This window comes from Hemitrygon akajei, chromosome 4, assembly GCF_048418815.1.
Source record: "Hemitrygon akajei chromosome 4, sHemAka1.3, whole genome shotgun sequence".
In the NCBI taxonomy this organism is placed as follows: domain Eukaryota; kingdom Metazoa; phylum Chordata; class Chondrichthyes; order Myliobatiformes; family Dasyatidae; genus Hemitrygon; species Hemitrygon akajei.
Window position 1 is genome coordinate 94,764,756 of NC_133127.1, and position 144,179 is coordinate 94,908,934.

Sequence of the window (144,179 nt, forward strand, 5' to 3'; positions counted from 1 at the left end):
CCCACAAGGAAATTGGATCATTTCTGGTCTAATCAACTCCACGCAGAGAAAGCCGATTAAATATCTTATCCTTAAAATGTTAATAACAGTGGGGGGAAAACTATATTTCCAAAAAGGGCACTCCCACATTGAATATATCGCGTGTGTGTGCGCGAGAGTATGTTTAAAGGCTGCCGCGGGGAAATTCATATCCTTCTCTCCTACATTTCGCACCGAATTTGTGAAGGGCCAGATTAGGCTATGTCAATTAATTATTTGCGTAAAGTTTTCAAAAGTGGTGACGAAAAGGTAAGATGGCACGCGGGACACTAGAAACGAGGCTAAAAGGACAAAAGAGGGTAAATTTAGACGGGCAGAAACTTGTGAGATTGAGGGGAATTGTACGGAAAGACTCTGGATCATGTAACAGGGGGAAATGCCCCCAAAGGGCAGCAGAACAGTTCAATGCGGAATACTCTCCGGAGCTGGCATCATCATTTATCCATTAAAAGATCACATTGGCCTTTCAGAGTTACAACCCTCGATAAGTACCGGACAATGGGCGAAAACAAATACAAATAGCTCAGACCCATATATCCACTACAACTGGACTGCGTGAAAATTACATCTTAAGGACAAAAAAAACTGCATTTAAGCGTTTTAGGCGAATCAATTGTCTCGGGAAAATAATGCATGAATTAATTCAGTCGCTTGAAAGAAATCGTAAATTGCTTACATTATGAATGGGAAACTTTGAAGCGTTTTGTATATGTGTAAAGTGTCAACGCGTGGAAAGTGGAAAATGTAGTAAAATTAAACAGAGATCAAAAGGGAGGTTTTAAACAATTTCATACTATACGTTTTCCCTGTTAGACGGTATAAAAAAGTGACTAAACAAGCAGAAAAAGTTTTTCTGATACAGTTACGCACTGCTTTACGTGGTTATAGGTCCCCATCCAGGACATGGAGATATTTGCTGGCATCAGGAAAGCATAGATAAGGCGTGCTACTCCCCGAATAAAGAATGGGGAAAGACACTGGCAACAAACATCTCCGCAGAAAATTGCTCTCTTTGTACATTGCGGGCATCTGGACTATCTTGGGGGCAGGTTCGGGTCGCGTTCGTGACCTCCAGTTCCGCCGACAGCTGCCTTTTCAGTTTATTTCTGCGGTTCTGGAACCAAATTTTGACTTGCGTTTCAGTAAGCTGAAGCGAGTTCGCCAGGCAAGCACGCTCGGCGCTGCTCAGATACCTCTTCATGTCAAACGTCGACTCGAGCTGAAAGATCTGGCTTTTAGAAAATATTGTGCGTGTCTTCTTTTTTGCGAGAATTTTGGTTTTCTTGCTGTGTTTCATTTTGGCAGAATCGTCGCTGTGATCCGCCGTTCCTAGCGATCCGTAAGACTCCGGGCTTTTTACAGGGTGTTTGGGGTCCATGGTGAATTCGAGTGAAGAGGTTGTGAGATAGCCGCCGTTCATTGTCTCTGTATCACAAAACCCAGCAAAGTCAACTTTCCCTTGTGCTATTAGTGCATTAAGCATTGCAATATTATAACTTTATTAATGAACATATAGACTGTGAAAACAGTGACCGAAAACCGAGAGAGTCGAGAGTCTCCTGGTTAAAAGCTTTCATGCAAAGAAATATATTCAGCTTGTTCCTTCCTCTCAAGTTACCAACAACAATATCCTAACCAATATCTGATATAATCTCCCCCAAATCATGTTAATACGTGCATTAGATAAAAATAGGAAGGTAACTGCATTCCCGCGGAACCTAACCGACCGAATTGATGCCGCGTCTGTTTAGTGCTTACGATACCTTGAATTGTTTTCCTGTAGTCCTTGGCAAGGCCTAAGCTCCGATCTTGTGGCCTCATTCCGTGATTTTAATTCTGCGGCAGACGCGATGTGTTGCTTTGCGCGATCGTGCTTATTAAGCTCTTTGCATTTTGGACTGGGTTTCAAAATACTGTCTATGGTAAATTTCAGCGACAGTGGTTGACACTGGATGGTCTCTACCTTGTCCATCATTCCTCGGTGTGATCGGCTCCAGTTGATGCAGCGTGCTCGGTGATCGTGTCACTTAATTGTCCCGGAGGTTTCTGCAATGGTCTTCCTCCCGCCAACACCATTCCTGCTGGATCAGAACCGCACTCGCTCAGTATAGGCAAGGTTATTCATTCAGCTCGAAAATGGCGGCTGCTGAGCGCTCTCATTGGTCAAACTGCGGCCAGCCGGGCTAATCCAATGGTAACAGGGAGGCGGGTTGAGCTACTGGGCGGCACCTGACTGACACTTAGTACGCCTTTGGTTCAATGTGTATAATTCTCAAAACACTTGTGTTTTATTCTGATGAATGCATGGCTTAACAGCTGTCTGATAGCAATATTAGAGTGTCCCGAAGATCCAGAAATATGGATAATCTGGTTCGGCCGTTGCTGCGGGAGATGCTTCACTCTCCGTTACATTTTGATTCTTCAAGGTCGAGGTTTTGTTTTACAAATAATGGTGCACTTGGTAACGGTTTTGTGAGCGCCGTGAGACATTGCCCTACAAAAGCAGGTCTCGCCTAGCTTTTATTGTACCTTTCCTGTCGGCCTTGGAGTGCGGCTTTCGATGGACTTTCAGATCTCCCCCACACCTGTCCTCTCCGCCGCCATCCTTTTGTGCAATTAACTTACTTAATGGCCCAATTTCTTGCATTGCGAAGAGCAACATATGGCTTGTAGTACACAAACTCAGACGTTTTAATAATTGATCACATGCATTTTATTTTGCAAACTGTCAAGTGTTCATACCGTTAATAAAGCCAGACCACCAACATTTACCCCCACCCCCCCTCACCACCGCCCACCTTCTGCCTGACTCGATCCCAGCCTCCAGGTTTCTCACCGAGAATGCTATCTTCATTATTGATTAATGCTGCGGCACATTGGGTTCATCCCGATCTGTTGACTCTTCGTTTTTCAAGACTTGCTTCAATGACGATTTAAATAAAACGATTAATCGCACATCAGCTACAGCTTCAACGCATCCTTCGACCATCAATAAAATAAACACAATCTCCAATAGTATGTTGTCTGTCAGTCAGTTAATCAGGGAAAGACAACCTGCAAAATGCCATTAGGAGTACTCAGACTGCTGCAGGGTACCGAGAAGACAACGCCACTCTCTAGATATTCTTTTCCAATGTAGAAATCTTCCAGAGGACGCTGGTATCACATTATCACGGAAATAGTTATCCTTCTTTCAAGAGTAAATGCATCCTACAATATGTATTCATGTGTCCGCGTGTGTGTGCTCAAAAGACTTAAACATCGTTTATGTGCAGTGACTGTATTCTGCTTTGCTTCAGGACATTACTCCGTGTTCGAGGAACAGTTTGATCATAGCAGTACACTGAACAGAAGGAAGCAACCAGTCAAATGAGCAACGCAGTCCTAATGCCTCTTCCTAGCCCTTGCTTCGTAGCACCGCGAGCTAGGACAGATCAAATATTAATCAAGTACTTTTGAAAAGATAGGATCAAAACGTTATAAGTTTCTTCTCTCTCTAATAGCTCGGGTCTTGTAAGCACTAATGCACCATGATCTACACATTGGTATTTTCCCCTCACTTTCGTCAAGCTTCGTCGATTCAGTATGACTAAACACAAAGTTCCCGGTAAGGGGGTGCAATAGACGGTGTGTTCTTATGGAAGGTGGATGGCTTCCCTCTGCAGCAGCCGTGCCGCGGATGTTTCCTATCTTCGCCACTGACACCGTACTCCGCGCTCCACCATTTTCAGATCCGTGTCCAAGTGAATCTATTAGAATATTTTTTAAAATCCTTTAGTTTAATTACAACACATAATGCATTTAAGCACCTATCATATTACTCACAGACATATTGTGTAGTGCAATGAAACTCGGTGTCTTCTTTAAAGCCTCAATATATTCACGACTGTATCCAGAAGGTACTTTTGAGCGACATAGTGTGCTGCCTTTGTCATTCACTAGAGAAAAGGGAGGAATAAGTTGGCATACAATTAAACTAAAATAGAATACGTTTTAAAGGGAATTGAATATATCCAAAGTTTAATTTCATGCGATATAGTGCAGCTCTTAGTCCAAAAACATTAGAACGATTGGTATGTCAAATAAGGGAGCTTTCTCCGTTCATAACATACAAATAACGATTTTATTAAGCATTAGAAACAGAATTAGGTTTAATATCACCGACACATGTGAAATGTGTCGTTATGCGGTAGCAGTACATTGTAATACACAATAATAAAAATCTGTAAATTACAGAAGGAAATATATATACACACAAACACACACACACACAGTCACTCACATGTGTGGGTGAATGTGTGTGAGTGTGTGTTAAACGAGTACTGCAGAAAAAAATAGTGAGGTAGTGTTCATGGGTGCGATGTCCCTTCTGAAATCGGATGGCAGAGGGAAAGCTGTTCCTGAATCGTTGAGTGCATGCCTTCATGCTGCGATTAGCTCAAAATACTGTATCTTTGAAAACAGACATCAGAATCTCAAGTCGTTATTCTAACAACCGAAAAGCATATCGGCATCATCGTTCCACGCTAATATTTTTGAAACGTTTTTTGTCCTACCTGTTAATAATGTGTTCTGTAAATATCAACCTTTTTCAATCATTTGCAAAGTTCAATCTACTTAGGGAGTATCGCGTCAGATATTTTACAATATGCTATATATTATTCACGAATTGTCCGTTGCCATTTTCAGTTGTCCGTTTATTTTATGTTTTATTTGTACCTGCACGCATATGCGTGTCCGTGTCCAGTGTGATAACAAATTGGAATAGGAACATATACCGGTTTAAGATAACAGAGGAGAAAAATTAAGGCAAACAGAATTATTTATATTTGGAATAAATTTGTAATTCGCTGTCTCAGAGACAGACGGTTATTTCCCACGCTACCAACCCCTTCTGTCACATTGAGGTCGGCAGATTCGAGCCGAACTTGGATAAGGTGATGGTGCAGCTGGGTGCCCGTAAGACACAGAATTGAAACTGCACAAATTCATTGTACAATTAATCTCAAATTGTCAGCCTGCGCTGAATTTGAACTTAATCGCCTCGTATATTCCGAATATTAATAAATTGAAGAATACGCTTTAAAATACATCATTTTAAAACCAGCTGAACAGGAGGAGCTGTTACAAGGCCCGATTCAATATCATTTGCCTGAGTGCATTTTTTAGTTTTGAAACTACGTATTGATTTGTAGGTGTTAAAACGAACACTTTTCGTGCATTGTGATGTCATAGGTTAGTCAGATTTGTGAGTAAAGTCATAGAATATTCATTGACTTATTGGCCTGACTATGGCGGAATCCCCCATAGAAGGCACCACCGGTAAATTGATGCCGAAAATCGAGAACCAATATGTCTTGCATTTAACACAAGACCTAAAATTATCCTGATCATCTTAAATTCTCATGGATTTTCAAATCCTCGCATCAAAACTGAAATAAAGAAACATTAATACAACAAAAATTTAGTTTTAAAAAGTGATTCACTTGAGGAAAAGGGTATCAAAGCTGGTTCAATTGTTATCTTAAATTTGAGAAAATTAAAATCGTTTTGCTTGGAGAGAAAAAGAAATACAAAATCATAAAGGAAATTTTGAATTATTACCGCGACTTTCAAATCGAGCATTTTAGAAGCATACAGGGGATCCAGGTGTTATGGCTGTGCTGGTTACGGAACTTCGCACTTACAGTATAGCGTTCACAAATCATTACCGAAAATAAAATAAGATACATCAAGTTCACTCGTATTGAATTTATGTGGGGGGGGGGGGGGTAGTAAATAAAATAGCACATTTTCAGCCTGCGTTTCTTAGCGCATGCGCGCGTTCAGTAACTTGTCCGTTTTCTAAAAAAGCAACTCCTTGTAACGCGGGGTATTTAAAATGCAGTCGTTTTGGGCTGTTTATCCAAAGGTATTAAGAAAAATGGATTAAAGACGGTTATCGGGTTAGGTCACAGATCACCCATGACTTCATCGACTGAGATATGGCTTATTCCTCGTCGTATGGTTTTGCGTCATCTCGATCTCTGTAGCTTATTCTAGCCTCCAACAATATAAATTGAGTTAACAAATAACAAGCTTTCTAACTTACACTCTTGACTGGCAGTAGTGATTTTAGCTTCAAAGGTCTGGGGTTCCGTGTGTGTGTGTGTGTGTGTGTCTGTGTGTGTGTGTGTGTGTGTGTGTGTGTGTGTGTGTGTGTGTGTCTGTGTGTGTGTGTGTGTGTGTGTGTGTGTGTGTGTGTGTGTGTGTGTGTGTGCGCGCGCGCGCGCGCCCTCTCTCCTCTCCCTCTCCTCTCTCTCTCTCTCTCTCTCTCTCTCTCTCTCTCTCTCTCTCTCTCTCTCTCTCTCTCTCTCTCTCTCTCTCTCTCTCTCTCTCTCTCTCTCTCTCTCTCTCCATCTCTCTCTCCAACTCTCTCCTCCGCCATTCCATCAAGGCTAATTTATTATCCCTCTCAATCCCGTTCTCCTGCCTTCACCTTCTCCCCGTATCGTTTGGGGCACTGATTAATCAAGAATCTATTAAGCTCCGCTTTAAATATACCCAATGACATGGCCTCCACGCCAGTCTGTCGCAATGAGTTCCCCCTAGCTTTGCTACCCCGGCTAAAGAAATTTTTTACCGTCTCTGTTCTAAAGGGACATCTTTCTATTCTGAGGTTGTACCCTCGGGTCCTGGACTCCCACAAATTAGGAAACATCCTCTCCACGTCCACTCTATCTAGTCCTTTCCATAATCGATAGTCTCAGTGAGATCCCACTCATTATTTTAAACTCCGGCGAGCACAGGCCGACCCATTAAAGGCTCCTTCTACGTTAACTCTTTCATTCCCGGAACCATTATCCTGAACTTCCTTTGCACCTCTTCAATGCCAGCACGTATTTCTGAGATAAAGCGCCCATAACTGCTTACAATAATCCAAGTGTTGTCTGGCCAATGCCTTATAAAGGCTCAGAAGTACAGCCTTGCGTATATATTTTAGTCCTCTCGAAATGAATGTCCATTTGCTTTCCTTACTATCGAATGAATGAGCAAGTTAACCCCCCACCCCAAGTCTCTGCACTTCTGATTTGTGGCAAGCAAGGCGCAAACATCTATTGACTGTTCGCCATTACCAAGCATGCTGAGCAAAATTGTGTACAATTCTTAATTTAGTAGATCTTTTGGTTCCTGTCAATGTGAATTTGTGTAACTCGGAAAATAGCAGTAAAAAATTTGATCACATGACGTGAACAATATGCTTTACTAAGTAGATTTTCATTCCTTTGCAAAATTGCATTTGATGTTCTCCATTTCCTCGCCGCAATAAACACTTCCGGTATTTTAATAAATGTTGCCAATTTGGAGCGGACTAAGTGTGTTAAGTATTCTGGACGTTTATTTAATTCTGTATTCAGCTTCATGACTTCTAATTTACGTTGTTAACATCTTCGTTTTAGTCGACAGGAAACCAAACTTTGCTCACAGCAATAGCTGACATTATAGATTCAAGATGTAGTGTTTCACAATTGCTCGATGAAGCAAATATTGCAATGGAAAACCAATCGCTGCATCCTTGCCATTAGGGCGAAGGGTTTCCATAAATCGCCGATGTTCATTTAGTCCCATTATTCTAAAGATACTGAATAAGGAAAGGACTGGCAACATTCTTCCGTCCTTTGTGATGGATTCCAGGAAGTGATAATTTTTGGAGATACCACAATGAAGCCAGTCTTTTAAATGCTTTACTGCCTTTACTTGATGCAGTTTCTATACCGATGGTACAATGAAAATGGTAGAAACCTGAAATTAGTTGTTGTACGTATGTTTCTGACATGGAACATGATAGAGGTGTACAAGATATTAAGAGGAATAAATAGAGTGGACAGCCAGTGCCTCTTCCCCAGGGCACCACTGCTCAGTACAAGAGGACATGGCTTTAAGGTAAGGGGTGGGAAGTTCAAGGGGGATATTAGAGGAAGGTTTTTTTACTGGTTGGTGCATGGAATGCACTGCTTGAGTCAGTGGTGGAGGCAAATACACTAGTGAAATTTAAGAGGCTACTAGACAGGTATATGGAGGGATTTAAGGCGGGGGGGGTTATATGGGAGGCAGGGTTTGAGGGTCAGCACAACATTGTGGGCCGAAGGGCCTGTACTGTACTGTACTGTACTATTCTATGTTCTATGAAAACCCAACGAATTGTATTCACTTAACTGCAGTAAATTTAAGCGCAGAAACCAGGCATGTACCCCAGCTGGTCTAAACCAGGGTTTGTACTCCGCATCGGGGACAATATTACTTGCACTTTCCTTCTTGCTTTCGCTCTCATCAGCTTCCTTCGCAAACATGCCAGCTTCTCTTCACATAGATTCCTTCAACCTAATCAAACATGTTCCCGAATAATTGCACAACTTGGCTCCGTCTAGCAGTTGAAAGGACATAAAGTATAATGCAGGTTTCGCGTGAAAGGAATCCAAGGGAGGGAGAAGTGGCCCCACTAGCCGTGCTGATGTCTACAGCTTCAACAACCTGAATTCTGTGCTGATCTCTGGTGCGGCCTGTGACCATGTGGGTTTCCTCGTACTCCCGAAGGGGTCCAGGCTGAGAGGTTAATTGTCCACTGTAAATATCTCCAACTATATAGGTTATTCGTTGCTGACACGAGAGGATAGGGGTTGGGAGAGGTGAGCGGTATGTGGGGGGAGGGGAATTAGTTTACGTTGGCGTTTGAAGGTCGGCGCACTCATGAACCGGATGGCCTATTGGTGTGGAGTATGACCGACTCTCCTAGAATACACGGCGCAGGTGTGCAGTGAAACCGCCTTAGACCCAAACAAGGAAGGACTAAAGACCTTTTATAGGAAAAAGTATATATTTCAATTGACAAACGTTAGAATATTTCTTGGCATATTCAAGGAATTATTTTTCGGTCGATATAACTTCTTTCGTATATTCGGGGCTCCTATCTGTGTCTCGTAACCAATACAGCGCTTTTTGAAATGTTATTGATTTGCTATGGGAAAATACAGCAACCAGACTGCGAGTGGCAAGATTTTTACAAACATCAATGAAATAATGCCCGGTCATCCAATTTAGTTGTTTTTGCTGAGGCACCAGGAGAACAGTCTCGCTACCAATAATGTCAATGGATTTGTGTTTTTGCTTTTGCATGAATGACAGGTGCACTTCATTTAAGGTCAGATCCAGAAGACCGCAGGTGGACAGTGCCGCGATTCCTCGGTCGTGCACAGAAGTCTCAGTCTTTCCTTGTGTTGGGGTCTCTGGAGTGGGACCTGAAATTACCACCTTGTAGTTCAAATGTGAGAATCCAATTCCCGAACTATGGCTCAGGAAAGCAAAAGGAAACTAACAGGAAACAGTGTAAAAGCAACTCGTAGGAGATCGAGCACCAGAAGTCGTTTGCAAAGAATGGAGCTGTGCAGTTCCACAAAGACCAGAATTTGAATTCAATTTCAGGCATACAAAGTACTGGAAGAACTAACTCGTCAAGTCAGGCACCAACTGTGGAGGAAAATAATTGTCGACTTTTCAGGCCTAGACCTTTCATTAGGACTGGGAAGGGAGAGGGTTGGGGCAAGAGTCAGAATAAGGTGGGAGGAGGATAGGGCGTACAAACTGGCATGATTGTACAAGTTTGTGAGGCTAGATGAGGGAGAATGTGTGTGGGTATGGGCGAGCTGGAAGTGAATAGATGGAAGAGGGAAATGGCTTGAAAAGGGGAAATCTAATAGGAGAGGACAGTGGACCATGGAAGAAAATAGAAGAAGGAGTTGAACTAAAGGGAGGTGATGAACAGATGAGGAGGTGAGAAGGGAAAAGGGGGAAACCAGAATGAGGAATGGGAAAAGTTAGAAGAAAGAAGGGGGGTGATTACCGATCTGGAGGATCTCTTGTGTTCAAATTCAAGTAAGACCTCTTTGAGTACCTAATCGGAATTAAACCGCAATCTTATCTTTATTTTCTTCATGGTCAAATCTCGTTTTCATTCATCTGCATTTTGGAAGTGATGCAGAGAAGGGGGTAGCGTTAACATGGTGCTCGAATATGAACTTTGCTTTGCTTGTTTGATATTTAATATTTTGTTGTAAGAACATAAACACATGGATTGTAGCTGAATATCAGTAAGTCACTTGTTCTAATCCTAATGTTTGGGCCATTCAGCTGAAGACATTATAATTGACTCCCAAGGCTAACTTTCATCAAGTGCATATAATTGTGCATGAACTTGGCTAATCGGTATTATGTCAGTTAAATTATTGTTTGTACGGAGGTGAAAATAGTATATTTGGTTACACATTGCAAGCTAGACAAAATGTATAAACACATCTTATAAATCAATAATTTCAGACGTTTATACGACTGATCTTCCTAACTGCTGTGTAGATCAGCCAGCCACCTTGTATGCATTGCAGAACTTGAGTGTAACTTAGAGTACAGTTATAAATCATTGTAAATAAAAGTTCCCGGTTCATTCTCTGTTCGCCCTGGTTAGTCTTACACCAGATATGTTTTATGTTCATATCATTATGGCTTTAAACAAGGCAGACCAGTTGAACTGTAATTATTTTCAATTTCAATACAAAATAGTTATGCATTTTATGAACTGTTGCTAATAATCTTTTACTTGAAATTGTAGACTATGGTGGAGAGAGAGTGAGAGTGAGAGAGAGACCCTTTTATAATTTAATAATGTGTCTTATTTGTCAGCCATGACGAAGACACCTTGCTTCTTCTGCACAAAGAGAGTATCTAGTCTGTCGTTTTCTACCAATTTGGTGTTTGTTTTAAATTATATCTTGTCTTTGATTTCCCTATCTTCATTACTAATATTGTAACTCAAAAAAGCTTGCGTCCGGACCTTATTCATTTGGCAAATAATGGGTTCTGGTTGCATGTTAAACCCTTGTGCCTCTTGATTACCAAGTTTAGGGTCCCTGCTGGACTGCTATAACTTTACGACAGGAATCAGCAATCCTTTCCGTTCACTCCTCTGCAAATAGTCAACCTGCAATTCATCAATCGCATGCTGGAAAACGAACTATCGTTCCATCTGTGTACGCAGTATCATCCATTTACATCAAGTCTCGTATCTGTAGGCGACCCATATTCGACCTATGTAAATTAACACATTTTATCCTGGATAATTCCAAATGCAGATAAACATTTCTAGCTTACTGTAGAATCTTATTAAGATCAAACTTCGTATAAGTCAAACGGAGCAAATATCGAAAGCTATGTTTTTTTGCTATGTCATAATTTCATAATGGGGTTGGTGACCTAAAATTCGTTTGGTGTTGCTTAGTTGAAGATGTGAAGTTTTGAGATGATTTATCAAATATTATCGTTCTTCCTATATATTCAACAGCCAATTATGTTTTAGATGTCAAACATACACTGGAGGACTGGGTCGCTTAAAGGATCTTTGTCAAAATAGCCTAGTATTCGAAATAAAAAGTGTCAGTGTCACGGAATCATTATCTTTATATTTCCTGGGGTGTTTCAATTACCAGAAATGTTAAATCTCAACCACTTGTATTTAGGCTCCATATGGGTTATTGATATAATTCAAACATTATAACAATAAGTTAATTGCCATGAGAAATTTTTGTGTCCAACATAATTTCGATTCCAAGGTTAAAGTCGTGCAAACATCACAATTAATGGGGTGACTAGTAGTAGTTTAATGTCTCAGATGCAGCGAATTGTCGGTATATTAATGGCATTTTTGAAGAGTGGTAGTCCATTTTGGTCGAAACGCACGGAATCTCCGTCCGTCATCTGGGGTAGGATGGAAATTAAGTGGGAAGCCATTTAGCTTAATGTGCTTATTTCAGAAATCTTACGTAATTGCAAAAGCTCCCATAAAGTCGCTTCTATAAGTTAAAAATAAAAAGTGCCGAACAAGAAACAGCTTTCAAAAATCGAAAATTATTCGGTTTATTGTAATTCCAACAATTATTGACCACTATAAATAAAGGAAACTATAAATCAATTGCAGCTGATATCGTGTATTACGTCATGCTTCGATGTTGTTCATTGAAAATACCTCTATCGATTGATAACTATGTATTTTGTATAAAAACTCGTCTTGTGTTACATTTTCACAATAAACCCTGAAACAGAATCTCCTGACTTTTTGTGACAGTTTCCCCTGTTAGTCTTCAATATATAGCAGCATAGATGCATCTAACTGAGAATATGCTGTTACAGATAAATGAATTGGCAAAAAAAAGGCGTTAATATCTTCAGACTCAAGTGCAAAGTGCAGGTTCCGCGGAGGAATACTTAACGTCAAGAATGTTAGGCGTCGTCGAAATTTGGCATTGGTCAGAAATTATTTTAAGGACGTGTCTAAAAGTAAGATTATTTGTTGATTGCATTATATGAGGAGAAATATTTATTAAGTCTTGAAGAGAGAATAATAACTCATGCGGAAATTTCCAAATTAATGCTACATCTAAATCTAAAGAATTAACCTAAAATTACAATGCAAAATAAAACGAAAGAAAATAGTTCCAGAATGCACGTCGGAATTTGGTACGGCGATGAGTTTGTTCTCTAGCAAACCATATTTTAAATTTACTGATAAAAAATAAAGCACAATTATACTATGATTCAAATGCAGCATTGCTTGGGTTTTACAGGAGTTAGCCAGAGTTAATTGCAATAATTCTATACTTTGATAATGCAAGGATTGTTCGCTACAAGGGGTTAAAAAGAATAAAATCAACAAGAGTTCCCAGTAATTAATGATTATATAGGTCCTAAAATCCCATTGAGTACTTTGAACTTGCACTGCTGTCCTCTCGTGCTCATTCTACTGAGACCTATGAGAATAAAATATCTAACGTTTTCTCACAGTAACATATTGAGTATGCAAGTTAAATGTTGTCGAAGTTGCATATAAAGTTTAGGGTATGGGTGCACGTGTATGTGTTGCCTTCCGTGGCTATGGTGGAATATTTCGCCATCGAAACAGTGAGTGCAGTGACCACAGTGTGGCCGTTACTCAGGCTGTAAAAGAAAGCAATTTTCCTCTTCCGTTCTGCAGTAATAGCACCTCAAAGTAACTTATTGCACATCTGTACCAATAAAAAAATGAAGCAAAGCAAAAAGCTGGAATTGGAGACGTGTTTTTGCTAAATATCCTTTTTTTCTGTTTCATAGGACTGTTACTTTAACGGTGTTACTTTTACTGTACGGTGTTCCGATTGAATGGTCATTTCTAAACAAGTCCACTCATCTGTGATCGTAGAAAAGGCAAAGAAGAAGAGAATGCTGTGAGCGGGTAATTTACAGAGCTGGAGAAGCTCACCAGAGGAGGGGACACTTGCGGTAGACTGAAGTTTAAGGCGCCAGGTGATGAGTTTTCATGATATAAGATGGGAACTCTCACAATTCTCTGTGCACTATGAGAAAGATTGACTGCTTCCAGATCTGCGGCCAACTGGCGTTTCCACTTGTTTCTCCGATTTTGGAACCAGATTTTGACCTGAGTCTCGGTCAGGTGAAGAGAAGCGGCCAGGCCCGCCCTCTCGGAACTGCTTAGATAACGTTTCATGTCAAAAGTGGACTCCAGCTGGAAAACTTGACTCCTGCTGAAGACAGTGCGCGTTTTCTTTTTGCGACCGGATTTCTGATCAGCATCCGCCTGGTTTCTTGCAGCCTCGTTGCTCTCCGCCTCTGACCTCTTCCCCTCCCTGGGGTCGCCCCTCTCTTGGTTACAAGTTTCCTTGTGGCTGTCTCCTTTGTCCAGTACCGGCGGGGAGTCCAGATCACTGGTTGTGAGAGAAAAACACTGTTCTTCCTCGGAACTTGGACATCCGCGTTTCGAACCTGTGGGACAAATGGAGGTAGCAATTACATGTAAGCTCCCGTGTGCATTGCGTCCTAGTTTAAAAACGCATCTACAATATTTTTATTCTCTAGTTTTGTGTAGAGTAACCTCTTCCATGGAAATCTGAATGTCATCGTACATGTTCTCCTGAAGGTTACATAAGCTTTTCTATTAGTCCCTTCAAAAGCATGGCTCTAGTATAATTTGCGGTTTACACGCCTTCGGAGAAATGCACAGAAACTCCTTTATTTCCTCCCACATTCCTTCGAACTATTATGTCTAGCTAGTGGAGTATCCACTAATCGGCGTCTGTCTTATTATGGGCTTTATGTAAAATAAGTTAAAATGTGATTTGTAGATTGGTAACGTTAATACATTAAGGCTGAAGAGTGCAGAGCACCTAAAATGAACCGGCAGATTAAAATACACAAACATCGAAAGAGCAGTGTTCTTCAATGTCGTTTTACTGAGGGCTCTGACTGTGTTCGCTCAGTAAATCCGCACAGATTTCCAGCAACGTTTAAACCGTAGCGTTAAATACCCGTATAAATGGCAAAGTGCTTAATTATTGACTTTGGGCAACGATTTTGACTTTTAAGCCACACCACGTTAATGTTGGATTCTATCAAGTTGTCTCATTTTTAAGGTAATTGGTCTGACTTTTGGCCGCTGTGTTTTATTTGATTACCTCTGATCAACAAATCGGCAGACCAGTCATTAAGGACAGAGTCCCCGCTCCTGTTACCCTGTCTTTTGTTAGGGATATTGTACTAAAGGTGAAATGTACGGGTTCCGCGGAACAAACTGGTTTACGGCCTCCGGCCTTTAACTATTTATCGGCGCATTCGGCCTGGCCTTTGAACGGCAAAAAAACGTAAAGCCTTCTGATTTCTGTCAGGGGCTCAGTCGTGGCTTGTGAACGGCTACAGTGTTAGCGGAAGGGCCGCTGTTCACAACGGGCTGTTAATGACGGCCACAATAAAAGGATGAACTTACTGTCTGGACTGGGACATCTCGGCTGTGCTTGTCTGTACCACTGTAAGGTATTTCCCCTGAGTGGATAGGTCTGCGCACAGAAGTCCTGACCGGATATCTGACAGCAGCCTTGGATGCAATGGTTGCCAGCCGTTCCGTTGTGGAAACAGTTTGGTCTGGATACGACTTCTTCCGCGTTCTCCACCATTTTCTCCGACTGCTTTCCTTTTCCATTATTTCTCAGCAGATTCTCTATAAAAAATGAAGACACCTTGGCCGGCGGCGTATTCCGAGCTTCCGTCACTTTATCCGGCATGGTATCCGTGAAGGTGAATGGAGGTGCTCGGGACCAAGTAATCGCCCTTTGTTTTTGGTTAGATAACAGGGACGGACGTTTCTTCTGGCTGGAAGCTGATTCTCCGAAAGAACATAGCAAACCGCGCCTAAGAGCAACACCGACCAAACTGCTCTCCCTCCGAAAAGCATAAGCACGAACACATCGCTCGTTCGGCGCCAGTCAGTGAGGAGAAAGAGGAAGGGGGAGGGGGGAGGTTTTGAATGGTAATGATGAAATTAAAATGTCAGGCGAGTTAAATGCTTAACATGCAAAGAATATACCACGGATTGGACGGGCACAATGGCAAATAGGATTACTCAAGAAAATAAGGGAATTGCTTGCAATGATTTCATTGCTCTGTTTCGCACCGTGTGCCCGAGGCCACGGGGGCTTGTCAGTCAGGAGCTTTATTTAGGTCAATTAGGAAACAAATCACAAATCAGAATGCGGATCTAGGTCTGGCATTCCACATAGTGAGAAAAAGAGTGAGGTAGGGAGGGGGGAGCTTCTGCTGGCCCGATACCATTTCCAATTGGGTAACACTGGGAATAACTTCCTGTTAGTTCCCCAACACCCCTCCTCCATTCTTTCTCCCCATTTCCCCCCAAGACCAATGCGCCTCCCCCTTCTTCCTCGCCCCCCCTCCCCCCCTCTCTCTCTCTTTCTCTCTCTCTCTCTCACACACACACACACACACACACACACACACACACACACACACACACACACACACACACACACAATTAAGCAAAAATGGTTAATTGTAACATGGCAGTTATAAGCGGAAAGCTGAGTGCTTTCGCAGTTTTGTTTTGCCATCCTTGGCATTTGATTTTGTGTGACCATGGCAAACTTTATCATTCAATTCTGAGAGGAAAAGTAAGACGTTATTTGACTGAATTCACTGAAGTTGTCTCTGGGCCAAAACTGGACAGTTTTACGAAATGACCATTCATTTACAGAGTCGGTTAGTAATTATTACTTTCGATTTAGCAAAAGTTTTTTTTAATCTAGTCAAAATCTTCATTATTCCGGTAAAATTAAATGTGATTTTGCACTCTGCCCGCCGGCGAAACTGAGGTTCTTTCTTTTGGAGCCACGGTTGCGTTAAAAAAATGTTGAATGAAGCGTATCCACATTGTCTGTTCAGCAGCGCCATCCAATTTAAAACATATGCAGAATAATTTACTGAGGAATAATTGCGCATTCTTGCATAAAGTAAGTTGAACTTGACTGTACATTTACCGTTAAGTCGCCTTTTACTGCGCATTTTATCGAGTAATCGGTTTTAAACTCTCGCATTGTTGTTCCCTTGCAGTTTTAAGCCTGATCATGTTCGGTTCAAAGGGCGGCTAGTTACTTCAAATGTCAGCTTAACTCGGCGTCCTTGTGGATTTTAGTTTTGTATTCATCCAGCTTCATTATAATTCAATATATGGCGCTGATTCTAAGAATCAGGCACGAATATATACGCATATAGGTTAGTGCCTCTTGGGTCAAATTTTAATGGGTTTTAAATGCTGATACATCGAAATGGAATAGTGTTTGCGGGAAAATAATATGTAAAATGGTTGCAACAAATTAACATTACTGTAGTTGTGTTACCTGTTTTTCTGTGTTTTGTTTTCTTATTGTACATCTGAATTGACAGCTTCGCTAGTTGCATAATACTGAGAACCGAAACTCTTGCATAAAAACATTGGGTTTAAATATAAATCATATGAATACGTTCACGTGAGTAATTGCTTAACTATATGAGGAACCCCTGACAGCAAGATCTATGGATTGAAGTTGCATAAATCATGAATTGGGAACGTGAAGAATCATCGCTGTACTTTTGCCATATCACACTATATAGGATAACCATTTTATTTCAAAGTCTAGCTGCACGTGTTTAAAACGGCATGTAATGATAAAAACTGAGTTGCTTGCCTTATTGGGGGCAATGTTAAATTGCTTATAACCACGTAGAAATTGCAAACGTATTTTTCCTTTATTATTAAGATGACTGTTAAAGAAGTTCAAATGTTGTGCGTGTTTACGGTTGTACGATATGTACGGTTTCTATATTGCATTGTATTCGTTTTAACTTACAGTGTGTCTACGATCGGGAAAAAAAAGAGAAATTGGATTCAGATAAAGGAATGAAAAGATAGATTTCCAACTTTCTTAGACATTCCTGATCTGTAGAAAATTTGAAGCGTGACGTCGCCGTCACCTCTTCCCGGGTATAATTAGTAAATACAGATGCGAGCTAAATACGAAATATGATACTTCAACTTAACGGGGGGAAATATTTATAGCATCTCTAAAATATGTTAATTACTACATGCGTGTGTTTTCATATCTTGTTTATGCAAAACAAATTTACTTGGCATAACCGAAACAAGGTTTCCAGATTGTGAAATGAAAGAGAAAATCCGATTGCTCGAACATACGGTCACTGTAATATTAAACCTAGATGCAGCCAATCAGTTGAAAACGGAATCCTTTTGATCAATACACTGATGGTACCTGGAGACAGTCATCCTCCAACTGGGTAATGTCTTCACGTTTCCGAAATGTCGCGGAGAAGAAACTTACATTTTGTCATCACAGCAAAATTACAGTAGCGTAGAAGCGAAAGAAAACCCATAGAATAAATGTTAGTTTGAACATTGGCAATTAAAACCTTGCCTGTTCTTCAACATCACCGTTTAAATATATCCTCTCCACCATCACCTTACAGTGGAATCAACAATTACATAGCATGGTAGGAACTGGAATTGGTTAAATTATGAGGAATATTAACTTCTCAATGGTGGCATTTAGAATATGTGTTACTGGCGGGTTTGGGCACTTTTTTCTAACGTCATTAATTGAGTACATAGTCTCTGCCTTCGGCACAAAATAAAACTTAACCATATAAACCCCCTCCCGCCCCCGTGTGCAATGCCCAGCATTATGATGCTTCAGCCGAAAGGTAACCATTTAGCAGGGGAGTTGAGAAATATTCTGTACGAAATATATATTAGCCAATCTTTGAGTGATATTTTAAGAGTATTTTTATATAGTGTTAAAACAATGATGCATTTCGCTTCCTTTATTTTAGGTTGAATAACTGGTGCCAATAGGAGCCGATAATCTGGTGGAAGCGATTCTATTTCTCCGTCCATTCAAATTTGGACCTCCCAGGTAAAAACACGTCTGTACATTTCTGCTTCTGGCAATCTGAGCAATAATCGAAATGGCAGCCACCACGCATGATTAACCAAAAGGAAATATATGACAAACTTTCCAATTATAACTTCGCCAATGCTATTTAAATTGCAATTAAACTAATAGCCTAATTTAGCAATAAATTTTATTTGGGGCACATATTGTAGGGATCAATTAGTCATAGAGTCATAGAGAGATACGGCACGGAAACGAGCCTATCGAAGGGCCGTAGGGTGTGCAAAATATAACAGAGCAGAACTAGTGGATGATCAACCATCCATTACTTCTGGTGTTGTTATATTTTATACACCCATCTCGTCATTCTACGAAATATGTAGAAATGCTTTCGAACCCAGCCTTTTATTTGCTGACTCAGTAACGTCCATGAGGTTTTTTCCTGAAAATCCCGGAGCTCTTCCACTAACCCGAGTGTATAATCCTGTAATTTGCTCCAACTTGTACATCATATACGTGGTGATAAGCAATGTAATTGGCATGGCACTATCTGCTTCTAGTCCTCACATCCCTAATTCAATTCCCCATAGTATATTGGTATCCACTTCTAGGCTTGTTCTTTCAAAATAAAACCGAAAATAAATTCGAAGAATAATATTCAGAATTTTTTTTTCCTTAATTTGAATATTAAAACAAAATTATTTTACTCTTTGCCTACATTTGTGTCGTTTAAATTGCTTTCAGGAACTGCCACTGTTTTCTTTCTCTGCTGTGCAGAAAATAATAGAACAACGAGTATGACGTTTCATTCCACTTTAATCGAAAATTATATTGATGTATTAGTTGTTTCACTAGAGATCGGATCAAATTTTATTCTGTGGCAAATTTAGTAATGGCCCATGGACTGAACGGAATCGTTTCTTATTCATTCAAGTTTATACCCAAAGATCCATATTTCTTAAGATCCGGAAATCAAAACACAAGAGGTACTTCAGAGGCTGGAAATCTTGGGCAACACACACACAATGCAGGAGGGACGCGACAAGCCAGGCAGCATCTATGGAGGGGAATAAACAGTGAATGTTTCAGACTGAGACCTTTCAAAAGGATATGCTGCCTGATTTGCTGAGTTTTTCCAGCACTTTGTGTGTGTTTGTTAAGAGTCGAAGCTTACCTTTGTATTTATGTTGATTCCCACCAACTACGGATGAACGCTATCAATTGGTCGTTTTATTTTAGTCGTCCTAACCATACAGAATAAGTAATCTCCATTTAATCGTTTGTTTTAAAGTGTGGCGAAATTCAGCACTTCCCTTTACAGAGTTAAGTGCGGCAGGGGTGTATGGCTTCGAAAACGGTCTAATAACTGTGCATTAATTTAAATTGTATTCCTTTCCAGAGTTGGTAAAATTACTCAGTATTAAGTACATTTACTTTTATTTGAGTCAATACCAATGCAGTGACACTCCAGTCGTTGCCTTGGACTCAAGTATAGATCCAGTTATCTTACCTGATGCCCTTCCCGCCACACCACATCCAATCTTTTAAAATCTTCTGTGTGTCAATTTTACTGTTCTTGTGACACGTGAAAATCTTTATCTCAAAAAGTGAGGGGGTTTGTGTACCGGGCTTGTAATGTTCAACTGCTTGCACCCATATAAAAGACCCACCATTTAAAACCAAAATCGAATTGTTTAATCACATTGTCTATACCTGAATGATCATCATGTGAATGTTCTCTTCTGAGAGGAAATGTTTCTGTCAATTCCTCGCATCAGTTACCTTCACTTATCACGTGGAAGGCACTGTTCGTCCTGTATGTATTCTAGCTCCATCTGTCACCTTAAATAACTTTAGCCATCCAGCAACGGGTGTCATTTCATTTCCCGTCCAGCCAGAGCATGTCTGCTACTAAATGAAACATTCTTTTTCACACACCTGGGCTATCGCTGGCTCCAACAAGGTAAGAATTACAGCGTTTTCAATTCGCCAACATATTTTCACGACAATACGGGAATACTTTTTCCCCTTTTGGCACTTAGCCAATTAAATACCTCTTTTTGAAAAGCAGGATTGAAGTGTGTCCCCTCCGCTCTTTCAGTCGGTGTATTCAGATCCACAGTATATCTGCAAGGGCGACAGCAATAAGAATCATTGGCTCCTACCACATTCTTTCTGCTTCTTCATTGTGGAAACTACTATTTCTTTCCCAATTCCTGCACGTGGCACTCCTTTCACAGAATGTATCTCGGGCCTTTGAGTTTCAGTAGAGCTATGACCTAAGGACGGGAATTTTTAAAAAGGTGCTCCTACAACACATAAAATCTTGTAACTCAAAGCTGTTGTTTGGCTTGGTAAGGTTTAATAATAAAAGATGGGTGTAGCTGCCATGGTATTGCGATTGTCCGTAATTAGTAGACAGTTTTAAAGCTACTGTCATAATCGCGAATTCGGAAACGATGGTATCTTTAATGAAATTTTGGAATTCGGCAGAGAGAAAATTCAGCCCCTTGTCTGGGAAGAGGATCTGGCAGGGAATCGTAGAGGTACTAATCAGGAACAGTGGGGCCACTCTTCTTTCTGCCACAGGGTATCTTCTCAGTCACCTCCACAGAGGTGTCCCATTGTAGACAGAAATGTCAAGGGTAACGCATCATCGATGCTGAACACGGCCATTTTTAATCATAAAACTCGATGTCAATCAAGAGGAAATGAGAACCATCCTTCTCAATCGTTGCTGACGATAACAATCTCCATCTTATACCTGCTATCTGATGGCTTCATCTTAGCTAATGGGATAGAGTGGATACAATATCAGGTCAGACTGGTAGCAAGCAAGGTTTGGTCCTTGTCAAACCTTTTTTTTGTTGTCGCAATGCTGAACTTCGCCTCCAACAAGTTTTCCTCTGGGATGCCTAATCGTCTGAAGGATTGCGACACGGTTAATGTGTATTGCAGAACCAAGGTCGCCCCAACTGTAGTCATTCAGTATAAGAGAGAATAAGCCTCACATTTAACAGCTATAAGCAGGATCCTTTAATGATCAGCACCAATCTCCAGCAGTAAAGATCCTGACGAGACGTTGCAGAAGGTCTCATGTGTCACATTGCCATATATTGGGAATCATCCCTTAGTGAAGGCTGGCATGAATGCTGAAATTGACTGCGGGTTCAGAGCACAGGCCTAGCTTTTGGCTGTCTGGGATATGAATGTTTGAAGATCAAAGACTTCATGTCAAGCACAAAGTTCATGGTCTCATGGAGGTACTGCAGATGCCGAAAATCTAGAGCAATACACACAATGGGCTGGAGGAGCTCAACAGGTCAGGTAGCATCTATGGATGAGAATAAACAGTCGATGTTTCGGGCCGAGACCCTTCCCCAGGACCTTTCATCATGGTCTACTGGACAACATACAGAAAGCATGAACTAACTGGTGCAGGCCTGGCAATGCAAAAGAGGTATGAAAATGCATCGTCACAACATCATTGAATGCTTTGGGTAGAAGAACCAAGTGTCGACATCCACTACCGAGATAACACTCCTCACACTACCTGAACTCATTCATCACATTGAAACCAGACTCCCGGCGCGGATACTCTATTTCGATCTCTACTGCGGAATCGCGGTAGAATTACTAGGTGAACGGCGGAAAAGATGTCAGGATTTTTTTTCAAAGCTCTCTCTCTATATATATGGTATATGTATACTATCAAGTAGATCCTATCCTATTTGTTGCGATTCTGGTTCTGGTAATTCCATATTGTTTTCTCATCGGCCCTCTTAGAAATCACAGAAATGGAGTGGGAGCAAGTTATTCCCCATCCCAGCACAATGCCCGAAAAGAAAAATAACATTGTGGGGTTTACCTATTTCCACGTTGGCCTCAATATAAATTCCCGAAGCTTTATTAATGATTGACATGTTGAGGCCTATTCCAGGAAAAATCACAAATGGATTGACACCACGCAATAAAGGCGGTTGAGAAGGCTCTCTGATTATTGGATCGTCACTTTAAAAATAGCCATCAATCTCCCTATAATAACCTAGAGTCAATCCCCTCTAATGGCTGATCAGCGATAATACCGCAATCGAATGCCGTCTCGACAGTTCTGTACTTACACATTATCCGGCTGCAATTCCTCTTTCTACTTGTTGCCAGTCATTCACGGAAACAGACCATCTCGTTATCGTTTAACGTTGCTAATAAAAACCACACTGACTGGAAAAACGGCTTTTAGCACTCACTCAATTGGCTTCCTTACCACCCTTTGCACCTCTCTTTTCAATAAACGTTAAAATGAATTGCCTGGTGGGAATATCTGAAGGCCACAATATTTCAGCTATTCTCTTACCATATGAGCCCTGTATTTTAAATGCACTGATGAGAAATTCGTTGTTCTTGCCTTCATAGTGTAGTAAAATAATACATATCGGTGGGTAATCATGTTAAAGAGAACATGTGGTCAGCGAACCTACAACAATGAATTGAGTCACTCTAATGGGCTACTCCAATCCAAGAGCACTGGAGGAAAGTGACACAATCCAACACTCAAACAACATTCTAATAGCGAGTACCTGATCATCATTTTAAATCGTACCCTTGTTTTAAAACCACAAACACTAGAAAATCCGCAGAAGCTGGAAATCTCTCACACACACACACACACACACACACACACACACACACACACACACACACACACACACACACACACACACACACACACACACACACACACACACACACACACACACACACACACACACACACACACACACACACACACACACACACACACACACACACACACACACACACACACCCTCAGCAGGCCAGGCAGCATTTATGGAAGTGAATAACAGTCGACGTTTCGGGTCGAGAACCCTGTTCAGGGCTGATGGCGCGTTTTGACGTTTCAAAAAGACCATTTTAAACGAATCAACATTTATAAGAGGAAATACAATTAAAATGTAAACGATGTGCAGCATTTAGTGTAGCAATAAGACGCTCACATCGTTAAAAACCCTGACGCCCAATTAAGTTAGTTAGCACTGATATTATTTAAAACTGGGAAAAAATCTATAGTGTTAAGAATCCCCTAACATTAACAATATAGACCCATTCGCCATTTATTTAGGGACTGCCATAGCTGCATCCTCGGTTATGTGAAACTGTGCTTTCTGATCTCACCTCTGAATGTTCAGCTTCAGTTTTAGAATGGAGGGCTTCATTCTGGGATCTCTTGCCATCTGAAGAAAAGCCATTTGCTCTTTGCTCCCACTACCGTTTTACATTACCCCTAGTATCAGTCCATTGGCTTTTCATTTCTATATTTGGGCTCCTAAAACTTTAATAAGTTTCTGGTCATTCACAAAGGGTCTAATTTTCTGAAAACAAGCTCACACACTTCCAACATTGAGCTCAGAGGGGACATTTTATCCACTCACTCTATCTTCATTATTTCTGATTTTTTCCTCAAATATATATCAATTACCACCCCTCCCTCTGTTTTAGTGTTTAGTAAGAAAAGCAGCTCTAATCCTATTTACATCCAGTTCGGTTGTCCCATTTTAATGGCTTCATTATATTTTCAAAACTTTAACTCTAAGTCCAATTAGATTTGCTTTTTGTTTATAATTTAACTTTAACGTTACCACAATTCCAAAAGAACCCATTCATTCGATCCTACCAATCAACCATCAACCATCACAATTACCACGACAAATTAAATGTAAAATAAAAATAACCATACATTATATGCAACCAAATACAATAAGTATAATTTAGATTTTTTAAAAGACAGTTCAAGAAAATGCAGATTTGGAGCCGGATCAATAGGGTCAATGCTCATGTCTTAATATCAATTGTACCAATAGAAACTGTCGTGGTCATGAATTGCCATTTTTATAATCTCAGATTGGATAAACGAAAAATATCTGAAAACAGGAGCGTTGGGGGATCCAGATCATCAGATCAATGATGAAATAGATACATGACTAAAAAGAAAATCCGAAAATATGGGCAAACAAAAACAGGGACTGAGAAACAACCCTCTGAGAGCGAAATTTTAAATTACTTCAAAATGGAAACGTCGAATATCAGCAAGCGCAAGATTAAAACATTGCCAACAAGCAGTTAAGAAAATCAAGTTTGCACATGCCCCCATTTGCTTTGCCGGCATAAAGTCAGGACGGCATAAGCAATGTTTTCACTATTGACTACAATAAGATCTATGTGTGCTTTAAACATGAAAATTCTCCTTAACTAGTTCAACAAAGATTTTTAATTAAGATAGAACCCTTTAATTTTTAGGTAAATTCCAAAATCATTACAATTTTAAACTGAGTTGTTTCAGAAAAGGAATGAAAGAATGGTTGTCTTAAGATGTAGGACAAGAAATAATTCAGAGGGCAATTAATGATTCTCAGAGACCCTGTGAGTCCATGCTCTAAGAAACTCTGAAACACATTTCAGTTTCGCCATTTATTGGGTGATGTTATTGAGGCTGCCCAAATGCACAGCGTACAGGATATACATATATATAGAAAATCCAGAACACCTATCTGAGGAGTCATAATATGCATTGATCTTTCTAAACTTTCGAGCTTTTGATTGGCGGTTGCTGTATAAGTAAAAATAAATTGTTCTTATATATAATATTTTAATTAGAACACTGAGCGAAGTATCATGCAAGCTGATTATGGGTTTAAATACTGAAGATGTCAAACAGAACTTTGGATATTCTCAACTGGGAAATAAAACTCCTCGGTACAAAACGTTACATTTTAAACTTTGTGAATTAATTTATAGTTCCATCACAGGTGACGTTTAAACAATCAATTCCCGAAGACCCATCACCATCTGATGATGCTCATACAGGCACAAGTGGTCACTCGTAACTAGAATACATGATTAATGTTTTCCATCAAAAAAGTAAATTCATGATCGTAGTGCAATCAAGAGATTTAGCCATATCGCCGAAATTTACATTACGTATGAATGTGTTTTTTTGTTTTACCATGCCGTGCAGCCAGTGTTCACAATCTCCCTCCTCCTGATCTATAAATTGTTTTTTCTTCTTTTTCATAACGTATTAATTGCTTTAGCAAGAGACTTCCAATCTAAACTTTCTGTGTGTTCTCTGAATAAAAGCTGCATGTTTTATCGTTGACTATCCGTCACCACGTTAAGAGAGACTAAAGCATTAAACACGAAAGCAACGTGTTGAACCCTAATGGCTTTTGCACAACTCTAATAGCCCTGCGTTTAGTTATTTTGTGGCCCAGAAGAACTCATAAAGTTTAGCCGCCATACTAAATGTTTTCAGCATCGTTTGCATACATAACGATCCTATTTAAATATATTTAAGAACAGTCTCGTGCTTAAGGATTAGTTTTTGTAAAACTTGGATCTTGTATGTTTGATTTGGAAAGTTATTTATTTTCATGCAAGGTAAATAGATCAGATTAATTTTTCTTCAAATTTTAAAGCACAATAGTATAGTTAATTTCCATGGTGTAATTTATAAGTTGGGCGTTGGGCATGTATTAGACCTGGAGATGGTTTAAGATAGTGCATAAGAGTCAACTGTTGTGTGCTGCAGTATTTTGTTGTAGAGGCAAGCAGTTTCAAATTGAAAGCCAAGCTTACGGTGCAAACAGAACAACCTACAGATCAATTAAATGAAAATACTAACCAAATACAATTATAAGGTAAGCATAATATTTGTTTACGTTTCAGGGAGGCGCGCTTTCAATGTTTTGGCAGGCTTTTTAGAGTCTTAGACTTACATCAGGTAACATATTAGAAAAAAAGTATCTAAGTTTGATCAGAAGAACTCCGTTCAGCGAAACAGATGGCTTATATCAAAGATCTGGTACCAATTTAAAGATATATAGAATTACAATACAAGTAACAATCCATAAGCAATTAGCACGGTTAATGCAGATGTAATAAACTACAGCGAGTCCATCAACGAAAGGCTTCTTTCTACATATATTACTAGTTAATACTACGAGGGTGAAGGTTATCTGATATCTACGGGTCGGGAATTACCATATTAAAACATAATGGCCGCAGAGGAAATAAAGTGATTGATCATTGAACTCTGATGGTACTGGCAGGTTCAAATCGTCCTGGGGATTTAAGACCAGATGCTCCGCGCATTTAATGTTGCTAATATCAATTTATTTTTGTAATGTTTAAACTTTAATTAATTTGTGAAGTATTCCAAAACTATCCAATAGCTGCACAGAACAATGTTTTACTGTATACGCTTTTATGCGTGGTGTTCGTCAACAAGCTTTGAGGGGAGTTGAGGGTGGGATCTTCAAATCTGAATTCACTGAAGATCATTTCGCTTAAAGAGGAAAATACACCAGTGATTCAAAGGCATCCGCACTGCTTTTATTGGAAAACGGCAACATTGGTAACAAGCTTCTTAATCAGCAACAACACTGGATTAGATGTCGAATAACTATAGCCTCGAGGACTCATTGGGATTTCTTAGAGCGATGAATGCCAAAATTTAGAAACACGCTTCAAATTTTGCATTTTCCTTCTGTTCAAAGAGCCCCTATCGTCATTACTGGTTGTTTTCTCTAGTGTATATTAATAAATTTGGAGATTGACATTGAAAGTGCACTTCTCTGAAATGCAAACAAATATTATGCTTACACTATAATTGTATTTGGTTAGTATTTTCATTAAATCAGTTTGTATTTGTTATGTTTACATCATATGTTTGGTTTTCAGTTTGAAACTACCTCCATCTGCACAAAGCCAGCAGTACACAATTCGAAGCTGTGAATCCATTTCAGTCTGTATTAAAGGCTGGCGGAGTTTCTTACAGAGGGTTAACACCCACCACAAGACAGTAAGACACAGGAGCAGAATTAGGCCACTTTGTCCATCAGGCGAATTTATTATCCCTCCCAACCCCATTCTCCTGCCTTCACCCCATCACCTTTGACACCCTGATTAATCAAGAATCTATGAGCCTCCGCTTTAAACATACTCAATGACTTCACCTCCACAACCATGTGGCAATGAATTCACAGATGCACCAACCTTTGGCTAAAGAAATTCCCCTCACCTCTGTTCTAAATGGATGTACCTGTATTCTGAAGTTATGCACTCTCATCCTAGACTCACTCACTACAGGAAACACTCTCTCCACATCCACTCTTTCTAGGTCTTTCAATATTCGATAGGTTTCAATGAGATCACCCCTCATTCCTCTAAACTCTAGCGAGTACAGGCCCAAGGCCATCAAACGTCCCTCATATGTTAACCTTTTCATTCTGGAAATCAATCTAGTGAACCTCCTCTGCACTTTCTCCAATGCCAACACATCTTTTCTTAGATAAAGGACCCAAAATTGCTCACAATTCTCCAAATGTGCTCTGGCCAATGCCATATAAAGCCCCAGCATCCTCTCAAGTGAATGCTAACAATGCATTTGTCTTCCTCACTACTGACTCAACCTGCAAGTTAACTTTAGGGAGTCCTGCACAAGGATTCCCAAGGCCCTCTGCACCACTTATTTTTGATGTTTTCCCATTTAGTAAATAGTCTACACCTTTACTCTTTCTACCAAAGGTCACGGGCATGCAATTCTCTGTACCTTATTCCAACTGAAACTTCTTTGCCCATTCTCCAATCTATCCAAGTCCTTCTATTGGCTCCCTGCTTCCTCAACACTAACTGTCCCTCTGTCTATCTTTGTATCATCTGCAAACGTTGTCACAACTACAGCACGGAAACAGGCCATCTCCACCCTTCTAGTCCATGCCGGATTATCACTGAGCAGAATTAGGAGTATAGGCCCCTTTTATTCTGATTCTTTACCCCCTGCCAGTAGCTAGTCTTACATTCATGCTAGTATCTATCCTGTAATACCATAGAAACATAGAAAACCTACAGCACAGTAAAAGCCTTTCGACCCACAAAACTGTGCTTAACATGTCCTTACCTTAGAAATTACCATTAGCCCTCTATTTTTCTGAGCTCCATGTACCTGTCCAGGAATCTCTTAAAAGACATTATCGTAACTGCCTCCAACACCGTTGCCGACAACCCATTCCATGCACTCAGCACTCTCTACAAAAGAAACTTACCCCTGACATCTCCTCTTTACCTACTTCCAAGCACCTTAAAACTGCACCCTCTCACACTAGCCATTTCAGCCCTGGGAAAAAGCCTCTGACTATCCACATGATCAATACCTCTCATCATCCTATACACCTCTATCAGGTCACCTATCATCCTCCATCACTCCAAGGAAAAAAGGCCGAGTTCACTCAACCTATTCTCATAAGGCATTCTCCCCAATCCAGGAAACATCTTTGTAAATCTCCCCTGCATCCTTTCTATGGTTTCCACATCCTTCCTATAGTGAGCACAGTACTCCAAGTGGGGTCTGCCCAGGAGCCCATACAGCTGCAACATTACCTCTCGGCTCCTAAGCTCAGTCCAATGACTGATGAAGGCCAATGCACTGTATGCTTTCTTAACCACAGATTCAACCTGTGCAGCAACTTTGAGTGTCCTATGGACTCGGACCCCAAGATCCCTCCAATTCACCACACTGCCACGAGTCTTACCATTAATACTATATTCTGTCATCATATTTGACCTACCAAAATGAACCACCTCACACTTTTCTGGGTTGAACTCCATCTGCCACTTCTCAGCCCAGTTTTGCATCCTATCAATGTCCCACTGTAACCTCAACAACCCTCCACACTATTAACAACACTCCCAACCTTTGTGTCATCAGCATACTTACTAACCTGTCCCTCCACTCCTTCACCCAGGTCATTTATAAAAATCACATAGGGGTCCCAGAACAGATCCCTGAGGCACACCACTAGTCACTGACCGCCATGCAGAATATGACCCATCTAAAACCACTCCTTACCTTCTGTGGGCAAGCCAGTTCTGGATCCACAAAGCAATGTCCCCTTGGATCCCATGCCTCCTTACTTTCTCAATAAGCCTTGCATGGGGTACCTTATCAAATGCCTTGCTGAAATCCATATACACTACATCTACTGCTCTACCTTCATCAATGTGTTTAGTCACATCCTCAAAAAATTCAATCAGGATCATAAGGCACGACCTGCCTTTAAAAGAGCCATGCTAACAATTCCTAATCATATTATGCCTCTCCAAATGTTCATAAATCCTGCCTCTCAGGATCTTCTCCATCAACTTTCCAACCACTGAAGTAAGACTCACTGGTCTATAATTTCCCAGGCTACCTCTACTCCCTTTCTTGAATAAAGGAACAACATCTGCAACACTCCAATCCTCTGGAATCTCTCCTATCTGCATTGATGATGCAAAGATCATCGCCAGAGGCTCAGCTATCTTCTCCCTCACCTCCCACAGTACCTGGGGTACATCTCGTCCGGTCCCAGTGACTTATCTAACCTGATACTTTCCAAAAACTCTAGCATATCCTCTTTCTTATCATCTACATGGTCAAGCTTTTCAGTCTGCTGTAAGTCGTCCCTACAATTGTGAAGTTCCTTTTCTGTAGTGACCAATGAAGCAAAGTACTCGTTAAGTTCCTCTGCTATCTCCTCCCATTCCATACACACTTTTCCACTGTCAGACTTGACTGGTCCTATTCTCTCACATCTAATCCTCTTGCTCTCCACATACTTGTAGAATGCCTTGGGGTTTTCCTTAATCCTGCTTGCCAAAGCCTCCTTGTGGCCCCTTCTGGCTCTCCTAATTTCTTTCTTAAGCTCCTTCCTGCTAGCCTTATAATCATCTAGATCTCTATCACTATCTAGTTTTTTGAACCTTTCGTAAGTTCTTCTTTTCTTCTTGACTAGATTTTTTACAGCCTTTGTACACCACGGTTCCTGTACCCTACCATCCTATCCCTGTGTCATTGGAATGTACCTATGCAGAACTCCATGCAAATATCCGCTCAACATTTGCCACATTTTTTCCGTACATTTCCCTGTGAACATCTGTTCCCAATTTATGCTTCCAAGTTCCTGCCTAATAGCCTCATATTTCCTGTTACTCCAATTAAACGCTTTCCTAATTTGTCTGTTCCTATCCCTCTCCAATGCTATGGTAAAGAAGGTAGAATGGAATAACTACTCCAAAATGCTCTCCCACTGAGAGATTTGACACCTGACCATGTTCATTTCATAATACCAGATCAAGTACAGCCTCTCCTGTAGGATTATCTATATATTGTGTCAAGAAGCCTTCTTGAACACACCTAACAAACTCCACACCGTCTAAACCCCTTGCTCTAGCAATATGCCAATTGATACTCGGGAAATTAAAATCTCCCACCATGATAACCCTGTTATTATTACACCTTTCCAGAATCTGTCTCCCTATCTGCTCCTCGATGTCCCTGTTACTATTGGGTGGTCTATAAAAAACACCCAGTAGTGTTATTGACCCTTTCCTGTTCCTAACTTCCACCCACAGAGACTCTGTAGGCAATCCCTCCATGTCTTCCTCCTTTTCTGCAGCTGTGACACTATCTCTGATCAACAGTGCCACGTCCCCACCTCTTTTGTCTCCCTCCCTGTCCTTTCTGAAACAGCTAAAGCCTGGCACTCGAAGTAACCATTCCGGTCCCTGAGCCATCCAAGTCTCTGTAATGGCCACAACATCATAGCTCCAAGTACTGATCCACACTCTAAGCTCATCTGCTTTGCTCATAATACTCCTTGCATTAAAATGGACACATCTCAAACCATCGGTCTGAGTGCGTCCCTTCTCTATCACCTGCCTATCCTCCCTCTTGCGCTGTTTCCAAGCTTTCTCTATTTGTGAGACAACCGCCTCTTCTTCCATCTCTTCAGTTTGGTTCCCACCCCCCAGCAATCCTAGTTTAAACTCTCCCCAATACCATTAGCAAACCACCCCGCCAGGATATTGGTCCCCACAGGATTCAAGTGCAAACTGTCTTTTTTGTACAGGTCACTCCTGCCCCAAAAGAGGTCTCAATGATCCAGAAATCTGAATTCCTGCCCTCTGCTCCAATCCCTCAGCCACACATTTATCCTCCACCTCACTCTATTCCTATATTCACTGTCATGTGGCACAGGCAGTAATCCCGAGATGACTACCTTTGTGGTCCTGTTTCTCAACTTCCTTCCTAACTCCCTGTAGTCTGCTTTCAGGAGCTCCTCCCTTTTCCTGCCTACATCATTCATATCAATATGTACCAAGAGCTCTGGTTGTTCTCCTTCCCACTTCAGGAAGTCGTGGACACAATCAGAAGCATCCCGGACCCTGGCACCTGGGAGGCAAACCACCATCCATGCTTCTTTCCTGTATCCATAGAATCGCCTGTCTGACCCCCTAACTATTGAGTTCCCTATCACTGCTGCCATCCTCTTCCTTTCCCTACCCTTCTGAGCCACAGGGCCAGACTCTGTGCTAGAGGCACAGTCATAGTTGCTTCCCCCCAGGTAGGACATTCCCCTCAACAGTACTCAAACAGGAGTACTTATTGTCAAGGGGTACAGCCACGGGGTACTCTCTAGCCTCTGGCTCCTGCCCTTCCTTCTCCTGACTGTTACCCACTTATCTGTCTCCCCAGGCCCCGGTGTGACTACCTGCCTATAGCTCCTCTCTATCACCTCCTCACTTTCCCTGACCAGATGAGGTTATTGAGCTGCATCTCCAGTTCCCTAACACGGTCCCTAAGGAGCTACAGCGTGATGCACCTGGTGCAGAAGTGACCATCTGGGAGGTTGGGAGTCTCCCAGACTTCCCACATCTGACACCAAGCACAGAAAATGGGCCTCACCCACACTCTTCCTGTCTGTATTCCACACAGTTAACCTAACTCGCCTCAACCCAATATCGCCGAAGCCCCATTGCCAAAGCCTTCCTACTCTGTCTCCCTCTACTCTGTTGCCTACTCCTCCGATGCCCACTCAATAAAGTTGTCTCCTTTTAAACTCTTCTCACTGTTCTCACTGGCTGAAATCTATGCGCTTGAGCAGTCATTCCCGATCAAACAGCTGAAGAAATAACACATGGGCTCTTATCTTGTTAAGCAGCCACTTGTGCAGCATGTTGTCAAAGGCCTTCTGAAAATATAAGTTAACAACATCTACTTCATCTATCCTGCCTGTTATTTCCTCAAAGAATTCCAACATATTTGTCAGGCAAGATCTGCCCTTAAGAAATCCATCCTGATTTTGGCCTACTTTATCATTCACCTCCAAGTACCCCAAAACTTGATTGTTAATAATGGTCTCTAAAATCTTCCTGACCACTAAAGTCAGGTGAACTGGCCCATAATTTCCTTTCTTCTCCCTCCCTCTCTTCTTAAAGAGTGGAGTGACATTTGCAATTTTCCAGTCCTCCAAAACCATTCCACAACCTAGAGATTCGTGAAAGATTATTACTAAAGTTTCCACAGTCTGTACAGCCATCTCTTCCAGAACACTGGGGTGTAGTCCATCTGAAGACTTCTCAGCTTCCCAAGTGCATTCTCCTTAGTATAGCAAATACACATACTTCTGCCCTCGACACTCTCAAATTACTGGCATACAGTAACTAGCCTTCCACAGTAAAGACTGATGGAAGATACTTACTAAGTTTGTCCACAATTTCTTTGTCCTTCATTACAACCTTGCTAGCACCATGTTCCAGCAGTCTAATATCCAATCTTGTCTCTCTTTTAGTCTTTATATATCTGAAAAATCTTTTGGTATTCTTTTTGATATTATTTGCTAGCTTCTCTTTATATTTCATTTTTTTCTCCTCATGGGTTTTTTAGTTGTCTTCTGTTGGTTTTTTGAAAACTCCCAAACCTTAACCTTACCATTAATTGTTGCAATATTAAATGCCCCCTCTTTTGCTTTTATGCTGCCTTTTATTTCTCTTTTCAGGCATGGTTTTCTCCTCCTTCCTTTAGAATACATTTTCCTCTTTAGGGTGTATCCATCTTGTACCTTCCAAATTGCCCCCAGAAACTCCAGCCATTGCTGTTCTGCCTTCATCTGTGCTAATATTCCTTCCGATCAACTTTGGCCAGCTCATTTCCCATGCCAATGTGGTTCACTTTACTCCACTGTAATACTGATGCATCTAACTTCATCTTCTCTATCCATCAGGTGAATTCTGTTACATTATGATCACTGCCTCCTAAGCGTTCATTTACCTTAAACTCCCTAATCAAATCTGGTTCATTACACAACACCCAATCCAGAACTGTCTTTCACCTAGTGGGCTCAATCACAAGCTGCTCTAAAAAGACATTTTACAAAAATTCTAAAAACTTCCTTCTCTTGGAATCCAACATCGACCTTATTTTTACCAATTACTACCTTAGAAATGCCGCTCCTCAGTCTCTTCCCTAACTCCCTTTACTCACTGTGCAGGTCATCTTTCCTTTTTCTGCCTATGTTATTGGCACCAATGTGCACCACCACCTCTGGCTGCTCGCTCTCCTGTTGAGAAACTTCTGCAGCCACCCTTGCACCTGGGGACAACATACCATCCTGGCTTCTCTTTCGCCACCACATAATCTGCTGTCCTTCCCTAATCGTCGAGTCCCCCTTCACTATGGATCTGCCCTTCCTTGCTGAGCCTCAGTGCCACTGGCCTAGCTGCTGCTACTGTGCCCAGTTGGGTTTGAGACCGAGTCAAAACGCAGGAACTTGCTCAGTCAATTTTGCAAAATGAACAAGATTGAGCATGGAAATCATGAACTAATGGACTCGAGTCATAACGCAGGAGAGCAAGGATTATTTGCTGTTGATTTTTGTAAATTGTGAATGGGAAACAGCTCTACCATCTACAGAGTTCTCCTTTGAACAGAGAGGTCCCAGTCAGGATCCAGTTACGGTTACCAGAATATTGTTTTGCAACCGCGCTGAAATCTGGAGAAATCTGAGATCTGGATTATACATTCTTCGAACATGCATCAGTTTTAATTTCAGATTTTCGCGTTCCAATCCGCCCTTCGAGTACCGAAAGTGCTCGATTTCAATTTCCAAACGTTAAGTAAATTTCCAAACGTTAAGTAAATTTAAGAACCTTTGCTTAAATGACTATCAAATTCATATATTTATCAAAGAGTTTAATTCATTCCACAATTGTATACGATGAAAGCTTACTTCTAGTCCGCCATCAGAGGTTTCAATTCAGCAGGTATTATTGCATGCACTAAATATAGACAAACCTTTGACGTAAAAAATCGTGCTCGGGCACTTAAGGTCACTGGAATCGAATTTCAGAAGCGGGAATATAATTTGCAACCTCTGCGCTACTGCACTTGTAGATCTGTAGAGAAACTTCTACCCTCCATCGTCCTTTACCGCTCTCTAAATTGTATCCGACGCTGATAGGGAGTGAACTCAGAAATCTTGAGTATTCTGACTAAGGAAGGGTCTTAAAGGTATTTCTCAATTAATCCGGGGAAAGGAAGGTGTAGTCCTCCTGAACATACCGCTGTAAACAATTATTCGAATTTCTAGTTTCCTCTCCAAATCTTGCGTTCAGTTTTCGCGTCACGTGTACTTCACGTGTTGTGTGTTCGCTAGTGTGTTACGTGATGACTGGTGTGGAAGAACTGCACGAAAGTCAGTCAGGAATGGAGTTTGTTTTAAAAAGTGAATGGCTTATACTTCAGCCTGTAATCTGTACTAAGGGATAACCTGTTCGAGCAGGACATTTATTATTATGATAATATCACTGAAAGACCCGACCGGCTACAGTAGGTATACGGGGAAATTACGGCAAGCAGGCTTTTTATCGGGTTCAATTTAATTTGATACCAGTGAGTCATTTCGCTGTCAAAGGGCTGCTAACCCCTTTCACATTTGGCTAGTATACACGGTAGGACAGTAGGTCGTTATTATAACTTTGTTTTCCCCTGCTATTCCCAGTCAACAGTATTGCTGAAGATTTTCCTTCACGATTCCTGCAATCGCTGCAGTAAAGTAACTGCACCGAACATGGATTCAAACACGCCATTGCTCTAACAATATAGCTCCTTGCGCTGTATAAATTCGCTGTAATCGTAGTGCTTCCTGATTAAGGAGTTAAAAGTCCTGGTGTTGCAGAGTTTACAACTTGATAAAGTTAATAAAATTTGCAGTCAATGAGCGCCTTATTGCCCAAAGAGCAGATCTTTCGACGTGCTGGTATTCAAGAGAAAGTCGGTAAAATCCTCTTTGAAGGCATTTCAACCTCTTTCACTTCCTGAGCACGTTTTAGTTACTGCAACTGTCACTGTGGATAAAGCGCCCGCACTCATTCGGAGTCGCATTTCTGAAACGGAAAAGACTCTTCTGTTCAAAGTGAAATACTCAGTCCTTCGGGCACAGTGATACAAAGACGCGCACTGAGGTAATCATATCGCTTTTCCAAATCTAACGCCGAACTTTAGATCAAAATATACTACTATAGGGTATGGTGTCCTTAAACTTGACTGATCATCTCATTGCAGTCCCAACTTTGTTATGTCTACTTAATCAATTGAATGCCAGCTTCCACCTTAAATAAGACCATTCGTACGTAAGATACTAGCTGATACACTTTATGATACGAACAGCTGGAAGTGGAATAGGTAAGACTGCCCGACCGTGCTTGTAAATTAATAGCAATTGGAATGACTGTGGTCAGATACCTAACTAGAAGACGGAGAAAAAACACCCCAAGCGAAGGAAACAAACAGGAATCTGTCATTCCTCAAAGAAGTCAGAGCTGAACACAAACCTGTTTTATTTTCACTGATCTGGAAGATTGCTAGAGGCCATCCCAACTTAAGGAGTTTGTTTCACTGAATTTACTCTTCAAATGTGCCATCAACTTGAATGTAAAATTTAAAAATGAGGACAGTTGTCCAAAAACAAATTTACCGGTACCTATCATGCTTCGTTATTTTCTTCATTACAAGGAAACTGAGTGCACTAAACAATTTTCTCCCGTGTCAACCCACCCTTCAGCCTCCAGTTGAGATCCCTTGTTGACTTTTAATTGGTTCCATTTAATGCTTTGTCAATTGAAATTCACGCTATCGATGTTTCAAATTGCTACGGTATATCCACCTTTCACAGTTAAATACAGGGAAATATTACAGGCCACAAACAGAAAAAGAAACAGTTTTTGTTATGTTACCCATATACCGGAGTCTTTCAACTTCCTCCATGTCTTTTCTGAGATTGCATTATAAACAGAATTCAGTGTGCATGAATTTTTAAACATTGTTCAATTACAACTTAATTGTCAGCGATGGCAGTCTTTTTCTCGAACGTTTATCATGTTTCCTGTTGACACCAAATCGAACTGGCCTATATTAACGCAGAATGTTTATCCGAATGATACCTACTTTAACATAACCACATCCCGCTGATAATAGCTATTTTAATTGCCAATGAAATTCTGTGTTTGCATTACAAAACTGTACACATTTTCTGAATGAAAGCAATTTAAAATCAAGTGGCAAGCCGAGGTACCATGTTTCCGTACGTGGGCAATTTGGTGACAGAGTCAGAATCATAAATTAATTTGTCATGAATCCATCGACTTGTTTGTATCGTTGATAACAGCATCTGTCCTCCTTGTATGGTGAACACTTTCCCTTTGCTCAGTAGACATTAAACCGTAAACAGTTTACAAAATCGGGTGTTCCCGGCCTCTTTTTATGCCATGGACCAATACCAAGGGGCCTGTGGACCCCAGGCTGGGACGAACAGTTAATCTCAAATTCAGTTCATTGGCTGCCTTGCCGAAAAACTCGTATTGATGTTGGCAGTGCTGGGAAATAGAGCGATGACCAGGTGGTTCAAATAGCAAAGCAGATCTATCATTTCCATATTTAGTGTGTACGTGTCAGAGAATACAAAGCGGGTACTGTGGAAATTTGAGGCGAGGTAAGTATTATTCGTCGAGGAAACTCACGTTTCAAGGCCGATCAGAACGTTTACATAAAGCAATTGCTGCAACTTTTAAGTCATTTGGCTTAGTGAGACCTCTGACGTGTGAGGATTTGTCACATCAGGTCGATTACCAACACGACATGAACGGGTAAAAGGAAAATACTGGGCTAGGGAGGAAGAAGTGGCGAGTTAATCTGCCTGGAACTGTACAAACCGGAATGGAGTAATACAGCATGGAAAGGAGTCCGCCGGCTCAGTCCCTCTTACTTCCAAAGAAGGAAGAGATCTGATACCACACTCCTTAAGGAAACAGTTCTGCGTGTTTTTTTAAAAATAGTTATTGATCAACACTTCACTCGACAGTATTTACACACAAAAAAGTTAACTTACTGCGTACACGTGACTCCAGCTAGCATTGCGACATGGAATCAAAATATGGGTACCGTTGCGCAACTTTATTTTTTTTAAAGTGTGCATTGCGAATAATGCGCATCACTTCAGCAAACACAGCATTTCAGATTTTCGGTTAAGACTGCCTGTCTATCATTCGGGCTGGTTTGCATTTAGAAATATGCGACATTGATTTTTGTACTGGGTTTAGAAATGTGCGCTAATGCGCATTCCCTGGAGATGGAGCAGACGTTCAGGCTCCTGCCCATGAAAGTGGGGCAATCTGAGTCTTCGGTTTGAAGCACTCACAAAAACGCAGCTGCTTTTTTTTTTAATTTTCGAACTAGGAAACTGAAAGCTTGGTCTAATTTGTTCCTGCTACCATCAGCGATAGTAAGACAAAATCATTTCGAGTAGACGCGCATGCATACAAAAAGAAAACAAAACCGGATGCAATGGTGATGGAACGAAAGGCTAGTGTTTGCTTTCTTTGGAGGTCCTTCACAGGTAGAACAGCGACCTCGTCTGGTCGACGTGCTACTTTGGAAATGAACCAATATTTTCTCTTCAGAACCAGGAGAAAAATTGCAGATGCTGGAAATCCAAGCATGAGGAAAAGAGTAAACAGTCGGCGTTTCGGGCCGAGACCCTTCATCAGGACTCATGAATTCCTGGCCTGCTGTGTTCCTCCAGCATCTTGTGCCTGTTGCAATAGTTTCTCTTTTCTCCCGGTGAGCGAATTTCCTGCCTAAAATAAAACCAAGAACTGGTTCCTCATTCCTAGAAGCAGGTGTGGTTTATGATACTTAAGAATACCAGGGAAAAAATGCTTCACTCACATGCTCAGATTGAGACAATCAATGTACGTTTTAGCAGGGGATTCCCATCACTGGCAAGCCATTCATTAAGCCCAAACACTCCAGCCCTCAAAAGCCAAATCAGCTGAGAACTACTTCAATTTATTTTCTAATTGTGCTGCTTTCCCGATTGGAATTTGCGGGGCTGGGAGTTTCACATGAATTCGGTTAAACACCATTCCCTTTAGAGTAATAATTCCTAGATAATATTCAGACAGTGGCCTTTACGACTGTTGTGCATTCTGAAATGCTCTTCTGCACACCAATGTAATAATGCATAGTTATTTGAATTACTGTCTCCTTCCTGTCGTTTTGAACTAGTCTAGCCATTCCCCTCTGACCTCTCTCATTAACAAAGTGTTTTCGTCCACAGAACTGCTGCTCACTGGATTTTCTGTTTGTTTATTTTTCACCATTCTCTGTAAACTCCAGACTGTTGTGCATGAAAATTCCGGGAAGTTAGCAGTTTCTGAGATACTCAAACCACCCCATCTGGCACCAACAACCATACCATGTTCAAAGTCACTTAGATCACATTTCATCCCCATTCTGATGCTTGGTCTGAACAACAACTGAACCTCTTGACCATATCAGCATGCTTTTATGCATGGAAAGCTGCCACATGTTTGGTTGATTAGATATTTGCATTAATGATCAGGTATACCTAATAACGTGGCCACTGATTGTATGTTCTTCGGAAGTGTTTAGTCTGTCAATTAAACTGAGATTTTTAATGACCATACCACAAGTCAGAAGAGACCACTTCAAGGTTATTTTCCTTTGCTGCTAAATCACTCTTGGTACTATTATGAGTGTCAAATTAGTCTCATGTTCCAACATTACTAAACTTAAACTATCTGTTTAAAAAGCAAATCTGTTGCCAGGGAGAGAACTCTGTCATTTCATTTCAGCATCTCGATCACAAAAGTTAGATGTAAAGCGAGCAGTTTTATAATTAATTTTAATTGTCTGCCACGACTACAGCAGACATTCCCCTTGTATAAATGAATGGGATTTCTGAAGCCCTGAGAAAATCTACAGCATGAATGTTCACAGCAACCAGAGCAGTGTAATATCTTGTGAGGATGAAATTTATCCTGGGAATCAGAGAGAACACAAAGCATATTTTGAACCCCACTTTGACACCACATTGAAGACATTGCAGTTTTGGGAGGCCTGGGAGACTTTACAATGATGATAAGGTTGCAGTGTAAAGCTGAATGAAAGCCTGACCTGATCCCAGAGGGAAATGATGTCAGTATTCCAAAAAATGCTTTCAGATTAACAGCAGTTGCCTTGTCCAACTTTTTTTTTAAAAGTGTACCTTCTGTAAGTTTAACTTGCATGTTTTGAAAAGGAAATTTAAATACCTGCTTTTTTCAATATTTCTTCTGGGGCTTAAAATCTGGTCTCAGAGGAAGGGAGGCTTGAGATGTGTGTGTGTGTGTGTGTGTGTGTGTGTGTGTGTGTGTGTGTGTGTGTGTGTGTGTGTGTGTGTGTGTGTGTGTGTGTGTGTGTGTGTGTGTGTGTGTGTGTGTGTGTGTGTGTGTGTGTGTGTGTGTGTGTGTGTGTGTGTGTGTGTAGGGAATCATAATCACAATCAGATTTAACATAACTGGGGCATATATCATGAAATGTGTTGTTTTGTGGCTGCAGTACAGTGCAATGCATAATAAAAATTAATTACAGTAAGATATATATATATATACACACATATAAATTAAATAAGCAGTGCAAAAAAAGAGAGAAAATGAATAGTGAAGTAGTGAAAACAGGTTCACCACCCCTTCAGAAATCTGATTCTGGAGGGGAAGAAGCTGTTCCAAAAACATTGAATGTGTGTCTTCAGGCTCTTGTACATCCTCCTTGATGTTAGCACTGAGATGAAGGCATGTCCTGGGTGATGGGGTCCTTAATTATGGATGCCACCTTTTTGATGGATCATCTTTTGAAGGTGTCTTCCATGCTGGGGAGGCTAGTGCCCATGATGGAGTTGGCTGGGTTTGCAACTTTCTTCAGCTTTGCCCAGTCCTGTTCCGTGGCCCCTACCTACCAGGCAATGATGCAATCAGAATGCTCTCCACGTATATCAATAGCAATTTGACAGAGTCTTTGATGACATACTAAATCTCACCAAACTTCTAATGAAAAATAGCTGCTGGTGTGCCTTCTTTGTAATAGCAGTAATATATTGGGCCCAGGATAATGCTTCAAAATCTTGAAACTGCTTACCCTTTCCACTGCTGACCCCCCCAATGAGGACTGGTGTGTGTTCCCTCAACTCCTCCTTCCTGAAGTCCACAATCAATTCCTCGCTCTTACTGGTGTTGAGTGCAAAGTTGTTCCAACACCAGCTTATCAATCTCACTGCTGTAAGCCTCCTCGTCAGCATCTGAAATTCTCCAAAAATAGTAGTGTCATCAGCAAATTTATAGATGGCGTTTGAGCTGTGCCTAGCCCACACAGTCATGGGTGTAGAGAAAGTAGAGCAGTGGGCTATATGCATACATCCTTGAGGTGCACTGGTGTTGATTGTTAGCGAGGAGAGCAGACTTATTGATAGTGGGAGGAGGATAAGAGAAAATAAAACAGTAATTGGTTGATCATCTGAAATGTTTAAAAAAACTTAAAAATTATTAGAAGCAACCAACCCGTTAGGCAGCATCTGGGACCCTTCAATAGAGAAATAAAAGACTTTGGATGTAAATGAAGGTTTTTGGCTTTCCTGTGTTAAGCATGCAATATCAGCCTGATGCAGTCAGTCTCCTGGGAGCAGTCTGGGGGCATCTCTGTGGCACTCAGTTTACAGACCAGCAGGCCACCCTAGGTGTCACATTAGGTTTTAAGACACAGTGGCAGGAACAAAACAACACCTGCAAAAGGAATCGATTAATTCCCGGATCTGTCCACCTTGAACGGCACAATTTTGGGCAACAGCCTTAACAAAGTATCTGATTAAATCTGATTAAACTGGTAAGGAAGACACAGTGAACCATCTCTGTGAGACAGATAGCAAAAAAGCACAAATGCCTTTCTTCGCTGGCTAGAGGTTTTGCCCTGTCCAGTCAGTGTGTTTCTGATCAACAGGAATCCTTACTGTGCCTCAGTGCAGCATCACAATGTAGCCTGTCACTAAACACATTTGTAATGTCCTCAGTGAATTAAATCTTATCAAAAGGAGCCTTTGTCACATTAATGTGCCGGAGCATACAGTTTGCCCGTCCTTTAGTTGTGCATGTTTTTAATTCTTTGGATTTTCTTGTCACTGATAAATCCATTGCTCATACTGATTATTTTACCTTCTATGGCCCCAATGTTCATTATCTAATGCCCTGGCTTCAGGATAAATGTGAGCAATGGCTGTTTCTTTCTATCTATTACATCATTAAAATATATGTCTCCAATTAAAATACTGTATATACTAATAACATGGAACAAACAACCTGTGTTTTAATAATTATTAATGCAGTATTGATAGAAAGTTGAGCCATTTATGAATGTATACATTTACAGAGTGCAGAGATAGTCTTTGCACAATAATGGCCAGATGCTGAAGTTTTGAAGTAAAATTGCAAATATTTTCCCCATTTATTTACATTCATTTGTGGCTAATCAACATTCTAAGGTCCTGTAAGGGCTACTAGCACACTCAAGTGTAGGGATCATAGAGACTTCGGCATTCAAACAAAACTAAAGTTTATTACCAAAATTAACCAGCAAAACTAACAGAGTCCTGATGAATTTGTATCACTCATGATACACAGAAGAACTTGGTCAACAAAGAGGGGTTATAGCATATAACCCTCTGAAATACACCCCAGACCAATCAGACAACATAAGTGTTCAGATGAAGCAATAATCCCCATAGCTAAGAACTGCAAAGCAAGACATTGAAAACATATACCCATATAACAATTACAGCATGGAAACAGGCCATCTCGGCCCTTCTAGTCCGTGCTGAACGCTTACTCTCACCTAGTCCCACCGACCTGCACTCAGCCCATAACCCTCCATTCCTTTCCTGTCCATATACCTATCCAATTTTTTTTTTAAATGACAAAATCGAACCTGCCTCTACCATTTCTACTGGAAGCTCGTTCCACACAGCTACCACTCTCTGAGTAAAGAAGTTCCCCCTCGTGTTACCCCTAAACTTTTACCCCTTAACTATAAACTCATGTCCTCTTGTTTGTATCTCCCCTACTCTCAATGGAAAAAGCCTATCCACGTCAACTCTATCGATCCCCCTCATAATTTTAAATACCTCTATCAAGTCCCCCCCCCCCCAACCTTCTACACTCCAAAGAATAAAGACCCAACTTGTTAAACCTTTCTCTGTAACTTAGGTGTTGAAACCCAGGTAACATTCTAGTAAATCTTCTCTGTACTCTCTCTATTTTGTTGACATCTTTCCTGTAATTCAGTGACCAGAACTGTACACTGTACATCATGCTAATTAAATGATCCCAAATTGAATAAAAGTGATAAAAACAAAGAGATGTTAACAATCCCCATGATCCCAAATGAGACACCTGCAAAACAAAGCAAAAACCCAGATCTAGTCCAATTAGACATCAAAGGTAAACAATCCAAGGAACACTATATATCTACAACTTGACACTGAGGAAATACAATCATCATACTAACTGAAAAAAATCTTGTTTTTTTAAAGTGACACCTGGTTGTGACAGATCTTAAGTGTAGAAATCACAAAGTTTTCTAAGAAATGGTTTGGAGAATTAACTGGCTGGGTTTTTTCTGGTCTTCAAGTTCACTTGGTCCCTCAATGCTACCTCTTTAGTCAATTAAGCACAGCAGCAACTCCACATCCAGAGAAAATTGAAGCCAGCGAGACTGCCCCACCGCCTCCACCCCCCATTCATTATAAACGATTTTTCCAGGAGCACCATTGGCAGTGCTCTCAACAGCAGCATCACCATCTGGTGTGGGCACCTGACCACAAAACACAGCAAAGAATCGTGAGGACAGCTGAGAGGATCATCGAGCTGTCTCTTCCACCCATCTGAGATATTTATCAGGAGCGCTGCATACACCCTTAGCATCATCATTGATCCTTCCCATCCATCCAACAATCTCTTTGACCCACTACCATCATTGTGTAAGACAAGGGCTGTTCGAATGGGAAAAAACTTCTTCCCCCAGGTCATGAGACTACTGAACTCTCTGCCACCACACAGGTCTCATCACGCATGAAGCACCAGCCTAGTTATTCTGTTTACTTTTAACTCGTGACATAAGTGTGCCTTATTATTTTTTAATTTATTTGTAGTAATATTACTTTATGAGTTGTCTGTGCACTATATGTACTGAGTTGTGCATCTTGGTCCGGGGGAATGTTATTTCATTTGAGAGTATACATGAATATGGTTGAACTTGACTTGATGTGGCTTAATTTCACAATAATGCCAGACAATAGTGTAATCTGCACAGTTAAACAACTGAGACTTGATTTCAGCAAGTTTAATTCTGTGATTAATTGGCAACTATTTCAGTCTATCATAATTAAGCAAGGGGATATTTACTGACAACATATTTGTGATATAAATCTGAAACACCTTGAGCAGCAGGGGTACAGACCTGGTGACGGAATTTGGTATGAGGTTGGGACGGGTAAAAGTTTTTTTTTAAAAATGATCAAATATGCTTTTTCAAAGCACTTGGATGATCTGCATGAAGAGCTGGGATTATCAGAACTGCTGCGGTTTCAGAGATGTCTGTCTGGTGTGAGAATATTTGACTGAATATTTGTTTGTAATTTGGATGTAAATCACGACCGACACAATAAGGATTATTTTGCAGTCAAAGATCAACTGGCATGTTGCAATGCAAGCTAAATCAGTCTCTGATATCTGCTTTTTAATATTCTATTCTGAGCAACACCTTGCGCTGGGTTCCATTAGCTGACATTAGCAAGGGGATAAAGTGGTGGACAGACAGGGCGACGCCAGAGGACGACACTGGGTGTCCTAGAAAACGCGTAGTAATTGCGTGTTGGCCTCCAGCTCATGAGCTCTGCGACAGCACAAGGTGGCTTCTGGAAATCCTATCTCTCTCAGTAATGTAGCATTTGAGAAAAACATGTCAGCGGAGGCTTGCAGAGATGTTCAAACGGGATATTTGAAGGGTATTACAAATTTTATTGGGGGAATAGAGGAGTCCCCGGAGAGGAGCAAAAGGGAGGTTTTATTTTCCGGAATGATGTAGTTGTAAGCTCTTCAGAGATCTCACATTTTTAAATATCTACACAAGCTTGTTGAAAAAGATATAGAAATTAGATGTTTTCAAAAACTAGTGAGAAAACAATCATTAGATGTCTCCCTTGCATTGGGAACATGCAAATAGGACCCCTTAATACAGATTACAGTCGCTGTTATCAGGACAAGGACTTGAAAGCTCACTGCATGTAAAGGTGGATGATTGGGCTGTGTTATGCTGGAAGGCCTATTAGTAAAATTACTTCCAATCATTTTAATTAATTCTATACAGTAATGTATTTTGAAAATAGTTTGATATACATGCCAGAAATAATACATGTAAGTGAAATATTCATTGGAAGCTGAGTTGTTAACGTTTAGCATATGCCATGGAGAACATTGACTATGACCTTGATGTGAATGAATAAGCTGTTGAAAGTGGAGCATCCATGGGATCAATTGGTAATACCGGCTGAAGTAAAACATTCGAGCTGACAATGAGGAACTTACCAATGAAATAAAGCTATATTCAGGAGATATTATATTTTGTCTCTGTAGGCCACTCCTCGGAATTGAGGATGCCTTCCCTTCAATCTGCATTTTTGAGTATGAAGGTGTCTTTTAAGGCTGGTGTGTGAGTGGTGGATTCTGCCACAGGTGGGTCAGGTGTTTGCTGATGGGGCAGTTGGGGAGCTGTGAGCTGGTGTACTCATTCTATGCAGAGCTTCTACAATCTGTGGTCCCCTTATTAGGTAAACCCATACTCCTACGTGTTATCTAATCGGCCAATCATGAGGCAGCAACTCAATGCATAAAAGCATGCAGACATGGACCGCTTCATCGAAAGACCTGACGCAGATTGGGGAACCGCTTTGTCGAGCACCTCCACTCCGTCTGACACAACAGACAGGATCTCCTGGTTGCCACCCACTCCAACTCTGCTTCACATTCCCATTCAGATATGTCCATACTTGGCCTCCTCTACTGCCACGATGAGGCCAAACTCAGGTTGGAGGAGCAACATCCCATATACCGTCTGGGTAGTCTCCAGCCCCTTGGCATGAACATTGAATTCTCCAACTTCCAGTAACTCCATTTCCCCCATCCTAGTTTCACTCTGCCTCCTCCTCCAGCTGCCTATTACCTCCCCCATGGTTCCACCTCCTTCTACTACCCATAGTGCTTTCCCCTTACATTCCTTCTTCACCTTTCCTGCCTATCCCCTCCCCTACCCCTTGATCTTTCCCCTTACTGGTTTTTCACCTGGCACTACCAGCCTTCTTCTTCCAAACCTCCCCCCACCTTCTTTATAGGGCCCCTGCCCCCTCCATCTTCAGTCCTGACAAAGGGTGTCAGCCCGAAACGTTGACCACTCGTTTCCACGGATGCTGCCCGACCAGCTGAGTTCCTCCAGCGTGTTGTGCGTGTTGCTTTGACCCCAGCATCTGCGGAGTATTTTGTGGTCAAGAGGTTCAGTTGTTGTTCAGACCAAACATCAGAATGGAGAGAAATGTGATATAAGTGATTTTAACCATGGAATGATTATTGATTCTTGGCAGGGTGGTTTGAGTATCTCGGAAACTGCTGATCTCCTGGGATTTTCATGCACAACAGTCTCTAGAGTTTACAGAGAATGGTGTGAAAAACAAAACATGTTCTAGTGAGCGGCAGTTCAGTGGGTGACAGTGCATTGTTAATGAGAAAGGTCACAGGAGTATGACCAGACTGGTTCTAGCTGACAGGAAGGCAACAATAATCATGGTTACAACGGTGGTGTGCAGAAGAGCATCTCTGAATACACAACACATCAAACTTTGAAGTGGATGGGCCACAGCAGATGACCACATCAGGTTCCACTTCTGTACCTAATAAATGGGCACTGAGTATATGTCCTCCCCTGAGTCTTACAATAACATTCTGAATGTTCCTTCTCCACTTCATGCAATCATGAGCTCGAGGCATTCTGGAGCATGTGACTTCCTCAGGGAAGCTTTAAGGACATCCATTAATCTTATATTTGTCATCACAAGGCACTGATAAGGAATCACCAATACTGTCTCCATAATCATCCAAGTTCACCATAAGAATAAGCAAGCTAACATTATGATTCTCTCCCAGTTATATATTCATAGAATAATATCCTGTAGGAAGTTATTCAGCCCATCTCATTGTTGGTGCCTCTGAAGATGTCACTCCTCTGTTAACTCCCCTTCATCTGAAACTTTTACCCTTTCAAGTATAGTTCCAATTGCCTGTTCAAGGCTTTTACTAAATCCATTCCTGCCGTCCTTTCAGGTGGTGCTTTCCAGACAATAGCTTCTTGCTGCTTACTTTATTAACGCAAGTGGTTTCCGATTCCCTTGTCAATTACCTTATATCTGTGTCCTCTGGCTACTGACCCACTGTCACTCAGAACTATTTCTCCATACTTACAGTGTCAGAACTCAAAGCCATTGAACATCTTTCAAAATTCTCCTAAATCACTTCTGCTCTGAAGGCAAAACAAAAAAAAATCTAGTCTTTCTGTCTGATAGAGGTATTTTATCCACAAAGGTTGTTCTACTAAATTTCCCCTTGTGTTCTCTCCAAAGCCTGACTCCTGACAGTGGTGTTATATCCAAATTAGCTACAATGGAGGAGATAGTCCTAGTCTAGACTCCATCTGAGCAGTCCTAGACAATTCAGCTCCTGCCGGATTTCCCCGGACACAGTTAACTTTGCTCCCTGTTGTTTCTGTAAACTTAATCCCAAATCCTCCTAACATGCTCAAGGCCTTACTGCTGGTCTGTGAACTGTCATTTGGACACAGACAGTGCACACTGCTGTCGGAAGGCCTTTCTCCAGCTTTTAAGTGTCCCTGACATTCAAGGACAATTTGTTTAAATAATTAATAATGGAAAAGCATTTAAAGTTATGTTCATCTTAACATGACTTACCTTACATAAGTCAATTGGAAGCCCATAGAACCATAGAACCATAGAACATTACAGCACAGAAACAGGCCTTTTGGCCCTTCTTGGCTGTGCCGAACCATTTTTCTGCCTAGTCCCACTGACCTGCACCTGAGCCATATCCCTCTCATCCATATACCCTTGTCCAAGTTTTTCTTAAATATCAAAAGTGAGCCCGCATTCACCACTTCATCTGGCAGCTCATTCCACACTCCCACCACTCTCTGCGTGAAGAAGCCCCCCCTAATGTTCCCTTTAAACTTTTCCCCCTTCACCTTTAACCTATGACCTCTGTTTTTTTTTCTCTCCCCTGGCCTCAGTGGAAAAAGCCTGCTTGCATTCACTCTATCTATACAGACAGACAGACAGACATACTTTATTGATCCCGAGGGAAACTGGGTTTCATTACAGCCGCACCAAGAATAGTGAAGAAATATAGCAGTATAAAACCATAAATAATTAAATAATAATCATGCCAAGTGCAAATAAGTTCAGGACTAGCCTATTGGCTCAGGGTGTCTGACACTCCAAGGGAGGAGTTGTAAAGTTTGATGGCCACAGGCAGGAATGACTTCCTATGCCACTTAGTGTTACATCTTGGTGGAATGAGACTACCATAATTTTATACACCTCTATCAAATCACCCCTCATTCTCCTACACTCCAGGGAATAAAGTCTTAACCTATTCAACCTTTCTCTGTAACTCAGTTTCTCAAGACCTGGCAACATCCTTGTAAACCTTCTCTGCACTCTTTCAACCTTATTAATATCCTTCTTGTAATTAGGTGACCAAAACTGCACACAATACTCCAAATTCGGTCTCACCAGTGTCTTATACAACCTCACCATTACATTCCAACTCAATACTTTGATTTATAAAGGCCAATGTACCAAAAGCTCTCTTTACGACCCCATCTACTTGAGACACCACTTTTAGAGAATTATGTAACTGTACTCCCAGATCCCTCTGTTCTACTGCACTCCTCAGTGTCCTACCATTTACCTTGTATGTTCTACCTTGGTTTGACCTTCCGAAGTGCAATACCTCACACTTGTCCGCATTAAACTCCATCTGCCATTTTTCAGCCCATTCCTCCAACTGGTCCAAATCCCTCTGCAAACTTTGAAAACCTTCCTCACTGTCCACTACACCTCCAATCTTTGTATCATCAGCAAATTTGCTGATCCAATCTGCCACATTATCATCCAGATCATTGATATAGATGACAAATAACAATGGACCCAGCACTGATCCCTGTGGCACACCACTAGTCACAGGCCTCCACTCAGAGAAGCAATCCTCCACTACCACTCTCTGGCTTCTTCCATTGAGCCAATGTCTAATCCAATTTACTACCTCTCCATGTATACCACCTAGCGACTGAATCTTCCTAACTAACCTCCCATGCGGGACCTTGTCAAAGGCCTTACTGAAGTCCATGTATACAACATCCACTGCCTTCCCTTCATCCACTTTCCTGGTAACTTCCTAGAAAAACTCTTATAGATCGGTTAAACATGACCTACCACGCACAAAGCCACACTGACTTTTTCTAATAAGTCCCTGTCTATCCAAATACTTGTAGATCCTATCTCTTAGTATTCCTTCCAATAATTTACCTACTACCGATGTCAAACTTACGGGCCTATAATTTCCCGGCTTACTTTTTGAGCCTTTTTTTAAAAATGGAACTACATGAGCTATCCTCCAATCCTCCAGCACCTGACCCGTGGATATCGACATTTTAAATATTTCTGCCAGGGCCCCTGCAATTTCATCACTAGTCTCCCTCAAGGTCCGAGGGAATACCCTGTCAGGTCCTGGGGATTTATCTACTCTGATTTTCCTCAAGACAGCAAGCACCTCCTCCTCTTTAATCTGTATAAGTTCCATGACCTCCCTACTTGTTTGCCTTGTTTCCATTGACTCCATTCCAGTTTCCTTAGTAAATACAGAAAATATTTAATAATATTTTAAAATACATGAAAATATTGATAGGAGTTTTGGAGAGGGATATGGAAAGGTTTAGAGGGAGATGTGCCAAATGCAGGCAAATGGAACTAACTGAAGATCAGACTATGATCAGCATGGACAAGTTGAGTCAAAGAGCCAGTCTCCATTCTGTATAACATGTCTCTACATCTGTCTCCGCCTGTGCTGACTTTCTTCCTGACTCCGATTAAAACTTCATTTCACTTAGAGCTGAGATTAACTGGTATGAGATGAAGCAGGCTAGATGTCACATCGCTCCACCTTTTGCATAACCATGAAATCAGTTTAATGAAAATTAACTCTGGTAAATTTATTTCTGATCCCCAAAGGCAATATTTAGGAGTCCACAGGATTTGCATTCATTCATCATGCCAAAGTTGATTACTTTCTACAACCACCTTTCTTCCTTTTCCAGTATCTGAACATGTTGGCACAGGTTGAGGACACTGTAGGAAGAATAATTTCAGAGCAACTAATCTATCTTCAGGTGTTGTAGCTTATATTGAAGCAGCCTACTTGGATCAAATAACCTTCCCAATGATACAGTACAATATTCTCATTACCTTAGCAATATCAATTATATAATTTTAGCATCTGTACTAGTTAAAAACCTCAGCTTTCTTAGCCCAGAGCATTTAAACTAGGCATCACAAAGAGCCAACCTTTCCTGAATGCAGATCTTAGTGAATTACCATCTAAGGTGCATGGTATTCTAGATCTACTTCACCTAAGTTATTTTATTGGAGAAGAATTTTACCATATTTCCTTTTTCCATAGCCACTAAGCCTAAGACCTTTTCTTTACCTCACTTCTCTGAGTGACAGAGAAGTCAAGATGAGCTCCAACTTGTGCACATTTGACTGTTTAATTAAAACCAACCCTTTTCTTTTTGTTATTCTTTATTAACCCTTTAGTTAAGATTCATAAATGTAATTTCTTTAATCGTATGCAGTGCACTGTCTGTTATTCTCTGTTGCTGGATGAGTGGCAGTGCCCTGATGATGAAAAAAAGCCAGTGCTTGGTTGAAAGTTTGAAGGGGCCGGTTGTTGACTAGTGAGATCCATAAAGACACAGAACCCCCTTTGCTACCTCTACGACCTACATGCAAGCACTAGAAAAGGTGTTTGGTGGGAAGGGAAGCCCATTGGAGCTTATGACAGGGTTCCAGATCATGTTTCAGGAGAAGGAGGAGAAGTTTTCTGCCTACATTTTTCCGCTAGAGAGGCAGCTAAATTGCTTGTGGCGTGGAGGGGCCATTCAAATGGCTGAGGTAAATCAGTTAAGAATGGACCAAGCGGTGAAAGGTGCCCACTTGCCGGTCCTGATTGCATGGCACCTCCGACTGTCTTGTAAGGTGTGCCCCTCCCTTTTTTGTCAAGAATTAAGAGAGGAGGAGAATGCGATGGTGGCCTGGGAGGCCTCCATCCGTAAGGAACAGTCCTCAGTAGTAGTCTCCTCGGCTGAGGTGACCACTGATAATCCACTCCGGGGAGAGGTGAAGGAGCTCGTGCAGAGTTTAGGACTGAGATGTCCCAGTTGTAAACAGTGGGTGTGGCAAACCCCCGGACAACAAAGCTGATAGGGAGACAGACCCCTAAGGGGACAGACTAAGCAGAGGGCCGCTAGTGGATGGGGTCCTGCGAGAAGGGCGAGCGGCCAGTATCGTCTGTTATAACTGTAGTGAAGAGGGACACCAGAGGGAGTGCAAAGGATGGGAAAACCCTCGGAGAATGAGCCCCCGAGTACCTAATTGGAGAGACCCAGTGAGGGAACGGCCTGGCATCTCGGGGGGAACACGTTCCCAGCAATAAATCAGGGAACACCCTAAAGCAAAAATCTCTATTCCTGAAGGCTTGGAGGGGCCAAGCTCCAGTGTATCACTACGGATAGAGGGTATTTATGCTACAGCCATACTTGACATAGGCTCTCAGGTTGCTCTGCTGTACCATTTGTTTTTACAACTGGTATTTGACACATGTATCATTGAAGCCACTCAGTGTGCCAGAGATCTGGGGTTTTAGTGTGGGTGACTGTCTGTATGATGGCTACTTGTCAGTGAAGCTGGAGTTTTTGGACGCCAATGTGGGAGTGGCTGAGGTGCTTGATACGTTAGTGCTGATTTGTCCGGGCCCGGACGAGAGGGATGAAACTTCAATTCTCATGGGGATGAATTCTCCAATTGTGAGGAGGCTAGTGGGAGCCTGCCAGGAGAAAGTTGGAAAGAGTTTTCTGAAAACATTGTCCAAAGTGCTTGGCCACACGGGGCTGGATGATGAGCATAAACGAGGGGCTGTGTGGTCCACCCAGTCAAAACTAGTTGTGCTACATCCTGGGGAAGTAGTGAGAGTGATGGGAAACCTCAAATCTCCAGGAATTCCTGATGCCGAGGCTCTTCTTGTGGATGCTCCGGAAGACCACAAAGAGGAGCCAGGCTTACCTACTGGGGTACTGGCGAGGCCTGAACTGCAGAAGCCCTCGGTTGTATAGATGAACAGGATGACATAGAGTGTCAGAAACACTATGGAGAAGGAAGTCTCCCTCAGGCAGGGGATGCCAATGGCGCACCTGTTCCCGCTGACTGTAATGTCTAGTGTTCCTGAGAGACAAGCTGGGGAGAAACTCTCTCCGAAAAGAGGAAAGAGGACTGCAGAGTCATTCAACTTTGGGGACTCCCAAGTACCTGGAGGTTGGAAGGAGGTTGACAGAGAAAATGTTGAAGCTGTAAGATGTCTTTTCTGCTGACAAGCTTGATGTGGGTTGTTCCAAGAGCACTCACCACACCATCTGGGTGAAACCAAAGTGTGGGAATGGGCCTGTCAAGATTCTCCATCAGAACCACCTTCTGTCTCTGAGACAAGAGGTGCGTATTGACCCTGAGCCTGACCTGGACCCTACACCTAGTAAGAGGATTCTGCGACAATGTGGAGAGACTGAAGGATCAGCGGCAGGAAAGATTAGACCAGCCCCTGCCCCTGAATTGGATATGGATTCAGAGGATGAGGAAATGGGGGTGTGGTATATGCTGCATTTTGCTATCTCTCCACTAATTGAGGAAGAGTTTCCCAACCCTTCTCATGCTGAGGCAGATGAAATCGGGAGGGACTACCTGTGGGCATTAGGATTTGAAACTGGTCCCAAAGGGGTGCTGGTCTCTAAGGTAACTGGGAATGAAGCTGAGCTCAGCCACGTGGAAGAGGGGCCTGAGTTTCAGGAAGGCACGAGTGATAGACCGGGGGCGGGAGGCCTCGCCAGGTAAACCCAAAGTATCCCAAGGAGTGTCTGAAACGGAAGATGTTGATGATGGGATAAGGAGGTTTCAAAGAGTCAGGAGACCCCTAGATAGGCTGGCCTATGTAACAGAGTGTTACAACCATCCCCCGGTGAGATATGTCACTACCATTTACAAATGGATTGGAAGTTCTGACATCACGAAATTCCTTTGAAAATGGTGTTATTAATGACGGGATGACAAATTATTTCAAAGTCATGAGGACATCACTATTTTGGTGGCAGGAGAGTTTAGAGCCCTGGTTCATATTTTTACTGTTATGCTGTATGTACTTCATTTAGCAGTTCTGTGAGAGCAGTCTGTTCTGTTTTCATGCTTGTTTGGGTTATTGTTGAAGATAGGAGATGAGGAGAAATGAGTGCCATCCAACTAGGATGGTTCGATTAAGGGGAGGTTTCTTTGGTGAAGCACACTAAGGTTGCGCTTCGAGCTTTTGTTCGAGAGGAGATGAAGAGAGAAGACACTGGGGAGAACCGGTCGAAGCATACAGTCCGGTGGGAGACCTGTCTGTTCCAGATGGAGATGGAGATCACTCTGCCCTTGTCTCAGGATTCCCTTTGTTTTATGGTATAGAAAAATAAATGTGGGACAGTCTGTATATGTAGGAGGGTAGGAGGGTCCACAAGAAGATTTGAAAAACCTATGGGCAAAGCATAGCATTTTGAGCAGAAGCAAAGCGGTCAAAAGCAAGCAGATTATGTTGTATCTTTAATAATTTCTGGCCGAATCCAATTGAGGTACAAAGGAAGCACTGATTGTTAGCTGATGTTTCCTTGGGGAAATGTTGGGTAGCTGCTGTGTGTATGTAAGTGAGTTCTGGATTTCATGCTGATGACCTGCAAATTTCTTCTTTAGAACTGCCAACCTTATTTTAAAAAATAATTGAAACAATAAAGTTATGTGGTTAGAGATATTAAAATTTATTTTAATTATTCAATCGAAGCAAGAGGCTGAGAGTGGGAGACTGAAGGCATCGCGGAGAGAAGGTCGTTTTTCTTTAACAACTCAGGGAAAAGAGGCTCGACTGCGCAGGCGCGTGATGTAGTGCTCCAAGGTTTAAAAGAAACATCGTCATATACAGTGGCCATCATTGGAGTGGACTGAGTCGGAGTGGGACGGCTTTGGCTCAGTCAGGCTTCGTCGAGAAACAGGCAGAGGCGAGGGTAGGTTCCAGTAAGTTTCTGTTTTCTTCTCTTTTTTTGTTCAGACTAGAGAATATGCCAGGCAGGATGTTGGAATGCCCCTCTTGCAGGATGTGGGAAGCCAGGGAGACCTCTGGTGTTCCTGACAACGACACCTGCAGGAAGTGCATCCAGCTGCAGCTCCTAACAAACCGTGTTAGGGAACTGGAGCTGGAGCTGGATGACCTCCGGATCATTCGGGAGACTGAGCAGTTTATAGATAGTAGCTTCCGGGAGGTAGTTACAACTAAGGAACAGGGCACAGGTAATTGGGTTACCGTCAGGCGAGGGAAGGGGAAAGGTCAGGTAGTGCAGGGTTCCCCTGTGGCCATTCCCCTCCAAAACAGGTATACCGATTTGGATACTGTTGGGGGAGGGGGGGGAATGGCTTACCGGGGACAAGCTGCGGCAGCCGGATCTCTGGCACTGAGTCTGGTTCTGCAGTGCAGAAGGGAGGGAAGAAGAAGAGGAGAGCGGTAGTGATAGGGGACTCCATAGTCAGGGGTACAGACAGGAGATTCTGTGGTCGTGACAGAGACTCCCGGATGGTTTGTTGCCTCCCGGGTGCCAGGGTCAGGGATGTCTCTGATCACGTGCACAGCATTCTGAGGTGGGAGGGTGATCAGGCAGATGTCGTGGTACACATCGGTACCAATGACGTAGGTAGAAAGAGTCAGGAGGTCCTGAAGAGTGAGTACAGAGAGCTTGATAGGAAGTTGAAAAACAGGACCTCGAGGATAGTAATCTCCGGATTGCTGCCTGTGCCACGTGCCAGTGAGGGTAAGAGTAGGATACTCTGGCAGATGAACACGTGGCTGAGAAACTGGTGTAGGGGGCAGGGTTTCAGATTTCTAGATCATTGGGACCTCTTCTGGGGCAGGTGGGACCTGTACAAGAGAGGCGGGTTACACCTGAACTACAAGGGGACCAATATACTTGCAGGGAGGTTTGCTAGTGTTATTGGGGAGGGTTTAAACTAGATTTGCAGGGGGATGAGAACCAGAGTGCCAGAGTAGATAGTGGAATGGGGGTAAAAATAAATGATGTTAGTAGTTCATGCAAAGTGACAAATAGTAAGGTTGTGTGTGGTGGTAATAATCTTCTGAGGTGTGTATATTTCAATGCGAGGAGTATTGTGGGAAAGGCAGACGAGCTGAGGGCCTGGATTGACAAGTGGAATTATGACATCATAGCCACTAATGAAACTTGGCTACAGGAGGGGCAGGACTGGCAGCTCAGTGTTCCAAGGTTCCGATGTTTCAGACGTGACAGAGGCAGAGGGATGAAGGGTGGGGGGGGGGGGGGTGGCTTTGCTAGTCAGGGAAAATACTACAGCAAACAGGAGGAAATCTGCAGATGTTGGAAATTCAAGCAACACACACAAAATGCTGGTGGAACACAGCAGGCCAGGCAGCATCAAGGAGAAGCACTGTCGACGTTTCAGGCCGAGACCCTTCGTCAGGACTCCCATACTGTTAAAGGTCTAGATGGGTTAGAGTTTGTGAAATGTGTTCAGGAAAGTTTTCTAAATCAATATATAGTTGTACCAACCAGGGAGGATGCAATATTAGATCTCCTATTAGGAAATGAGTTAGGGCAGGTGATGGAAGTGTGTATAGGGGAACACTTTGGTTCCAGTGATGATAATGTCATTAGTTTCAACTTGATCGTGGATAAAGATAGATCTGGTCCTCGGGTTGAAGTTCTAAACTGGAAAAAGGCCAAATTTGAAGAAATGAGAAAGGATCTAAAAAGCGTAGATTGGGACAGGTTGTTCTCTGGCAAGGATGTGATTGGTAAGTGGGAGGCCTTCAAAGGAGAAATTTTGAGAGTGCAGAGTTTGTATGTTCCTGTCAGGATTAAAGGCAAAATGGATAAGAATAAGGAACCTTGGTTCTCGAAGGATATTGGAACTCTGATAAAGAAGAAGAGAGAGATGTATAACATGTATAGGCAACAGGGAGGAAATAAGATGCTTGAGGAGTATAAAAAGAGTAAGAAAATACTTAAGAAAGAAATCAGGAAGGCTAAAAGAAGACATGAGGTTGCTTTGGCAGTCAGGGTAAAGGATAATCCTAAGAGCTTCTACAGGTATGTTAAGAGCAAAACGACAGTAACGGATAAAATTGGTCCTCTTGAAGATCAGAGTGGTCGGCTAGGTATGGAACCAAAAGAAATAGGAGAGATATTAAATGGGTTTTTTGCATCGGTATTTACTAAGGAAACTGGAATGGAGTCTATGGAAACAAGGCAAACAAGTAGGGAGGTCATGGAACTTATACAGATTAAAGAGGAGGAGGTGCTTGCTGTCTTGATGCAAATCAGAGTAGATAAATCCCCAGGACCTGACAGGGTATTCCCTCGGACCTTGAAGGAGGCTAGTGTTGAAATTGCAGGGGCCCTGGTGAAATATTTAAAATGTCGATATCCACGGGTCAGGTGCTGGAGGACTGAAGGATAGCTCATGTAGTTCCGTTGTTTAAAAAAGGCTCAAAAAGTAAGCCGGGAAATTATAGGCCGATAAGTAGATGGGGTCGTAAAGAGAGCTTTTGGTACATTGGCCTTTATAAATCAAAGTATTGAGTATAAGAGTTGGAATGTAATGGTGAGGTTGTATAAGACACTAGTGAGACTGAATTTGGAGTATTATGTGCAGTTTTGGTCACCTAATTACAGGAAGGATATTAATAAGGTTGAAAGAATGCAGAGAAAGTTTACAAGGGTGTTGCCGGGATTTGAGAAACTGAGTTACAGAGAAAGGTTGAATAGGTTAGGACTTTATTCCCTGGAGCGTTGGAGAATGAGGGGTGATTTGATAGAGGTGTATAAAATTATGATGGGTATATAACGGATGAGGTTCAGCACTATGCTGACACAAACAACACCAAGCAGTTCTTCAATGCCATCAAGTCTGTCTTTGGTCCCTCAAAGTCAAGCATAGCTCCTCTGCTTTCTGCAGATGGGTCCTCGCTTATCAAGGACAAAAAGGGCATCAACACCAGATGGAAGGAACACTTCAGTCGGCTCCTGAACCGCCCCTCCACTGTCAACCAGTCAGTACTCAACCAGATTCCCCAGAGCCCAGTCCGTGAGCACCTCAACAAACCCCCCTCCCTGACCGAGGTCAGCACAGCCATCAAACAGATGAGCTGTGGCAATGCTCCAGGCAAGGATGGCATTCCCGCAGAACTGTTCAAAGCCCTCAACCAGGAGTCACTCGAAGCATTCCAGAGCGTCCTGGTCAGTATCTGGGAAGAGGAAGTAATGCCACCTGACCTTCGGGATGCTGCAATAGTCGCTCTATACAAAAACAAAGGTCCGCACACAGACTGTGGGAACTACCGGGGCATCTCCGTACTTTCCATCGCCGGCAAAATCCTGGCTCGCATCATCCTCAATAGACTTATTTCAACAGTATCTGAAGGAAACCTCCCGGAATTGCAATGTGGCTTTCGGCCTAAACGCAGCACTGTGGATATGATCTTCACTGTTAGACAAATGCAGGAGAAATGCCTGGAGTAGAACATGAACTTGTACTTTGTCTTCATTGATCTGACTAAAGCGTTTGATACTGTCAACAGAGAAGCCTTGTGGATCATCTTCGGGAAACTTGGCTGCCCTCCAAAGTTCATCAACCTCATACACCTCTTCCATGACAACATGACTGGAGAGATTCTCTCAGCTGATGAACCTAGCGAGAAATTTGACATCTCCTACGGCATTAAACAGGGCTGTGTACTTGCACCAGTACTTTTCAACCTTTTCTTCACTCAAGTACTAATGCATGCCGTCAAAGACCTAAACCTGGGCGTTTATATCAAATACCGCCTGGACGGGTCTCTCTTTGACCTACGTCGCCTTGCAGCACACACAAAGACCCTCGGAAAGCTGTTCATAGAAGCGCTCTTTGCAGATGACTGCGCACACATGGCGCACCGAGAGGACCACCTACAAACAATGGTCAGCAGATTCTCCGCCGCATCTAAATTGTTCAGCTTGACAATCAGCCTCGGTAAAACAGAGGTCCTCCTGCAGCCTGCACCTAACAGCGCCCCGCCACAGCCATGCATCACCATCGATGACACACAACTACGGAACGTCGACAACTTCAAATACCTGGCGAGTACCATCTCCAGCGACGGTGCCCTCGATAAAGAAATCACGTCAAGGATCCAGAAAGCAAGCCAGGCACTTGGCAGGCTCTGGGTCAAAGTTCTGCAGCACAAAAACATTCGCCTCTCCACTAAACTGAAGGTTTACAATGCTGTTGTGGTCTCATCACTTCTATATGGCTGTGAAACCTGGACACTGTATCGCAGACATGTCAAACAGCTTGAACAATTCCACAATCGTGCTCTGCGATCAATCATGCAAATCCGCTGGCAAGGCCGTATCTCCAACCTGACAGTCCTGGACCGAGCCAATTCCACAAGCACTGAAGCCAAGGTTTTGAAGGCTCAGCTCAGATGGACCGGCCATGTGATCCGCATGGATGAGTCCAGAATGCCGCGTCAGTTGTTCTACGGAGAACTGGAGCAGGGCAACCGTGCCCAAGGTCGCCCACGGAAGAGGTACAAGGACAACCTCAAGTCAAACCTTAAGTGGGCCAAACTCCAGCCCCGCGATCTCGAACACACGGCTGCTGATCGGTCCAAGTGGCGCAATCTATGCTCCAAGGCAGCAAACAACTTCCAAGCCAACTGGTGCATGCAGCGCCTCAAGGTGAGTCAAGAAAGACACAGGAAGGCGTCCGCTCCTGCCCCAACAGGCGGTGCTCCTTGCCCCATCTGCAACCGTATCTGCGCTTCGGACTCCGGCCTCAGAAGTCATATGCGTGCCCACAGACGTTGACTGCGCAACACATTCGTCTTCCTCGGACTTTGAGAGACTGCTACTATAGATAGAGTGAATGCAAGCAGGCTTTTTCCACTGAAGCCAGGTATATGGATGAGAGGGGTTTGGAGGGATATGGCCCAGGTGCAGGTCAGTGGGACTAGGCAGAAAAATGGTTTGGCACAGCCTAGAAAGGCCAAAAGGCCTGTTTCTGTGCTGTAATGTTCTATGTGCCTGACTGTGCCATTTCTTTGGCAGATTATTCCATATCTCCAGCATCTTCTTTATGAAAAAAACTAAGTCTTTGGGCCCCTAAAACTTCCTTACCAGTTCAAACCAATGCCCTTTAGTTTTACACTTTCTGACCCTAGAAGCAAGACTGTGACTGTCCACCTTGTCTGTGTCCCTCATGGTTTTCTACATTTTATAAGGTTATCTTTCAACCTCCTTTGTTCCAGGCTCTCCAGTTGTGAATCTTTGTGGCACCCTCTCTGGATTAATCACATATGGTGATCGGAGCTATACACAATATTCGAGGTGTAGTTTCATAAACCTTTTCCCATTTCCTCCTTTGATTTTGTTCTCCTGCCTCCTCTATATGCCGCAAGAGATTTGTTTGATTGTAGCTGTCTATGCCTGAGATATAATTCCATTTCATTTTTGGTATCTGGAGCCTCGATATCCCTTCTCAAGCATATCCTGCTAGCCTTGCCTTTCATTCAAACAGGGACATGTTTTTCATGAACTCTACCTATATGACTTTTAAAAGCCTCCCACTTGTCGGGCATCCCTTTATCGACAGTCTCTCCTTTCACAAGTTCCACTCAAATGCAATTAAGTTAGTCTTGCCCCAATTTAATTTTGGACCAGTTCTGCCTTTCTCCATAACTAATTTAAAGCTAATAGAATTATTGCCATTGGTTCCAAAGAATTCCATCACTTTAGTCACTTGCCCTGCTTTATTTCACCATAGGAAGTCCAGTTTTGCCCCCTCTGTAGTAACACCAGAAATATGTTTAAGGAAATGTCTGGACACAGTTAACAAATATAGCTTTATCCAAGCTCTTAGCACTATGTCAGTCTCAGTCAATATTTAGAATGTTAAAATTGTTTACAATTATAGTCCTATCATTCTTAAATGTATCTGCAATCCGACATTTTAGTCACTTGCCCTGCCTTATTTGTTGGGCTTCTTGCATTAAAATAAATGCAGTTGTGTCTATTAGACCTTCTTCATTCCTTGTCCTGCCTCTGCCTATCCTGGCTACTGAACTTGCTTGCTTTAATTTCTATATTTGGCACAATGTCCTGACATACCACACTACCACTTTGAGGCCCACTCCCATGATAGACTAGCTTAATTTCTCTTGAAATTCTCTTACCTCTGGGCAAATCTCCTCACAATGATATTGTTGTCCCTCCAGTTAAGGTGCAGACAGTTCTTTTTTGCCAGTCCCCTTGTCCTGGAGGAGATCCCAATGGTCCAAGAAGCTGAATCCCTCCTTCCTCCACTAGCTCCTCATTCAACTGCCCTATCCTCTATTCTATCCTTCAAGAGTATGTAGTATTAGGAATAATCCCGAGGTTCTAACCCTTGTGGTTCTGCTTTTTTATCTTCAGCCTAACTCCTTACATTCACTCTTCTGTATTTTGTCCCTTTGTCTATCTATTGGTACCAATGTGTACAATGACCTCTGGCTACTCACCCTGCCCCTTGAGAATGTTCTGCGGTGCTCAGAAATACACTTTGACCTTGGCACCTGAGAGGCAACACACCAACCTGGGGGTACAAGTGCCTGGTTCACTGAAAGCAGCAGTACAAGTAAACAGTGTGATGAAGAAGATCTTTAGCATACTGGCCTTCTTCAGTCAAGGAAATGAGTTGAAGGAGAAGGAATATTATGTTAGACTGTGAGGCTTTAGTGGGAAGGTCATGTACAGCTTTGGTCACCCAATTATAGGAAAGACATTGTCAAGCAGGACAGGATGTAGATGAAATTTGTGAGGATGCTACCTGGATGAGAGGGCCTGAGTTATAGAGGGAAGTTGACCACACTGGATTATTATTCCCCAGAGCACAGAGAATGAAGTGTGACCTCACAGAAGCTTATAAAACCATTTATGGGTATGGGGAGTTGAAAAATAGAAAGCACAGATTCAAGATAGGAATGGAGGGATTCTTTACACCAAGTAAAGAGCTAGCTTCTTTACACCAAGGGTAGTGAGCCCTTGGAATGAGCTGCCAGAGGAAGTGGAAGAGGCGGGTACAATTGAAATATTTAAGAGGCATTTGGTTAGGTAGCTGGAGGGAGGGGTTTAGAGGGATATTGGCTGAATGTGAGCAGCTGGGACTAACAGGGAGGATGCCGTGGCAATGGGGACTATTTAGGTTGAAGCGCATGTTTCAGTGCTATATAACCATATAAATCTAGGTCTCCATCTGGCTTGTGAAGAGCAGAAAGCCAACTTACTTAATGGCAAAAACTAGACAGACAACAACTACATTCACCAAAACCAAATAAAAAGCAGTAGTATGTTCATATCACCACACTTTCCTATAATATGACTTTGTTGGTTTCCCGGATGTTTGCACTTCAATATATAATGCAGTATACATAATCACATAAGTTTGGTTGACCTCAGGACAATATTAACACAAATAGATATACTCATTATATTAGAATACATAAACAAAGGAAGCAGCAGCATTTTAAAAAAGAACATGGAAAAGATTGTACTATTTCAAAAGTATGCTTTCCCTCTTTTGTTCAAATAGGGAACAAACAATACTATGCTGATCTTAGTCAAAGAACCTAGATTTCAACCACACCAAGAAATGTCAATGGTGTAAGTAGCCAAACCACTGATCTTGCCTTAATTATAAATAATCAGCAACATCAGGTACTGTTTGCTACTTATTTGTATTTGTGATGCAGATGTTATTGACGTTACCCATTCACAACTGCTCTTGAGATGATAGTAATAGATTGCCTCCTCAAACCACTGCATTCCTTGTGGTGAAAGTGCTCCCACATTGATGGCATGCACATGTGTATTCTCCGTGCTATGAAGCAACTGGGTTATTGCAATCAGTACATTGTGGCTCTAACAAAGAGGATTCTTCCTAATGTGGAGAAACAGATGATCTTAGGGTTCAAGTTTCAAAGTACATGCAATATTAGAGTATGTATATGGCACACAGCCTGAAATTCGTCCTCTTCACAGAGGTCCACAAAACAAAGAAACACCATAGAACGACAGAAACATTGAAGCCCTGAAACCCCCTCCCCCCCTTCACACAAGCAGCAGCAAAAGCATCATCCACCCCCGCCCATGCCAGTAGGAACACTCATAGATCTCTCAAAGTTGCTGCAAAGTTGATTCGATGGTTAACAAGGCATATGGGATGTTGGCCTTCCTTAGTTGGGGGACTGAGTTCAAGTGCCATGAGGTAATGCTGTAGCTCGACAAAGCCCTGGGAGCATAATTTTAAAGTGAATGGAGGTAAGTGTCAGGGGAATGTCAGAGTCGGTCTTTGAGATTTGTGGGTGCAGGGAACATGCTGCTAGAGTCATTCGAGAGACTCTTTGATAGGCACATGGATGAAAGAAAAATTAGGGCAATGTTGGAGGAAAGGGTTAGACAGCTTTTAGAATAGGTTAAAAGCTCAGCACAACATCATTACAGATACTGACCTGACTCGCAAGCAACTGTATGAGACCATCAGCACCCTGGAGACTGTACACCCGGAGACTGCTTTCATCGTTACCAGACAATTTAATCAAGTGTCGCTGACTAAAGTCTCTCGGCGGTTTTGTCAACGCATCCAGGTGAGCACACGGAGAGATAGCATTCTCGATCACTGCTACTCTCCTTTCCACAAAGCTTACAAAGTGCTCCTCCGTCTGCCATTTGGGAAATTTGACACCTCCTCCATCCTGCTTCTGCCTGTGTGGCCTCCATGCTACAGGACTGGTTTCATGACGTTAACTGGAATGTCTTTTGTGATGAGGATGTCTCTGAGGTCATAAGCTTCATTCAGAAGTATATCGATGATATTGTCCCCCAGAAATCAGTCAGAGTCTATCCAAACCGGAAACCATGGATCAACAGTTCCGTGTGTGCTGCACTCACCATGCGAGACGGAGTTTTCATAATCGGTAACCACCAGGAACTAAAGAAATGCAGCCACGATCTCTGCAAAGTCATCAAGGCAGCAAAACAACAATACAGGTACAAGATCCAGACACAACTCTCCACCAACAACACACACAGCTTATGGCAAGGTCAGCACACCATCACAGATTTTAAAGCTAAACGCAGTGGTGCTGCCAACAACACTGCCTCTCCCCCAGATGAGTTAAATCCTTTTTTACGCTGAGTTTGATGTCACTAACACTGAGCCTCCAAGAAGAGCCGTAGATGCGACCTGCACCTTGGTCATTTCTGAGGCTGAAGTACACAGGTATTTCCAATGAGTGGACAGTCGCTAGTCTGCTGGACTGGGCGGCATCCCAGGGAGGGTACTCAGAGTGTGAGCAGCACAACTGGCTGGTGAGTTTACAAACATTTTTAATCTCTCCCTCTCCCAGTGTAGAGTGCCCTCTTGCTTCAAAACACCCACCATTGTCATTGTACCTGAAAAGGCCAAGTTAACATGTCTGAACGACTGGCATGCTGTCGCACTAACCTCAATAAAAAGCAAACGTTTTGAGAGGCTGGTCAAGGATTACATCTGCAGCATGCTACCACTCACACTGGATCACCTACAGAGACACAACTGATCGACAGATGTTGCAATAGCCACAGCACTACACACCATTCTTCCATACCTGGAGAAGAAGGATGCTTATGTGAGAATGCTGTTCTTGGACTACAGCTCAGCATTCAACACCATAATTCCCTCCAGGCTCAACAAGAAGCTCAGAGATCTCGGCCTTCACCCTGCCTTGTGCAGCTGGATCCTGGACTTCCTGTCAGATCGCTGGCAGGTGGTAAGAGTGGGCTCCCTCACCTCTGCCCGTCAACACAGGAACCACCCAGGGCTGTATCCTAAGCCCCCTCCTTTACTCTCTGTATATCCATGACTGTGTCACCACCCACAGCTCCAATCTGCTAATTAAATTTTCAGATGATACTACATTGATTGGCCTAATCTCAAATAATGACGAGGCAGCCTACAGAGAAAAAGTCGCCACCCTGACACAGTGGTGTCAAGAAAACAACCTCTCCCTCAATGTCGCAAAAACAAAGGAGCTGGTTGTGGACTACAGGAGGAATGGAGACAGGCTAACCCCTATTGACATCAATGGATCTGGGGTTCCGAGGGTGAACACCTGGACTGTGCATACCGGCTGTGTGGTGAAAAAAACACAATGGCGCATCTTTCACCTCAGACAGCTGAAGAAGTTTGGCATGAATCCCCAAATCCTAAGGACTTCCTACAGGGGCACAACTGAGAGAATCCTAACTGGCTGCGTCACTGCCTGGTATGGGAACCGTACTTCCCTCAATCACAGGACTCTGCAGAGAGTGGTGCGGACAGCCCAGCACATCTGTAGATGTGAACTTCCTACTATTCAGGACATTTACAAAGACAGGTGTGTAAGAAGGGCCCAAAGGACTATTGGGGACCCAAGTCACCCCAACCACGATCTATTCCAGCTGCTACCATCTGGGAAACAGTACCGCAGCATAAAAGCCAGGACCGACAGGCTCCGGGACAGCTTCTTCCACCAGGCCATCAGACTGATTAATTCACACTGACACAATTGTATTCTGTGTTATAGTGACTTTTCTATTGTACATCTTACTGTACATGCTGTTCATTACAAATTACTATAATTTGCATATTGCTCAGACAGAGACATAACATAAAGATTTTTACCCCTCGCATGTGTGAAGGATGTAAAAAATAAAGTCAATTCAATTCATGGGCTGAAAGGCCTGTACTGTGCTATACTGTTCTATGTTCTGTGAGTTGATATTTTGTTGACATACTACTGCTCCTTTCTTAGTCAAAGCAAAAGCAGATCTGAAATCAAATGTTTTTATACTCGCAGTTTTCACCCCTTTCTGCCTTCAAGTACCTTGATCTTTATCTCTACAATCAGTATCAAGCAGCAGCTTCACCATAGGCTGAACGTACGTTGTAGTCACTGAGCACTGACTTGTCACCGCAAGATATAAAACTGTACCTGCCAATCATTCCCCATAGGTTTCAAATTGAACTTCATTTTAATGAAGTGGTAATTGTTTAACTATTGAAAACAGCTATAAAAAGAAGAAAAGGATATTGAAGGAAAAATATTTGGGAACAGAGAAAGAAAGGTTACTTAAGTTATAACAAGTACATAATATACGATGTATTGGATCTGTGACACAACATAATTTAGAGCTTCAAACCTTGCATAATATTTTGAATGTTTGTGAAAGTGTGTGTTGAACATGAGTATTTCAAAATACATTTTTAATCTTAGATTTAGTAGGTTCAGATTATATATTGATACCATTTTATTGGGTGGTGAAATGGAGATAAATCTCTACCAAAGGTGGTGTAAGGCGCTCCTTCACTCCGCTAGCCTGCAGGTCACCCTGGGACAAGGTGTAGCACCTGCTTAGCCCCCCGATTAGGGTCTCGTGAAGTCATGGGATCGGGTGGTGGATGGTTGTACGAGCAGCTGGTGCATATCGCAAGTCCTGGTTATGACACCAGGAGGACAGTCTCTGAAGAGTATTGATAATGAATGGGGTCACCCATCTGGTAAAGACACTGCCCAGAAGTCCTCCATGGCAAACCACTTCTGTAGAAAAATTTGTCAAGAACAATCATGGTCATGGAAAGGCCATAATCACCCACATCATCTGACATGATGATGGTGGCAGTGATGATCATGATGTCCATCTTATACTCAAAAGGGAATGAGCAGAAGTAAAAGCACACTCCTAACACAGAGGTTAGCTCATATTTTTAAATTCTCCTTGTACTTTGGAACCACAACTATTTATTTTGTACATCCAAGGGAAAATTAGAATTTAAAGTACAGCTTTATACAATAATTGGAAGAATTTATGGGCAAAAGATTGAATCTTTTTGCAAACCTGTGTGAACAGTCTGAGGGAAAAGCGAACCGAAGAAGAAGTTCAACTGCATTTATTTGAAAATGCAATTCTCCTTTTCATGACCTTCAGAACAGCGCCCCTTAGTGACACAGTCATTACATCGGCCTTCTATCCCAAAAGGCATTCACAAGTGAGGAGTAATGTAATTCTGAAATCCGACAGCACTACTAAACAAAGAAATTCCATTAGTCAGTTTGTCTTCTAAACTAAATCAATTTTATTTGTCACTAATGTCTGTTATATTCCTATGAATTCCTCCTGACTGATTCCTCCTTAAGTTTTTTTGTGCTGTTAGCTGTTAGCATTCAACAGGAGCAGTTTTGTAGCTCAATGTAATTTTGACACTGTAGGCTATTTTATCTCAGCATGTGCTTGAGTGGACTCAGTCCACCAGTATATAACATTTACTCCCTCCAGTGCAATGCATGCCACTGAAAATATGTTGTGCAGATAAAAGACCACAGTCAATGCAGATTGGAAATAACATCTCCTCACTGACAATTAGCACTGATGCATGCCAACGATCTGTGCTTACCCCACTGCTCTACTCTTTCTGCACCATGAATTTGTGGCTAGGCACAGCTCAAAACACCATCTCTAAATTTGCCGATGACACAACCGTTGTGTCATTCTCTCGGTCAATGTGAGTAAAAATTCTGCTGATAGTATTCACCTTCAAATGAATAAACAGCAGCCTGACATAGTCCAAGTGATCCAAAGTCGAATGGAGAGACAGTGAGATTGCATCCATAGTAGACCTATTGTGGCAATAGGCATATTTCAGTGGGTCCAGGTCCTTGCTTAGGCAATGGTTGATTTTTGTTATGACCAGCCTCCCAAAGACTTCACTAGAGTAGATGTGACTGCAACTGAGCCATAGTCATTGAAGCAGCTCACCCCGTTCTTCTTGGGCATTGGTATGATTGGCACACTTTTGAAGCAGGTGAGAGCCTCCAACTGCTACAGTAAGAAATTAAAGATGTCTTTGAACCCTCCCACTAGTTGGTTGGCACAGGTGTCAGTGCCCTACAATCAGAGCCTAATGCCTTTTGAGGGTTCACCCTCATGAAAGATGTTCTGACATCAGCCACCGAGACGGTGATTACAGAGTCACCAGATGCTACAGGGATTCACACAGGTGAAGTTTTATTCTCCCTTACAAAGGTGCATAAAATGTGTTGAGCTCATCTGGGAGTGAAATATCACAGCCTTTTATGATGTTAAGATTCACCTTGTAGGAAGTAATGGCCTGCAAACCCTGCCAGAGCTGATGTGCATCCGATTCCATCTCTAACTTCATTGGAATTGTTTTTTTTCTCTGAAAATAGCTTTCCATAGGCTGTAACTGGACTTCTTGTATAGTTTTGGATCATTGGTCTTGAATACCACAGATCTAATCCTCAGCAGACTGTGAATCTTCTGGTTCATCCATGGCTTTTTGTTTGAGTATGTTCTCAAGGGCATACACTCATCCACACAAACCTTGATCAAGTTGGAGACAATGGTGGTGCATTCATTCAGATTCAATTATGAATTACTGAATATTGTCCAGTCCACAGACTGTTCCTCACTGGTGCTGTGGTCTTTAATCTCTGCCTATATGCCGGGAGTGGAAATACAGCCAGATGATTGCCCTTTTGCAGGCGTGGGATGGCACAGTAAGTGTTCTTGATGGTGGTATAACAGTGGTCAAGTATGTTGGCTCCTCTGGTTCCACAGGTGATATGTTGGTGGTAGTTGTTCAGAGACTACTTCAAGCTGACCCAGTTGAAATCCCCTGCAATGATAGGGAAGGTATTGGGATGTGCTGCACAGAAATTAATTACATTTTGGGATATGGACATTGTTGATGAGTCTGGTATTTACTACATGCAGCTAATTGCCCTTGAGAAGGTGCAATGGTAGTATAGCAGTTAGTGCAATGCTATTACACCTTGTGACCTCAGAGTTCAGAGTTCAATTCCAATGTCATTTGTAAGAAGTTTGTATGTACCTCCCTGTGAATATGTGGTTTTCCTCCAGGTGATCTGCTTTCCTCCCACATCCCAAAGACATCCCGGTTAGTAGGTTAATTGGTCCTGTGATCAGGTTACGGTTAAATACATGGGTTGCTGGGCAACACGGCTCATTGGGCACTGTATCCACACTGTATCACTAAAATATATTTTAAAAAATAAAATAAAGAAGGTAGTAATGAACCTCATCCTTGAATTGTGGCAGTCCTTCTGGTTATGATGTACCCAGATTTCTATTGAGTTGCCATTTCCAGGATTTTAGCAAATAATGTTGATCCAATTTCCAAGTTAAGATGATGTGTAACTCTGAGGAGAACTTTCAGTTGCTGCCTATGTCCTTCTTGGTGGCGATACCATGGATTTGAAAGGTGTTGTCGGTGCTTCTTGGATGGGTAACTGCATTGTATTTGTGATTGGTAAAGTGGCAATACAACTGTGGCTCAATTGCTGTAAATACTGAGGTTATGTGGAGTTCAATGACAGTATTAGATTGTTTGCTGTGGCAATTCTATAACATGCATTCAGAAAGAAATATTCCTCAATGCCTCTTTATTGACTTTTATCACTCTTTTTAGATGAAGAAGCTAACCTATTAACCTACTGAAAGTATCCAGGCCAGGGCAAGAAACAGAAGAGAAAGCGAAGTAAAAGCATTAATAAAATAGGTTGAGGAGGTGAAAGACATGATGCTGAGATGCATCCTAGGATGCACTGGGACACATCATCAGTAATGTAACCCAGTCATTGAGTCTTTTGGGTCTTAAAGACTGTCTCACCCAGGCAGTCCAGCCAGGGTTTATCAGGCCCTGGCTTGTGTCCCAGCAGCAATGGTCCGTGGATCACACCTCCTGGTCCATCACCATCTGGAGACTCACTCGGCAGACGGTCCTGACGGGTCTTTTCTTTGCAGCCCCCACAATGCCTAGGAGAGAGTAAGCTCTGCACAGCGAACAGCCAGCAAAACCTCTACATCTCAGCCCTATAGGCCCACATCGTGCCCTCCACCCCTCTCTCTGGGAAGTAAAATTGTTTGGGACAGGGCAGAAAAAAAGAATCTGGCAACTACAACTGGAAATCCAAAATAGATAATGGAGCAAAAAATGAGAAGAAAAAATAAAGCAAAAGGTAGACAGTAACTAAATAGAGCAGTAATTTTATGAACTATTAAACCTTTCTACAATGAAGTGAGTATCCTCTGGCTAAGGTTCTGGGATCAGACTTCAGCTTTCAGGTTACACATAGATCAGCCAGCTGCCCAAAGCTTTGGTTCTAACTCTGTGGTTTTACAGCTATGTGTTATTTAACTACTATAATGTTGGTTTTATTATTCTGTCTGTTCATCTTTCTTCCTGAAATTCACAATTCCTGCATTTTATCCAAAGGAACTTAGAATCTGTTGATGAAGAGCTTGAAGTGGGGGATTTTCTCTGTGGGGGAAGCAGGGAACCTGCCTATTAATTTAATGTGCCTGATGTCACTCATGGCTCAGTCAGTGCCATTCTTTTGTCTGTGTCAGAAGGTTGTGGATTCAATTGTTCTCCTGGAGACCTGTGTGTGTAATCTTGGCTGACACTTTAATGCAGCACTGAAAGAGTAAACGATTGATCAGTCAAATAACAGTTTACAGAAGAAAAAATAACAAGTTTAATTCCCTTAATTCTGAGACTGTGTTCTTGGAGGAAATTTTAAATATCCATTGGCACGGAATTCTTACAGGTGTCCTAATCAACATTTGTGCCACAACTGATATCGTTAAAATAGATTATCTGGTCACTTATCTCTACCTCACTGCTGTTTATAGAACCTTGCTGTGTGTGCAAATTGCCTACTGCATTTGTAACAGTGATACACTTCAAAAGTAATTAGTTGGCATACCTTTTCAGGCTGAAGCTATATAACTGTAAGATCTTTTGCTAACTTTTTTATTCTTTTGTCTGTTCTTCAGATGCCTCAGAAATGACTGTTAGTAAGCTTAGATTTTAACACTAGGTTCAGATGACAGCATTGGGTAGAATCCAAATCTACTCACAACCTTTTCAAATGGTTCTCTTTCATTTAAATACTACAAAGGTCTTGGTAGTAAATGATCAAGCAAAGTCAATATGACCAAACATAACATCCATTTTGAATGCAAATAATACAGAATCAGTACTTTCTATGAATTTTAAATTCCTGTTTTCCTAATACTTTATGTTGTTACAAAGGATACTCCTTTGTGTATTGATATAAATTATGACTGATGATGGAAGTTTGGTACGTTTCTTGTATAAAAGATTAATGTTGAGTGCAGTACTATTTGATTCTGCGGATTATTTTTGAAAATATATGATAGGGTTCTTTTGAAAGCTGGAAATTTAAGACCGGAGCCATAAGAATGTAAATTATTAAGCTTGTTCAAGTAATGATACCGAAGGTATTATCATGTTTGAATAAACATAGTTTAAAACAAATATGGCAAAGCTGCCAGTGATTTAACATCTTCTCCATTGGTTGCCTCCACTTCACTACTGGACCATTAAAAAGCTAATATCTAGAAAATGGCTAAATTGAGCCACTGTGCAGTTTTAATTTTTTTTAAGATTATCTTTATTTGGTAACATTGAAACATACAGTAAAATGCATTGTTGTGTTGTGGATGTGCTGGGTCCAAGCCCGCAAACATTGCCATGCTCCTGGCACCATCATGCCCACAACTTAGTAAACCTAACTCAACACACACAAACCTAAACCTAACTCACATGTGTTTAGAACGTGGGAGGAAATCCATGTGGTCATGGGGAAAATGTAAAACTCCTTACAGGCAGCAAGTGGAATTGAATCCCGATCTTACAGCTGATGATGTAAAGCATTATGCTACCATGCCACCCTTAGTATTTGCAATCATTGCCAAAGAAAAGAAACTTACTATTCTGATCCAATTGTAGCATTAACTAATGAATCTTATTCCAAATTGACCACAACATAATTGGTATAAGAAATGGAAAAATACTGTCAGTCTGCGATTTGATATTAAAGTTGAGACGTTATTAAAATATTTCATTTGAAAGCTAGGAATCTTTGGTTCAACAAATGCAAAATAATAACCCACAATAAAAGCTTAAAATGACAGAATGCATCATATAAGTTTTTAATAGGATAATTAATTTGCTTATTACTATATACTAAATTTCCTGACAACAGGTGCTTGGCTAATATGTTGATAATTTCCAGGATTCGCTTTTCCAGAACTAAGTGACATTAACACATTTCTAGTCAAAGATGTCTCCTGAATTAAGACAAATTTGGAAGATTCTGACCAAGGCATAAGCGATGCTCTCACTTATTTAAGAAATAACCTTTCTCACTCTTTAAGACATCAGTGTCCCATGTGTTGTTCAACAATGTATTCATGATCTTAGGTTCTTGACTGATATTCTGCTTGCAATCGTCACCAATAAGAATAACTCAATTGTTAAGCCATCTGGCTCTTTGTTGTTGAACTCATACATAAAATGGACATTCAGTCCCTGTATACTTCTATCCCCATCAGGAAGGCCTCAAAGTTCTTCACTTCTTTCTTGACAAAAGAACCAACCAATTCTCCTCCCCCACCACCCTCCTTCTTCTGGCAGATATGGTCCTTACCCTGAGCAATTTTTTCTTTGGATCTTCCCACTTTCTCCAAACTCGTGGTAGCTCTGGGTACTAGCATGGGGCCCAGCTATGCCTGCCTCTTTGTTAGCTACATAGAACAGTCCATGTTCAAAGCCTTCCCCAGTAATATTCCCCAACTCTTCCTTTGCTACATTGATGAATGCATTGGCACTGCTTCATGTACCCATGCTGAGATTGTGAACTTTCTCAACTTTGCTTCTAACTTCCAACCTGCCCTTAAATTCACTTGGTCCATCTCCGACACCTCCCTCTCCTTTCTCAATCCCTCTGTTTCCATCTCTGGGGACAAAGTGTCAACCAATATCTTTTATAAACCTACTGATTCCCACAGTTATCTTGACTATACCGCTTACCAACCTATCTCCTGCAAAAATGCTATTCCTTTTTCTCAGTTTCTTCACCTCCACCACATCTGACCCCAGGATGCAGATGTTCTCATTCTTCAAATAATGGGATTTCCCTTCCTCCACCATTGATTCTGCCCTCACCCACATCCCTCCATTTCCTGAAAATCTGCACTCACCCCATCTTCCTGCCACCTTAACATTGATAGAGCTCCTCTTGTCTTTACCTACCACCCCATCAGCCTCCGCATCCAATGCATTATCTTCCACAATGTCTGCCATCTCCAAAGGGATCCTAGCACTAAACATATCTTCACCTACCCCCCACCCCCCACTTTCTGCAGGGATCACTCCCTCCTCAATTCCCTTCTCCATTCATTTCTCTCCAATAATCTCCTTGCACTTATCCCTGCAAGCGACCTAAGTACTACACCTGTCCATCACCTCCTCACTCACCTCCATTCAGGGCGATAACTGTCCTTACAGGTGAGATAACACTTCACCTGAAAATACGCTGCAGTCATAAAAATGTCATCACCTTCACAGCTACAATAAATGCTACACCTGATGTTATCCGGTCTTCAGGAGTTGGTACCTCTTGGCTGTCTGGTGATATCATAGTCATACCTTTAGCTTGCCTTCCAGCACATGTTTACATTAATAATATATAAACCTCTCCACACTCACATTTCTCCCCACATTCCAATTTCTACTTCACATCTCAGAGTTTATTAAAACTACCACCAGCTGTGTCCAGTGTTCCCAGTGCAGCCTCCTCTACAATGGTGAGATGTGTTGTAAATTGGGGGACCACTTCATTGACAACCTCTGCTCCATCCACCACAGCCAGGACTTCACAGTGGCCAAATATTTTCATTCTAAATCCCATTTCTGTTCTGACACATCAGTCCGTGGCCTCTTCTTGTGCCAAGATGAGGCCACCCTCAAGGTGAAGGAACAACACCTTGTATTCCATATGCCATATTGTATTCCAACCTGATGGCATGAATGTTGATCTCTCCTTCTGGTAAACAAATTTCTTCCCCTACCCACTTCTTCTATTCCTCACTCTGACCTTTTACCTCTTCTCACCTACCTATTATTTCTTCCTGGGTCCCCTTCTCCTTCCCTTTCTCCTATGGTCCACTCTCCTCTCCTTTCAGTATCATTCTTGTCCAGTCCTTTACCTTTCCCACACACCTGGCTTCACCTATCACCTTCCAGCTAGCCTCCATCCCTTATCCCAACTTTTTATTCTGGCATTTTCCCTTTCCTTCTTAGTCCGGAAGAAGGGTCTCAGCCTGAAATGTTGACTGTCTATTCATTTCCATAGATGCTGCCTGACCTGCTGAGTTCCTCCAGCATTTTGAGTGTGTTGCTCTGGATTTCCAGCATCTGCACAAACTCTCGTGTTTACATAAAATGGATATTCTGATACTCATGATATAAAGGATATTAAACTTCATATAGTTCATTTCGTGATATTTAGGACATTTCTGAAATGTAAATGATTAGGTTTTTCAGTGATCATGTACTTAGAGGAAAATATGCATTCGTATTACATTAGGCTTTTATTTTTATAGTAAGCTCTTAACAGAAATAAAATATTTGCTGTTTTAATAGTTAATAATAAACTGTTACAAATAAATTCCTTGGCTAATATGGTGTGTACTAAGATATTACCACACTGTTCTTGTACTTCCTGAGTACAGGTTCAATCCTAGATAGGTGGAGTTATAACATTCTCTCTCTGTTACTTTATGTTAATATGATTGGGCTTCACAAACCCAATTCTTTATATAAAGTAAACCCAAAAATTGCTGGAAACACTCAGACAGGATCTGCAAAAAGGGAAACAGGGAAAAGAGGGTAAAAGGATCAATGAAGCCACACGTCATGGAAATAAAAACTTTCATTTTTCAGACGTCCATTCTGATCTTGGTGCAGTTAGACTATAGGTATTGAGTTGAGCTTTTGTCTTATGTTCAGCAGACCATAGTTTTTCAATTGAATTTGATGGAAACATACCCGGGAATTACGGGCTTAAATGAATGTCCTGACTTCCATTGCAGGAGCCATTAATGTTTAAGGTCACAAGCAGTATGTGATTTTCTCTTCATGGTAAGTGTGAGATGGGAAAAGACCCTTCCTTTTAAAGTTTATATTCCTCTAGAGTTATGACATAATACCTTGTGCAGATGCCTTTATTTATACTTCCCTTCACAATTAATTGACCAATTGCTCATTGTTGACAAGACCTTTACATCAAATATTTACTATTGTAGTTAATTCCAGTGTCCCATAAATCTCTCTGCAAATTTTATTGGCCTAAACCAGATGCAATTTCTTGTCTACTTCTTTACCCTCTTTATGCCACTGGGGCCCTCAATCACTGGAAGTAATCTGTTTCCTCTGTTTTTCCATAACAATTCATCATAAATGCCAAGCTCCTCCATTAAATGAGATCTCAATTTGATACGTCTTAAGTATTTTTCATAATTTTTGTTACCTACTCAGCCAGAATGCAAAAATAATTTTAAGAATAAAATTGCATAGGTCAAAAGTGTATCTTTAAAATGCAATGTCTTTAGCTTGGTGTTCAGTAGAAGTTCCTCAGGGTGTGGAACTACATACTAAGTTTGAACTCACAATTTTGGCTTTAAAGTACTAAGTTTTGGTGATAATTTGAATTCATGCTTTTAACCTAGAATGAAGCACAAAGCTGCTTTGCATTAATTGAAGTATCAAAATAACAGTTGAAATACTGAGACAGAGATTTTCATGTGTGGCTAAGTCGTTAACTTATCCAATACAGAACCAATAAAAATAGTAACAACTCCAAACTCCACCACAGCAGCAACAGAGATGTTTTCACCATTACATGCACCAGTTGGCAGCCCTATTCCATGCATTGTGGATAATAAAATGGTTTTGACACCAACATCTGTATTTTACTGAAATTAAATCATAAAAGAACAAGATGGTGCCAGCGACCAATGCAACAAATGGTGACGTCCTGCAGACAGTTCACAAAACTTCTTCTTCTTTTAAATATACTTCTACTACTAATTAGTGTTTTATTGGAGCCTATAATTTACATTTTGATATTGTGTTTTGGGCTGACTGAGGATCTGGCAGGTTTGCAGTCTCGAGAGTATTTGGCATGGTTGAGAGTGAGGTTGGGACCCAGGCATCAGGGGAAGGTGATTGTGACCTGCTGGGCTTTATTCCTTTTCACTTTTGTACAACCTCAGTCTTTGGGACAGGATTCCTTACCTGCAGGAAGTGCACTACAGCAAACAGGGTTCATTACTAGGCTCTCTTAATGTATGAGGCTCTCTGACATGAGTGGAAAATCGAATCAGTACATTACCCACTTTGAACAATGAATTAGGGCTTATATATTACTCATCTGTACTTAGGCAGAGCCAAAGGCCAATCCAAGTCCATAAATCAGGATCTCCCTTAAAATCTAGTGTGCCATATCAAATGGATTGTAACACACTTCCAGATCTCAGATCAACACTTGCCTTTACATTTCCCATAGTGGGGTATCCAGAACTAGAAGACACAACCTCAAAATCGAGGGGCAACCTATTAGAACAGAGGTTAGGAGGAATTTTTTAGCCAGAGAGTAGTAAATCTGTGGAATGCTCTGCCACAGACAGCAGTAGAGGCCAAGTCTGTGGGTACATTTAAGGCGGAAATTGATTGTTTCCTGATCAGTCAGGGCATCAAAGGATATGGCGAGAAGGCAGGTGTATAGGGTTGAGTGAAATCTGGGATCAGCCATGATGGAATGGTGGAGCAGACTCAATGGGCTGAATGGCCTAATTCTACTCCTATATCTTATTGTCTTATGGTCTTATACATGCAATCCAACATAAACATATTCACAACAGACACCAGTATGGGCTGAGCTAAAATTCATATCCAATCCCCATAAAGAAGCGAAGTCTGGAGTTACCTGTGGCACACCCTGCAAGGCTCATTCAGCATAATACGCCATAATACTGTGAAAAGGTTGCATTAATTCGGTGTGGTTGAAGTTTGTAAGCACGTATGAACTCATATTCTTTGACCTTCATGGGACTAAAATATCACTAAAATGTTTTGACTCTTTTAAAAGTGTCCAGAGTTTGCAGCTAGACTGTGTCTCTAATTTCAGCATAAGCTCATCTTTTTAAAATATGAGCCTTTCAAAGGTAATCGTAGATGAATATCTGCAGTGGAGTGTAAGCATTCATACCACAGAGCTAAGTCATGCCTGGTGAGATGTATAACATTTCCAATGAATGCCAGGCGAGTCTATCTAATGTACTGTATATTCCTGTCAGTGTTTCCACATGGACGCAAAGAGCTCTGATCCAAGGGCAACTGCCCTACAGGCAGCACACATGTTACCTGAAGAATGGAGGTGGTGATACCAGCTGGTATCAAAGCAGAGAGCTCCACTGCGTCGATGTGCACTTCTGCACAGAACACAAGCTCAGATGCAAACAGCAAGTGGTAAAAGACTACACTGGAAGAGGACATTTTATTCGAAGTGAGACCTGGCACTGTTGGGCCGTAGTCATTCAGGAAGAAAAGTGTAGATACTGATTTGCCTCCACTGGGGGTGAGACCAATAAGAAGTACAGATGAGGAGAGTATAGATGAGCTCCAAGATAGGAAGCATTTATGAAAAGATTCTTGAGTAGGTCTTCTAGAATGATTGGAGCTGTGCCTAGCCTGTCCAATTGACTTCATGCCATTAAATAGGAACATGGAGGACTTCATGACCATATGTTCTGGGAGGTGTTGAGCCAAGGGTACCACTCAACCACCTTAGAAGAGATACACTGTTCTGTGCCAGGTGAACAGTATAGGCAAGGAAACAGCAACTGAAGGAGCAAGCGTCTGCCCTATTGAAGCAAGGTCTTAGTCCTCCAGAACTCATTAACTCAGAACATGATTTCCCAGGGCAGATCCTCAGGGATAGCAGATTACAGATCTGCAGGACATTATCAGGAACAGAGAGCCATACTACGAAGTCCACATGCTAATCTTCAGAGGGTTCTGAAAGCTATGACAACCATCATGAAATGAGTGCGACACCAGATGGGTGCATCTTTGTCTGCACAGAACTCTGAGAGTCGTGTTGGTAACCTCCTCTCTTGGAATATCAGGATCCCTATCTCTCAAGCACTCCTTTGCCAGACTGTAGACAAACTGGTTGTTTAGTTAGTATCTTGCAGTCTGAAGCTGATCCACTAAAAGGCAGAATTCATTGGTTGCATCCTGTATGCTCATCAAATTGTGAGAAGCAAGAACAGACAGCAGCAGCCATTGGAGAGCACAACACATCACAGTGATGGTTCCAGGCTTACATGGAAATACACAAAAATGAACAGGCACTTCTGATCTGAAGATTATGATTCATTAATTTAGTAATTTCCCTTCTTTGTTCCATTTATGTCAATCATTTTGCAGCTGATTGTGAGTGAAGCCATTTCATTTAACTGTCTAGAGATACTGTTCATGTTTTTCATCATTGAGAGAAAGTGAGGGGACTGCAAAAAGTGTTTCTGCAGCTGTCATGGCAGAACACAAGCCAAGTACCAATTTCAAAGGATGCAACTTTATCCTGTTGTCATGTGCTCCAGATGCATAAAGCTCCAGTTCTCCCAGGCGAAGTCCCACTGTGTGATGAACAACCCTTCCTGGGGTAAGTTTCATGGGATCATTTGCAGATGCTGTATGAGTGTGGTCAAAGGGATCATGCTTTGAACCCACACAGAGGCACAACCCCTCAACCCAGAGCCCAGACTTAGTCATGACTTCTGGTACTGTCATTTCAGAGAGCATGTGTTTTTCTTGTGACTGCATGTGTTTCCCCAGGTGCTCCAGTTTCTTCCAAGTTAGTAGGTTAATTCACCACTGTAAGTGGTATCTAATGAGTGGTAGAATATTGAGAGCTGAAATATGGAGAGAATAAGACATGGGATTAGTGTAAATGGCTCGTGTCAACTCATTGCACTGAAGGGCCTTTTTCCAATCTGTATGACTCTGTGACCATGGTCTGGTATCAGAGAGTAAACACTGCTGCCAGCAGCATCCTACCATTGTCTCGCTTGCTTAAGGAGCCTTAATGGAGCCTAACTATCAGAGGCTTTTAGGAATAATAGTGAACCAATGCAGATGATTCAAAGAATTATTATGGTTACTTCTTAGCTTGAGGCTCATCCATAATATAATGACAATTGTGAGATTTGTTTCAGAAATCCAACAACAGGACAGAGTTACTTATTGAAGAATCTGGTCCCATGAGAAGAGTGAGAAACCAATGTATTAAGGTACCCTTGGAAACGTAACTCTGTCTAACAGTAACATTACAAGATGACATTTCTCATGCCTTGCTATTTAAAAAACTGTCTGTCATTTCAAAAGTCATTGTAGAGAGATAGATCACAGAAAACAAAGATAGATATCCATTCAGTGACCACTTTATTAGGTACACCTGCTCATTAAAGCAAATATCTAATCCACCAGTCATATGGCAGCAACTCAATGCAAAAAAGCATGCAGACGTGGTCAAGAGGTTCAGTTGCAGTTCAGATCAAGCAGCAGAATGCAGAAGAAATGTGATCTGAGTGACTTTGACCATGGAATGATTGTTGATGCAAGACAGGGTGATTTGAGTAACTCAGAAACTGCTGATCTCCTGGGATTTTCATGCAGATCAGTCTCTAGAGTTTACAGAGAATGGTGTGGAAAACCAAGCAACTTCTAGTGAGCAGCAGTTCAGTGGGTGAAAAGGCGTTGATAACGAGAGAGGCCAGAGGAGAATGGCCAGGCTGGTTCAAGCTAATGGGAAGGTAACAATAACCACACATTATAACAGTGGTGTGCAGAAGAGCATCTCTGAATGCAAAACACATTGATCTTGAAGTGAATGGGCTACAGCAGTGGAAGACTATTAACATACTCTCAGTGGCCACTTTATTAGGTACAGGAAATTCCTAATACTTGGTTACTGTGTGTATCTGTTGAAGCAGATTGCTGTCCAATCCCAATAATTTATCCCTTTCACAGGGATTTTGTGGAAGAACTGGGACTGGAATATGGTTTTCAAAGTTTTAATCTTTGGTCTGTAATTGTTCAGAAACGAAACACAAGAGAGTCTGTGGATGCTGGAAATCCAGAGTAACACATACGAACTGCTGGAAAAACTCAACAGGACAGGCATCATCTATGCAGGGTAATAAACAGTTGACATTTCAAACTGAGATCCTTCAATCGGACTGGAAAAGAAGGGAGAAGCCTGGGGGGGGGGGGGGGAGGGAGAGGGAGAGAGAGGAAAGAGTACAAGCTGGAAAGTGATAGAGGAAACCAGAAATGACATGAAGTGAGAAGCTGGGAGGTGATAGGTGGAAAAGATAAAGGGCTGAAGAAGAAGAAATCCGATAGGTGGGGAGAGTAGACCATGGGAGAAAGGGAGTACAGATTCTGTGAGCTGGAGCTCATTGAAATTTTAACAACAATTTCAAATATGACCAAAAGGCCAGTGCATATTTCTTAAAGAAGTCAAGCAAAAACATTTAAATGAAGCAAAGCTCATTAATTACTCTTCTGTTTATATTGAGAGGCACGTCGATTTCATTTTGTTCTAATCCTGAAAAACCAATTTGGTTGCAAATGTTTATAATTGGACCATTGGATGAGCATCTGTGACAATGAAGTGTAACATTTAGAGGCTTCTTTTTTGCAAGATTTCAATCTGATGATAACATTGCTCAATTAAGTCTTTGGCTGAGAGTGAGCCCTTGTTTTAATGTCTGGCTGAGATTGAGAACTGAACTGGGAGCTTCAGCTGGCTGTACACGGCAGAAAAACCATTTTAATCAAAGTAACTTTATAGAAAAACACTACTCCAAATATAACATTGAGCTGAGAATGAATGAATAGAAAAGGATGCATGTTAGGGTCTGTCAAGAACTTTTGTAGGAACAAACATTGTATAATTGGAAGCCTAGAATGCAGTTCTGATTATAATGCATGTGGAGTGAGAGACATCTCAACCACATATTCTTCTTCCAACACCTCCGGATTGATCTATTCTGGCTTTTCAACTTGTTTTTTTCAGCAGGCTTGGCTGCTTGCCCCATTTTGGTAAGCAATGGCTGAGATCATGTGATGGAAAAATTCTGTAATTAAAAGCACTCAACTGCAAATCACAATCCTATGGACACTGCGGAGCACTGCACAGGAGTGTAGACTCTGAAAGATTACTTTTGTGGTCCTGCTGTCTCCTCTGTGCTCCTTGTTGTAGTATAGCTGTGATTGTTGCAATATTCAGTTGGCAAGTTTGGATCTTTGAGCACAGTAAGTAGCATTGGGGAATGGGGTAACTCTTGTTTCTCAATCCACCCTTTGGTGTAGTCCCTGGAAGATGAGAGGCAATGCTAACCATCTATAAAAGAATGCAATGCCCTCCAAAGGTCTACCATGAAGTGAACCAGGAGCAAATGCAGTTTTTTGCTGTTAAGGGATATTTACGCTTTCAGAATGGGACCCTGAAATGGGCACATGAGCCTGCACTCTGGAAAAGTCTACAAAGGCAGAAAACCCAAACCCTGATTTGTCTGCTGTTCTACGCTGCACTACGGAGGTAATTTATGCTCTCAACTGCATACAGCTATTCCTGGTGAATCAGGAGGAAGATTTAATGAGTGTCAAACTATGAGGTGTGGCATATGTCAGTGGTTGTGGGCTGGAATGATGCTGATATTGGAGCGTTGAGAAGATGTCTTTGATTTCCACCAAAGGAAAAGTTCATGAGTTGTATTTGGGGCTTTAATGAAGGCACATGGCAGCAAGGACTACCTTACAAAAGCATTACCTTCACAGGCACTGCTTCTCTGAGAAGTTTGAATAAGCACACTGTAAAGCTGAAGTGAATAAAGTCCTGGGTGCTAAACACTTGCATGCTACCTGGAACATGGTCCACAAGGGTGTTTATGAGACAGTGTCATCCCTCAAAATGGGATCTGATATTGACAAACGGCCACTACATGCTGATTTGAAAGAGCCTGAGAATGCAAGGAAAGATCCATTTGTGTATGTATGTAGTTTGAAAGTAATCTCTAAACATTCAGTCTATGCATGCAGATGTAATGTGATTAGACCTTTAAATAATTTTAAGTATTTGTAAACAGTGGCTGTTCTGCAAGTGGGTGATAACTGTCATTTTTCACAAAAATGGGACTGGATATCTGCTGATGAAGAATTTTGCATATTGATCTACAATTGGCTTCCTTTGGTGAAATTTACACTGGAAAGATCATGCCACCGAACACAAAATTCTTCCCCCCAAAACTTACATGATGTTAGTGCTGAACATTAGTACATACAGAAACATGGTCAAAATTACTAAACACAGTCATTATTGGCTCAACAGTCTTGAGTGAGAAACATAGGCAAAGGATCTCAGTAAATTTCTAGTAAGGTTTTTTTCTCTCTTTCTTTCTCTATTAATACATAGCTAGTGGGTTAAGAATGGATGAGGAGTTAGTGGTATGTTCTTTGTGTGAGATGTGGGAGCTCTGGGATACTGACAGTCTCCCTGATAACTATTTCTGTATGGAGTGCATTGGCCTGCAGCTCCTTAGAGGCCATGTTAAAAAGCTGGAGCTGCAGCTCAATAACCTTTGGGTCATACGGGAGAATGAGGGGGTGAGAGGTAGGAGCTATAGGTGGGGTACTGTAGTCCCTAAGTTTCAGGATTCATGTAGCTGGGGGACTGCCAGCAGAGGAAAAGGGAATAGGTGGCCAATGTAGAGTACCACTGTGGCTGTTCCCCTCAATAATACTTTGGATACTGTTGGGGGGATGACAAGTGGGTGTCTGGCACTGAGTCTGGCTCTGTGGCTCGGAAGGGAAGGGGAGAGAGAGGAGTGCAGTAGTGTGTTAGGGGATTCTGTAAGTAGACGAGCAGACAAGAGATTCTGTGGACATGAAAGAGAATCCAGATGGTATTTTGCCTCGCAGGTGCCAGGGTCAGAGATGTCTCAGATCGGACCAACAGCATTCTAAAGGGGAAGTGTGAGTAGCCAGAAGCCGTGGTACTTATTGGTATAAACAACATAGATAGGAAATGGGAGGAGGTCCTGAAGAGAGAATGTAGGGAGTCAGGTAGAAAGCTAAAAAAACGGGACCTTCTGGGTAATAATCTCTGGATCACTCTTATGCCACACACCAGTGATGGTAAAAATAGGATGATCGGGCAGATGAATGCGTGGCTGAGGAACTGGTGCAGAGGCAGGATTTCAGATTTCTAGATCATTGGGATCTCTTCTCGGGAAAGTATTATCTGTACAAAAAGGACAGTTTACAGCTGAACCCAAAGGGGATTGCATGTATAAGACCATAAGACAATAAGACATAGGAGTAGAATTAGGCCATTCAGCCAACCGAGTCTGCTCCACCATTCAATCATGGGCTGATCCAATTCTTCCAGTCATCCCCAATCTCCTGTCTTCACCCCCATACCCTTTGATGCCCCGACTAATCAAGAACCTATCTATCTCTGCCTTAAATACACCCAATGACTTGGCCTCCACAGCCTCTCGTGGCAAAAAATTCCACAGATTTACTACCCTCTGACTGAAGTAATTTATCCGCATCTCTGTTCTAAATGGATGTTCTTCAATACTGAAGTCAGGCCCTCTTGTCCTAGAATCCCCTACCATGAGAAATAACTTTGCCATATCTAATCTGTTTAGGCCCTTTAACATTCTGAATGTTTCTATGAGATCCCCCCCCCCCCCCCCCCCATTCTCCTGAACTCCAGGGAACACGGCCCAAGAGCTTTCAGATGTTCCCCATATGGTAACCCTTTCATTCCTGGAATCATTCTCATGAATCTTCTCTGAACCCTCTCCATTGTCAATGTATCTTTTCTAAAATAAGGAGCCCAAAACTGCACACAATATTCCCAGTGTGGTCTCAAAAGTGCCTTATAGAGCCTCAACATCACATCCCTGATCTTATATTCTATACCTCTAGAAATGAATGCCAACATTGCATTCACCTTCTTCACCACCTGGAGGTTAACCTTTAGGGTATCCTGCACAAGGACTCCCAAGTCCATTTACATCTCTGTATTCTGAATTCTCTCCCCATCTAAATAATAGTCCGCCCATTTACTTCTTCCACCAAATTACATGACCATACACTTTCCAACATTGTATTTCATTTAACCATCCAAGTGTCTCTGCAGGTTCTCTGTTTCCTCAACACTACCTGCTTCTCCACTATCTTTGTAACATTGGCAAATTTAGCCACAAATCCATTAATCCCATAGTCCAAATCATTTACATACATTGTAAAAAACAGCGGACCTATCCCTGTGGAACTCCACTGGTAACCGGCAGCCAGCCAGAATAGGATTCCTCTATTCCCACTCTCTGTTTTCTGCCGATCAGCCAATGCTCCACCCATGCTAGCAATTCCATGAGCTCTTATCTTGCTAAGCAGCCACATGTGTGACACCTTGTCAAAGGCCTTCTGAAAATCCAAGTACACCACATCTACTATATGCTGGAGTCAGGACGAAGGGTCTCGGCCTGAAACGTTGACTACTCATTTCCACGGATGTTGTCCCACCTGTTGAGTTCCTCCAGCATGTTGTACATGTTGCTTTGACCACAGCATCTGCAGTGTACTTTGTGTTTACATCTACTACATCTCCTTTGTCTACCCTGCTTGTAATTTCCTCAAAAAATTACAGTAAGTTTACTCAAAAAAATTGCACTATACAGGGTGTAGAGAGACTGTGAGAAAAGACAGGCAGATTGTAGAACAACATTGTAGTCAGTGAGATGAGTTGAAGTGTAACATGGGGGCAAAATTGAAAAGGGTGCAGGTCTGTAGGTGTTATATTTGAAGGCACACAGTATACAGAATAAAAGAGATGACCTTGCAACGTAATCAGAGATTGGCAGGTACAACATTGTAAGCATCAATGAGTTATGGCTAAAAGAAAACTAAAGAAGTTGGGAGTTTAACATTCAAGGATACACCTTGTATCAAAAGGTCAGACAGGTAGCAAGCAGGTGGTGTGGATCTGTTGGTAAAAATAATGAAATCAAATCCATAGAAAGAGGTGACATGGAATCAGAAGGTGTATATCATTGTGGGTAGATTCAAGAAACTGCAAGAGTAATAAGATGCTGATAGAAGTTATATAGAGGCCTCAAAATAGTAGTCAAGATGTGGGATACAAATTACAAAGGCAGATGGATACGGCATGTAAGAAGGGCAACTTTATGACAGTCATGGAGGAATTTCAATATGCAGGTAGATTGGAAAAATCAGGTTGGTGCCGAATGCCAGGAGAGGGAGTTTGTGGAATGTCTATGAGATGGCTTTTTAGAGCAGATTATGGTTGAGCCCACTAACCAGATTTGATTAGGGAGCTTAAGGTAAAGGAACACTTTGGAAGCCGAGATCATAATATGATAGAATTCATCCTGTAGTTTGAGAGGGAGAAGATAAAGTCAGGTGTATCAGTATTAGAGTGGAGTAAAGGGAATTGCAGACACACGAGAGAGGAATTGGCCTAAGTTGATTGGAAGAGGACAATAGCAGGGGTGACGGTAGAACAATGTCTGGAGTTTCTGGGGACAATTTGGAAGTCACAGGATAGATACATCCCAAAGATGAAGAGCTGTTCTAAAGGGAGGATAAAGCAACTGTGGCTGTCAAGGGATGTCAAAGAGAGTACATGTAATACTGCAAAAATTAGAGGTAAGTTAGAGGATTGAGAAACCTTCAAAATCCAACAGAAACCAACCAAAAAGCCATAAGGAGAGGAAAAAATGAAATATGAAGTTAAGCTAGTGAATAATATCAAAGAGGATACCAAAATTTTATCAAATATATAAAGAGTAAAAGAGAGGCGAACGTGGATATCAGACCACCGGAAAATGACACTAGAAAGGTAGTGATGGGGGACAAAAAATGGTGCATGAATTTAATAAGTATTTTACATCAGTCTTCATGGGTGACATGGATAGTATTCCCAAAATTTGAGAGAGTCGGGGGTAGAAGTGAGTGTTATTGCTATTAATAATGAGAATGTGCTTGGGAAGCTGGAAGGTCTAAAGGTAATTAAGTCACCTGGACCAGATGGACTACACCCCAGGGTTCTGAAAGAGACAGCTGAAAAGATTGTGGAGGCATTAGTAATGATCTTTTAAGAATCACTAGTTTCTGGATTGATTCCAGAAGAAATTGCAAATGTCACTCCATTCTTGAAGAAGGGAGGGAGGAAGAAGCAAGGAAATTATAGGCTAAATAGCCTGATTCAGAGGTTGGAGTCTTATTGAGGTTGAGGTTTCAGGGTAGTTGGAGGTACATGATAAAATTGGCCAACATCAACATGTTCCTGAAGGGGAAATCTTGCCTGAAAAATCTGTTAGAATTCTTTGAGGAAATAACAGGCAAAAGAGATAAAGGAGAGTCAGAGGACAAGCTGCAACACACGAGGCTGCTTAGCAAGATAAGAGCCCATGGTATTACAGGAAAGATACTAACATAGATAGTAGATTGGCTGAATGACAGGAGGCAAAGAGTGGAAATAAAGGGGGTTTCTCTGGTTGGCTGCCAATGACTGCTGGTATTTCACAGGGGTCCGTGTTAGGATCACTAATTTTCATATTGTATGTCAATGGTTTGGATATTGGAATTGATGGCTTTGTGGCCAAGTTTGCAGAAGATATGAAGATAGGTGGAGCAGCAAGTAGTGTTGAGAAAGCAGGGAGTCTGGAGAAGGACTAAGACAGATTGAGAGAATGGGCAAAGAATATAGTGTGGGGAAATGCATGGTCATGCACCTTGGTAAAAGGAATAAAGGCATAAACTATCTTCTAAGTGGCGAGAAAGCTTGAAAATCAGAGGTGCAAAGGGACTTAGGAGACCTTCTGCAGGAATCCTTAAAGGTTACCTTACAGGTCGAGTTGATTGTAAGGAAGACAAATTCAATGTTGACATTCACTTCAAAAGGACTAGAATGTAAAAGAAAGGATGTAGTACTGAGGCTTTATAAGGCATTGGTCAGACCGCATTTGGAGTATTATGAGCAGTTGTGGGCCCCTTATCTATGATAAGATGTGCTAGCATTGGAGAGGGTCCAGAGATTCACAAGCATGATTCCAGGAATGAAAGGTTTAATATATGAGGAGCATTTAATGGTTCTGGGCCTATACTTGCCGGAGTTAAGAATGAGGAGGGATCTCATTAAAACCTACCAGATATTGAAGGCCAATCACAAATGAGAGAAAATCTACAGATGCTAGAAATCCAAGCAACACACACAAAATGCTGAAGGAACTAGGCAGGCCAGGCAGCAACTATGGAAAAGAGGAAATGTTGACTGTTTACTCTTTCCATAGATGCTGCCTGACCTACTGAGTTCCTCCAGCATTTTGTGTGTGTTGCGAATATTGAAGGGTCTGGAATAAAGTGCATGTGGTCAGGATGTTTCTTATAATAGGGGAGTCTAGGACCAGGAGGCTCAATCTCGGAATAGAGGGACGTCCATTTAGAACAGAAATGTGGAGGAATTTCTTTAGCCAGGGTGAGTAAATTTGTGAAGTTCTTTGCCACAGGTGAATATATGTATTTAAAGTGAAGGTTCTTAGGTTCTTGATTAGTCAGGGTGTCAAGTGTTTTGGGAAAAGCCAGTATAATGGGGTTGAGAGGCATAATAAATCCGCCATGATAGAATGGCAGAGCAGACTCAAGAGCCAAGTGGCCCAATTCTGCTCCTATGACTTATGGCTTTATGGTCTTATTATATGATTTTCCACCACACGGCAACAAGCATAATTTGGAATTGTCTAAATGAATTTTTGTTTCATCCTGTTGCTTTCCTTATTCTCTGTGTTGTGTATTTAATAATTAAGTCATATTTGAGTAATATTGTAAATATATCATTGATTAAGTGTTCTTTGTTTAAATAATTTATTATGGGTTATATGTTAAACTATGTGAATGGCATACATTATTATGCCACCATGTCATAAGTGCTTTGCTTTGCTTAAAGCAAAAATGAGGTCTACATGCACTTCTCAGTCTCTCTTCCTTTTCTTTTGATTAGTTTTATGTTTCAGAGTTACAAAACATGACATACTGGATGTCATGCTCTCCTCAACTTGCATTTTCAGCAACTTTGTTGCCAGTTTAACCCAAGTTCACAGGTTGTGTGGTATAAGAGGGTAATAGAAGAATAGAAGATGCTATTAGTTGCCCCGTTACAGTTCTGGAGAATGTCAAACTTATTCAAAAGAGTGTAAACCAATACAAAAGCAAAATACTTGGGTATTGGTAATGAAACTAAGAACATACTTAGGCAGCATGTGTGGTAAGAGAAACAAAGTGAATATTTCAGGTTAAGGGCCTTTCATAAGAATTCATACTGAATTACATCTGTGATCTATAAACTTATTTTTGACATTAGTTAAGAAATTAAATATTAGCTAGATAATTCCAGTGCTTCTCCCAATTCTAAATTTTAAAGTTGCATTCATAGTGTAACCATATCACATGCAAAGGCATGTGTCACATGTCCAGAGTATCCAAGACCAAAATCAAGATGCTATTTCGAGACTGAGATGAGAACAGGGTTCTTGACTAGATGCTCGATGAGAACCCGACAAGACCAGATGAGAATCCAAATGAGACAGAAATCCTAAACGCAATCGCAGACTGAACCAAAGTTGAGCTGATGACTGAGCGCTGAACCTCAGTTCAGGTGCATGTTCAATATCCAGATCTTGTCATGAAAAGATTGTAAGATAATGATTGTTCATGAATCTGGCATTGTGCAATCTAAGCCATCTGCACCCATTTGTTTTTTGTGAGATGCCGCATCTAAGCAAACTTCCAGGAGAGTAGAGGTGCTGTTGTGTCTTTATTATAATGGCACTTACAGGTACATTCAGATCCCAGGACAAATCCTCTGATATGATCACTCTGAGGAATTCAAAGCTATTGATGCTCTCCACCTCCAGTCTCTTAATTAGGACTGGCTCATAAATCTCCAGCGTCTTCATCCTGTAATTAATAATCACCCCTTTGGTTTTGCTGATACTGAGTGAGAGATTGTTGTTGTTCACTGTTCAACCACATTTTCAATCTTCCTCCTATACACCAATTCATCACCACCTTTGATCTGGCCAAAAACAGTAGTGTTGTCAGCAAACTTAACTTCAGCATTATAACTTAGCCACGCAATCACAGGTATAAAGTAAGTGGGCTAAACACTTAACCTTTTGGTTCACCTGTACTGACAGTCAGTGTGGAGGAGATGCTGTTGCCAATTTGTACTGAATGGCATCTGCCAGTGTGGAAATCAGAGATGCATTTGTACAGGGAAGTACCGAGGCGCAGGTGTTGGATCTTAGTGATAAGTTTCAAGGGCATGATAATGTTAAATGCTGAGCTGTAGTCAACGAAGTGCATCTTGATGTATGCATCTTCCAGGCAAAATGGCACTGGGAAAACACAACTAAACAAAATGATTAAATTTTCTACTAATGATACTTTTTCTGGTCCATGATCAGTGCAATCTGCAGCCTGTAATTTCCACTTGGGAGTGTGCTTTTGAGCCATCTGTACAACCTGGTGTTTTTGTGGTATCCTAAAGGATTTGCTGAGAATGCAGGTACAGCTGTGGCAGCCATTGCTGTAGTGGAACTGAGGCTGGTCTGAAACTTCAGGCTGAATTGATGCAGCTGGGCTCAGGGAAGAGAGCAGAAAATGGATTGATGTTGAGCTGATTTAAATGTCGAGCCAGATTAAAAAGATCAATGTGCGAGGCCAAGAGCAAAGGGTGAACCGGTGTTCAGCTCACTAGTCCGAGATGTTTTATCCACCTCAGCACTGAACTAACTCCATGTTGTGGCCTGTACCATTGGGCTCTTGAACTGGCTACAGTGTTGAACCTAGCTCCGCAGCTGTGGCTTGTAGCCATTGGGCTCCTGGATTGGCTGCAGCTCTGAACAGGCTCAGTAGCCGTGGAGCAAACACGAGGAAATCTGCAGATGCTGGAAATTCAAACAACACACACAAAATGCTGGTAGAACACAGCAGGCCAGGCAGCATCTATAAGGAACCTGAAATGTGTTAAAAAGTGAACTAATCATGCAAACAATAGAAGTAAACAAATAACACACAGACATGAGCCACCAAGTCCATGAAAGCGAGTCCACAGCTACTGAAACAACACACACAAAATGCTGGTGGAACACAGCAGTGTCCCTATAGATGCTGCCTGGCCTGCTGTGTTCCACCAGCATTTTGTGTGTGTTGTTTCAGTAGCTGTGGACTCGCTTTCATGGACTTGGTGGCTCATGTCTGTATTTTATTTGTTTACTTCTATTGTTTGCATGATTAGTTCACTTTTTAACACTTTAGGTGCTTGACTGTCTTTGTTGTGTGAGGTTTTTAGTGGTTTTTGTTGCATTTGTTTTGTGGCTGCCTGCAAGAAGACAAATCTGAAGGTTGTATATGGTATACATACTTTGAAAATAAATTAAGTGTACTCTGAATGAATTTTCATTGTCCAGGTGTTCCAGAGCTGGTGGGAGGGCAATGAAATGGCACTTACTGTTGACCTGTTGTGACAGTCAGGAAATTGGAGCAGATCCAGGTCACAGGAATTGATATGAATCATGACTAACCTCTCAAAACAGTTCAGCACAGTGAATACACTCTAAGTGCCTCTGAACAATAGTCATTGAGGCAGGTTACCACATTCTTTTTGGACATCTCATATTGTGTATATTTATTCTGGACAAAATATGAAACTCCATTACACTGATGCTAAATTGTAGAAAGTATTTTAGAATTGGTAGAAAATTTTGCAGAATATAGTCAAAAATGTTCCATTTAGCTCCTGCATCCTTCCGTCCAAAAGAAGTGCCGGAATAGTGGTAGAGCAGGTATTTTGTTCAGTATTATTTTAGAATGCCCTGTGGTAGGATTACCTACCCCACAGAGCTGAGATGAATGTGCTGTCTCTTTTACCAGATTATATATAGTACGTATTGGCCAATGCTTCCTAGGTGTTTTTTTTTAAGTATTTCCTTGTAACTTCAATGTTTTGATGAGAGTGATTAATGTTCTATGTAGTAGTTATTACAATGCACAGATGTGCTTGTATTTATTACCTACTTTTTCTCAGTATCGTCTTACAAATCCACTATTATTACTTAGACTGCTAGTACACGGTCGATCACAGAAGGCAAATTACAATTTCCACATCTTCCCATTGTTCATTGTTCATTGTTCCCTGTTTTCTTTCATGGATCAGAATTCAACGCCTAGAGATACCTTCTGGATGACTGAAAAAGGATCTCATTCTGAGCAAAATGTTAGATGAGACAGAGTGAGGAGCAGCAGAAGTTCAGAATGATACTTTTCAGTTTCCCTCCCTCAAATGACATTATATACTCTAATTTCCCCTAATGCCAATATTCCCTATACAAAACAAGGCGTTTTTGCAACTAAACCATCCAGTGATGGAATGAACCCTCAATATAAACTTCCAAATCCCCCTTTCTCTCCTGCGTTAATCTCTTTCACTATTGGCATGTTTAACCTTCAGCTCACTACTCCTTTTGACATGACTCGCTCAGACAGAACTAAGCTTGTTATTATATTCCAAATGCAAAGAATTTACGTGGGATTGCAATGTATACATCGGGCGCTACGGTAGCAGAGCCATTAGCTCGACCCTATTACAGCTCTGGGCATCGGAGTTCAGAGTTCAAACCCGGCGTCCTCTGTAAGAAGTTTGTACGTCCTCCCCGTAGAGCGCATGTGTTTCCCCCCACAGTCCAAAGGCGTACCAGTTGGTCATTCTAAATTGACCCATGATTACGTTAGGGTGAAATCGGAGCTTGTTGAGATTTGCTGGGCCGCGCGGCTCGAAGAGCCGGAAAGTCCTATTCTGTGTTGTTTCTCTAAATAAATAAATATCATAGACAACTTTTACGCGCAGGAACCGGTGGACTCCTCCAAATTTCTTCATATTACTGTTGTAGCCCTTGTAGTACTCGAAGTTTTTTTTAAAAAAGTTTCTTGTCTTTCTTTCTTGGATAAAACAAACTCGACACGCGGACATCTGACCAGATTGTCCTAATGGGACTTCAAGATGTTCATTTACTTAACCTCTTCCCTGCAGCTTAACCTCTGTCACAGCGAACAAATCACTTTGAATAAACAGCGTGAAATTGGAATCGCCTACATTTGACAACCGTAGGGTTTGTGATTCCAACTTGTTCCTTTGATTGACCAGAGTCAGATAAAACATTCTTATAAGTACGAAACTGTATACAGAATGGAGTTTTCTAATGAAATTCCACGAGCTGTCTTCCACCATATTCCTGTCGCCTTAAACTGATATATTTTGTCTGAACTGTCAAGCGGCCAAGCTTGCGGTTGTCATTCAGTTCATTTCTGTAAACCAGCACCTTCCTCTCTTACCGACACCGAGTGGATTGAATTTCCTCTTCCCACCTTGGGGTCTGAATTACCTAGAACACTGGAATCTGATTGTTTTGCCGCGTAATCTTGGTCTACTTTCTGATAAATGTTACCCTACTCACTTCCACCTCACTTCTACCCACCTATTTATGGAGCAGCGAAAAAACCTCAGCTAAAAATCAGCAGTGGATATATTTGCTTCTGATCCGACATATATATATATATATATATATATATATACGGTATATTTTCATTCGATTAAATAAATTATTTTCTTGGGTAATACATATCTAAGCTTTTTCTATGAATACTTGTTTTGCAACAAGATTCTCCGATACGAGCAACTTAAAGTCATCAGCTGATTTCAGCGGCCCACATAGCGGTTCAATAATTTCTACAAGTGCATGTTCACTGTAGCCACTGCACTCAAACCGATGGAGAGTGTGGTGTAGAGGCCCGGTATAGCGTTGTTGACATTTTGAAAGCTTTACAGAGGGCAGTTGAGGGACTTTTTGGGGAATTTCTGAAGGAATTCGGTAAATGGATTTAAAGCAATTGACAAAATGGAACAGTGGGTGGGAGAGCAGTGGCTCTTTCTGAGGACATTTTTTCTCTCACCGACGAAGGAATACACTGCTTTAAAGCACAGTACCAAAAGGGAAACTTTCAAAAGCGAAATGCAGTAGATAAATGGAGAAAAGGTTCCGGTGGAATATAGGGCAAGGGGAAATTCTGAAGCAATGGGGCTAATTTGGTAGCTCTTCCAAAGAGATGACACGGCCTTTATGGGCCGAATGGCACGGTTCAACGCCTTGTAGTTATGCTATGGGTTCTTCGCGGTCTCGTGATAACCTATTGAACTACATAGGCTTGTCCTTCCACATTTCTCACCTCCCGTCATCTTAAAAACTCGATGTTATAAAAATAATTCATTCTAAGTTTTCTTTTGTTCCATCAGGTCGATGATATTAATTAGGGTAAATTTAGAACACAAGCTAGGAGTTAAACCTGCATAAACTAGTTATTGTGAATTGATGAGATGATGGAGTTATAACATTTTATACCAACGTCTCTGGTGAGGCGCACATGAATTACACCGACAGATTAAAGTTAACGCAGACTCGAAAAAAATGGTACATTCCGAAAATGGAAACACGAAAGCTGTTTTAAGAAACTGTAGATCCATCTCTATGTAAGAGCTTGCGCATAGTAAGAACTAAAGCACGATACTAAAGCTGCACTGAAGAGTTTTGTCAACAACAGTAACTTTATGCAGCAGGAGATAAGAGATAGGAATTTGCTACTGAGAGCTAGTGTTTCTTCTTAGATAGACAGATAATTTATTGATCTCAAAGGAAATTACAGTGTCACAGTAGCATAACAAATGCACAGACATACAAATATTAGAAGAAAAATAAGAAAGAATAAATAAATTACCTCAAACCGTCTAGAAAGCACGTCCAGTTTTTTTTTAAGTGCCAACACATACGGTATAAGAAATCGGAACCATTGGGTTAAGATGAAATTTCCTCAGAGAAATCGTGGCAAAAGTAATTAAAGTGAAGTACGGAAGCCTATGCAAACAAATGCAGATTGTTTAAAAGAACAATAAAGTCAGCAGATAACATTGATGTTCAGTGTATTGTGCCCGATAGTTATCCATAAATTCCTGTATGCAAAAGAATATCTAAAGTTTTCTATGTGACAGATCCAATCCTGGATATAGTAATCAAATTTCAAACCCCTCAGAACTGAAGGTAATATTTTGCTGAGGTACAGACGATATGTGGACAGGTGTCAGGGAACAAAAAAAGTACACTAAATTTTATCTCATTCTGGATATGTTACTGATGATCGGAATCTACCAACTAGAGAGCCAATGTATTTTCACGTAAAAACAGAAGCATTTATTACGACCCAAAATATTTAAATAATTAATTTTATCCTGTTTGAATTAAGTGATTTACACGTACATCATTTTAAACTCCCTAGTTGATCATGTGAGCGTATAAACGGGCAGGGAGATTACACCGACTCTTCCTGCTACTCGGAAACCAATATAAGCATTTCTAACTCGTACTAACAAAACAAACCCCGACCCAGCGAACAACAATGTATAATTTAAAAATAGATTTAAGGTTTGCATTTCTGCATCGTGCTTTCTGGCTCCCTATTGGTTATGCAGGAGCCAGAATGATTTCTATCCATGTACACATATAGATAGGCGTTTTCGCTCTTATATATTGAACATTTTAACAGGGCGAGAGATGTTCGTGTTTTTCAACCATGTGTATATCATATAATTGGTTACAATTTATAAAATCGGAATCTATGGATACCTGAATACAATTTTATTTCAAGTCAGGTTGACGCAGATTGAATTCAACTTCACACGGTACTCGGCTGAGTAAAATGTGCAACATTTAAGTGTTAAATTTTGGCGTGAGTAAAAACAAGCACGATCACTTTCCTAAGCTGCCAAATGGAATCACCTCAACTAAAAGGAGCAACAGAAATGCGCCCTTAGATCTCTGAGGATAAAATTGTTTCCAGGCATGCCTGGGTAACGAAATTTATAAATTGCATCCAATTTATATATTTTAAATGGTTTGAAAGGTCAAATATCCTATGACCTCGCCATGCACCTGCAGTCTTTTTCTTTCCAAATTACATGTTTAGAAAACATTTTCAAAGAATCTCCACGCCATGTCTGCTTTTTCGATGCTGTTTGAGCTACTGCTGAATATCTCAGTACTGCTTTACAATGGTTTGGGGGAAACGAGAAGAGACATGTTTTGCTGAATCCCCAATCTCTGATATGTCGTGCATAGAAAGCTTTACAAGGCGGCTTCAGTGTTGCTGGTTTTGGGTGAGACATCTCGTATCGTTCTTACTACTATCTCTAGCATGTTGATAAAAACGATGAGTTTCTAAGGTCCTGGGTTGAAGAATGGTTGGCAGGCAACCGGAGTGCCGTGGTGTGAAGTAAGATACCAAACCCAGTAAGGACATCAGATTTCATTAGCTAATTCCTTCCTATTGCCGTCCAATAACGTTGCAGTTGGTCCAATTAACGATGCTGGCTTTTAATCCAAATGTATTCCCAGAGCTGCTGCGGTGGGATTTGAACTCGTGACTTCAGATGTCCACTGACATAACCACTATTCAGCCGTGCTTGCTGACCTTATGTGACCAATCAGTGTCGAAAGAACTACAGAAAGCATTCGGCTCTATTAACTTGTCTTTGTTTTAATACGGCATAGCATCGATTTGATGGCGAATTTTCTATGCTCCTGAAAAGTTGGCACGTCTATAAGATTTATTCCAATAGGTTGGCCAATATTCACTAATATTCGATATTTTGGATAAGTGCCACTGTAAAAGAGTTTATGCATCGCAGAAAAGTTAAAACAAAATATACAAGTGGTAAAGAAAAGACGGTAGGCGGTTTATCAAATTTGTGCAATGAACTTACATCTATATCGCTTTTCTGATTGTGTTAAATACTAAACAAGAGTACAGGTTCCGTGATTTCAGGAAACTTTCTCCCGAACTTTAGGACGCAATCCCACACATATTGACAAGAAAGGGGCTTCTTGTGTGACTTCATTAATACAAAGTTTTGTATGTCTATCTCATACGCCTGTTACTGCAAAAAGTTCGGATAATTTCGAAATGCCAACGTTTCAATAACATTCAGATAAGGTATGGTGTACGGCGCATTGCCTCGTGGGATGAACTGACAAAGTGCCACCAGAAATGCTAGCAGGTTATTGCGATTGTGAAAAAAAAAAGCAGAATATGCCTTCCATGCCATGCCGTCTTTATTTGCCCTTTAATGACCCGAATCTACAGTTAATCTGAAACCTCGTTCAAAAAGCCTAAACTTGTTTAAAGTACACGAACACGATACTTCATGGAACCACGAGTTAAAGGTAAATGGCAGGCTTGAAATCCGGCAGTCGAAAACAGTAGTTTATTAATTACGGGCGTGATATATGAGCTTCTTGTCTCAATGATTCACGTAAATAAAATAAAAGGGAAATCTGAATTTGAAGCCTTTGTTTAAAATTATTTAAGCTATTTTGTCAGTCAATCAACTAATAAAATTCTGTAGCAACGTTGCATATGACTTTTCGTTCTTAAGCATAGGTTGATCACCACTGTTCGCCGATATTAAATTCTTAGAAGAAAGCGCGCTGTAATGAATGAGCTAAATTGCCCTGCGTCTATATAATTTACAGCTCTCGGCGTGTTTCTTCTTTATTGCGTAGCAAAAGGCTGGATATGACAGATGTGTAAAGTTATTGCTATGATGTTGATCAATTGCATACTTACCAACAATCAGTGTTTGACTTCCTTCGGGACTCAAACTGAAATTCCTTGGTAAAAATGGCGACTTTATAGTATATTTATGTCTAGTTGAACCGATTTTCCCTGCAGAATGATACCAAGTAACCTCATAAAGAGAATGTATGACATTGAAACTGTACATATAAACATTGAAAAACAAATTGGATCTCGAACATTGAGCTTCAGAAAACCTGCAACAAATTCATCAATAATTAAAGATATTGGCGTAATTTATTTGGTTTTATGTGTAGATATGTTTGTTTTAAAAAAAATTGGAATTCGAAGTAAGAGATCCGTTTGCTTTTCTTATCCAGTAAATATTTCTAATGCACGAATAAAGAAAAACATTCAGTATTTATTTTAGCTAGAAAACAGAGTATTTTGTATAAAGAGATTGATACAATAATGCACATGTGAAACAAACGCGAGAAATTAAAACAACATTTCGGTTAATCGAGTTAAAATCAAACCCTGACAAAAATAACCATATTTATAAATAGGCTTCTTATTATAAACAATTAAATATATCCCAGATTTATATTCGTCCTTAACTAATACAGTCTTGCATTTTTCTCGCATATTGTGCTGTTACTTCGGAAATAGAGTCATATTATCCTCCGATTTATTAGAAGTGACAATTAACCGGATTTTGCGTGAGAGGAGAGGGCAAATTAGGTGCACGTGAATGGAAAACGATTTGGAGCTGCACCGCCCCAAGGTTAATGCAATTCTCTGGTGCTCATTGTTACACTAGACTTGCTTATGCTATTGAAACAGCTTCAAATGCCCTTTATATTCCTGGACTTTAGAAAAGGTTTTTGAAATAACATGGTTTATATCTGAGTATTATTCTCATACGGTGTGACTTTTTTTAAATAAAAAAAATCAAATATTAATGATGTTTGAGTCATTTCCAGCGTGAATTTCATTATCTTAAGGAAGGTGATATTTTTCTGTAAGTTATCTTGTGTGCTTAGTTTATGAAAGAATTTTGATAGCTTATATCTGATTGGGAATTATAGATTTTGAAAATCTGGGTTCGGAATTTAGCAGAACACTTTAAGTAAATTCGTGACGACGACACAAATGTTGAACATTTTAATTAAGGTAAACTACTAAGGCATGTCTATCTATGTATTCTTGTACACTTAAACATTAAAAACATGTTGACGTCGATAATAATCTTATAAGAAATTACCTTGCTCACTAGAATTATCTCAATCAATTAATTTGTTCAAATGTTGAACGAAACATGTAGGTATTTTAAATATACGATGGCCTTCCCCACTGGTCTTTCTGCACATTCCCCAATTTACCTTTCAACAGGCCTGACTAAACACTGCAATCTCTTTAAATAAGTAAATACTAAGAGCAGGTTCTTACTAACGGAGCTAGCAGAAACACGGTGGGACGATACGCTGACTTCCTACCTTCTGTTCCGACTCTAAGTAAAATCACCATTTTTTTATAGTGGTCCAATATAAAATACACATCTTCATATCAGATGGTTTATATATTCAAATTATTACAAATTCGATCTGTTCTTCAGTTTTAAACAATTACTTTAGTATTTTATAAATACAGAACGATGATGGGGGCTCCAACTGGAAACGTGAAAAAAAATCGCTGAACTGGTGCAACCATTTGTATTAGGGCTAAAACCACAAGTTTTGAAACCAGTGCTGAGCATGTTTGGTGGTAGTTGACCTTCAGATGCGCTCCAACATTGAATGTCTTCTGCTCAGGATATTTCAGGGGAATGGAACGAATTAAATTGTTGAATTGTTAAATTGCTTATTTTGTTAGTAGCAAAATAAACAAGTTTCTTAAGTGAACTGGCAAAAAGAGACAAATTTTCACTGCAGACCCTGATAAATGATATTGAACTGCTGACGCGGTTACTTATAGAACAATGGCTAAATGTTTCTTTAATTACACCGCTTGCATTTTAAGCTATCATGCCAAAAATAACTGTAGCACTTACAGCAATGTACACTTGGCCTTATGTTTATTATTGCCAACAATGAAATTATTACATCATTTCCCCAAAGCAGTTCAGAAATAAATATGAAGAGAATGAATTACACACAATAGGTCCGGCATCGTCTGCATTTCTCTCCGCTGACGCTTCCCATCTTCTGTGTCTTCCCCATTCCAAATTACTGATAGCCGTGTATTTTGATTTCCTTAGTGTACTGGAAATCCGAAAAATAAGGAATTTCATTGACATTTGCGTTTATCTTCTGCGTTTTTTTTTCTCTCTCCACATTGACTTCGGAATTACTACTGGTTTTTATAGAGAGGGACATCTGAATTAGTCTTTTGTCGGGGTCATACCAGGAAACCATTTAAAAGCAAAGTTGTATGTAATTGTATTCCCGTCAGTGCTGCTCAGAAATACAAACGGTAGTTGTCCAAATCAGAACTGCATTATGACTGGCGGTAAAATATACCCATCTGTACCTGTTTTCACATTAACTTCTTTCACAAATATTACAGTGTAAAAGTGACTCCATCTTTGCTTCTCGGAAACATGTACAGTACTCTAAACAAGACAACCTCAACACAAGTGAAACCGCAAATTCGAATAACAATGGAACAATTCGGCCCAGCTTTGTGCTTACAATACACATTGTGGAAAAAATTATGGTTTTACAGAACATTTTTAAATTGTGTTATAATTGTCCAGCGAGACTTAGAAATGGGCGGTTTTATAGGAGCAGAGCGCTACAATAAGGCACAAATGTATATGCATATCGTGCGGCGGGGATGGGGTGGGGGGGATTGCATTAAATCGCCCGGGGTAGGCAGTAGGCCTCGGCCCTCGTGTAAAGACACTGAAAAGAAGTTCAGGACCTGAGTCTTAACTCTGTGCATTTTCGAGTTCGGCTGCGAGCTGTCGTTTCCCACTTGTCCCGTCGGTTCTGAAACCATATCGTCACCCGAGCCTCTGTGAGCTGAAGAGCCGCGACTAAGCCAGCCCTTTCCGCGCTACGCAGGTATCGTTTCAGGTCAAATGTGGACTGTGGGTGAAAAGTTTGATTCCCAGAGAATATCGTCCTTGCTTTCTTCCTCCTGTCACTGTTCGGTTTTCGAGATTCAATACTTGCTTTCTCCTTCCACGTTCAGACCCTTCGTCCGTGACTGTTAAAATATTCTCAAAGCGTGGGCTCCCTGTTACTACGGAACCGAACGGAGCAGCAGCGATGCTACGATCGGTACTGAGTACCGGCCTTCATTGAGATAAATATAAAAATATGTCCAATAAAACTGCAATTCCCATCGACTCCTTTCCTAAACGTCTCTTAAAACCAATCGCCGTGCAACTGAGGTGTGTGTGGTGTGTGTGGTGGGGGGGGGGGGGGGTTGTAATTACCACTACATAATTGCTTGGAGAGGGATGTGACGGGGGGGGGGTGGGGGGGGGGGGGTTGAAATCTGGCGGAGATACGGTCAGGAATGTCGTCAGCATGAAACTAAGTAAGTTACTGTAAGAAATAACGGTTAGAAAGACTGACGCGAATTACATCTATCAGAATAATAATCTCAAACCATTATGAGTGAAACCTTTCGCGGTAAAGTGGCATATTTTCCCTTACCCGAGTGTAAGGGGTCCTCTGACTCGATGCTATCTTTCAGGGCCTCGACAGGACCTCTTACTCTGCATCGTCTGCACTAGCCCCAGAAAACGGATGCACCCGTTTATTTTCTCCCCAAAATGCTACTTATCGAGAAGGGCAAAGAGGAAGAGGACCCCGGCAGACTGCCACTCGCTCCATTCCAAGGCTAATCTCATTCCATGCAGCGCGTTTCGCCTATTCCTTCGTATAGATTCAGTGAACTTCACAAAATATGCACCAAGCTTGCGTGCCCGTGCCCGGCCCCCGGCCTGGAGCTCAGGAAGGCAGGCCACTTGTTTTTTTTAAAAAAAAAGATATTTGCTGATACCATCGATTTACGATTTGTGAATTTGCTGGGTTAACTTTCAACAATAAGCGTTGTAAAACGCGTTGTTCATTTCACCAGAGGGAATTGGCCTGGTGTAAGCGTTAATGAGTTATTAAACAATGCTGTAGGGACAAAACACAAAGAAAAAATGCCCATCGCGCATCTACTTTCCGATTCGCAATTTTCAACATTGCTAAGAAAATGTAAAATATGCCTCATACCAGCCTTAATGCGTAGTATCCAACTGAGACAAAAAAATCGCAGAAACTGCACGATTCAATGTACGTGATTTACATTACTAAACAGGGCCGTTATCGGGAAATGTTTTGTTGTTAACTGTATGGCCGATTCACTGTTCCATTATGGTCAAGTGGGAAAACCCAAAACAAATCTGGGAATTTGAACAAATGCTTCGCCAAGATCTCCAATCGGAATAACATTTGCTTCCATGAAAGCTGTTATCTAGGTTGTTTCTTGTAATTCATTTATTGTGACAAATTTAATTGTTAATAATAATAATAAGTTGTTTATATAGAACAGTTCTCATACAGACGATGTAATTCAAAGTGCTTTATAATGGGATAAGATGCAAATATGAAAATAAAAGGCAAAGATATTTTTGTTAAAAACAAAGTTAAAGAAATAGGTTTTGAATTGGCGTTTAAAAGAGTTTGCATCCCTTGTAGTTTTAGGTATTGAATTCCACTGTTCAGGACTGTAGTTCAGAAAAGCTAACCTGCCTATTCTCTTCTGAGTGAGATTGTTTAAATTTATGAGTCCAGCGGACGAAGACCTGAGAGCTCGAGCAGGAATATAAAACGAAAGCGATTCTGTGATATCCCAGACCATTGAGAGCTTTAAAACTCTGTAAGAGAAATTTAAAATCAATTCTAAAGATACAGGAAGCCAATGCTAAGTAGCTAGAACGGGGATGAAATAATGTCTTATCATGATTCAGTTAAGAGACTAGCAGCGGCATCCGGAATGAGTTGAAGTTTGTCAATCGATTGCTTTGGAAGGCCAGTAAAATGTACATTGAAGTAATTTATTTTATTCAAATATAAAAACGTGAATTAGTTTTTCAGCACCATTACGTGACAGATACGAATGTTCCTTTGCAATAATTCTTAAGCGTAGAAATGCTGCTCTGGTCATATTCATGATGTAGGATTTAAATTTCAGATCTGATTCAAGGATAACAATCAGGCTTGTTCCTTCTGTTTGCCAAGTTCCAGAGTTTATCCAGAAGGTTATCTCTTTTGACTTTAGGAGCAACCAGAAGTACTTCAGTCTTATCTTCATTTAATTTTAGGATATTAGTGCTTATCCAATTTTTTATTGCGGTGATACCAGAAGTCGGAGAAGATAAGGTGTTATCATCATCAAACTCAACTGAGATACACAATTCAGTATCATCTGCAGATTAGATTAGATTAGATTAGATTCAATTTTGCTGTCATTGTGCCGAGTACAGATACAAAGCCAAATGAAATGCAGTTAGCATCTAACCAGTAATGCAAAGAATAGTGTTATTTTCAAAATAACTGCGAATAAAAAGTGTTACAGCACACAAATATAAAAGTACTGAGACAGTACAATATGGGTGCAATACTGCTTAGCGCTGTGATGTGAGGTTCAGCAGGGTCACAGCCTCAGGGAAGAAGCTCTTCCTGTGCCTGCTGGTGCGGGAGCGGAGGCGCCTGTCGCCCATGGTTAGGGTGAGATGCATCCTTAATAATGCTTTTCGCCCTGCCCGGGCAGCGTTTGTGGTAGATGTTCTCAATGGTGGGCAATTGGGTGCCGATAATCCGCTGGACAGTTTTCACCACCCGCTGGAGTGCTTTGTGGTCCGATACGGGACAATTGCCATACCACACTGAGATGAAGTTGGTGAGTATGCTCTCAATGGTACAGCGGTAAAAGTCCATCAGCATCCTGGGACAGAGGTGAGCTTTCCTGATGCTCCACGGGAAATAAAGGCACTGTTGCGCCTTTTTGATCAGGATGGTGGATGGACCAGGTGAGATCCTCGGAAATGTGGACACCAAGGAATTTGAAGCTTGATACACGCTCCACTACAGCTCCATTGATGTAGATGGGGACGTGAGTGTGTCTCCTAGCATGCTGAAGTCCGCATGATCTCCTTGTCGAAATTAAGTTTATGCTCTCTAATTATGTATCCGAAAGGGAAGCATGTATACAGAGAGGAATAGGGGGCTAAGATGGCTTTCTTATGCAACACCAAAAAGTACATAATATCTCTTAGAAAATTGGTCTCCAAGACAGAAAAAAAAATCTCTCTAAGATAAATGAACGAAACCAATTAAGGGCATGACAAGAGAGACCATCCCAGTTCTGAAGGCGACCTGGAAGAATGTTGTGGTAAGTTGTGTCGAAGGCAGCACTTAGATCTAGCGGAATTGGAGCTGAGACCCTGTTAGTATCAGTGCTGAGCCTGCACTCGCTGATAAACAAGTGCCAATCAATCAGTTGATGTACAATGGATATTTAGACACACAGATACATGTTAATAATTCCCGTTCGTCTCCCTACTCACATATAGACAACAGGATTTAAGGTAGGCAGAATTGTTTATGTGAGGGTTTGGCAAGGAATCGAACAGTCTTTTTTTATATGCTTCTCCCTAATTTCAAGTTTACAATAAGCAAAAAGGAATCACGCAAGAGGTTGGAGGAACTCAGCGAGTCAGGTCATCTCTATGGAAGAGAATACTGTAAACAGTCGACGTTTCGGGAGAGGACTCTTCATCAGGACTAGCAAGGCGGGAGCAGCAATGTGTTCTCCTTCTCGTTTACACGCCCTTTTTTCCATGTCCTGATGAAGGGGACTCGGCCCAGAACGTCGGCTGTTTATTTCCCTCTACAGTTGCCGCCCAATTTGAGAGTTACTCTGCCATTTTGTTTGTGTTCAAGATTTACAGCATCTGCAAAGTCTCTTCTGTTCAAAAAAAATCACAATTCAGTCATGCAACCCAGACTGGAGCCGAGTTCTTTAAATAGACAGAATTCGCAACCAAGAAAATGCAATAATTACGACATTAGAAGCTTTAAAGGGCTCTTGTCGTTTATATTTTTCAAAAATAGCTGTTCTACGATGACTGTTGTGCAGTTACACTGACTAATAAGTTGGGGCTTGAATTATAAGATATTTTATTTGCAATTTCCATGCGAATATTTCATTAACACAAGTATGACATTCCAACACTCTTAGCTGGTGGAATAGCAAGAGTGGAGAACTCGATACATAAGCACAACAGACATCATTTAGAATTTTTCAAAAATGTACGGTATTTGAGTCTTTTCCCAAAACGATCTTAACGGCATCATCTAATAATGTTATGTTTCTAAAAGCTGACACTTTGAAATGATATATTACAAAGGATCCGGAGTCAATGTAATGCAAGACAAATATTAATTATTAAGGGATGCCAAAAATGTGTTCAACATAATCAGTTTCATATGTTTTACTTCTCCGCTAGAGTAGAAATTGTGCTATGAATGGTTCGTAGAAAACGTTTCAGAAATTCTAATTGCATTTGCTTGCGCTATTTTGTTTTTCAAAACTTTATCTAATTTATTTAAGAATATTTAAAATAATTTCAAACCGGGTTGACTCGAAACATCTCAAGTTTGTTGGCGCTGATGAATCGTTCAGTTGCGCGGGAAATATCATATGATTGTTTATTGGCTTAAAATGAGCACGTGTTACATTAATGATGAACTATTTGAAAATATTTGCATTGAGTAAAATTTTATTGGACACGTCTGGTAAATCGCCATTTTTTTCGCGAGGATAATTGAACACGGACTTTTAGCCGGGCTCACCTGCAATGTTCAAAATTTAAGCAGTAATTTTTCACAACTTATATCGGGAAATCGCTGTTACAGTACAATTCTCTACTGGAAGGAACTTTTAGATATTGACGTGGTTATGTAGTATGTAAAACTCAACCTGCTGATCAATTGTACTTAATAAAAACACTTTGTTCGACTTTTAGACTGGAAAATAGCCCAGATGATTTCACATCGAGCTGGAGTATTCTGTTGTAACATATTGCATATCTCAATAGTTAACTAGCTGTAAACTGATTTGGTACCAATGTATTGCATTAAATAAATAGCCACAGATAAACATCCCATGGAATCCCATATATACGATTTTGTTTCATACATATCCTCTACGTACACTATTCTGCTGCACCCCCCCCCCCCCCCCCCCCCCACCAACTCATGCGCTCACTCATTTCCAAGTGTTAACCACAACACCGTTTCTGGGCCATTCATCATACTGTAATTCTTTTACTTAGCTGAATTTGATCTAATGTGATTAAGCTTAAATTGCAAAAGGGAAGACCAGCCAGCTAACCGAAAGCGACGTAAGAGATGAAAGAACGATGTCTTAATGGGTGCCTTGAGGATAGCTGGTTACTCTTCTACTCGTTCTTGTCACGCAATTTTTCCGTCATTGAGCGGAGAATAGCAAATGTTGTCTGCATATGTGACCTGAATTTATTCCTTGTGAAAAGACGAAAGTGATTTTTTTCCAGTGCCGCTGACTAAGTTAGCGTGTAGCAATAAAATAAATCTGGATTTTAAGGCATGAATAAAGTGAACTTGATTCATTGATGCTCTCTTCATGCAGATGTTCTGCCTCCATTTATCTTTCCAAAAACATCCCAACGAAGCATACAAAATATTTTTGGCATTCAATTTTTAAGAACTCAGAGGAGAGGTAAGGATCGTTTTGTCACGTACTTATTTCTAAGGAAATTGACAACATTTTCTATTAGCGCCATACGCCGCCAGTTGTAAAAAATTTTATCGACGTGTCTGGCAAAATAAACTGCTGAAATGGTTATTAACTTAGGTGCCACTAAAACACGTTCAAGGAATATGCCCATGCTTAACATGATTCAGTAAGATTGCCACAAATCAATATTTAAACGTTGACTGGAATACTGTAATCAACGAAATTTAAAGTATCTTACGATTTGAAAATCCCAAGTTGCTCAGTCTTGACTCTAAAGGGATTGTTTATCGCTGACTAGTCTCTGTTCTTGATTAACATCATCTATCATACAGCCATTGTTGTTCCTGGCACTCTTCTAACGTCCACAATAAAAATATCCACTACCGCTCTTCTACTGGTCTTATCTCAACAGAAATACTGGAATACAGAAATACAGAAATTAGGTTCTGGAAATTACTCCCTATTCTAAATAGTCTCAACATTCAATATTTTAAAACACGTTTTAGAAACCATTGCGTTTAGCAATTTCACTCCAACGAACCAAGTTGAAACAGTAGCACGTCAAACGCCCACCAAGTGTAGAGAGGGTGGCGTAAAGATAATTAATTTATCTGGAAATGGGACACATTTATTTTTGAATTAGGGAGAGAGTTAGTTAATAATTAAATTGTTCACCGAGTCTTCCAATCTTTATCTCGCATCCAAAAACAAAACTACATAATCCCAAAACGTTGATCGCAGAACATTACCTCTTTAGGAATTACAACTAGAAATTACATCTGTCTGAAGACTTTGTTGACTTTGGCTTTAATAAACCTCTTATATAATCCACTTCAAGCATAGCATCCTAATGCTCTGACAAATAGCCGATGGCAGTTACAATTTGTTGTTGATACATCCATAGATATGATATGTACATATGAAATAACTCACCATTAGTGAATAAGCGAACATTGACATTTGAAAGTCATTTATACAGAACACATTTGCTTTTCCTTTTCCAGCTGGTTCTAAAAGTTGCCATTTGTCCAGTTTCTTCCATTTGGAAGTGAGTCAATTTTGAATTGACTATATGAGAAATAACCCTCCTTTTAAATTGAAAATTAAGACCTTAAGAAAATAAATTCTAAATTTTAACATTAGATATTTTAAATAATCTGATGCTTTGAAGACAGACTTTTTCCTTGGATAGTTTAAAATCATTTCATATTTAATTATATTAGTAAATAAGACTGTTCATGACATCCTCAAATATGAAATGTTCAAAATAGAGATACACGTATAAAACTTTTTTAAATCTATGGAGAGCAAATAATCTGAATTATTTTAGACTGCAATAACTAAATACATTTTCAATTGTAAACTTTGTTAATGCTCAAAAAACTATAGGCTGAAACCTGATTTATTTGTATCAGTTATTTCAATAATTTAAGGCACAGTTCTTCATGGATCATAATATGTACATTCCTATAAGATAAAGAATATTTTTAAAATCACGCAACTCTGTTTTTTCAATCACAAACAAGAGAAAATCTGCAGATGCTGGAAATCCAAGCAAGACACAGAAAATGCTGGAGGAACTCAGCAGACCAGGCAGCACATATTGAAAAGAGTATAGCTGATGTTTCAGGCCAAGACCCTTCAGCAGGACTTTTCAATTTTTTGTTCTATTTCCATCCATGTAATTTTAAAAATGTATTTTCCGTTATGTAATTAGTGATTCTTTCTATGTTAAATAAAACGGTTGCCTTTGATTCTTTGTTCCTTGTCTAAATTTGAGTTTATTGTGAAGTTTCAATTTATCTATAGTTTTATTTGTCCATGTGCTAAAAACACATAAGGCCTTATTTCTTATGATAGCCTGTGATGAACTCTGAGTTTCTTTTCATTTAAAAAGAAAAGTTTGTGACTTTTGGACTAGAACAGGTTCATTGGGGTCTCTCTTCCCGCCATCATGGACATTTACACTACATGCTGCATCCGCAGAGGAAACAGCGTTATGAAGGACCCCATGCAACCCCTCATACAATCTCTTCTTCCTCCTGCCGTCTGGGAAAAGGCTCTGAAACATTCGGGCTCTCACAACCAGATTAGGTAACAGTTTCTTCCCCCAAGCTATCAGACTCCTCAATTACCCGAAGCCTGGACTGACACCTTGCCCTACGGTCATGTTTATTATTTATTGTAATGCCTGCACTGTTTTTGTGCACTTTATGCAGTCCAGTGTAGGTCTGTAGTCTAGTGTAGCTTTCTCTGTTTTTTTTTATTACATAGTTCAGTCTAGTTTTTTGTACTGTGTCATGTATCACCATGGTCCTGAAAAACATTGTCTCATTTTCACTATGCACTGTACCAGCAGTTATGGTCGAAATGACAATAAAAGTTGACTTGACTTGACTTGAATGTGGAATGGGGCTGTAGGGTGGGTACTCGAAGACACAGAACTTAATTTATCTATAGATAGTGTAGTGAGGATTAGAGACCTGTTGGACATTAGAAGTGAAAATGCAGCTAAGGGTGTTTTATATCATTTCAATGTCCAGGGATTACTAAAGGGGGTTAATTAACCGAGATGAGGTAAGAAGCATGAAATTGCCCAAAGCAGGGAATGGACAGAGTAGAATTTTAGGCTTCAGCTGCTTCAGGATATGCAGAAGGTATCTGGTAAGCAGTAGTTCTGTCTACAGAAGCTCTTTTGGATTTGTAGTTTGGTTGCATTGTTACACAACATCTTTGCAGTCCAGTTGCACACTTTCCACTTTTGTTCAAGATTGGATTATGTAGAAATGCCTGGGAGTTTTGGCTCTTTCTGTCCTCAGGACCACCAGACTGTGGTAGTTATTGGTGCAGATGATACATAGAAATTGTATGTTTATAATATGTTTGATGAATTGATCCTTCTTATAATCCTAAAATAGTAATTTGTGAAATTATGCTGTGAGTATAGAAACAAAGCAGGTGAGATTTTCTGGAATAATATTAGAAAGATTTTTTAGGGGAGTATCAAATATGAAGAGAATGGGGGATACAGTGAGCATAATAATTGAGCAAATTAATCAAAATGAAACAGAAAATGCCACAAATTTCAATGTGTAGATCTTTCTCCAAAGATAATGCATTGGCGTGATTATTGGTGAGCCAGCCAGTACCATGCAGGAAATGGATGCAGGTTTAATTCTTTCTTTTCTAACCCTAATACTCCCCATATTCAGCCTGCCTCAGCACCTTGTTCCCAACCAAACTTTCATTGGTTTTCTACCAGCTATCCATCTTAAAGAAATCAGAATTGCCACATGAAGAATGGAGAACTTTCACTTGTATTTCTCATGGACCACCTAGAAATGGAGGATTCAGAGGAGGGCTGGTGCTGTGGAGCAAGATACATTATGCCATTTTCAGGATCGTAAGACTAAAGAACAGACTCTAGTGTTCTAGAAGCCAATTTGGAACCTATCTAATATGATGTGATTATGTAGATTATAAAGTCTCACCATTCTCAGTGTCTTGAATTCAGTTCTACAATTATTTCCTGGCTGAACACTACTGGTGTTCAGCCAGATTTCACCAGTTAGGGCACACATCACGCAGATCTCATTAAGGTATTATAATAAGCAATTATATTCCCTTTATTGATTTAGTTGTGCTTTTCATATATACCAATTACTTAAATTGCAGGAGCACACATGTTATTCATTTTACAAAGCTCTACAGCCAAAACCAAAACAAAACACCGGCTTAAAAGCCAGTTTATTTGTTCATATTGGTAAAGGCATTAGGATAGTCATTGTACAATTACTGAGGTTATGTAACTGCTGTTAATGATGAACAAGGTCAAGTTTATCATGGCTCCAACAACAATCTCTAAACAAGTTAACCAGTGTCAATCAGTTTGGTTTGTTGAGGATAAAACTCTCTTCTGCCCTTGGTAACCCTTCACACTGTTCTGTAGCATTTGATCTTGCAACCTTCAATATCGGAGGCTGCAATTTTTGTAACTGTCTTCTTGCATGAGCACGAAACTCATTTCTTCCAAATTTAAAGTTCATCATCATGAAATGTTGTTAAAGGTTGGATACTGTCCATTGAGGTTAAATGTTGCAGTTTTTATTTAAAAAAGGCAATAAACAGTTTTTTTAAACAGAAAAAGTGAGTACACTTCTCCAGTGTGAATTGATACCTTAAAAAGAAGACATAGATATCAGCAAAGAAAGATAAAGCAAATGGTGAATTAAAACAAAGGTGTTATCGGACTTTCATAGCAACTTTTCTTATGTAACTTCTGAAACCTATTGATTCACACAGCTACCTAAACTGCGCCTCCTCCCACTCTTGCACAGATTCCATGCTATTCTCTCTGCTTTTCTGTCTCTTCTGCATCAGTTCTGGAGATGAGCCCTTCCACTCCGGGATATCTGAGATGTCCTTCTTCAGAAAGCAGGACTTTCTCCCTATTGTGGCTGACAGAGTTCTTACACACAGCTCATCCATTTCCTGCACTTCTACTCCTACCCTTTCTGCCCCACCCATCCCCAAAGAAAACAGGGATAGTTCCCTTGATTTTTACCTTTCATCTGTCAGGCTGGCTCCTGCAGGCACCTCCCAGTTTCCATTCAGCTAATTGGATTCACTTGCCACTTGTTCCAGACTCATCACCTGCAGCCTATTGAACCCCAGTTCTCATCCGCAGTCCTTGTTTGCTTATCAAACCAGCTAGCCTCAACCAATTGCTCCCTGCCTTCACTCTAGATGCCTTAATGCTTACCTTGTTACCAGTTGTGTTTAGTTTCTGTTCACTCTTGTTTTGCGGCCCATTGGGGCTATTTTTGGTAGTCTGTTAGTAAAGTAATGCTTCCTGGTAGATCACCTCTGCTTTTGGGTTTAGCCTAGTCTAGAGCTCCTGACAGGATGAATGAACCATCAATTGTCCCAGCAGAGTATGCTCACCAAAAGCAAGTTGTCTGCTGACACAAGTACACAATCCAGAACAGTAGGAAACCATTGACCATCGGCTTGCAGGTCTCTTCCAACTCACCGCTTCGGAGCAGCGATTCTATGCCAGTCAGCCTCCTCCCTCTGAGCCCCAGATCCCCATGCCTGAACACTTCAATGAATCTCCAACCCAATGCCACAATTTTCTGTCCCAATGTGTCTTACACTTCAAGCTCAAGACATCTCTGTATTCTTTGGACTGGGCCAAGATGGCCTTGCTCGTTTCTCTTTTGACTGGGCAAGCACTGCCCTGGGCCATTGCTAACTGGGACAATAAACACCCATTTGCAGCAAATATGAGCATTTTGCCACTGAGATGCACTGTATTTTGGCCACCCAGGAAGTGGAAAGGAACAGTGGATCTGGTACTTCACATGCTCCAAGGCTCATGCTGCATCACACATAGAATTCAGAACCCTTGCAGCAGAATGCAGCTGGAATGCGGAAGTGCTGCTGGCCCATTTCCATCACAGCCTCTCAGAGTGCTTGAGAGATGAGCTGTCTCTCCAGTAGCTGCTATCCGACCTTGAAAGCCTTTTTATTCTGGCTCATCGTATTTATGGAATGACCCTCTAGGTCATCAGCCAGGCTCCTAGTTCCGTTCCCTGAGCCATCTCAGGATGCAGGACCCTCCTCACCAACACCTTCAGAATGCATGCAGCTAAGGAGAGCTCCCTTAACCCTCCCTCCAAGCGTATGAGTATTAGTGGAGAAACAATCTTGAGCACCCACTGTGGAGCAGCTGAACACCAACGCCTCAAATGCCCAGTGTGTTTGGGAAATGGCACCTCTAGCTAGAGAAGAGGGGCCTTCTATCTGGCAAGCACTCTCCACCCCCTCCATCCAGCACCATAGCCCACGTCACTCTCTCTGTCCTCCTCCACACTCCATCAGCTCCTCATGCAAAGGAGGCTCTGATGTATTCTGGCACAGCAGACTGCTTTCTGGATCTGACCCTGGGTGTGCATCTTGGACTCCTAGTGAACCTACCTCTCACCCCTTCAACTTCACGGCCAGTGACAGATGTCCCTTGAGATCTAGGACAGTCAGAGCGTGCACATGGTTTGTGCATATGAGCATCAGGGAGCAGCTCAAATCCAGCCAATTTCTCCTGATTGACTCACCTCATCCTGGGTTACCCCTGGCTCTCCACTCATGACACTCTCTTCACGTGGTCATCCGGCTCATTACTGAGTTGGTTGACTTCATCCCATAAATCCATGGAGACAGAGGAAACAGTCAACTTCACCAGACTCCCAGAGGAATATCACAACTTTAACCATTGCCTTTAGTAAAAGAGAAGCCAGCACCCTGTTGCCTCACAAACCACACAACTGTGTGATTGACCTCCTCCTAAGCACCACCCCATGCAAAATTGTCTGTTCTCTCTCTCTCTCTCAAGGACAGCTACCTTCTCCCCTTGATGGATAGCAACTTTGAAACGCTCCACGGGGCCCATATCTTCCCCAAACTAGATCTACAGAGTACGTACAACCTGATCCGTATCTGCCAGGGCTGAGTGGGAAATAGCGTTCATAACACCTACTTGCCACTACGACTTCTATCAGACTTTCCAACAGTCCAATGGTTTTCCAAGCCTTCATTAAGGAGATCCTCTGACATGCTACACCAGTATGTATTTGTCTATCTCGACGACGTCCTCATTTTCTCCAAGAACCCCCAAGACCACGTTTGTCACTTCCATTCAGTCCTTCAGTGTCTCATTGAAAACCAACTGTATTGTAAAGTAGAAAAATGCCAATTGCATAACCCAGTCATTTCCTTCCCGGGTTACGTCCACTCACCCCAAGGCATTATCAATGACCCAGAGAAAGTGCACAGCGTCGTTCAATGGCCCCAATTGTGCTCCCTCAAACAGCTAGGCTCCCTCTTAGGCTTCTCCAACTTCTACCACAATTTCATCAGAAACTACAGCCAAATTGCCGCTCCTTTCACCTGACTTACATAGTTACCTACCTTACAGATAACCTGGTCTGCTGCCGTGAACCACTCCTTTGAGGAACACTTCACCATTGCTCCCATTTTCTGCCATCTGAAGCCCTCTGGAACTTTTGTGACAGAGGTGGACACATCTGATATGGGCGCTGGAGCCACCCTCTCGCTTCGAAGACTGGAGGAGAAGGCACAACCTTGTCCAGGTTCAAACCTACATAGTGCCATTATGGAGTGGGAGACCGGGAGCTAATCACTATTAAATGGGCCTTGGAGGAATGGAGACATTGGCTGATGGGAAACACAGAGCCCTTCCTGATCTGGACTGACCACCGGAACCTCATGTCCATGAGGACTGACCAACTCACCCACGTCAGGCTCCCTGGGACATCTTCTTCAAACAATTCAATTTCACTATCCCCTACCAACATGGGTTCAGGAACACAAAAGTGGACACACTATCACAACAGTTCAGCCAGGCTGAAATGGAGACTGACCCTCAGACCATCATTCCACCAGAACCTCGCCCCGATTGTCTGAGACTTTGCAAACCAGATCCATCAAGCCCTACAACACGAGCCTGCGCCGGCCGATACAACTGACGACTGCATATATGTGCCAGTGACCACGCACTCTGATGCTCTCCAGTGGTACCACCCCTCAGCCCTCTCTGGCCATCCAAGTGCACGATGGACTCTAGATTTTCTACGATGTCCATTATGGTTGCCCAAAATGATTGCAGATATACTGCACGTCAGTTTGTTGCTGCCTGCCCTCAGTGTACTTTGTCCAATTCCTCCAATTACTGGCCCTCTAGGATTTTACGACCTCTGCTGGTCCCTTGATGCCCATGGTTCCACATTGCTATGAATTTCATCACGGGTTTGCCACCTTCCAATGGTGCCATGGCGATCCTGATGGTGGTGGATCAGTTCTCCAAGGCGGCCAACTTCATTTTTCTCCTCAAACTTTCGTCAGCTACTGAGATAGCAGACCTAGTTCTCCAACATGTGGTTCATCTCCACAGCTTCCCTCAGGATACTGTGTCAGACCAGGGCCAAGAGTTAGTCTTCTGCTTCTGGTCAGCAGTAAAATAATAAAGAGTACATGCGTATTAACATCAAATCAAAACAATGGCCAAAGCTGTGAAACCTACTAAGAACTCTTACCCGAATAAAACATTTAAGTTTGATAAAGTTGATAAAATGAAAAAGTCCAGGTGAAAAATACCAAAACTGTTAAGTTTATTAAGAATAAGAAGGTATGCATTAAGATCCAGCAAATGGCTGCTACAGATTTAGAGATAAGACCACATGGTCGGTTTGCTCGAACGTGTGAGCGATTGAAAGAGTTAACTGGCTGAGTAAAGACTTTTCTGAATCAAAAGAAACATGAAACTTGCAATAAACTACAAAATCAGCATGACAGAGACAGTAAAAAGACTAAAGTGCAAATCTTTGCATTCATCAAACAAACGAAAGAACAATACGGTAATTCAATCAAAGTCACATACACAAGATGCTTGGGAGATTTGTGTTTCTGTGTGTTGCTCTAGATTTCCAGGACCTGCAGAGTCTCTTGTGTTTTTAATTCAATTGAAGTGCATTGTTCAGGGATTAGAATGTCAGAAAGTGTCGCTGCGACTTCAAGTGGGCGGTCCTGCTAGAGACATCTGTAGTAACGTACTGCTAGTGCTCCACTCGGGGAAACACCTACTTCTGAAACGCCACCCAATGTCGAACAGTCTCCCTATGCAGCAACACCATCCGAACTCCAGAGAATTACAGCCTAAATTGGACAGTCTTCCGAAACAGCGACACCCTCTGAACTGCAAGGAATTACAGGATAGACATGACATGGACTCTACAGTGGCCCTTAGCGACTCAAGTGGAGATGACAGTGATGAAAGATTAACAGCTGTGTCACCCCTTGCTTCAATAAAGACCAAGGGAGTTAAGAAATGTAGGATTGGATTTAACCATTGCTAATCAATGCATTGACAAGCTAGTGGCAGGTTTATCTACTATTGCTCAACTGCTCAAAAATCTGCTGAAGGACAGTAAGTGTTCAGATGATCCTTTGACTCTTAATGAAGAACAACTGAAAGCATTTCAAACCGTAAAGGTGACATTGTGACTATTCACCCTGTGCGTTAATGAGGAACACATGATGGCAGTTTTAATTCAAGAACATGACGATCGATTGTTGGTTCCGACTCCGACTCTGTATACTGATAGCTCCTCAAAAATTGAGAGAACAATTTAACGGTGATTTCTGGAACTGAAGTGCTGGCATCAGGAAGCATGTTTCCTACTATCTCAGTGGAACAGACAGGACCGAAAGCTTTAGATGAAACCTGTAAACTGGCAGATTCTTGGCATGCTTTTGGAGTTCTTCATGATTTAGGAAACAAATAAGAATTTTTTTATGGCTGTAGTCTCTCCTCTTCAAGAAGTAGACTTCTGTCCCTTTTTGTTTCAACTTCCCTTTGTTCTATCAACTTTTAATAAAACAATCGTGAAGCAACAAGTTTTCTGCCTCATTCCTGACTTGTAAAAGAGCCTTGGATTAAACAGCAAAACCCATCAAGCACTTCGTATTCACCCTGGGTTACTTATATCAAAGCAGAATGAATATTGAATTCTCTAATTTCAGGTAGTCTGCTACCCACTTCCCCTTTTCTCTCTTCTCCTGATGTACCCAGTTCCTCCTGCACACATTCCACTGATCTCCCAGCCTCACTATAACCCTGTTTCTTTTCCCTCCTGCACCCATTCTATCTACCATCACTCACACACTCTTTGCACTGGGTCCCTTCTTCTTACTGTTCCCATCTTCTCAACTCACCTTCATTACTTAGCTCTTTGTTCCATCTTCTTTTGCTATCAGGTTCCATTGTCTGCAGCCATTTGTTGCTGCCACCTGTCAGATTGTACTCTCCATTGCTATTTCCACTTCAGGATCAGCACATTCCAGTAAGGAGCAAGGACGAGAATGGTGAGGTAAGGAGACTTCGGATGACCTGAGAAATCCTGTATTTAGTCAGGAAGGAAAAGGAAGCATATGAAAGATTTAGGAAGCCAGAATGGGAACTTGTAAAGGGAGCAGGAAAGTGCTCAAGGAGGTGATAAGGACGGCCAAAAGGGACCAGGAAATGTCCTTAGTGAGCAGGTGTTTGCCCTATATTGCTTTCTTTGGTCTTCACAGGCCATTTTCCTTTCTGTAGTTTGCCCTGAAGCAGACTCTTAGGTGACCGATGGTCTGGCATACGAGCTACACGGCCTGTCAGTGTAACTGGGACCGCATCAGGATTCTGTCGATCCTGGGCAGACCCGCCTTGGTAAGTACCTCAGTGTCAGGGATTCTGCCTTGCCATTTAACGTTGAGGAGCTCTCTGAGGCAGACTGTGTAGAAATGGTTCAGTTTCTTGGCATTCTGATAGTACACTGTCCATGTTTTGCAGGCGTAAAGCAGAGTGGGAAGACACCTTCAGCTTTGTCTGTAGACTTATGCCGCTTCTGTACCAGGTGTTGATATAAAATCTGCTGAAGGCTACACTTGCTTTGGCGATCCTGGCATTTATTTCATCATCAATGATGATGTTCTGGTACAGTGTGCTGCCGAGGTTCATGAACCTGAACACTGGGTTAAGTCTTTGACCGTTGATTGTGATGTTTGGCTCAGCATGTGATTTCCCTGGAACTGGCTTCAGTCTTCTTGGTGTTAATGGTAAGCGGAAAGTTGGTACACACATCAGAAAACTGAGGAAAGCTTTGTGTAGATGATGTCTCTCATCCAACAGTTGTTTAATATTGACGTGGTTTTCATCAAACCAGTCCTTGTGCTCTCTGGTAGCAGGCCCGGAATCTCTGAAGCGGTGTTATAGATCAGCTCTCAAAGGGTTGGCAGTGGTTCCATATTCTGATCGTCCAGGTGGTGGAGTTTAAGCAATTTTCCAGAGTGTCAACAAAAGACCGCTTTATGTCGCTGCTTTTCAGCCTGGAGATGTACAGCTGTCTTGTGGCTTTCTTGCCTTGTTGGTGTCTCTTAGGATGGATGTTACCTGGGTTTCAGCACTTAAGTTACAGAGAAAGGTTGAACAAGTTAGGTCTCTATTCATTGGAGCGTAGAAGGTTGAGGGGGGATTTGATCAAGGTATTTAAAATGTTGAGAGGGATAGATAGAGTTGACGTGAATAGGCTGTTTCCATTGAGCGTAGGGGAGATTCAAACGAGAGGACATGATTTGAGAGTTAGGGGGCAAAAGTTTAAGGGAAACACGAGGGGGTATTTCTTTACTCAGAGAGTGATAGCTGTGTGGAATGAGCTTCCTGTAGAAGCAGTAGAGGCCAGTTCAGTTGTGTCATTTAAGGTAAAATTGGATAGGTATATGGACAGGAAAGGAGTGGAGGGTTATGGGCTGAGTGCGGGTAGGTGGGACTAGGTGAGATTAAGAGTTCAGCACGGACTAGGAGGGCCGGAATGGCCTGTTTCCATGCTGTGATTGTTATATGGTTATATATGGTTATATGGATATAGATGTTCAGTTTAGAAACGATGAGACAGTGGTCAGTCCATCATTCAACACTGCACATAGATTTTGTTACCCTTACATCCTGCCTGTCTCTTCTTCCTGACGACGTAGTCAATTAGGTGCGAGTGCTTAGAGCAGGGATGCATCCACAAAGTTCTGTTCATAGTGGTGGAACTTCTTTATTCCTCACTCTAGACTAAGAGCCTCTTGGTCTCCCTGTTGTTACATACCACGTGGGTATCTTTTGACTGTCTTATGACCATGATGTAATTGAATATCTGGTGAGCATGATGTAATGTTCTTGTGATGGTGGGGTGATGAAATTTCCCGCCAGTGTGAGGTCACATAATGTAATTTTCCTGCCAGTGAGAGGTCATGTGATGGCCTGTTTCAACAGGTATAAAAGGGGAAAGCATTACAGTGACGCAGGTCAGTTTGTGGTTTAATTCATCAGTGACTCCGTTATGCTGCGTATTCGTCTCATGATGCAGTTTTGTTTTAAAGTGGAGTTTTACTTTCTATCTTAGGTCTCAAAGGTTATTGCCGGCAGTCATGCACAACGCTGCCAGTTTAGTCCAGTCGGAGAGTAAAGATTTATTGAAGTATAGAGACCCGAAGGATGGAGTAAAGTTGGTGTCATCATTGGTAATACAGGGTCGACCTTATTGAATCCTCATTCAGAGGGTAGTGGCCTGCATCTGAGATAGGTCCTGCATTGTGAAAGCAGAAAGAGCTGGACGCAGTGTTTTGCCAAGGAAAGGTCAGTGCCTTTAAGCCGTTTTAATTTCCTTCGTCGTAAATCCTTCCGGCAAGGCATATTTTGGCTGGGATCAGCAGTAATGTCACATTGTCCAGGAATTTGTTACTTCAGAAAAGTCTCTCCTAATTGACTGTGTAAGTCATCTGGACTTTTGCATTTACCACTTTTAAGAACTGTGTTTGCATTTATCGCTTTAAGAACTGTTCGAGTTGCCGTATAGCAGTTAACTTCCGGTTAAGTTAGTCATTTGTTTACTTTTCATTTTTATTGAGCAGTGTTTAAATAAATGTTTTATTGGTTTACAAAAAACCAGTCTCGCTTCTATATTCATTGTTGCCGTAAAGTAACAATTGGGGACTTGTGGGATATGTACCATTTTTGAGTTTAAATGCTTGTTTGCTTATCTGATTTGAAAAGGGAAATACCCAATGTTTTTGCATTTGATTGGTTTGTGAGTGGTATTCAGCAACAATGAATATTGAAGACTTTCTGGCATCGCCAGTCCTGGAGTAATTAGCGAAGGTGAAAAAGAGTGTTGTTTCTGAGATTGCTAGCAGGTTGGAACTTAAAGGTATTTTGAAGACTACAACAAAGCCTGTAATTCAGAGAAAAATTGTGTCACACTATGTAGATTCGGGTGATTTTGATGAAGTGGTTTTAGATTTGTTTCCAATAAGTAATCTAGAGATGCAGTTACAAATCAAACAAATGAAGTTAGAACAAAGTAAAGCGGACTTGGAGCGATGTAGGTTAGAAGCTGAAAACAAATAAAAGGGAATTTGAACTTGCGATGGTGGAATTAAGGTCCGAGAGTCAGTCCTCTGGTTCTAGGGAAACATTTGTTGTTAGTCAGGAAAATAAATTAGTTCCTTTATTTAGTGAAACAGAATTAGAGAAATATTTTCAACATTTTGAAACTGTTGCTCTGATTTCGGAGTGGCCAAAGGAGAGATGGCCAGTGTTGTTACAGAGTGTAATTAAAGGCAAAGCACAAGAAGTTTATACAGCTTTAACTGCTGAGCAAGCACTTGATTATGATATTGTGAAGCAGTATATATTAAAAGCGTATGAGCTAGTTCCATAAGCTTATAGAGAAAGATTCAGAAATTTGAAGAAATCCGTGGAAAAAACTTATGTGGAATTTACCTACGATAAAGCTGTGTGTTTTGAGAGATGGGTTTCCTCTAAAAATGTAAATGGCGATTATAATAAATTGAAAGAGCTGATTTTAATGGAGGAATTTAAAAGGAGCAGCCCTGTTGAATTAAGGACATACTTAAATGAGAGGGATACTGTTACATTTCAGGAGTTTGCTAAATTAGCTGATGAGTATGCTTTAATCCACAAGAATAAATTTCCTCCAGGCAGAACTTTTAAAAGGAAAAATAACACAGAGTCAATGTAAACCAGAAAATAAATCAGAAGTTAGTGAGAAAGGTATGGATGCAGGAAAACCCATGCAGGAAAGACAGTTTGGTCCCATTTGTAATTATTGTAAGACACCTGGTCACATAATAGCTAACTGTTTCCGATTGAAAAAGGAGAAGGAAGCAGTCCCAGATGCTTGTGTGCAACATACTGAAACACCTGTAAATCCACAGGGTTTGATAAACACAAATGAAATTCTGTTAGAGTCTGACCATGTTAAGAAGGGATATGATCATTTTATAACTGAAGGATTTGTATCCTTGAAAGAGGGATCCACTCCAGTGCCAATAAAAATCTTAGAGATACTGGAGCTTCTCAATCACTGATGTTAGACAGTGTATTGAAGTTTAATGATGAGTCTGACACTGGTGAGGTAAACTATATACGAGGTGTTGGGAGTGCCCTTATGCCTGTACATTTGCATAGAGTAAATTTAAGGTCAGGGTTAGTTACAGGACTTGTTAAAGTAGGACTACAACCTAGCTTACCCATGAATGATATTTCTTTATTGTTAGGAAATGACTTGGCAGATGGACAAGATTTTCCTAAGTGCATTTGACAATAAAGGCAGAGGAACCACAGATGGATTCTAACACAGATTCCTCCTGTGTTGTAACTCGAGCTATGACTAAAAAGTTTGATGTGCAGAATGAGGTTGTTACCAATGACTGTTCAACTCGGGATTTGAATTTTGAAGATGTATCAAAAACTTTCTTACCTTCATTGTTTGAACACAATTCTTGGAGTAAGTCTGACCATGAAGATTTGTCTCTGTCTCGGAAAGAGATGATAGCAGAGCAGAGTAGAGACACTGAGATTATCAAATTCAAGGAACAAACTCTTCTGGATAGTGAAATCGATAAGATGCCAGTAGGATATTATTTTGAAAAAGGAGTATTAATGAGACAGTGGCGATCACCTACAATTCCTGCAAGTGATGAATGGAAGGTTGTTCACCGGGTAGTAGTTGCTAAAGTTTATCGAAATGAGATTTTAACTTTAGCTCATAGTGTGCCCTTGGGTGGACATCAGGGGGTGAGGAAAACTGTGGACAAGGTTTTTAAACATTTTTACTGGCCTGGTTTGAGAAAAGATGTGGTGACGTTTTGCAGAACATATCATACTTGCCAAATTGTGGGTAAACCTAATCAAGTTAGTCCAGTGGCCCCACTGCAACCTATTCCTGCATTTAGTGAACCGTTTTCCAAAATTATTATAGATTATGTAGGCCCATTACCAAAAGCAAAAAGTGGCCATCAATACTTGCTGATTATCATGTGCACTGCGTCTAGATTTCCAGAGACAGTACCACTTAGGAATATAACAGCTAAAACTGTAATAAAGGCTCATAAAGTTCTTTAGTTATTTTGGGTTGCCTAAGGAAATACAATCTGATCAAGGCAATAATTTTATGTCTGGATTGTTTCAACAGATAGTTTATAAATTGGGAGCTAAGCAGATTACCACATCTGCATACCCCATCCAGAATCACAAGGAGCCTTGGAGAGGTTTCATTCTACCCTCAAGACTATGATTAGGACGTATTGTGTGGAAAATGAAAATATTTCAGATGAGAGTATCCACTTACTTCTATTTGCAGTAAGGGAGTCAGTACAGGAATCATTAGGTTTTAGTCCATTTGAAATTGTATTTGGGCATAGATTTAGAGGACCTTTGGCCTTATTAAAAGAACAATGGATTAATAAAGAGGTACACATTAATCTGCTGGACTATGTTTTAAAATTTAAGGACAGATTACGTAAAGCTTGTAGTTTAACCAAGGAAAATTTAAAATCGGCTCAGGAGAAAATGAAAACCCTTTATGATAAAGGAGCTAGGGTGAGGACATTTAAGCCTGGAGGTAAGGTGCTGGTTCTTTTCCCGGTGCAAACGAATCCTTTACAAGCTAAATTTCATGGTCCTTATGAAATCATGTCTAAAATTAATGATGTGGATTATGTGATTAAAAACTCCAGATAGTAGAAGGCCAACACAACTTTGCCATATAAATATGATAAAACCATATTATGAGAAACAGTCTGCTACTATGACTGTTGTGGTCAATTATATTGAGTCTGATCTCACTAGGGATTTAATGGATGATTCATCTGAAACTCATTCTAAACCCAACATTGTTTCTGCCAGATTACCAAACACAACAATTCTAGAAAATATTGATGAGAAATTAGCTCATTTACAGCCAGAGCAGAAGCAGCAGATGAAGCAATTAATTTTTAAATATAGGGATTTATTTCCAGACGTTCCTAGAAGAACCATGGTAGCCTCACATGATGTAGATGTTGGAGATTCCAAAACCATAAAGCACCATCCATATAGGATGAATATGGAAAAATGTGAACTTGCTGAGAAAAAAATTAAGTATATATTAGAGAATAAGATTATTAGACCTTCTAATTCAAATTGGAGTTCACCTTGTCTTATGGTGCCTAAGTCAGATGGTAGTATTCGGTTTTGTACTGACTACAGGAAGGTGAACGCAGTAACAAAAACAGATGCATATCCAATTCCTAGAGTGGATGATTGTGTAGATAAAGTTGAAAAAGCAAAGTTCCTTACAAAGATTGATTTATTGAAAGGGTATTGGTGTGTTCCATTGTCAGATAGAGGTAGAGAGATTTCTGCATTTGTAACTCCATCTGGGTTATATGAATATAATGTTCTTCCATTTGGGATGAAGAATCCCCCAGGTACTTTCCAGCAGGTGATTAACTCTGTGATTCAGGGGTTAAAAGATACAGATGCATATATTGACGATTTAGTTACAGGAAATGATACTTGGGAAGCACACATTACTGCAGTGGAGAAACTATTTGAAAAGCTTTCAAAAGCTAACTTAACTATTAACTTAGCTAAAAGTGAATTTGGTCATGCCACTGTGACTTACCTTGGTTATGTTATGGGTCAAGGTAAGGTAGCTCCTGTTCAGGCAAACGTTTGGGCAATTTTAGAGGTCCCCACTCCAACTGGGAAAAAAACTCTCAGATGATTCCTGGGAATGGTAGGATATCACTGAAAATTTTGTAAGAATTTTGCTAATATTGCCCTTCCATTAACTAACCACTTGAAGAAGAATGAAAAGTTTGTGTGGACAGTGCTTTATCAGGAAGCATTTGAGAAATTGAAAATTATGATATGTCATCAACCTGTGCTCAGGGCACCTGGCTTTGAAAATCCTTTTTCATTAGCTGTAGATGCTAGTGATGAGGCTGCAGGAGCAGTATTAATGTAAAGGAATGAGGGTGATGAGGTTGATCATCAAGTTCTTATTTTTCTAAGAAATTTAATGAATATTAAAGAAATTATTCAGCAATAGAAAAAGAATTATTATCTTTTGTTTTGGCCTTAGAACATCTTGATGTGTATGTTGGTACAACTCAGAAGCCACTCATAATTTACACCGATCATAATCCATTAGTGTTTCTGAGTAAGATGAAATATAAAAATAGAAGATTATTAAATTGGAGTTTGATGTTACAGGAGTATAATATTTTGATAACTCATATTAAAGGCAAAGAGAATTTGATTGCTGATTGTCTATCTAGATGTTGAATGTACAATGTAATTTTTTTATGGAGTGATATTTTAACATTTGTAACACTCCTACTGTATAGTAATTTGTAAGGTGCTGTATGATAATACTATGTATACTGTGTATGTTGTAAATTTTATACATTTTGTATTTTTTTTGTAAATAGTTAATTGTTCAAATTTTGTTCACGCCAGACCAATTTTTTTTGGAGGGATGTGTTACATACCACGTGGGTATCTTGTGACTGTCTAATGACCATGATGTAATTGAACATCTGGTAAGCATGATGTAATGGTTTTGTGATGGTAGGATGATGTAATTTCCCACCAGTAAGAGGTCATGTGATGGCCTGTTTCAACAGGTATAAAAGGGGAAAGCCTTGCGATGATGCAAGTCAGTTTGTGGTTTAATTCGTCAGCGACTCCATTATGCTGCGTATTCGTCTCATGACGCAGATTTGTTTTAAAGTGGAGTTTTACTTTCTATCTTAAGTCTCAAAGGTTATTGCCGGCAGTCATGCATGACGCTGCCTGTTTAGTCCAGTCGGAGAGTGAAGACTTATCGAAATACGGAGACCCGAAGGATGGAGTAAAGTTGGTGTTTTTACTGGTAATACAGGATCGATCTTATTGAATCCTCATTCAGAGGGTAGTGGCCTGAATCCGAGATAGCTCCTGCATTGTGAAAGCAGAAAGAGCTGGACGCAGCATTTCGCCAAGGAAAAATTAGTGACTTTAAGCCATTTTAATTTCCTTCGTCGTAAATCCTTCGGGCAAGGCATATTTCGGCTGGGATCAGCAGTAACGTCATGTTGTCCAGGAATTTTTTACTTCAGGAAAGTCTCTCCTAATTGTCTGTGTAAGTCATCTGGACTTTTGCATTTACCACTTTTAAGAACTGTGTTCGTATTTATCGCTTTAAGAACTGTTTGAGTTTCCATATAGCAGTTAACTTCCAGTTAAGTTAGTCATTTGTTTACTTTTCATTTTTATTGAGCAGTGTTTAAATAAATGTTTTATTTGTTTATAAAAACTAGTCTCAATTCTATATTCATTATTGCCATATCGTAACACTGTACATAGTTGCATTCTGCGCTCATTAGTGATATTGAAGCAAACGTAATCAGGCGTTCAGATCCATCTTTTATAATGTGTGACAAAACAGTTCCAATACCTTAAAGGGACACATCACGCACCAGTCTGATGGGCAAGGATGGGTCATAATGGGTGAGCAGTTCATCAGATGTTATTAGTCTCATTGTTTCCTTGAGGGGTCTTTCACATCTTTCTGACCACTCCCACTTTGCTCCTGTCTGTAACAGTGCATTCAATGGATACAGCACTGTAGCAATGTTTGGGTGAAACTGCTGGTAGTAGTTTACAAGACCCAATTATTACCAGAGTTGTGACATATTTTCCAGTTTGGCTGTCTGCAGCACTGCTTCAATCTTCCCTTGTGACTTATGTAAGCCATACCTACCAAAGACATTTGCATAATATGAGATTGTGGCGACCCACTTCCCAGCGCACTCGAACCGGCTAACAAAGTGGCGCGCGCCGGCATAGAGGCCGGTCCCAAAGAGGGCGCCAAGTCTGCTTCACCAGCAAGGGGAAAAGCCAGCGCGCGGGACGGGACTGTGAATACGTGCCCCCTACAGCATTCCTGCCCGGGGAGGGCGGGAACAGGAAGGCTTTAAAGCAAGGCCGCGAAGTTTGAATAAATCTCTTTTGCAACCGCAGCTCACCAACTGCGTGTCATTATTTCAGCGCTGCGTGTAGCACACCGCTACAATTGGTGACCCCGATGGCCCAAACGATATTTGGGCCGAAGATGAACGACGCCACATCTGTTCATGCAGTTTCGTTAAAACTGCCAAGCTTCTGGACGCTGCGACCTCACCTATGGTTCCAGCAAGCAGAAGCCCAATTCCACATTCGGCAGATAACCTCAGATAACACACGTTATTACTACGTGGTGAGCTCCCTCGACCATGAAACAGCTGCCCAGGTTAAGGAGTTCATACAGTCTCCCCCAGCGGACGGCAAATACACAGAATTCAAAGCCCTGCTCATAAGGACTTTCGGACTCTCACGGCGCGAGCGAGCTGCCCGTTTACTGCACCTGGATGGTTTGGGGGACAGGCTGCCGTCGGCTTTGATGAACAAAATGCTCTCCCTGGCCGGAGGACACAAGCCCTGCCTTATGTTTGAGCAGGCATTCCTGGAGCAGCTGCCCAAGGACATACGCCTGCTGCTGTCTGACATGGATTTCAGCGACCCTCGGAAGGTGGCAGCCCGGGCGGACTTGCTGTGGAAAGTCAAGAAGGAAAGTGGGGCATCCATCATACAGAACACCAGGCCACGCTCCCAGCAGCAAACCAGACCAGGCCCGGCCGCAGAGCCCGCTAACCCCAGAGGTAGGGGTGAGGAGACCAATAAACAATGGTGCTTCTACCACCAGTGGTGGGGTGCAGAAGCCTGCCGCTGTAGCCCGCTCTGTAAGTTCCCGGGAAACGCCAGGGCCAGCCGCCGCTGATGGCTACGGCGGCTGGCCGTCGGGATAGCCTCCTGTATGTGTGGGACAAGTGGTCGGGACGCCACTTTTTGGTCAACACCGGAGCCGAGATCAGCGTCTTACCTCCGACAAGTTACGACACCCGCAACAGGGCACTGGGTCCCACCCTGAGGGCCGCGAACGGCAGCACAGTAAGGACCTATGGCACCCGTACGGTGCGGCTACAGTTCAGCTCCAGCCAGTTCACATGGGACTTCACACTGGCCGCCATAGCCCAACCGCTCCTGGGTGCGGATTTTTTGCGGGCTCTTAGCCTACTGGTCGACCTGCAAGGGAAGAGACTGGTCCACGCCGAGACCTTTCAAACGTTCTCCCTGGGTGAAGCCCAGTTCCCGGCCCCACACTTAGACTCCCTCACGCTGTCCGACAACGACTTCACTGGAGTCCTGGCATATTTCCCATCGATTCGGGTGCCGCAGTTCACGGCAGCCATGCCCTGACACGGCGTACAACACCACACCCCGACACAGGGACCACCCCTCCACGCCCGTGCTCGAAGGCTTCCCCCGGACAAGCTCCGACTGGCGAAGGAGGAGTTCAAGAGGATGGAGGAATTGGTGATCATACGGCGGTCCGACAGCCCATGGGCCTCCCCCCTGCACATGGTGCCCAAAGCAACAGGGGGCTGGAGACCATGCGGTGACTACCGCAGGCTGAACGAGGCTACAACACCGGACCGCTACCCTGTGCCACACATTCAGGACTTTGTAGCAAACCTGCACGGCACACGGATCTTCTCCATGGTAGACCTTGTCCAGGGGTACCATCAAATCCCGATGCATCCGGACGATGTCCCCAATACGGCTCTCATCACCCCTTTCGGCCTTTTCGAGTTCCTCCACATGCCGTTCGGCCTGAAGAATGCCGCACAGACGTTTCAGCGGTTAATGGACGCAGTGGGACGCGACCTGGACTTCGCTTTCATCTATTTGGACGACATCCTCATAGCCAGCAGCAGTCGTCAGGAGCATCTGTCCCACCTCCGTCAACTCTACACCCGACTGAGTGAATACGGCCTGACAATCAACCCGGCCAAATGCCAGTTCAGGCTCAACACCATCAACTTCCTGGGCCACTGGATTACTAAAGACGGGGCAACCCCTCTGCCCACCAGATAGACGCGGTCCGCCATCTCCCCTGGCCCAACACAATCAAAGGCCTTCAGGAATTCGTGGGTATGGTGAATTTCTACTACCGCTCCCTCCCTTCCGCTGCATGAATCATGCGCCCCCTGTTCGTCCTGATGTCGGGTCCGGGCAAGGACAATACCTGGGACGAGGAGTCCGCCGCCACTTTCATTAAAACCAAAGAAGCCTTGGCAAACGCCGCGATGCTAGTGCACCCCAGAATGGACGTCCCTACCGCCCTCACAGTGGACGCATCTAACACGGCAGTCGGTGGGGTGCTGGAACAACTCATCGAGGGTCGCTGGCAACCCCTGGTGTTTTTCAGCAAACACCTACGACCACCCGAGCTCAAATACAGTGCTTTCGACCGGGAACTGTTGGCGCTATACCTGGCAATCCAGCATTTCAGGTACTTCTTAGAAGGTAGGCCCTTCACCGCGTTCACGGACCACAAACCGCTTACCTTTGCGTTCACGAAGGCATCCGACCCCTGTTCGTCCCGCCAGCAGCGACATCTGTCCTACATCTCCGAATACACGACGGATGTCCGGCACGTCTCGGGAAAGGACAATGTTGTGGCAGACGCCCTCTCCTGCCCTAACATCCAAGCCCTGTCCCAGGGGGTAGACTATGAAGCGCTGGCAGAGGCGCAGCAGGCAGACGAGGAGATCCCTAGTTACAGAACAGCAGTCTCCGGTTTGCAGCTCCAGGACCTCCCCGTAGGCCCAGGTGAGAGGACCCTACTCTGAGACGTCACCACCGGCCAACTCCATCCTGTCATTCCGGCAGCCTGGCGGCGGCACGTTTTCAACTCCATTCACAACTTGGCGCACCCCTTCATCAGGACAACCATCCGGATGGTCTCCAACAGGTTCGTTTGGCACGGACTCGGCAAGCACGTCAGTGAATGGGCCAAAACGTGCATGCACTGCTAAACAGCCAAGGTGCAGCGGCACACCAAAACCCTGCCGCAGCAGTTCCACCCCACCCACCGGCGTTTCGACCACATTCATGTGGATATTGTGGGCCCCCTGCCAGTGTCGCGCGGAGTGCAGTACCTCCTGACTATCGTGGACCGGTTCACAAGATGGCCAGAGGCGGTCCCGCTCACCGACACCACCTCCGAATCTTGCGCCCGGGCACTGATCGCCACCTGGGTATCTCGCTTTGGTGTACCGGCCCACATTACCTCCGACAGAGGCGCCCAGTTCACCTCCAGCCTGTGGTCAGCTATGGCCAGCCTTTTGGGAACACAGCTGCACCACACCACTGCCTACCACCCACAGTCAAACGGACTAGTGGAGCGTTTCCACTGTCACCTGAAGTCAGCTCTCATGGCCCGCCTCAAAGGGCCTAACTGGGTGGATGAGCTTCCCTGGGTCCTGCTCGGAATCCGCACGGTGCCCAAAGAGGATCTGCACACCTCGTCGGCTGAATTGGTGTACGGCGCACCCCTGGTCATCCCCGGGGAGTTCATACCAGCCCCAAGGGGGCACAGAGTCCGACCCAGAATGTGGGCATTGGGGGGTGTATCGCCAGTTCTGGGGGGGTGGTTATGTGGCGACCCACTTCCCAGCGTACTCAAACTGGCTCACAAAGTGGCGCACGCGGGCATAGAGGCCGGTTCCAAAGAGGGCGCCAAGTCTGCTTCACCAGCAAGGGGAAAAACCCGCGCGCGGGATGGGACTGTGAATACGCGCCCCCTTTAGCATTTCCGCCCGGGGAGGGCGGGATCAGCAAGGCTTTAAAGCAAGGCCGCGAAGTTTGAATAAATCTCTTTTGCAAACGCAGCTCACCGACTGCGTGTTGTTTTTTCAGCGCTGCGTGTAGCACACCACTACAAGATTTCATTTTTGAAAAACTCACATCATACTCACTCAGCCTGGTAAGCACTTTACCAAAGTTCTGGAGGTGCTCTTCATCATTCTTGCCAGTCACAATGATATCATCAAGGTCACATTGTGTTCCTGGGATATCTTGGAGCACTTGATCCATTGCTCTTTGCAAAATTGCGCGACGCCAAAGGCAAGATGATTATACTGGAACAGTCCCTCATGAGTGTTAGTTGTGAGGAACTTCCTGCTTGACTCCTCAGTCTCCATTTTCAGATATGCTTGTGACGAGTCAATCTTTGAAAACCTCTCCTCACCTGCCAAAGATGCAAAAATATCTTCTATTCGTGGCAGGGGATACTGCACAGCTCATAGCACCGGGCTGATGCTCAGCTTGAAATCCCCACATGAACGAACAGCTCCAGCTTTCCCGGGACAATGGGCATGACCCAATGACTCTTGGAGAGAAGTCCAGACCACCTCCAAGCTCTGCAGTTCGACATCCATTTCAGGATGTAGCGTGTAAGGCACTGGATGGGCTTTATGGAATCTTGGTGTTGCTGTTTCATCCAGTTCAATTATGAACTTCATGCCTTTGAGTTTACCAATCCCCTTCTCAAACACATTCTCATTATCATTAAGCAGCTGTGCCATTCTCTGGTCAGTGCTGTCATTTGGGCTGCTGTTGCCTGTTGATGCCACACTGAGAGCTTTGATTGAGTGCCAGTCCAGTTGGATTTTTCTCAACCATCCACGTCCGAAAAGTGCTAGCCTTCCACTTTTCAATACATAAAGCTCTAACGGTTGTGTCTGGCCTCTATTCATCACACTTACTTTCAGTTTGCCTTTGTGAGACTCTATTGGCTGTATAAGTCTTTAGATCACTGAGGACTTCTCTAATGATATGTTAGAAAACAGTCTGTTGTAGGCAGCTGCTGGAATTATGGACAAAACTGACCCTTTATTCAGCATTTTCAATTTTACACCAGACACATCTATTCTGATCCAGATGATTTTGTTATCTGCTTCATGCTGCTGTGCAGAAGGACTTGGGAGTGCTTGTGCCTGAATCGCAAAATGTTGGTTTGCATGTGCAGCAGGCTATCAGAAAGGCAAGTGGAGTGTTGGCTTTCATTGTTAGAGGGATTGAATTTATGAGCAGGGAGGTTATGCTGCAACTGTACAGGGTACTGGTGAGGCCGCACCTGGAGTACCGCATGCAGTTCTGGTCTCCTTACTTAAGGAAGGATATACTGGCTTTGGAGGCGGTGCAGAGGAGGTTCACCACGTTGATTCCAGAGATGAGGGGGTTAGACTATGAGGAGAAATTGAGTCGCCTGGGACTGTACTCACCGGAATTCACAAGGATGAGTGGAGATCTTATAGAAACATATAAAATTATGAAAGGGATAAATAAGATACAGGCAGGAAAGTAGTTTCCACTGATAGGTGAGACTAGAACTAAGGGACATTGCCTCAAGATTTGGGGGAGTAAATTTAGGACTGAGATGAGGAACAACTACTTTTCTCAAAGAGTGGTGAATCTCTGGAATTTTCTGCCCTATGAAACAGTAGAGGCTACCTCAGTAAATATATTTAAGACAAGGTTGGATAAATTTTTGCAAAGTTGAGGAATTAAGGGTTATGGGGAAAATGCAGGTAGATGGAAATGAGTCCATGGTCAGATCTTATTGAATGGCAGAGCAGGTTTGACAGGCCAAGTAGCCTATTCCTGCCCCTATTTCTTATATTCTTATGTTCAGTTACACTATGCAATTCCAGGCATGACAATTCACCTTTGTCAGACTCTATGTTGCCTGATTCTGTTTTACATTCAGTGATTTCAAGCACTTGCTTATGTTATGAAAGTACCACAGCTCTGAGGGGCCGAAGGGTGCGGGACCAGCCCCCTCCTTCAAGAGAATCGCAAGATCGCTATTAATTCGGGTCTTGGACCCAGGAAATGAGAGACAATGCCATGGAGTTGACCATTGTTCTTAGAGGCACCTGTGTGAATTACAACTCTATAGTACGTGCTAGCTATCAGGGACATGGACACCCTCGGGCAATGTGGTGTGGGGATTGTATCACCCTACCTTGATTGACATTTACAAATCTGCCAGCCATGATAAAAAGGAGACTGCTGGAGGCGGTACTCCAGCGACGCACTAGGCGGAGACCATCGCTCATTCCTCTCGTAATAACAGGAAGCTGCTCGGAAGCCACGTGTGATTTGGATCCCCTAGCTAGGGAATCGAGTGGCTAATAACCCCGAAAAGGATTTCGGACTGACAACGAGGAACTCCCGTTCTCGATCTCACGCTTTGAGTCCAGAAGGCTGGCAAGTTTATTTTCTCTCTCCAACCCATGAACACCCAGCGGTCCCTCAAGTGGCAAAAAGCCTCCATGAACTGGCGAGACTTTTATATTTCAATTGGACAAATCGTTTAACCCCTAGACAACGATAGAGCTTAGTTCTTATTGAGTAGTACTACCCCTGCGCTTTAGATTGAGTTGTGACGACGTATGTTATCTGAATGGTTGTATTAACCTTACGTTTGTGCCCCTTTATAAATAAAAACGTTTGAAAATGGTACCATCAGACTTCAGCGGACCTCTCTATCTTTGCTGGTAAGTGATCCAGTTACGGGATACGTAACACTTAGTTTTGTTTGAGACTTTTCACTCGGTTGAGCTTTTTGTCTTCTTGCACATTCTTTCCTGTGCCCCTTTCTGCAGAGTTTTTCTTTGAACCAACATTCATTTGTATCATAGGAGGATTTGCCCCATTTATAACATTTCTGGCTTTTTACGCCATTCGGGGATATTTTGTGCATGTCATGTTCTAACCCCTTTTTCTGTGGTTCTGCTTCACTCTTTGCTGCAGTTTCTAACAACATTGCAATGATCAATGCCCATTCTAAGGTTAGGTTTCTTTTGGGCAATAGCCTCTTTTGAGTGCTTTGACTATGCATGCCATATATAAGCCTGTCCCTTAATAAATCAGAAAGTCCATCGCTAAAGTCACAGTTCTGGGAAAGATTACACAGTTCTGCAATGTCTTCAGAAAGGTTTTCATCTTTTGACTGGTTCCATTTGTAAAATCTGAATTTCTCAGCAGTTACCAGCGGTTTAGGGCTCAAGTGATTTTGTAAAGTTGTAACAATTTTGTCGACCACCTTGCTTGCTGGCTTTTCAAGGATTACTAAGTTACTTAAGAGACTGTGTGTTCTTGGGCCCATTAAGCTAAGAAATGTAGGGACTTTCCTTTGTTCCTCCATATTGTTCACATTACAGTACTGTTCAACCCTCGTGATATATGATTCCCAGCCTTCATTAGCACTATCAAATTCATCAACTTTCCTGACTCAAGCCATCGCCATGTTATTTTCACTTTTAATTCAGCGCGGCTTTCACTGTTATTCACATGCTCCTTTGTTAGCGACTGTGAAAGCTTTCTTGTGCTGTTTCACTCTCACTACTTCATCCCACAATTGTCAGTGCAGTTCATGATATCTTCTGATATTCTGGTTCTTACTCGTCATCAATTTGTTGTGTCTGTGCACAACTGCATATCAATTAAACTAAAGCATGCAGGTGTCAGATGGCTTTAACAGGTGTATTCATATCGTAGTGAAAGAGAGAGGGAAAGAACAATGTTCATGCATAGACGACAGATCAGTACGTAGTGCTGGTGAGGGGGCACAGGTCATTGCTCTAAAAGAAATAGATCCACACATTACAGCTCTTTTCTAGGATATCTTTTTTAGTTTCTCCCTTACTGCAGTTCCAAGGAAATTTCTGTACCTGACTTTGTCTGAAAAATTCAGAGAGAATCAGTTCAAACACTGGACAGAAAATCACTCATTTTCTATCACTTTTGTCCTGACTTTGAAGAAAATTCTCTCTAAACTCTAGAGCAGGGTTCTTCAACCAGGGTTCTGTGAGAGATCGTGATTTTAAAAAATTAAACATTGTTTTTTGAACTTCGTAGACCTCACTGGTGAGCAGTGACCGAGCAGGCTTGTTCGCAATCTCATTAGAGGTCTCTCAGCCCAGTGTAGCAGTGTGCAGTCGGACCCATGTTCATTTTCTTGAGTCCATTCTCAGTACTTAACACGAGATGGGGAGGCCGTTGATAATTGGTGAACTCTGTACTGCATGGAGGTGTGGATGGTAGGCTGATAATTGGTGAGTGTTGTATTGCACATCATGAAGATGAACAACCTGGCCTCCATAGCTGCCTGTGGTAACAAATTCCACAAATTCACCACACTCTGGCTAAAGAAATTTCTCCACATCTCTGTTTTAAATGGATGCCTCTCTATCATGAGGCTGTTCCCTCTTGTCCTAGACTCCCCACCATGGGAAAAATCCTTTTGTCATTTACTCTGTCTAGGCCTTTCAAAATTCAAAAGGTTTTAATGAGATCCCCCCTCTTCCTTCTAAATTCCAGTGAGTACAATCCAGAGCCATCAAAAGTTCCTCATATAATAACCCTTTTGTTCCCAGAAATATCCTTGTGAACCTCCTCTGAACCCTCTTCAATGCCAGCACATCTTTTCTCTGACAAGGAGAAGGAGATCTGTTCACAATACTAAGGTGAGGCCTCACCAGTGCCTTATAAAGCCTCAGCATCACATCCCTGCTCTTCTATTCTAGACCTCTTGAAATGAGCGCTAACATGGCATTTGCCTTCCTCACACCAACTCAACCTGCACGTTAAACTTAGGGTGTTCTGCACAAGGACTCCCAAATCCCTTTGCATCTCAGATTTTTGGACTTTACACCTGTTTAGAAAATAGTATGCACATTTGTTTGTTCTGCCAAAGTGCATGACCATCTTTTTTCCAACATTATATTTCATTTGCCACTTTCTTGCCTATTCTCCTACTCTGTCTCAAGTCCTTCTGCAGCCTTCTTGTTTCCTCAAAACTACCTGCCCCTCAACCAATCATTGCATCATCTGCAAACTTGGCAACAAAGTCATTTATTCTGTCACCTAAATCATTGATATACAGCAAAAAAAGGTTCTGTCAGGCAAGATTTTCTCTTTAGGAAACCATACTGACTTTGTCCTATCTTGGCCTGTCCTGTGTCACCAAGCACTCTATAACCTCATCCTTAACAATTGACTTCAATATTTCCCAACCATGAGGTCAGGTTTACTGGTCTATAATTTCCTTTCTGCTGCCTCCTTTAAAGAGTGAAGTGACATTTGCAATTTTCCAGTCCTCTGGCACCATGCCAGAGCCCAATGTGTTTTCTACGATAATTTCTAATACCTTCACAACCTCTATCGCTACCTCTTTTAGAACCTAGCGTGTAGTTCATCTGGTCCGGGTGAATTATGCACCATTAGGACTTACAGTTTTTTGAACACCTTCTCCCTTGTAATAGTAACTGCACTCACTTCTCTTCCCTCACAGCCTTCAACACCTTGCATACTACTAGTGTTTTCCACAGTGAAGACTGATGCAAAATACTCATTTTGTTTTTCTGCCATCTCCGTGTCCCCATTATTATTTCCCTGGCCTCATTTTCTGGCAGTTCTATATTCACTCTCATCTCTTTTTTTTAATTTTACATATATACTTGAAAAAGCTTTTTCTATTCACCTTGATACTGTTTGCTAGTTTGATTTCATATTTCCTCTTTTCCCTCCTAATTATTCTTTTAGTTGCTTTCTGTGGGTTTTTAAAAGCTTCGCAATCCTCTATCTTCCTGCTAATTTTTGCTTTGTTGTATGCCCTCTATTTGCTTTTACATTAGTTTTGACTTCTCTTGTCAGCCACAATTGTACTGTTTTCCCATTTGAGTATTTGTTTGTTTTTAGAATACATCTATCCTGGACCTTCCTCATTTTCCAGAAATTCAAGCTATTGCAGCTCTGCTGTCATGTTGAAATATTAAATACACAACTCTCCTCCAGCTCAATATGGAATTCAACTCAGCTCAAAACTATAATGTATTGGTGTGCGTGTGCGTGTGCGTGTGCGTGTGCGTGTGTGTGTGTGGACTTCTTACTCTCGTGGGATTACACTTTTCCTGACAAAGGGGGTCACTATGTTTACAGGTGAGACTTGTGGCTGTGAAATAATCTCAGGTTCTGGGGCCTTCTCCATGCTGATTGTAGGAGTTGATTTTGGGACTGCAGGAATTTGTTCTGACACCTCTGGATCTCTTTCTGCTGATATGTGCTGATATTCTGAGCAGTGCATGGCAAGCTGCTCAATCTGCTGATCCATCCCAGGCCACCAGACAAAGTTCTGAGCTAATGCTTTCATTTTGACCACACCTAGATGACCGGCATATAACCCCTCCAGCACTTTAGCTCTCAGCTTGGGTGGTACAAATACTGTCGATCCCCACATAAGGTAACGTCTGTCAAGGTCAAGTTCATCTTGACGCTGGTAAAAATGGGGCAACTGGAATTTCTGCTGCACATTCCACCCATTTTGGGTTGCCATGTAGACCTGAGACCGTGTGGGGTCTTTGCTGGTGTCCCTTTGGATCACCTTTGCTATAGTAGGGAGATTTTGAGATGATTTAGGGAGAATACATTATGAGGAGAGTCTCCTTCTGTAAATGTTTCAGGTATTTCCTTTTCCAGGGGTAAATGGAACAATCCATTAGCATTTCCATAATTTTTTGTCCTGTTGAATTTGATCTTGTAGTTGTGTCCTCCAAGGAACAGATCCCATTTCTCATCCATGCAGGTGCTGAACACTCTTCTGTGGATTGAAAATGGACACTAGTTGTTGATGATCAGTAACGAGGGTAAACTCTTCTCCTATCCAAGTACTGGTTGAAACATTTTACACCCTATGCCAGACTCAAGAACTCTGGAAATCTGTGTGTAATTTTTCTCTGTAGTGGTAAGAGAACATTGGTAAGACCGAATTTGGAGTATTGTGTACAGTTCTGGTCACCGAATTATAGGAAAGATGTCAACAAAATAGAGAGAGTACAGAGGAGATTTACTAGAATGTTACCTGGGTTTCAGCACCTAAGTTACAGGGAAAGGTTGAACAAGTTAGGTCTTTATTCTTTGGAGTGTAGAAGGTTGAAGGGGAACTTGATAGAGGTATTTAAAATTATGAGGGGAATAGATAGAGTTGACGTGGATAGGCTCTTTCCATTGAGAGTAGGGGAGATTCAAACAAGAGGACATGAGTTGAGAGTTAGGGGGCAAAAGTTTAAGGGTAACACGAGGGGGAATTTCTTTACTCAGAGAGTGGTAGCTGTGTGGAACGAGCTTCCAGTAGAAGAGGTAGAGGCAGGTTCGGTATTGTCATTTAAAGTAAAATTGGATAGGTATATGGACAGGAAAGGAATGGAGGGTTATGGGCTGAGTGCGGGCCAGTGGGACTAGGTGAGAGTAAGCGTTCGGCACAGACTAGAAGGGCCAAGATGGCCTGTTTCCGTGCTGTGATTGTTATATGGCTATATGATGCAAGCTACTGCTGATCACGAAGCTGCTGAACACTACCCTGAGCAGCTGCGGGCTATAATAGCTGAGTTAGGCATCACATCAAAGCAGGTATTTAATGCAGACTAGACTGGGCTTTTTTGGAAGTGTATGCCAAAACGCATTTACATAAGTAAGGATGAAATACTGCATCACGTTTCAAGGCAGCAAAGGATAGATTGACTTTTCTTATGTGTTCCAGTGCTGAAGGAGACTGTAAGATGAAGCCTCTCTTAGCTTACCATTCACTAAACCCCTCTGCTCTTAAGGGTTTGAGTGAGAATATGCTTTCTGTCCACTGGGCAGCTAACAAGAAAGCATGGGTCACTTTGAAGATTGGTTTGCTAATCATTTTGCTGTTGAGGCTGAACGCTACTGCCGGGAACAGAATCGTGCCTTTAAAGTTCTTTTGTTGCTTGATAATGCGCCAGCCCATCCTGAACATTTGGACAGCATTCGTCCTAACATAACAGTGTGTTTCCTGCCGCCTAACACAACACCGCTGATTCAGCTACTTAACCAAGGTGTGATATCCACATTCAAGGTGTATTTTTATGGCAAACTATCTCTCAGATGCTGCAAGCAACAGACAATTTTGAAAATCCTGGGAGTTTACGAACAGTGAGGGAATGGTGGAAGTCCTTCAACATCAGACATGCCATCAACAACATTGATGAATCCTGGAAAGAGGTCAGGTCTTCCACTCTCAATGGAGCGTGGAAATCAATTTGGGCGTGTGTGCACACCCTCAAGGGGTTTCCTGCCTTCACTGCAGCTGTCCAGGATTGTGTGGCCCTGGGCCGTAAAATTGGTGGGGAAGGATTCCCAGATCTCAAGACTGCTGACATGGTAGAACTCCTGGATTCTCATGATGAAGAATAAAGTGTGGATGATCTTCTGCGTTTAACTCAGACTGAAGGTGATAACAAAGATGAAGAAGAAACTATCGAGTTGCAGGTGAAGGATTTTACGGTGAAGCAACTGGCAGAATTTTTTAAGGCTGTGGAACATTTGGCACAAATGACGATGGACATGGACCCAAGTTTAGAACGGAGTCAGCATTTCAGTCATTCCCTGCAGTCGATCCTTTTTCCCTACAAACAAATTTACGCTGAAAAACAAAATGCTGCCAAGCAAACAACCCTCACACGCACAATGCTGGTGGAACGCAGCAGGCCGAGCAGCATTTATAGGAAGAAGCACTGTCGACGTTTAGGGCCGAGACCCTTTGTCAGGACTAACTGAAAGAAAAGATAGTAAGAGATTTGGAAGTAGGAGGGGGAGGAGAAATGCAAAATGATAGTGTTATGACCTCGGCCCCCTCCTTTGTGAGAATCGCAAGAGCCCTAGTCAAGGGGGGGTCAACTGACCCAAGAGGGGGAGAGACGTGCTGAATAGACATAGGAAATGGGAGAGAGAGAGGGAGACGTGCGGAAGACCACGTTCTCCCGAGAAGCAGAATAAAGGCGATATTGACTATTGTCTCATGAAGACCACGTGAAAAGCCCTCGGGCAAAGTGGGCTGGTTGAGAGAGAGATTGCATCACCTGCAACCTGATTGACACCTGCGATCCCGTGAAGAAGTATAGAGGAGGGTCTGAGGGGGGGAACCCTCAGACGCACCAAGGAGACACCAAGGAAGCACGATACCGATTCCCGTGGGAGCGGGAAGTCATTTTGAAGGAAGCCACGTGCGTTAGATTCCAAATTTTGAATCTGTGGCTGGAACCAACGGAAGACCGCTTTTACATAACAATGGGGAAGCCTGCTCCCCTGATTCCAAGGATTTGCTCTGTAAAGACAACGGGCAAGTGTTTATCCTTTCTCAACCATCTCTCTCTCTCCACAACGTGAAACCCCAGCGGTTCCCGAAAGGGAAAAGCCTGCAGACTTCTGAATGACTCTTTATATTTCAATTGGACTCAGTATTATCCCCTAGACAACGATAGAGCTTATTTCTGATTGATTATTATTACACCGGTGTTTTAGATTGAGTTTTGACGATGTATATGATCTGAATGTTTTGTATTAACCATACGTTTGTGCCCCTTTTTGAATAAAACGTTTGAAAATAGTAGCATCCGACTCAGCTGATTCCGCTATCTTTGCTGGTAAGTTACCTGGTTACGAGGTTACGTAACAAGTGGGGTTCTCGTCCCGGATTTGAAACCAAAGGGGAGGGTCAGTGAATCGGGCTGTAAGTCCAAACTTAAATCTGGTTACACAGGTAGCCAGACAGGAAACCAGCAAAGATGGATGTGGATGAATTTACGAGAAACCTGATGGTAGAGGCGCTAGGGAAGGCTACAAAATCAGACTTGGTAAATTTGGCGCAGGCGTTAGACCTCACAGTGGTGAAGCCAGCAATGGAAAAGCAGGAAGTGCGAAGGGTCATACAACAGTATTACGTTGGGAAGAAGGTGTTTGCAGCTGAGGATTTGGAAAATATCCCCGAAAAGAGATTAGCGAGTGGGACAGAGCAGGCAGAGTTGGAGAAAGCAAGGTTGGACCATGAGCTTAAAGTAAAGCAGCTAGAAGCAGCTGAAAAGGCTGAGGAAAGAGCTGCAAAGGAAAAGGAAAAGGCTGAGGAACGAGCTGAAAGGGAAAAGGAACGAGCTGCAAAGGAAAAGGCTGAGGAAAGGGAGCAGGTGTTCAAACTAAAGGAATTAGAGATGAAACGGGGTCATGAGCTCCAGCTAAAGCAGCTAGAAGCAGAAGCAGAAGAGAAAGAGAAACAAAGGAGCCATGAATTGGAGCTGGACAGGCAAAGGCAAGAGCGAAGAGCTCAAGGGGAAGAGAGAGAGGAGGGGTTTGATGTTAGTCGGGTGTTGAGGTTGGTCCCCCCGTTCGAGGAGACGGATGTTGATAGTTATTTCTTGCTTTTTGAGAAGGTGGCAGTAAATCAGAAGTGGCCCAGAGAGCAGTGGGTGGCGTTGTTACAAAGTGTGTTACGAGGGAAAGCACAGCGGGTATATGCTGTGCTGCCCCCGGAAAGGGAAGGGAGTTATGACCAAGTAAAGGAGGCCATTCTCCGAGGTTACGAGTTAGTACCTGAGGCGTATAGACAAAGGTTCCGAAATTTAAGAAAAGGGTGGAATCAAACATATACCGAGCTAGCCCATGAGAAGGGTGTGCTCTTGGACCGTTGGTGGACCGCGGAAAAGGTGGCCGAGAACTATGGGCGTATCAGGGAGTTATTTTTGATTGAAGAATTTAAAGGTTGTGTTCCGGAAGAGATCCGGGTGTATTTAAATGAGAGGTCGAATCAGTCCAGCTCAGAACTTGCTAGGTTCGCAGATGAATATGCCCTAACCCACAAGCCAAAGTTTTCCTCGCCAAAAAGTTACCCGAGAGACCGTCGGAATTGCAGGGAAAGCCCGCCGGCTGAGGCGGAGATCCCGCCGGGAGCTAGCAGAAAAAGTGAGGATAACAGACAGGAAACCTGGAGACCCCCTGGTTTAACCTGCTTTAATTGTGGGAAGGTGGGTCATATCGCATCAAAATGCTTTGCTCCGAGAAAGGAGCCAGAGAGGGAGAGAGCAGCGATCCCTATCGGGCGTGCAGTGGTAATCAGGAAATCGACAAGAGGGCCCCAGGTAGATGGAATACAGGAGGGGCGGGAGACATTTAGTTCCGAAGGAACCGTGTCTTTGAAGGAAGGGGACCCCCCCATCCTCGTACGAATTTGGAGAGACACGGGGGCGGAGCTATCATTAATTAGCCGTAACGTGTTACCCTTCGGACCACCGACGGGCGAGGTAGCCCTGAGAGGCCTAGGGAACTGGATCAAAGTAGTGCCTTTGCATAGGGTCCTTCTCGATTGCGAGTTGGTGTCGGGACCTGTGGAACTAGGAGTCCTGCCGGAGTTACCGGGGGACGGCGTGGACCTCCTTTTGGGTAATGACCTCGCGGGTGGGAAGATGGGAACTGCCCTGATAGTTGAGGCTCCGCCCATGGAGTCCCCGAGCTATCCCGCATGCGCGGACACTTGCAGCCTGTCGAGAAAAGCAGCTGAGAACTAGAGCAGTTTAAATTGGCCAGTAGTGAATTGGCCAAGACGTTTTTACCGACCCTATACCACGAGGGTTCCGAGGGTGGTAAAACAGAAAGTAGTAAAGTGAAAGGGGGTAAGGGTGAGGAGATAGCCCCCCCCCTTAGTGAAGAGAAAGGTCCTAGAGGTAGGAAATAAAGATGAGAAACGGATAAAGCTGTTAAAAGGTCCAGAGTTGGACATGGTTGATCTGTCTGGTTTGGCAGAATTGTTTGGAGAAGTTGAGAGTTCTAAAGGTGTTCCCGATGATCCCGAGAGTGAAATGAGGGCAGTCTTAGAGAGGAAGGGTATCCTTGCTGTGGAGAAGTCAGCTGGAATGGCCAAGGAGGTTGTTTCAGCTCGCAGGGTTGCGCCTTCCCCAATGGGGGGCTGCCTAGAGAGTAACTGGAAGGATCGGGGGACGTTAGAATTTGAAAAAGGTACGGGTGTTGAAAGCCTGGAAGAGGCCAATGTCCCGTTTGAGTGTGTCCAAGATGGGGATGCACGTGGTGCTGAACCTAGTCACGGAGCTCAGGAAAAAGCTGAGGTATTTGACTCAGCTGGACGAGACGGCCGTCCTTTTGGATCAGATAGGCTTGGTTCACGGAAAAAAGGGTTAACCTTGGGGAGTGCGAGTCCCCAGAGGGTTGTGCTGAGGGGAATGTTCAGAGTTAATGTGGAGTTTATGAATGGGGAGATAACTGTTGTTGTGGGGGAGAACGGTAAATCTGTAGTTCCCAACTTGAAGGGAAAAAGGTTAAAGTCTAAAATGATGCCTACGCACCGATTACGGGTTGATTGGGAATGTAAAGGTGCCTCACACGCTATTGTTATTCAAGAAAGCGCTGCGAGGAAGCCGAAATTTAAATGCGGCCAGGGGGAAAGGTTCACCCTGAAACACATCAGCCTGTATGGTCTTGGCAGAAGGGCTAACTACCTGGGTGGACGCGGAGTTAAGAGAATAACCCTTGTGGGAAGGAAATGGGAGAGTACCTTGCCAAATTACTCGCAGTCCCCACGGGGGGACTCACCGGGAAAAGGCGATGGGTAATAGAAATGCCCTTTGTAAATCACAACGCCGGTTGTACGGGTTCGCGCCAAAGCCTGTGAATAATAAAGACCACCCCTTGGGAGACCTGCCGGTGAAATACCACGACCAAAACGATTAGTATTTGTATAAACTTTTGTAGATGCACCTAAGCTAAGATCACACCTCCTTAGTTATGTTGCTGAAGAAAGCAAATAAATAAGGTGGTTATTGAGCTGAAGTTTGATGCTACCAGACTTTAGTATGGCACGTGAGGTTAAGGTATTAAAGAAAGGGGTACTGTACTTGTTACCTGTTTAGATACTGACTTGAATGTATAACGGTAGTACTCTGTGAAGAGAAAAGCTTGTGTAGTATGTAGATTAAAAAAAAAGTCCTGTACCAACCTGTTTTTAACTGCTGGTAAAAAACCTGCTATGGGGGGAGGTGTTATGACCTCGGCTCCCTCCTTTGTGAGAATCGCAAGAGCCCTAGTCAAGGGGGGGTCAACTGACCCAAGAGGGGGAGAGACGTGCTGAATAGACATAGGAAATGGGAGAGAGAGAGGGAGACGTGCAGAAGACCACGTTCTCCCGAGAAGCAGAATAAAGGCGACATTGACTATTGTCTCATGGAGACCACGTGAAAAGCCCTCGGGCAAAGTAGGCTGGTTGAGAGAGAGATCACATCACCTGCAACCTGATTGACACATGCAATCCCGTGAAGAAGTATAAAGGAGGGTCTGAGGGGGGGACAACCCTCAGACGCACCAAGGAGACACCAAGGAAGCACGATACCGATTCCCGTGGGAGCGGGAAGCCATTTTGAAGGAAGCCACGTGCGTTAGATTCCAAATTTTGAATCTGTGGCTGGAACCAACGGAAGACCGCTTTTACCTAACAACGGGGAAGCCTGCTCCCCTGATTCCAAGGATTTGCTCTGTAAAGACAACGGGCAAGTGTTTATCCTTTCTCAACCATCTCTCTCTCTCCACAACGTGAAACCCCAGCGGTTCCCAAAAGGGAAAAGCCTGCCGACTTCTGAGTGACTCTTTATATTTCAATTGGACTCAGTATTATCCCCTAGACAACGATAGAGCTTATTTCTGATTGATTATTATTACACCGGTGTTTTAGATTGAGTTTTGACGATGTATATGATCTGAATGTTTTGTATTAACCATACGTTTGTGCCCCTTTTTGAATAAAACGTTTGAAAATAGTAGCATCCGACTCAGCTGATCCCGCTATCTTTGCTGGTAAGTTACCTGGTTATGAGGTTACGTAACAATAGGAGAGGACAGGAGGGGGTGGGGTGAAACTAAGAGCTGGAAAGGTGATTGGCAAAAGGTATACAGAGCTGAGAAGGGAGAGGATCATGGGACGAGAGGCCTAGGGAGAAAGAAAGGCGGAGGGGAGCACCAGAGGGAGATGGAGAACAGGCAAAGAGCAATGGGCAGAGAGAGAGAGAAAAAAAAAGGAGGGGAAAAAATAAATAAATCAGGGATGGAGTAAGAAGGGGAGGAGGGGCATTAACAGAAGTTAGAGAAATCAATGTTCATGCCATCAGGTTGGAGGCTACCCAGACTGAATATAAGGTGTTGTTCCTCCAACCTGAGTATGGCTTCATCTTGACAGTAGAGGAGGCCATGGATAGACATATCTGAATGGGAATGGGACTTGGAAAAGGCCGCACTGGGAGCACCGTACGCAGTATACCACACCAGCCGACTCACAGGTGAAGTGTCGCCTCACCTGGAAGGACTGTCTGGGGCCTTGAATGGTGGTGAGGGAGGATGTGTAAGGGCAGGTGTAGCACTTGTTCCACTTATGAGGATAAGTGCTGGGAGGGAGATCGGTGGGAAGGGATGGTGGGGACGAGTGGACAAGGGAGTCGCGTAGGGAGCGATCCCTGCGGAAAGCAGAAAGAGGGAGGGAGGGAAAGATGTGCTTCGTAGTGGGATCCCATAGGAGGTGGCAGAAGTTATGGAAAAATATACATTGGACCCAGAGGCTGGTGGGGTGGTAGGTGAGGACAAGGAGAACCCTATCCCGAGTGGGGTGGGGGGCGGATAGGGTGAGGGCAGATGTGTGGGAAATGGGAGAGATGCGTTTGAGAGCAGAGTTGATGGTGGAGGAAGGGAAGCCCCTCTGTTTAAAAAAGGAAGACATCTCCTTCGTCCCGGAATGAAAAGCCTGAGAGCAGATGCGGCAGAGACAGAGGAATTGTGAGAACAGGAAGGCATTTTTGCAAGAGACAGGGTGGGAAGAGGAATAGTCCAGATAGCTGTGAGAGTCAGTAGGGTTATAGTAGATATCAGTAGATAAGCCGTCTCCAGAGGTGGAGACAGAAAGATCAAGAAAGGGGAGGGAGGTGTCAGAAATAGCCCAGGTAAGTTTGAGGGCAGGGTGAAAGTTGGAGGCAAAGTTAATGAAGTCAACGAGCTCAGCATGCGTGCAGGAGGTAGCACCAATTCAGTCGTCGATAAAGCGAAGGAAAAGAGGGGGACTGATACCCATATAGGCTTGGAACATGGACTGTTCCCTCACCACTTCCTTCAAACCGTTGTCATCTCCTGCTGCTGGCAGTACTGAGCATTCTGTGAGTCTTCCTTCAGCCCTTGCTGTCCTTGATGATCCCTGAAGACACACAACCCTCCACCTCATCCATGTAAAGCTGCCCGACACCACAGCAACCACTCATCTCCTGGAGCAAACACACCTACCTCTGTTGGTGAGTACTGTACGCCCTTTTTCGTTAACTTTCTATGATTTATTACATTCAATATTACCTTAAATTGATTAAATATAATACAAATGTTGTCTTATGGTACTGCTTTTGTCATATTGGTATGAAATGTGAATAAATTACAGATAAAACATATTTAGGAAGCCCTCTGGAACGCATCCCTATTTTCTCCATTTAAATAATTATTCACATTATGCATCGACTACGAGGAACGCATCCCCCACATATAATGAGGATAGCGTGTAATAGACAAATCCTAAAAAGAACCACAACTGTGCCACATCCTTTGGCCTTGGGCATCCACCACTGTTTGAATTTTCTCAGCATACTTGGTAAACCTTGTGCATCATTGGTGTGACCACAGTAAGTGATGCTTCATTTAAAGAATTCACACTTATTGCATTGTGCTCTGACCCCACAAACTTTTAATCTTTTTAACATTGTCTTGAGATTTTGGAGATGTTCCTTGTCATCCTTACTGGCAACAATGATGTCACCCAGGTAGCACTCAGTGCCTAGATAACCTTGCAGCACCTGGTCCATAGCTTTCTGTCAGAGTGCAGGTGCAGATGCTACTTCAAAAATAAGCCTATTATACTGGTAAAGCCCTTTATAAGTGCTTATGGTGAGAAACATGTTGGACACTCCTTCCATCTCCATCTGTAGGTAGGCCTCACTATGTGCACTTTGTTCAAGAGCTTCCCTCCAGAAAGGTTTGTAAAGATATCCTCTACGTTGAGCAGAAAGGATTGATCTATTTTCAGCACTATGTAAATGGTGACCTTAAAATCACCACAGATCCTGACATAGCCATTCTTCTTGGCCACTTGGACCACTGGCTTTGCCCATGGGTTCCGCTCAACCTTGGAAAGAATTCCTTCAGCTTCTATGCAATCTAGCTCACTGGCTACCTTATCATGGATGGTATAAGGAATAGGATGGGCTTCATAACGCTTGGGTGTGCCACTTTCATTTAATTTTATCCTCGATATGTTTGAGGTTCCCAATGCCATCTTTGAATATTGCTGTGGCGTTATCCAGCACCTTTCTTAATTTGATTTCAGCTCCCTCTCAACTGCCAAAATTAAAGGCTTTTGTGTGATTAAAAGAAAGCCATGTATATTGATTGGAGCTGCTTCCTGCACTTAGTGACCATGTTTGTTCTGCACCAGCTCGGACAGAATCTACTCTGTGAATCAAGAAGCAGCTCTCGCGCCACTGAGAGGAAATATTTGAGAAGGGCTCTGGTAATGACATTTGCTAACAGCAGAAAACAAGAAGACCCTTCTGTTGTTATGTACATGAATCAGATTTTTCTCCTTTATTTATGTTTGTTCTACTTACAGCACCTCTGAAGTTCTGAGGCATATTCAGCTCTTCCCCTATTTGACAAATGAAGGTGAATTCATGATCAAGGTTTCTCTCCAATATATTTTGTATATTTAGTTGGTATATTGTCTGCCCCCGAAGCCTT

General features: G+C 42.1%; 2 protein-coding genes and 1 long non-coding RNA gene across 4 annotated transcripts in view; 1 reads left to right on the forward strand and 2 right to left on the reverse strand.

The window, feature by feature from the left end:
- Positions 1 to 2,149, reverse strand: part of hmx4 (H6 family homeobox 4) — a 4,110-nt gene extending 1,961 nt beyond the window's left edge. The window contains 3 exon segments of the mRNA XM_073043074.1: positions 1 to 1,093; positions 1,095 to 1,464; positions 1,803 to 2,149. The exon segment at positions 1 to 1,093 is cut by the window's left edge and continues 1,961 nt beyond it. Of these exon segments, the coding sequence (XP_072899175.1) occupies positions 922 to 1,093; positions 1,095 to 1,464; positions 1,803 to 1,860 (600 nt within the window). The 5' untranslated portion in view covers positions 1,861 to 2,149 and the 3' untranslated portion in view covers positions 1 to 921.
- Positions 2,150 to 11,965: 9,816 nt separating this feature from the next.
- On the reverse strand, positions 11,966 to 15,373 carry hmx1 (H6 family homeobox 1). Its single transcript, XM_073041863.1, has 2 exons — positions 14,876 to 15,373; positions 11,966 to 13,878 (listed from the first exon to the last, which is right to left on the reverse strand). Exons 1-2 carry the CDS (start codon positions 15,168 to 15,170, stop codon positions 13,268 to 13,270), a joined length of 906 nt encoding a protein of 301 aa, XP_072897964.1. The 5' UTR covers positions 15,171 to 15,373; the 3' UTR covers positions 11,966 to 13,267.
- LOC140725939 (uncharacterized) lies at positions 13,811 to 106,409 on the forward strand. 2 transcript variants are annotated; one of them, XR_012098534.1, is made up of 4 exons: positions 13,811 to 13,908; positions 18,283 to 18,365; positions 104,576 to 104,665; positions 106,210 to 106,409. It is a non-coding gene; the product is annotated as an uncharacterized lncRNA (long non-coding RNA). The 2 variants fall into 2 exon arrangements; XR_012098535.1 differs by lacking the exon at positions 13,811 to 13,908 and adding an exon at positions 16,054 to 16,158.
- The last annotated feature ends 37,770 nt before the right edge of the window (positions 106,410 to 144,179 follow it).

What these genes read in the sequence shown, in the direction of transcription:
- hmx1 (XM_073041863.1), bottom strand. Translation starts at nt 15,170, where the DNA reads ATGCCGGATAAAGTGACGGAAGCTCGGAATACGCCGCCGGCCAAGGTG. An exon ending in GAGATGTCCCAGTCCAGACA is followed by an intron (nt 13,879 to 14,875) that starts GTAAGTTCATCC and finishes TTTGTCCCACAG; the next exon opens with GTTCGAAACGCGGATGTCCA.